The 128,687-nt window shown below is 36.0% G+C and overlaps 1 protein-coding gene, 1 long non-coding RNA gene and 1 pseudogene across 2 annotated transcripts; 2 read left to right on the top strand and 1 right to left on the bottom strand.

The window, feature by feature from the left end:
- The first annotated feature begins 43,949 nt into the window (after positions 1-43,949).
- Positions 43,950-122,435, top strand: LOC149769491 (uncharacterized). Its single transcript, XM_089949882.1, has 7 exons — positions 43,950-44,165; positions 49,337-50,005; positions 65,124-65,675; positions 92,940-93,263; positions 115,317-115,661; positions 117,276-117,647; positions 122,187-122,435. The coding sequence occupies exons 2-7, from the start codon at positions 49,402-49,404 to the stop codon at positions 122,300-122,302; spliced, it is 2,313 nt and encodes a 770-aa protein (XP_089806008.1). The 5' UTR covers positions 43,950-44,165; positions 49,337-49,401; the 3' UTR covers positions 122,303-122,435.
- LOC149769493 (uncharacterized) lies at positions 44,810-46,713 on the top strand (annotated as a pseudogene).
- Positions 70,035-73,104, bottom strand: LOC149769492 (uncharacterized). The gene is made up of 3 exons (XR_016419144.1): positions 72,866-73,104; positions 72,092-72,236; positions 70,035-70,401 (listed from the first exon to the last, which is right to left on the bottom strand). It is a non-coding gene; the product is annotated as an uncharacterized LOC149769492 (long non-coding RNA).
- Positions 122,436-128,687: the final 6,252 nt, after the last annotated feature.

The following is a 128,687-nucleotide window of genomic DNA, read 5'->3' as shown; positions in this document are numbered from 1 at the left end:
TCTTATTGAAGTCATATCATTCTATTCTAATGAAGTTTTTAGTTTCAAATTATCACATAGAAAATGAGAATATCTTTTGAGAAAGCTTAATAAAAGTTTGAACAATCTTTGCATTGGCCCAGAACACCAATGGAATGCCAATATTGGGATCATGAACTCATTATATTACTGAAACAAGCTGTATAGAAATAGTTTCTTAGTGCCTTGTTTGCATTACCAGTTGACAAGACATATGCACTTGTGTTTTCTTATAGGTCAAATGGTCATAAACCAGAAGACCTCAATGGATGGATTGTTGTCTGTCATCCATCTATCCTTTAGCACAAGATTGTTTTTGCTACTTTTTCTAAGCTACTTGAAGGATTGACCTGAAGCTTCAAAAACACATTTATTCCATGGTCTAATTGGTGCTAAAAAAGATGGAACCACTTGAACAGCCAATATGGCCACCATAGCAGCCATCTTGAAAATATTTCATCACTTCTTATCCTGAATGGATATTCATATCGACATGTGGTTGTCACTAAAAGATTTCTGATCATGTCTGTTCCTTAATGAAAATAGTACTGAGCTGATGTCCAATATAGCAACCCTGGTGGACAGCTTGATAATCTTGTTATCACTACTCGTCCTGGCTGAATAGGTTTATCAACACAAGGTTTTCACTAAAATGCATCTTATGATATCTAGATGGTTGTAAATAAAAACGGTGCTAATCTGTGCTCCAATATGGCCACCATGAAGCCATCTTAAAAATCTTGCTATCAAAATTACATTTGAACTTGAACAGAAAGTTGTATTGATACAGGGTTATCACCAAAAGACTTCTTATGATGTCCAGTTGATCTTAAATGGAAATGGTACCAATCTTACTTCAAATATGGCCACCACAGCAGCCATCTTGAAAATCTACTCCTCTCCAAATGGATTTGCAGTAACAACTTGGGGTTTTCACCAACAGACTTCTTATGATACCAAACTGGTTCTAAATGAAAATGGTGCCAGTCATACATCCAATATGACCAATATGACTACTATGACAACTGTCTTAAAAAAAAAAGGTTCACTAGTCCTTCTGCATGGATGATCATTATGACGTGGTGTTTTCACCAAAAGACATTATGATGTCTACATTGTCCTAGATGCAAAAGGTGACAAGCTTATATCCATTATGTTTAAAGCAGCTTATTTGTTAACACTGAATAATATCACAGATGGTTGAAAACTTGACAGCTCAAAGAAGGTCTTGTCGTAAATTTTGGGTAAATCTTTTCGCCCTGTCGAGTGCCAGTCCCTTAGAGGGACTCTTTTTTTTCCTACATTGTAATTGATGAAAACATCATTCCTTGTTTTTTAATTACATGGAATATTAAAATATATTTATTCATACAATGCAAGATATAAAATAAAAATATAAAAAATGGCCATTACAAAACATAAAAGCATCTGCATAATAGTTAAATTTTTATCTAGAGTTTCAGACACAAGTAAAAATGCATGTTATAGTTTCAAAGCCACATTTCCTTCCAAAATAAATGACAAATATAACAATAATATTCTCTGGAGTTCTTCAGTTTTTGGAATGATTCTCCATGTAAAAATCTGTGTTGATTGTCCAGAATGGTATATTTAATTTTTAAGTACCCTTGGTATTAGGGACTAAAAGTAGGTAAACATTCACTGTGTCTGGATGATTGTTCTGGCTTTTCATTGTGTTTAGCCATACTGTAGCTATAGTATATTCTGGGGTAGAACAAGTTTGAGGTTGCACATGGTAACAGCATGTGCTGCACATATTGATTTTCCGACTTTTCTATAAATGAGCTGCATTGTGATGTATTGCACATAGAACAAAAACTATCTTTCAATTGACCATTAATGGAACATTATTCCATTCAATCCATTGCACTTGCTTGTTAAATGGGTGTGATCATAGACATGTAAAGCGGTAAAATGGTCTGGCATTCCAGGTATAACAGTATGTTAAATTTTGAGTAGACATACAAAGTTGAATGCTTGAGCTAATCGTTGGTACCAAATTTACTACAGAACACAAAGTTTAGCTTGAAATATGTGGATTGATTCTTAGAATGCATGAAATTGGGGAGAAGTGTCCTACATTGTAGGTTTTTTATAGTACATGTGTGACTGATAGGTAAATTGTAAGCAACAATACAAGACAATGTGGCATCGAATCTTACTCTCTGCTTTTTTATTTTTAGCATTTGCTTTCTTATCTTGAATTAAAAAAGAATTGTGTTACTCAGATTTACAAATTGAATGGTCGCAAAACACTCCAGAACATAAACGGTAAATAGCTGATTTTACCTAAGAAATCTGCAATTATAGTTCAACTAGCCAGCTAGTTCAAAATAAAATAAATACAACATGTGCTTGTTCAGAGTCAATAACATAAAAGTCCATTGATTGGATGATACAACTGTTGTTTTTGACCCAGGTGATTCACTCAATATTTATAAGAAATATTTTATTTTTACCAGAAGTGAACAAGAATAACATTGTGCAAATTTTAACAACAGTTACTTGCAAGTAACCACAGAATGGGCTTATCCTAGATAAAATAACTAAATCTTCTAGTTTTGCCCCAGTGTATGCTGTTTAGTCACATTTTATGAAAGTCTTTATGGGGCCCCGAGTGGCCGAGTGGTCTTAAGCGATCTCTGTTACGGATCACTGCCATCTCACCTCTGTCTGCGTGGGTTCGAATCTCGGATTCAGCCAATGTTAGCATGTGAGAAAGCTTGCCAGTAGTTTCTCATGGGTCGGTGGTTCTTTCCGGGGTTTTCCTGGGTTTTTCCTCCACCATTAATACTGGCCGCCATGTATAGCCTATCGCATGCTGAAAAATGGCATTAAACCCAACAACAGCAACAACAGAAGTCTTTTGTACTGTCAAATGAAATACATTTGGAGGTAAAACCAGACTCGCAATGGACTTCACAGAGTTAGTCACATACAAATCTAAAAATCTTGACAATAACTTCAAATATGAAAATAAATTCACATATTCTGTATACTCAGCAAAATATATGGAATGAAAACTGCACAAACAAGCATTGGAAATATCAACCCAATATGGGAGTGACACCTCTCTTATAGAACAAATCACAGAAATTGAATAATTTTTTTCCATTCATATATAGGACACATATTTTAGACTCATGCATGCCTCCTAAAGTGCAAACCTCAACCAGCAGAATACCTTGCTAATGTATAACTCCCACCCATTAAAATTTTTTTATATAAAAAAAATAAGAATTAACCCACGAAGCTATCTGATGGTCCAACACCAGAATAAAGCTAAGAGTTTTTAAAATAATGCAGTTCATGTAATAAATGTTGACCCAAATTTTAGGGATTTTATACATATCCTTTACCTTTATCTTTTACATTTGAAATCAGTAACATAGTCAAGAAAATTAATCTTTGAATCTTCATTTGAATGAGTTTTATCTTTAAATAATTTAATGGTCCACGGACATAATGCACAAAAACCAGTTCAAAAGGACTAGAACCCAATGATTCTTGTACTGATTCCCTAACAAAAAGCTCAGAGAGAGACTGGCGCCATATCAAAGTAAAGTCTGAAGATATCTTTCCAAAGCTCCTTGACCTATCGAGTGATAGGCAAAAGATTTAAACTGTTGGATGCCTAATCCATGCCCAACTTGTTGTGCTAAAACTCTAGACATACAATTTGATCTTGATCAGACTGGACATATTTTGGAAGGTGAACAAGTGTACAAAAAGGCTTTACCAAAGCTTTTACAATGCTTTTAGGTTTGATATTTATCAAAAGAGTTACCTCTGGAAATTTTGTAGATGTATAAACTATGTTCAACAAGTATTGGTTGCCTGATTGGTCTAAAGTAAGGGACTGACACAGTCTACCATTATTCTGCTAAATGGTTCATCAAATGCAGGAATAGGTTGCAGATGAGCCCTTGATATCTTCTAATTGGGTTTTTCTACCATTTGACAAACATATCTTGTAAGTTTCAGCCAATAAAAAGTATTCAAGATCTTCTGTACCGTATATAGTCTTTACATGCTATTGCAACTTTGTATAATTGGTATTGTGAACCCTATATTAAAATCGCATATAACGTGTACACAAAACCGTTACAAGTCCCAGATTGTTGTGGATTACTTGGTGCAAGTGAAAGAGAGAGACAGAGAGATCAAGGAGAAAGTAGAGAGGATTTTTATGAAATTCTGCACCATCTAAAATACATTTAGAAGATGGGGATAATTAATATTTTTATCATTATTTTATTACATTGCCAATGATTACTCAGTGGAAATTGATCACAGATTTAGAGAATATATATAGAAGAGATAGCCTACTGCTGAAACATAGCCTAATGTTAAAATAATAGTTATATGTGTGTATTAACGCCCCGTGGGCAGATCAGTTTGACATACCAACAGTATCAGAATATAAAATTGCTTTATACCAACATTTTTAAAGCCATGTTACTTTTATTACTTTGTATATACATGTATATATATATATATATATAGAGAGAGAGAGAGAGAGAGACCATAAGGAGGGGAGACAATTCAAAAACGGGATAGTTTTGTACCTTTGGATAGGGTTAATGAATTAAATAAAGACGTGATTTTCAAATATAATCCAATTACATGAATATCCAGCAATCGTACATCTTATAATACACCATACGCTATGCGATATTGAAATAGTAATGATGGCTACATTCATTATTTACATAGTGGATACTGGTTTATTAGTGGCCTAGTGGTTAGAGCGTCCGCCGCGGAAGCGGGAGGTCGTGGGTTCGAACCCCGGCCAAGTTATACTAAAGACTTACAAAAATGATACTAACAGCATTCAGCATTAAGAGGTTAGTGTTAGGACTGGTCGGCCTGGTGTCAGGATAATGGGACTGGGTGGGACATCATGCTACATGTCTGCGGCATGATGCCCCAGTGCTAGACATCACTATAAACTGCCACACTGCAGTCATCGAAACGATATGACTGAAAAATTGTTAAAAGCTACGTTTAAAATCCTAATCACACACACACACACTGATTTATTGAGCACGCAATATGCACATGCATTTTCTGAAGTAGTTAATATAGAGACCTACCAGGCTCCATTTCAGTTCTTCTTTACATTTTTGCACTTTCCATTTATAATGAATTTTAAAGAAAACAAATTTTCTAGGTTTTCTCACTGGTTGTCCTGGTTATTAAAAATAAACCTTACATGTGTTAGGTATTATTAAATTAGTTTTCAATTCTATTTATTTCATGCATGATTGATGTAATTTATGACAGAGTATACAGTTTGTGTTTAATTCAGATATGCACCTTTCAAAAGACTGATAGCCCCGTTTGGTAATTCTGATTTCCTTGATCTAAATGGTAAAATCGAAAGAAACATGAGCCGATAACTTCTTTATGCATTTTAAAACTGAAAGTATACAGCCCAAGTTTTCAAAGCATTCAGCCGAGTCGGCAACATATTGGCTTTGTAGATCGTTAGCTCTATTTGTTGCCATAGTGCAGCCGGTTACACCTTTTGTTTTTCAAATTAATCTCTTTATGGTATCAGTGAATTATGTCTTTGGTGTTTGTCTCTCAATAGATTTATTTTGTTTCAGTATGGACTGATTCAGTTTTTTCTTTGTTTTGTTAAAAAGGTACACATTTATTCTGTATTTACCCTGATCAAAACCACTTCAGTATATTTCATACACACGATTGGTGTTTTCAAAATTAACTTTGCAATTTTTTTGCTACATTTGAAGTAACTGTGACATGTATGGACATATGAAGCTAAGCAATGTCAAGTGAACTAAATGTTGTTTAGTTAATTTTGCATTTCTTATGTTAATGCATGCACATCTGGTCTTCAAATATAAATGTGAATGCATTTACGATACATGTGTACCGCTGTTGCTGTATAAAATTAATATGAGATGATGAAACTAATGCATTATTTTAACATTGAAAATATCCACCTGATGTTCAGACTGTGTGATAATAGAAACACACTAGAAGAGATCTTGCTATATTGAACAATGAGACCAGTATTTGAAAACTCATCAAGCTAGTTTTGCTTTTTAACCAAAGATTTTGAACAACACTAGGTCAGAGTAAATGAATAATCATCAACTTTAAACATTCAAGCTCGCTTAGAGTTTTACATGCAGTTAAATTAAGATAATTTTCTTAATATGAGTAATGTAAATATTTGTGTGTTTTGTCATATCCATGGATAGGATTTTTTTTCTCCATTAGGTCATTGGAAGCACCTAGTCTCATTATATAATTTGCGATACAGTTAGTATAAGCTGGGAGATTTTTAGTCATTTCCTGTTATTAATGTAGACAAGTTAATGCCATTAACCTTATTTCAGCTCACATGGCCTTAAGGCATTCGCCGATCGACAATTGACATTTGAATCCGAATCCATATTTCTGATTTGATTTTGATAAGACTTGGAATTTATGCTTCTATTATTAAGGTTTAGAACGAGTTCGATAGAGCTACACTTACTAGTGAGGTTATCAAGCATCTGACTGGCTACGCTTTTTGCCACTCTGGAGGCTACATTTATGATCACATTTTTGTCACGTTGGAACATATGCTTTTATCAATAAGATCTCGGAAGAGTTTGATAATGGTTGATATCAACACATACTAATTTGATGATCTTGCATTTGATTGACTGATTACCCACCATCCCCAACGATTTTGATGATGATCAAGATCCACGCATACTAAAGAGATGCTCATGAATCTGTTTGGCTGTAATGTTATCACTCCGTAGTTTCTGAATGTTGTGATTTCATTCAGAGTAGCATCATAAAACATAAACTCATTTGGATGTTTGTTCTTTTTCAGAAAGTCATTTCAAACACAAATTGTTTAAGTACTTTTCTGTAGAGTGAGCACATCTGCAGATGTATCAGAAAAGATTGCATTGTTGAGTAATACTAACAAGGTCTTTTTCAGAGTAATAATCTTCATTCTTGCAATATCGGTTCAATTTTGGCAAATGTAGGAACAAATAAGATTTTTAAAAATTGTATTCCGATTAATCAGTTTAATTTATTTAGCAAGAAAACTGAAACACTAGTAGGGAAAACAGGGGCTAGTTAATACCAATTTCACTTATATAAAAAATAATGTGAAACAAAGAATATTACCAGATAAACTGACAACTGCATTTTTCAGTCATGTATATGGGCATTATAATCTATAATAATATTTTCTCCAGTAAACAAATAAAGAAGAAATTTGGTGAAAAGTAACCCCCTCCGGTTCGTATCAACATGCCCCATGCTGGGGTAAGTTGATACAGTACATGGGGCAAGTTGAGACAGTACATGGGGTAAGTTGATACAGTACATGGGGCAAGTTGAGACAGTACATGGGGTAAGTTGATACAGTACATGGGGCAAGTTGAGACATCATTAGTCGTATTAACTACTGCAATTGAGCACCCTGTTACATAACTGAGATAGCTGAAAATCAAACACATTCATGATTGATAGTCACCATGCCTTACAAGAAATGTTCAGCACTGGGCCTTACCAGTGCAAGAAGCTGGAAAGTTATGAAAATCAGAAAAATGTGAATGAAATTTAAAAAACATGTTTGTCACTGTCAGATCAGTTAGGCCTGCACAGTCACATGTCATCACTAGAGTCACAGTTCTGGCAGACAAAGCTCAAACTTCCATCAGTGCATGCTTCATGTGCCCACATCTCACAAACAATGCACTGAACCCAACGCTCTCGTGACTTGCTGTTGCCATATGGCTCAGTGCAAATGAGGCAGAAATTTTCTGATTCAGAATCAGAACTAGCACTCTCACTCTGAAACAAAGGTCTACGACATCTCTTGCGAGACTGCTGTTTCATAACAGTCTGAGTTTTTCCTGTTTCTACTGCTGTTTTTTTACGTCTGTTTGCTGTCTTTTTGTCCTGGTTGTTATCTCGCTTCTGTTTGCCATCATCTTTCTTTGCTTGACTGTCGTTATTTCTCAGACCTGTGCTTTGCTTGGGTCACTCTTTAGTCAAACTTCTCGCTGTAGTGTCCTGCTCGATCAGTTGTTTTTCTGGAGTGTCAGTAAGAATTCGTGTTCTACCTCTTTTCCTAATTGTCCGTTTCTCACTCCGTGGCCCGGCTTTAGGCAGTGGACGAATCATATGCAAAGAACCTGGACTTGTAGACGCTGATGGTTCTGGATCATTAAGCCTACTAGTAGTCTCAGTAGGGGTTGCTGCAGCTGGTTCAACAAATGATTCCATGTGGTCATTTGATACATGCAGCGTTGATGGTATTGATGTTCCCTCAACCGAACAGACCATTTCTGATGTTGATGAATGTGGTTCTTCTTCAGATTGTGAAGGTTGACCTAGGCCTACCACTTCTTGGCCTTCATCAGTGGAAGATTCAACAGCTGACCATCGAGCGGTAGAAATTGGTGCCGACGCAGGTGATGATGATTCTTCAATCGGCAACATCAATCCTTCTGATACTTTGCTAGGATCTGGTCTATCCATAACTGACGATGGCAAAAAAGCATCGTCTGAAATTCTGTTTCGATTAAAGGGATAAATTCCTGTAACTTCAAATCCTGCCTGAATATTTGTTGGTGTCATGGCTGACTTGAATGCAGGAGCACATACAGCTGGAATGTCCAGTGCTTGCATGGGCCGTCCTGGATGGGCATTGCACCAGGTGTCACACTGTGCATTATAATAGCGTTTCAGTGGAAAATAAACTGTGCAGTCAAGAGGCTGAAGCCGGTGAGAACAATGAGGTGGGAAAGATAATAAGTGCACTCCATTGTCCTTTGCAAACTGGATGTTCTCAACGGAGATGTGAGATTCATGATTGTCTAATAATAGAAGAACTGGCTGGGTAATGGATGGTTTGGTATGTTTAACGAAATGCTGAAAAGAAAGTTTTTTTTGTCATCCAACCAGATTTGTGACAGCTTCCAATGCACCCTGGTGGACCGCCATCAACAAGTCTCTCTTGGTACCTCACCCTTGGGAATATGAACATCGGAGGAATGGCATGACCCAATGCATTTATTGCACAACACAAAGTTACAAGAGTCCCCCTTTCAGCACTTGTTACAGCTCCCACCTGTTTAACACCTTTTGGTGCTAAAATTTTGCCAGGATTTTGTACTGTTGTGAGGCCTGTCTCATCAGCATTCCATATGGCCTGTGGTTGAAAATGGAAACGCTGTATAAGTTCTCCAGATTGTCCCAAAACAAATTTACATTTGTATGGTTAAAACTGGTGATACGACCGATGGAGGTGGCTTCCAGTTTACGCACTGACAGAACACTGCTGTGGCGGTTCATAAACCCTGAAAACCAATCATCACCTGCTGACAGATTAGCTTTCCAGTTGTTTGGAATCTCTTTGCTGAGGTGTACTGCTAATTCATAAGCCAGTTTTTCTGTGGTGACAAGCCAAAAAACATCTTAGATGCATCAAGCATCGGAAAACAGTTGTCTTGGCCGAGCATAGTCGGACTTTATTTCACCCTCTCCAGAAGCTGCCAGTTCTTTTTTCTTCTTGCAGAATCGATAAAGCGTCATCTTATCTATTCCAAATGCATCAGCGACTGGCCGCAGAGGTTGTTCTGGTTGAAAACTTCATCGGAAGCATGTTCCAAAACATCTAGCCCAGCTCCTCGAGCGGTTTTCCGCTTATACGTTCATACCATCTAAAACAGTAAAGTGTAAATACATGTAACTGTCAAGTACCATGCATATTCATATTCATGTTCACATTAGGCATACATTTATGCAACACTCAAGATAAAATAAATTAACACAAATAAATGGATATGAATATGAAAGATTATGAATACGAATATGAACACGGTAGATTTCGAATATGAATCTGAATCTGAATATGAAAATTAAATCACATCAAATTCATCAAAAAACGTTGAAGCACATCAAACATAGGCTTATTTCTATAAATTAATAAAATGCTTTAATGTACACATGTAGGCCCTGCAATAATGTACACATTTAAGCCTATGGGGCTAGTTGATACAGAATCAACTAGCCCCGGCACATGTGTATCAAAGATCATGTGTAATGTGTTCAAAGAAGTGTAGTCTAAAACGAAACATTTGCCTAACTTAGCATGATTTTGTACCGAATGTCAAAGCCAATTATTCTTGAAATACTTTTAGAAATATGAAAATATATATTGACAATTGGCTTTTTAACTTGAACGATACTCAGATGATTGATTTCAGCCCATGTAAATTGAAAATCATTACATGTTTCTACTTGTTTGTGTATCCATTTGCTTATGCATCTATTCATTGATGGATCTATTTGTTTATAAAAAAATAACAAAGATGGTTGAAATTTCAATGTTTTACTTGAAGAAAAAAAGGGTGAAAGTCACGCATTTGGTCTCGTGCAGTTGACATGCACAACAGAGTGTAATGTTATATTATATCCTTGCGCACAAAATGAGACATGCCTTCATAACTTGTGGGATGAACAATGTTCGTTGGTGCCGGCTTATGTGGCTAGAGAATCAAAATGGCGGATATGGAAGTACACACATTTTATGACGTCACGTGATAACAACGGATACAACAATAGTACACAGTTTTATCATGACTATGCATGACTTTGTTAAGCTGTGTATGCCTTTCTTATGAAACATCGAAAGGTTTGTTGAGTTTGTCAACCTATGTTTCAATAATCAGTCAAATGGCCAGTTTATAAAATAACAAACATTTCAAAATATTGTTTTCTTCAGATTTTATCAGTACTTTATCGTTATTGATAATTATGTTGAAAACTAGTCCTTCCCTTAGGTTAATTTATTTGTCAAATTAATTTATAATATATATTTTTCTAATATGACTTCGCACGACTCTGTCAGGCTTTGTGTGTCTTTGTCGAGCTTTGTATGACTTTGTCAGGTGTTGTATGATTGAGACATATTGAAATGTTGCATTTTCTTTCTATAATCATTCAAATTAACAATTTATCAAACAAAAAACATTTGGATACGATTTTCTTTTTATTCGAATTCGAACTTTGCCGCCAAATTTTATTGGCATAATTATGTTGAAAACTAATCCTTCAGTTTGGTTAATTTATTTGTTAGTATAATTTACAATATAAATATACTTGTCTAATATAACTTTTATGACTGTCAGACTTCGTGAAGCTTTGTGAGGCTTTTTATGCTTTGTATGACTTTGTCTGGCTTTGTGTGATTATGATATATTGCGAAAAATATGCATCTTCTTTCGATAATACATGTAAGTTAAATGTTCAATTTATAAAGTAGTAAACAGTTTACATATGATTTTGTTAGACTTTGTTATTACTTTGTCATTATTAGATTTTGAATTTGTACTATGTAGCCTAATTTTCGGTCATTTAGTTATGTTAATTCCTATCTAGATCATATTTTGTATTTTTTATGCTTTTTTTTAAATGTGATACACATGGCTGAAAATGTGACTGCTGTGACTAGATAACTCTTACCCCTGTCTAGTTCCAGCAGAGTTATCTCTCATAAATGCAATCGAGTACCTGCTTTTGTCCTTGTCAAATTGACAATCTAACATAGTTCTCTATGACAGTGTGTGACATGGATGCTGAAGTAGGATAGAAAGTATATTTATTTCACAAAATATTGGCATTGAGGTCTATGGAAAAACAATTGATACCGTGATATCTGATGACTCGTGTTGATAAAGGTTTGTTAGGGACCCAAAATGGCGATGCAAGATATGCGCTCGTTGCATCATGGGTAGGTCAAATAGGTTTCTGTAGCTCACATCTGTGATAGAATCCAAAATATCTCTGCTCAGAACCACTTAATGACTCACGGTACTAATTCAACTCCAATGGTGAACATATGGAAACACTATGATATTCAAAATTCAATAACTTAAAATTTCTGGGTGCTGATGATGAGACCTATAATTCACCATGCACAACTAACCTAGCTGCAAGCTTATGTGTGGAGAACACCATATGAGCCGTGGCATTTTGTTTAGCTACATGTGCGTGAAACACATGTTATTGATTCTGCACCAAATGAATCAGGTGCTACTTTCATTATTGAGTACTCCTAAGTCAAGCCTGTAAAAATACTAAAATTGCAACAATAGAATTTTGTCTATTTTTTTAAAATTACATATAGGATAATCTCTCAAAAGATATTTTTACTAAAATTTTAGTTTTCATTATTAACCAATTATGGACCACCAAACCCGTAAATACTCTATTATTTGTCTAGACTGGTTCACAGTTCTTTCGTATAATTAGTACCGTGTGTCCTTAACATTTGCGCTGGGAACCAATAGCCATACCTAAAATGCGCCTCAAAGCAATATTGAGTCCGGTACTTATGACATTTTTCCTGATTATACTTACTTTATTATTATTATTATTATTATTATTCATTACCACATTAAAGTTAAATATATTATCATTGCCCTATTATTGATATAGCATAACTATTGTGAGCTTGTTATTGATGTAGCCCTTTAATTATACTTAAAGAAGTCATATTTAACATTTAAGAAAATGCCCTTTACTTTTTTACTCATTTTCCTTAATGAAATTGAAAATTTTCTGATAAACTTACATCGGCTCAACTGCAATTAGTTCAAAATCTGGGTAAAACTGACAGAAAGTCTTCTACTAATTACCTGAATGAGAAGTGAATATATAATTTAATTCATACTGACGACAACCTTGTAGATTTATAATGTTTTCATTTCGCATTACTTTAAAACTTACAATGTATTTCATCTTCTCGCTTTTCACAATATAGCAGAATATCATCATCATGATCATCATCAACAACAACAACAATAGCAACAACAAAACCTAATATGTCAGTAATTTATTTCTTCATGCTGTGTCTTCATGTATATTTTATTTTATTTGTTAATCTCCATATAACTCCTTCATAAGACTGGTGGCTAGGCTGGCATTTATATGACATAATTCATGTTTCATTTGATACAATATTGTAATGCTTTCGTTTCCTAATTCTGATCTCTATATGCGTACTGCAGTTTTTTTTTTGTTGTTTTTTTTAAAAATAGTTATAAGTAAAGTGCTTATACTTATATCTCTGAGAAAAGTGATATTTGCTAAAATCTACAGATTACTTGAAGGTTTTAATTGGATTCATTTTTTTTGGATAAGAAAGCTGAACGTCTTAAAAGTTGAAGAAAAAAGGTTGTAGATTGGAAGAAAACTAAAGCAAATAATATCATCAGTATAAACAGCAGTATTAGTAATGTTTGTATTTCTCATGAACTGACTCGGAAGTAGTAAATGGGGGCACCCTAGCCTCAATGGGAATTAGCATTACAGACAGGGTCCCGGCACTCTAGCCTCAATGGAATTGAACATGGGAATAGAGTTTGGGCCTGTCTAGGGACAAGGGGAATTGAACAAGGGAATAGAGTTTGGGCCTGTCTAGAGACAAGGGAAATTTAACATGGGGAATAGATCGTGGGACAATGGGAAATTTAACATTACGGTAACCCCTGGGGATATAGCCTCAAGGGAATTTAACATGGGAAAAAGTCTTGGGCAACTCTAGCCTCAAGAGGAATTTAACATATGGAAATTGAACATGGTGGGTCTGTATAGCGTCAAGGGAAATTGAACATGGTGGGACTGTCAAGGGACAATGATGGTCGAGGGTCAAACACAACAGAGACAGAGACATACATACACTAGTACAAGCAGGAGATTTATATATAAAGCATTACCAAGACCTGAAATCTTGCTGGGGTGTTCAAAAATTTGCATAATTGTAATGATGCTATAAATAGCTATAATCACGGAAATGCTCAACGACAAAATGGATGTGACTAAAAGTAACGCTAAAATGACGAAATTGTCCCAGAATTTAAAGGAAAATAAACATATCCCCGAAAATTAAGTTACAATGGTTTAGACTAAAATGGATAAAATTAGTAACTACTTACAATAGCAACTTGTGTGACGATCGTGGATAATTACCTATGTATCTATAATTAGCTGAAATTCATATGAAATCCCACTATCTATTTATAGCTCCAACTTGTGGGTTATTCCTTTGGAAAATCCCACTATCTTTTTATAGCCTCAGCTTGAGTGACCTCCCTGTTTATGAACTCTAGTACATATGTATAGCTACAACCTGTGGAAATCCCCAAGTCCATATTTATTTCCAGCGTCAGTGACGTCACTGTACTGAACACTAGGGATAAATGTCAACAGTGTTGCAAGTGGTTGACCTGAATACACGCTACTGTAGGTAGGTAGGTAGAATGTATTTGATAGGGATAAAGGGAGTTTTATAGGGACAAACAGAGACCAATGCACACACACACACACACACACCACAGAGGGAAGAAGAAAAAACAAACCCAAAATATACTATTCACACAGGGAAGAGGAAAAAACCAACAAATATACTATCCAGACGTTCTTACACTAACACACACACACAGATCGAAGAATAAAACCAAAATTAAAATATACTATCCATACAAACGTACGCTAACGCATACAAATCCCAAATATACTATCCATACAAACGTACGCGAACGCATACAAACCCCAAATATACTATCCATACCAACGTAAGCTAACGCATACAAACCCCAAATATACTATCCATACAAACGTACGCTAACGCATACAAACCCCAAATATACTATCCACACAACGTCGCTAACGCGTACAAACCCCAAATATACTATCCACACAAACGTACGCGAACGCATAAAAACCCCAAATATACTATCCACACAACGTCGCTAACGCGTACAAACCCCAAATATACTATCCACACAAACGTAAGCGAACGTATAAAAACCCCAAATATACTATCCACACAACGTCGCTTACGCATAAAAACCCCAAATATACTATCCACACAACGTCGCTAACTCATACAAACCCCAAATATACTATCCACACAACGTCGCTAACGCATACAAAACCCCAAATATACTATCCACACTCGGGAGGAAGAAGAAAAAAAAAACAAATATACGATCTACACAACGTATGCAAACACACACACACACATACACACACACACACACACACACACCACAGAGGGAAGAAGAAGAAAACCATTATACACTATCCACACGGAGTGAAGAAATAACGCTTTATATATGCTATCAACAGAGAGTGAAGAAAATAACCCATTATATTCCATCAACACAGAGTAAAGAAGAAAAAGTTTTTTGAAAGCACCTAAGCCCTCACCTGCAATGACCAACTCTGCCAAACACCTACACCCCACCCCCAACACTACAAAACCCATTTAACCCGTTATTTTATGGCATCAGTGTGTGATTTAGGAAACATCAAGACACAAAATGATGGATGAATAGACTGACTATTGTTTACCGACTATGCCTAAAGAGCGTGCGTGAAGGAAAACATCCTTCCATTTCAATTCTAACTAAAACATGATCCAGAGGGATAGAGAGAGGTGAAAGAGCACAATTTCATAAAGTGTGAGTAAAAACAAAACACGCCATCCTTATTATACAATGTCAAGACCAAGAGATACTTACGTTTTCTTTCTGGTCTATTCTCTTTTAGAAGGTAGTAGAAAATTTCACATCAGGGCCAACGCATCGGCTCACATTGTCAATTTTTCCATTTCCATGTCTTCACTGGCACAAGTTCTTCCTCATCTTCAATTTCTTCTTCTTCTGAATCCCTCTTCTCTTTTTCGTCTTGTTTCTGTTTCTTCTCTTTTCTCTTAGGGCACTCTGAATCCCAGTGTCCTTTCTCCTGACAACGATATTAGGTATCTTGACTTTTGTCTCTCTTTCTTAGACGAAGCAGGTATTCTGGAGACAAATACCCATTTACCTTTGCAGATATAGCATGCTTCATCAGCACTTACACACTTTCGTATGACTCTCATCAAATCAACGACCAAAAGAGTAACTTTGTTTGCCACTTTCGCCTGTGAATTATGCTTTCGTATGACTTTTAGCATATATTTGACCAGCAGTCGATCTGTGCTGACTCTTCCATCTTCTTGATCGTTTGAGAGTGGAATGAATACTCTGACGCAAAGACACTCTCCTTATATACAGGGACCTGCTGCGTATGAAACCAAGTCAAATGTAATTTTGCAATAAGATGAAACGATTTCATTGAGAAAGTAAAAGGCAATGACGTGCCGTGTCGCCTCACACAAGACCTGAAGTGTTAGCTCAGATCCGTGTCAGCGATTTCGAAGACGACATAACTGAGCTTTAATCAATGCTCTCCATTTTGCCACAAAACCACGAGTCCTGATTCACGCCAAAAGAAATTTCGTTCGGTCCATAAAAAATAGTATCACATCTGAGAAACGCAAAAACGAACTTCCAGAAAACTGAGAACGACGGTTTACACCTACAACGTGAAATGTATGAGTTCAAGTAGTGCGTAAAACTTAGTCAAATTAAATTTTTATAGTTAAGACGAAACGATCTCTTTTCGAAGAAGAAAGCAGACACCAAGCGACAATGGCGATCAGTGTCACACAACACTTTTCAAAATGTGTATTATTAGAGGTTTGTTCTAGCGATCTGCACGGTTAAATTAAATGTTGATGTATTTTGCAATAAGACGGACACAATTTCCATGGGATCGCCCCATGGTACCGTTGTTCGTACATTAGTTTAATTTTTTTTAAATATTTTTTTTATATAAATCGCCTATAGGAGAGACCCAGTAAAGCATGGCCATTCTCGTCACTGTGTGAATAGCTACTCAAGTCAATTCGAAGTGAACGCGGTAAGAAAATAAGTATAGCCAATGAAATGGCTTACAACGGGTGATGCATTATTTTGTTCTAAGACTGTGACATAATAATCGCTACGCTCTTGCCTTGCTACCATTACAGTGCAGACAGACTGGAATGTGAACTTACAAGCCCTCTTTCTGTATTGTACCATTTCTTCTTACCACATCAAAATACTGAGCGTCACAGTATTGGTTCGCGTTTTCAAGCTGACCATTTTTTTATATATATCTTACTTAAACATTTTAACATAAACACTCACACTCACATCGGTAGAGTCAGAACAGACGTGTTACAGTATTGAGGGCATGATATCTTTTTTTTTCTTCAAACTAATAAATTTGGGGTTTGTATGAAGTAAAGAACCGAAAGTACAGTGAACCTCAAGGATGATGACCCAATCTGTCTGTCTATTGATGCGTGTATTTACTTAAGAAGAAATATGACCTCTAAAACACAAAGAGATACGGCAAGCATAATTAGAATGAACACAACGATGTTTTCCTTCACGCCCGTGTAATTTAGAGTTTCAATCCTCTTTCTAGACAAACTTGGTCTCCTTTTGTAGGGTTTGAAATAAAAAAAAATTGAAAAATCTTAAGCACTTTGCTATAGATAATTTCATCAACAGACTAAACAACATAAATACCGTTACAACACCAGAAAGCCTTAAATCTTATATCAAAAAGAAATGCATCAAAAAATTAAAGATTAACGATAACTAACCAATGAAACCGAATTTAACAAAGGCAATGACATGTGAAGAAATGCCTCTCACTTTGGAAAGGTAGGCGAATGTACTCTGTCATGCACCATCAACTTGAAAAAAATTATGAACAGAGAGAAAGCTGAATTCAAAATTCATTTTCTTTTTAAATTGTTTCGTTTCTTTTTTCTTTTTTGGAACAAATCTAATCACTAATATAGAGTGGAAAAGGGAAAATGCACATAAAAGCTTTGATAGTTCTGAAAAAATGAGGGGATATTCCTAACGTTCATAATCACCTATATATGCTTGGACTTGTCTGTGACTTATCCACAAAACAAGATGTACATATTTCTGGTCAAGCTGCAAGTGTGTGCGTGTTTTGAAAAATGGTAAAAATTGGATATACAATTTTCTCGTGACACTTATAAAGTGAAGAGTCTGTGCAAGTGTCAAAAGCCAAAGTCATGTAAGTTTTGTATTTTGTACGGCTTGTAAAGATTTCCACTTTAGAAAATGTGAAGTATCACAAGTTATTATCACAAACAGAAGTGGGACATAGGGGCTTGCAAGAAAGAAAATAACCCAGACAGTTGGTGTCATCAAGAATGCTAGAGACGGTACCCGAACTTGCTTGCTTGCTTACTTGAATTAAAGTGATTTTCGCTCCAATGGAGCATGTATCACTGGTTTAATCACGCACCGCGTGATTTTTAATTACTCCTGGGGGAAGGAAAGAGAGCCTCATCCCCCCAGGCTTTTATGTACTCACAGACTACTTTTAAATTTAGCCACTCAAGGTGTAGGAATAACTAGTCCTTAACAACCTGACGGAAAGGCTTTAAACATGAGTATCAGCAGAGGGGGCGAATCGGACATTTTGTCCAATCGTCATTTGGTTTAATTAATACTTTCTGCACTCAGCGGATCCAGCGTCGTCAGCGCCTGGTAAAAAAAAAACGACGTCTTCGTCGGGGGGGGGCAAATCGAACGTCATTTAGTTTAATATACTTTCTGCGCGCCGATCCCAGCGTTGTCAGCGTCCGGTAAAAAAGCGCGACGACCGCGTTGATGTCATCGCCCCCTCTGCTGCTAAGTGGTTACAATGAAAATTATTTACAACTAACCGAATATTTGGTCAAGTCCGATACGATATCGTGTCCGAGGATCATGTAAATTTATCGTTACAAATCCATGTGGGGTCGACTGAGCATGACTAAAAAAGTTTCGAAAAACATTAAAGTCCATGTCACCGCCGCACCATGTCTGCCAAATATTTCGTAGCGTGTGTGTATCAACGCCGTTGAACACAGCAAGAATATTACAGTTATCTCTGATTACTTTTGGAATCTGAGTGTATCGTTGAGTGACATATATCACGTCAGTGTTTTTATGCCTGCCTCTGGAAAATATCCTAGCTGGGTTTTTTTGATTGTCTAACATAACATCATCGTACACGACTAGATTGTTAACGTCGCCATCAATATCATCAATACCTGGTGCATCATTGATATCTGTAATAAACTCAATAACATTTTTTTCAGTGATCGCTGATGCATTCTCGTTAAAATCTTTCAACACCTCGTAGCATCGTTGATCATCTACGCTAGGGGCGATTAAATACAACTTATCCCACTTCATCCATCTCATTAATAAATTAAGTAACAATTGCGTCTTGCCGGATCCAGATGGTCCGATGATAATCATCCGGATCGAGTTTGGTAACGCTGCAACATGCTTAACTGGTTCTCTTGTTTTAGTCGCCGAAAAATCAATTATATTCATATCTCTATACATAAATTATGGATCTATATTGTGTGAAGTGTAGAGTGCGTACTGGCACAAATGATATGACAACCGTTACAAAAAGAAATAACAGATCGGCACTTACTGGTAAGTGTGTACAATGCGGTATAAAGAAATTTAGATTTATTTCTATTAGACCCGGGGATGTTTTAAAAAAAGCGAGGAGGTGATATTGCAGCCAAGTTATCAAAACTCCCCGGAACACCGTGGGCAAAGTATCCAGGAGAAAAGCACCTCCCAGGATATAGCTACTGTGGCCCCGGAACACGATTAGATATCAGACTCGATGATCAAAATCAACCCCGGCCCGGTGAGTATCCAATAAACGCTATCGATAAGGCGTGTCATGCTCATGATGTTGCTTACTACAAAAGTAGCGATCTGCAACAGCGTCATATCGCGGATGTAAAATTAATTCACGCGTTAAATGCTATTCCTCATAAATCCTTCAAAGAAAAATTGGCCTCATGGTTGGTAAAATCGGCTATGAAAGGTAAATTAATGATGGGCGCTGGTAAGTAATAACAACAAGGAATCCATCTATTATTCTCCGAGAGGATACTGGAAGGGGAAGGCCGCAATTGGTAAGCTTGCAAGCGCTGCAAAAGTAACGAGGGCCACTGCGGCTAATTGGTTATCCAAACAGGCTATATGGCAAATCTATCTACCACCGCCTAAACAAATCAACTTCTCGCGCTTTGATGTCAGCGTACCTAATGAAGTTCATCAAGCTGATATACTATTTCTGCCGCATGACAACGGTTACAAATACGCGCTAACCGTAGTTGATGTTGCGAGTCGATACAAACAAGCGGAACCGTTAAAAACAAAGTCAGCAACTGAAGTAGCCGATGCGTTTGAGCGGATTTATCGAAGAGGTCCTCTGCGTTGGCCAAATCTATTACAAGTTGATCCTGGTAGTGAATTTCGCGGCGCTGTTTTATCAACGCTGAAACATCATAGCGTCGCGGTACGACGAGGTCATACTGCGCTACATCGTGATCAGGCAATTGTTGAACGATTCAATCGGACTCTTGCTGAACGGTTATTTGGATATCAGTACGCAAAAGAATTCATCCAAGAAAAACGATCTCGTGAATGGGTCAAAAGGTTACCAGGCGTAATTGCAGCGTTAAATAACGAGATTACCCGAGCAATCAACATGAAGCCCAGCGACGCGATTAAACAAAAGTATATACCCAAAAGATCAAAAATAAATAACGTTTCCAAGCCGATTCTCGGCGATGTCACTGTTAGATATCTATATGAACCAGGAGAGCTTGAAGGCGGTAAAAAAAGAGCTACTGATCCTATCTGGAGTGTTACCACACATAACATATCAACGATAACACGATCAACTGATAGACCACCGATCTATAGACTGGATTCAACTGCCCCACAGCGGGGGTTTACACGCGAGCAACTACAAGTGATACCTGACGATACTCAATTGCCCCCGCGTGGTCTTAACTAGCGCCGTTGCGTCTATTACACTCAAGACAGGTCAACCTCACATTGTTTTTGACATGACCGAGACTGTTATCGATCCTGTCCACGGTAAATTGGCGAGCGTCTTTATCCGAATAACGCCAACTCATTATGCAATTACAACTCGCGCAGTGATTATTCTGTTGTTGTCGTAGCGAGATTATTAATTCGGCATCAATATCAAAACGCCGCTGTTTTTTTTTATCCTGTTGGCGGTAACCCGAGAGTTTTCTATCAATGACGCTTGCATCGATGATGTCGTTGGTGACTTTGTCGGTGACTTTGTCACCGGCTTCGTCAATAACAATTCTTCGAAGCTGATTTATCCTCCGTACTCTGGACACTGCAAGATAGACTAGATTTGACCATTCGATGCGATTATCAACTATCCAAACAATTGTATCCGTGATAGTCAATCCCTGCGAGGAATGTATTGTTGTTGCATATCCTAGCGTCCACGGGGACTTATTAGCACGTAGCGCGTCCTCGACGACGCTGATATCAACGAGCACGATATCATTCAGCACAAGAATTTGTTTTTTTGTCCCTGACGCTGTCGGGCCTGGAATTTCAACTTCAGTGTTCTGCCGCCGTGTATCCGCGGGCCTATAACACAACGGCACTGGGCGCGTTGGAAACTTTTCCTTATGCAACGTAAACAACTTTTGCTGAAGTGTGTCTCTGACTATCTTTCTACTCGCTACAATCAAATCGTTTGGTCTCCATGTTTCCCAGAATTCATTTAACGGCGTTTCCGGAATCACCTCGCGGACTATTTCACATTGAACTCTATCCGGCTGTAATCTGATTAATTTCTTAACCTCGCGCAGTTGTTCATCAAGTGCTCGGTAATCAGTATCGGTTTCTTCATAATAGTCCACAAAACCCTTTAACCAATCATGTGGACCCTCGCCGACAAATGGTGGTGGTTGGCCATGATCTCCGCACATTATCACCGCTGTATTCGCGCGCAGCAACCACTCAAGAAACATTTGTAAAACATCTAACGAAACAGTACATATCTCATCCCAGATGATAACCTCAGAAATAAATTTTTCACCCATTCGATCAGGAGTCCACTCACCGCCGCTGTATCGAAAAAAGCTGTGATAAGTAACGGCGTCAACATTTCGTTGTTTTATCTCTCGCGCTAGTCTATGGGTTGGTGTAAGCACGATCATACTTGCCCGCGTTCGAAATAATTCAATTGCCCGAGTCGTCTTTCCCGACCCGCCACAGCCGCTTAAATAAACTGTTTTGTATCTACAAATTGGATCAGAACACGGTGGTGCATTAGACCATTCTGATAGATTATCACCGCGTAAGTAGTTGTTCTCAACGGTGACATCTGCTGACGGGGAATAATCGCGTCGTATTTCATTTTTAATTCTCCATGTACCCCAACTCTCGTCCGGACTAGTAAACTCGGCTATGTTTCCCTTATACTTTACGTCAATATAAAATGAATCAATCGCAACTCTAACTGCGGTGTCGGGAAATCTATTTAACATTGAAAATAAATTTATGCAAGCATAACCCAGCATAGACGCCCTCAAATGCGGGTATGCTGGGCTGTCTCCATCGCTGTAAGTAACAACTGTATCCAACCTTGTTCCATTGGACAAGAAAGCTGTTTTGCAGTTCACGTATCTATTTTTCGCCACTGCGTCCTTGATTACGAAATCATATTCTGCGTCATCTATAATCAGCCGTGAGCAATATCGTTTATAGTCGCAGTTTTTTTCCACCTTGTGTGAACTTACCAATTATTCTTCTACCGAGATTTTTTGCCTCGCGGTTTCGTTGGTTGAATATCTTTTTGGACCATTCGACGATATATTCCTCGTCGGCATCAATGTGTTTTCTGGACTCGTCAATTATGCTATCTAGACGCTCCGGTTCTGGTAACCAGACTTCAGTCTGCGCCCGGTATGATATAATCGCGTCACTGACAATCAACGAAACTAGCATTTTACAATCAATCATATACCGTAGCAGCGCTATTGGCAGCCACTTCTTTTCAGTCATGTGTCTACCGATCCAAATATAGCAACAGCGATGAAGTCCTGCCGCGAATTCAAATGATACTATACGAGCGAATCCGGTTAAATCAAAATCAGGCAGTGGTCCATTAATAGCAACACGAGTCATTTCATGTCTGGGGTGTCCAAATCGTTTAAAGTACTCAGCGGCGGATCCATACCCGAGAAAACTCGCTGGATAACAGGCAACCATATCAACGGAAATCATAGCGTCGCGGTTGTATCTAGTGTTCCATAGTCCACCGTGATAGTATTCCAAACAATTGGATTGTACATCCGGTAGAAATTCCTTGCGTGTTGGTCTCCACGCATTTTTCCTTGCTGCAACATGAGCCGCAACCGATGGAATTGTAAAACAATTTGTTAGCAGTTGTTCATCATGCTCTTCAAATTCCATGGCGGTTTTTTTCATCTTGTTGTGAAACGCTTCAGTGCGATATAATTCGCCATTTGGTCTTACAAACTGATCAAAGGTATCCGCATCGTTTTCAGCGCTGCGAAGTAACCACACTGATACAGGGTCGTTTTTACACAAGTAGGCAATAGCATCAAATAGTTTCCTCTCCGCGAGAAAACCATCCTGTATAAATTCCCCCGGGATATACTTTACTGTTCTATCCCGTGGAAATATTGTGATCGCGGACGTCCATGCGTGTTCGTTATGATCAATAATTTTGATTGGGGCTCCCTTTGATTTGTACTTTGATTCGTATAATACTTCACCGGTTATCGTTGTAACGGTTATTGGAAATCTCAACGACGTTTCTAATCTCGCTGTGTCGCTGATGGTTGCTCCTCGCTCCTTTACGGTTAGTTCCCATTGGTTGATTTTGCTACGTCGTAAATCAGTCAATTTGTTTCCTCGACATGCATTTGTAAAATGCTCTATTATTCGTTCTGCTACACAATTTATCCCCGTTGACTGTTTCATCGGCGCTAGTTTTCCGATATCAGGTTTCTTATTTAACGGGTATATTCCATAAACAACTGCTGTTTCAGGATATGCTCGTTCATAGTATGGTTTGTCAATTCCGGTTAACAGCCCCGGCTTGGAGTCGCGGCTAACAATGACTGTTTTCTTGTCGCTGAGAACTGGTTCAAATTTATCACGTATGATCCAATTACCTGATTCCACCCGGACAATGAATTTTACTCTGAAAAAATACTTTTTACCGTCAAGGTGTGATATTATCGTTGCTGCGCGTTTGTCGTTCATGGTAGCATCAACAACGCCATCAATTCGAAATGTTGACCAACTATGAGATGCACAATCACGCTTAAATTCATTGATACAATCACGGATTTTATTTAACAGGGTTCTATCGTTTATTAACGCTTTTGGTGCGTCCTTGAGGGCTCTATCGAGATTGAACTTAATATTTTTCCAGGGCGTAATTGCTGCTAATTTCTTGAACTCCTCCTCCATATAATTAAAACAAGTATTTAAATGAAAGAATATAGTATAATGAATCACTGCAAATGGTTGATGATTGGGTCGACAACCCCGTGCAATAAATCATGTAGAGGTGAATTCTGCGGGTATCATTTACAAAGCGTTCGTAATGGTTCTCTTGGCCCCCTCCCGTGCTTGGTTTGCCACGTTGGTGTAAGAGGAAAATCACAGTTGTGTATCAATTGTGGAGGAAAGCGATACAGAAAACTGATGGAATAAATTGTCTTTACAAACAACTGTAATATTCTGTTTTATGTTTCATCGAAGTATTTAGTGTTGTTTAAACGCTATTGATAGCGTTTTTTAAGTAATTTAACAAAATATAATAACACACCTTGTGACTGACGCGGTTGTATTAGTCACCTTATATATAAGCCGACTCGTTATAAGCCTGGGGCTTTCCAAAGCCAATTCAACCAATCAAAACTAACCCACGCTCTTGACTCGTGCGTGTGGTTGTCTTTTGTTCACAATCATGCAACCGGGTTAATTTAATTGGGTTGCTTTTGATTGGTTGAATTGACCGTAGAGTTCCGCCCCGCCGTTTTATGTCTGTGCCGTCTTGTGCCGTCCCATCATTAATTAAGTACATGTAGTGATGTCCCCCCAAGCATATCTTCTGGGCGGTCTACGATGACGTTTGTCACCCTAGGCCTCCCTCCCGGAGAAGTATGTTTCGGGGTCCCCTTGGGCTCAGATGGATGCGAAGGCACCCAAGGGGTTCCAAGATGTGTTGTTGATGGCTTGTCCTTAATTAAGTTAATTAAGTAACCTCTGGGTCTCTCTGACGTCATAGGGCGCCAGCGAGATTGCCAAATGGGTTATAATTCTCTAGGCAGTAAAGATGTTAACAGCACCTTTATGTGCCTAGAGATCATTTTGTAAAATAATTTTTTTTATATTAGAAATAAGATGTTTATAAGAATATGGATATCGAAGACATCAATAATATATTAACCGAGATTTCAAAATTAAAAAATCAAGGAATTGAATTATCTGATAGTCTCAACAGCGAAAGAATATTATCCGATTATGAAATTATTAACGAACAATCGAGACGGGGGCGTTTTACCCTGGCCCGCGAGTACGCTTTTATAAAACGATTACAACATACGATTAATGAAAACCTGTACCTCAATGACGTAAATGCATTCATTGGGCTATTCACTGCCGTTGAAACAATACGAAAAAAACTTGGACGTGCCTATGAACGACGCCGGGAGATTTCTAGTAAGATTAAAAACATTAGAAAGATTATAGACGAAAACTCCGTGGAGCCCCCAATTTAATGGCATACCTGTTCACGTAGCGTACGGAAGTGGCGCATCGTTGTATATATTTCCCCCCCCCCCCCGATAGGTCGTGGTAACGTTTTAATTACAATAGTCCTGTAATACTAAAATAGTAAGACGATTGCGTCTGACGCGACAGGTGTTCGGGTATATTCCTGCCACAGGATTGAAAATTGATGACTCGGCGGGAAATTAGAAATTGCGGAGCAATTTGCAATAATGGTAGGTGAATCACTTACTACTCGGCTAGCCAGAGAGCGGCTAGCAGCGATTAAAAAGTTCATACCGTTACGAGACAGGGTCCGAAAACAACTTCAAACGCGGCAACAACTACAAACTGATTTTGCTGTTGGAAGCGAGCAACTCTTTGCCCCGGTAAAAAGCGCAACTGTGCCCGTCCTCGGTGCGCTTGAAAAGATAGCAGCTCAGACCGAACAAACAAAAAAGTCTCTGGAAACACTTCCTGCGAAAATAGCAGTCGCTACAACACACCAGCGGCGAAGACCACCACCACTCGCTATAACGGACCCACAAGAACCTTGTGTTACAATGGCTGATGAAGAAGAACTAGGCGCTACTGCAAGAGCACCAGAAGAAGAAATACCGGAAGAAATACGGGAAGAAATACCGGAAGAAATACCGGAAGAAATACAAGAACAGGAGGGGATAAAGGAGAATACACCCCGTAATGTACTTACAAAGTCCGCAATAGATCGAATTAGAGCCTTCGACAGCGAGGAAGAATTGATTAATTTTATTGTTGTAAACTTTGATAAGGATTTTCGAGAGGGGTATATCAAAAAAGGTTACGAAAAGTATATAAAGTCGACGGATAGTTGGGCAAGAATTGTGTATTTAGCAAGTAAATATAAAAATACATTACACGGTGATACCGATTACAAAGCATTCCTCGATAAGGTTAAAAGTAGGAAACCAAAAAAAGGAAAAGGATACAGCGGTGTGGTTGAAACCGCTAGTGTTACTTGTCCTGGTAATGTTCTCAGTGATATATCACGGCTGGAAGTACTAATCGGAGGAAAACGAGCCGGAAATAACTCTACGGAAATAATCAATGAGGCCGCTGATATTTGCAGGCGTTTATTTGCAGGCGGTATCATGGACATTAATGTATATCGAGAACTCATTGACGAACTCGTGGATGATTGACCAATCAATCACTGGTGATCAATCACTAATTGGAAAACTGGTGTTTTTATAATAAAGATGATCATACACTACAACCATGATAAACCAGTCAGCGTCTACGTGGTAAACTCACGATTGCCTGTATACGGCGCGTGGTACGGAGATGGTCTCGGTAGCACCATTGCGGGGTTATTTACAAGAATGGCTCCAAAAGTGGCGCCGTTAGCTAAACAATTATCTATGAAAGCCATTGATGTTATTCGTGATAAGGGAATCAGCGCTATTGGAGATGTTGCCGGAAAGGCGTTTTCTGCAGCAAAGGACAAACTAATGTCGTTGGTGAGAAGAAAAAAACAAACGCCGCTGCGTTCTACAACAGTGATGCCTGCAAATGTCAGCAGGGTAATAAATAACGCGGTGAGAAAAAAAACTAGCGTCGATGGCTTCGCCATTGGCGACTTCGATGACTCCGCCGATGGCTTCGCCGATGATGGCAACGACGGAGTCGTCGTCCACTGATGCAACAACCAACGCGCTCATGAACGCGATAGCGGGAAGTGGTCTTAAACCGAAACGAAGACGACGCTGAAAATCGTAGATTAGTTTGCAATTGAAAACATCAAGATGATAAATAATAAAATGTTTGCGCGAACCGCTGATCCCGCGTTTGATATGGACGCCCCAGTGCGCAGGGATGATTCTGTCCGTGATTATCAATTTTATTCCTATCAACCACCACAAGCCGACCTACGATCGCGAATTGAACTTCAAGTCCATGATACCAGTAAATACTTTTTGCCGTGTGAAGCGTTTATCGAAATCGAGGGAGAACTCGTGACAAATGTTGCCGCTAATACACCATACGCAGATGACCCTCGTGTCCGAGTTGGCTTCGTCAACAACGGTATCATGGTGTTATTTGAGAGTGCCAGATATCTTATTGACGGGTGAGAAATTGAATCAATAGAACGCGAGGTTGATGTTGCAACGACGATAATTGGGCTATCAAGATACTCAGATGGTTATACAAAATCGGCGGGCCCATCTATGATGTTCGCAAAGGACGTTACTGATAACGCTGACCATCTTCAGTACATTAACGTGCTGACGGAAAGAAATAACGCAGTTGACCCACAGGCTGAAGCAGCTAACCCAGACCGCAGGGCAAGACCAGGCGCTGATTTCACTATTATAAAAAGTATTAACGGTAATTACAATCTAGGATTTGCAACACGAGTAGGGATGTTGCAAGGACCACGCCGACATTTTTCATGCGCGATTCCACTCCATCACATATTTGGATTTTGCAGAAATGTCAGAAAAGTTATCTATGGGGCTAAACATACAGTAGCACTCGTGCGAAGGGGCGATGATAACAATGCAATATGGCATGCTGCTGGCGTCGATAACGGTAAAGTCGTTTTAACTAAAATAGCATTGTGGATGCCGGTGTTGACTCCATCAGCTACCACGGAAGCACGATTGTTATCATTTATGGAACAGGGGGGAAAATCATTATTGAGTTGGCTAGCGGTAACAACTAATGCTAAAGAGGATAATGTCGCTGATACATTTACATGGCACCTGGCATCAAAACAAGGCGTTTCAGCTCCACGTCACATATTTATAGCGCTACAGAATATGATATTTGATCGATTAGGAGTCAGGGAGGTTTCGCTGAGAATAAACGGACAACAGGAACCATCCGAGGATATACAGCTTGATTACGACAACAACCATATCGCACGTGTGTATCATCGATTGCTGTCATATATGGGTCGTGATCAAAACGTCGACACTGGTTTGCAAATATCACAACTTGATTTTAAAAACCTGTATCCGATTTATTACTTTTCGTTGGAACATCTTGATTTAACGAGACAATCCGTCGTTGATATACACTTCCGAGCTCGTATAGCCCCGGGTGGTGTTAATTATAGAGCGGTTGCTGTCATTCTCAGCGATAAATCAATGCTGTTGGAAGGTGTTGGTGGACGAATGAGAATCGTTGATGCACCAGTGGAAAATATGTAATTAAAAACATAAATGTTTTACAATAAAAATGTCGTATAGTGTTGTCAGTGTAGAGTTGACCGATGGTCAAGTCAAGAAATTACAATCAAAGTCCGCTAAACAATGTGGAACCACAATAACGTTAAAGCCGTCACAGATGACTGGTGGCAAGCATAAGATATCGTTGACGGCGCGTCAAATAAAACATTTCAATGATGCAATGAAGAATAAAAAGGGTATTCAAATAACTTTCTCAGCCGCAGCAATCAAAAACATGGAAAAGACCGGTGGGATATTTCCGTTGTTAGCTGCGATTCCGGCGTTGATTGCCGCGGCCGCACCAGCAGTGGCGAAGGCGGCGGCGTTGGGTGCCGTTGGTACCGCGGCGGGAATGGCATTGAAGAAGGCAACCGGGAGAGGCTATAAAAAAAAGAAACGAGGACGATCCGTAGCCGGAAAGGGTCTAAGACTACCGGGAACCCCGTATTCATGGTACTCGGGGAAGGGTCTAAGACTACCGGAAACCGTTTATTAACGCAAGAGTCTATGGTTCCGTTATCCAATTTTGATTTAATAGATGCCGCAGACGCGTTAGCGATAAAAAAACTTTAGAGGTGTTTTTATGAGGGATCAATTACCGACAAAACCAAGGAATATTGAAACCGGTATAATTAACCTCGATAAATCCTCCGGAGCGGGAACTCATTGGGTTGCATACGCAATTGATCCGCGTGTGATCGTCTATTTTGATTCATACGGGTTAGCCCCGCCAAACGAGTTCATGCGGTATATCCGGGCGTGTTCAGCCCCGGTTTTTTATTCCACGCTGCCAACACAACAATTAAGTGACCCACCGATATGTGGCCGTGAGGTATTGAACGTACTCGCGGCGATTTCATCATCGCGGAAACCACCTCATGTGGTTGTAATCGAATACACTAGTGGGAAATTTAGAGACAATTACATTAGATAACAATGATTGATATCTGGGGACGACCGGTTTCGGCGCTCAAAAAAATCCACGGAAACGCCCGCCACCGATGACATAAAAAAACTAATCGAGGATGAAATCGCTGATACGTTAAATCTAACCAGTGTTGACCCGGGCGAAATAGTTGTATTTCAAGACCGCCAGGGTAAATTGAAATCCAGTAATGTGTCACTTGACGACGTTTTAACACGACAGCGTAATGCCGCCGAGAACACTATCGCGCTGTATACCAGCGACGGACGACTCAAACCGGGTGAACATCTATCGACGATAACGGATAGGGTAACATTAATCCAAGACGGTTTTATGATGTTAGATAGATCGGTGACCAAACTTGACGCGCAGGTGAATAAATTCGCCGAGGTGGAAAAATCTGTCACAGGTATACAACTCACTACCGCTAGTTTTTTTGGAGCCCCCCCGGTGACCGAACCGAATATTGCAACAATAAAAAATACTATTTCGGAGTTTACAACGCTGTCGGGCCAATTTTACACGTTACGAAAAAATGTTAACAGGATCGATGACTACTTTGATAAATTCTTTGGTAAAAAAAATACCAAGCTGGATGAAATTACAACAACTATAAATGATATCACTGCGTATGGACAGGAAATAAAAACAATCAAAACTGATGTTGCAGCGAACAAGAATAATGTAGACGTGCATACACAGGAAATAAAAACAATCAAAACTGATGTTGCAGCGAACAAAGGGAATATAGACGCGCATACAGGGGAAATAAGAACGATCAAAACTGATGTTGCAGCGAACAAAGGGAATATAGACGCGCATACAGGGGAAATAAGAACGATCAAAACTGATGTTGCAGCGAACAAAGGGAATATAGACGCGCATACAGGGGAAATAAGAACGATCAAAACTGATGTTGCAGCGAACAAAAAAAATGTAGATGCGCATACACAGGAAATAGGAACGATCAAAACTAATGTTGCAGCGAACAAAAAAAATGTAGACGCGTATTGGGGGGAAATAGGGACAGTCAAACTTGATGTTGCAACGAACAGAAGGAATGTAAACGCGTCTACACAGGAAATAAATATACTCATTACTAAGGTTACAGCGAACAAGAGTAATATAGACGCGCATACACAGGAAATAGGAACGATCAAAACTGATGTTGCAGCGATTAAAGACAAACTACCGAAAATGAGAGAGCAATTTGAAAAAATAAAAATCCCTCTTGAGAACGCCATCAACACAGTATACACAATTCGGCATGGATCATTCACTTGGACAGCTTCTACGCATAGTATAGTAAATATTACCGCAACTGTTAAGGGCATTTATCGATTGACACTGGTTTCAATGATGCAGTTTAATATATCATCGTCGAGTTCATCCGGGTTTAACAGTACAATATCAACAATCATTGACGAGGATGCAACTGAACGGTTTACAATTTATGCCGTTGATAGAAATTTAACCAGGGCAAACATTACATGGTATGTGGAATTTGTAGTGGATCTAAGTAAGTAATTGAAAACACTAGTTCTTTTAAAATAAAAATGACCACCAAGGTAATTGAATCAGAGGTATCACCGACGTCACATCAATATCGATTCGATACTGTAAAAGAATTCTCCGCGAACTTGAAAACGCTTTCCGAACAATACCGTGTAAAAATAAAAAAATACCGCCGAAAAATAACCACCATCGACGTGGCTGTGTACTCGGTGTCAGGTATAGTAGCTGGTACCGGTGTCATTTTATCCACGGTGACCATGATGGCCCCGATCGCTGTTCCAATCGCTATCTCCGCGGCGACAACAATTGCTGGAGTTGCCAACGCAATCACTAAAAAGATATCATCGTGTTCTCAGAAAAAACTCAACGAGTATACAGTAAAACATCAAATAGTATCCGACGCGTACTCGAAATTATCCGGGTTGATCTCGTTGTCGATTGATAATTCGTTCATATCCGATGTTGAATTCTCCACGATGGTCCAGTTGTATGACTCCGCGATGTCAAAAATCGAGGATTTTCAACTGGAAGCTGGAAACCACGTCGCTGAAACCACTTCAATGGGCTTAAAACATTCTCCTGAAAACAAGCAAGTTGTTAATATTCGGTGTTGAAATTGAACACTAAAAACAGCGAATAATAATAATGTCGCTGAACCCCGAAGGGTTTCAATTACTTCAACAGATCGCGGAGAACACCACTCCGGTACAAACAAGTATGATATCAATAACGTCAACGAAGCCCGAATTCAGTGTGAACTTCCCATCATCGGTTCCAGTGAAGGAAATAGCGCTGGCAAAATTGCGAGTATATCACAGTTGGCCTAATATCCGAGCGGATGCATTTAACGGACAACAACCTAATAACTCGCTGGTTTTTGCATGGACAAATAAACCCGATGGGACCCCAGACTGGAAAATTGTTTCAATACCAACTGGGTCATACCAAATAGAACAAATCAATAAAGAATTTCAACGCAGGATAAAATCGATTACCACAAAGGAATTAAAAATAGCTATTACGGTTCATGAACCGACGTTATCGTCGACGATTGAAATAAGCACACCGGGGTATATGGTTGATATTTATAACAGTTCAATAAGAACCATACTAGGATGGCCTGAGAATCCACCTCATGGAATCCCCGCGGACTTGCACACGAATGCGCAATCGTATCATGAGACTAATCCCAGTTATCGAGATGATTTGTCTATTATAAAAAACACGTTATTACCCAGCAGGTTTATATTTCAAGACAGGAATACCATGCAATGGTATTTTCCGTATAAGGAAACTCCTGAATCGTCCGCCGTGGTCACAGTTAATTTAAATGATATCATTGGTGCTTTTACCGAGATTAATCGTAATTACCAATCACAACTAGAACAGCTACGGAAAACAAAAACACGAAAACACGTTGAGGTGTTAAATCAACTCATATCAGACATGGAATATATCAATGAACGAATCGTTAAAACAATATCTGCTAACAGCGATGATAATAAACAAAAATTCCTAACCGAGTATAATATCACAGAAGCCGATTTACCCGATTTAAAGCTTCCAGGATACAACGCGCCAGAACTAAGAAAATCTCTTAATGATTTTCTCGGTCCATCAACTATCCTCAGACACGATAACGGAGAGGATAGTAGGCATATTGCTCCATACAACGTAAATATCACATCGGTAATAGCAATCAATCTAGTGTGTGATGCTATCGAAGGAAGTTACCAGGTGGATACCAAGCAATCAAATCAGGCTCAACAGGGGTATATCCTTTATTCATTTTCACCAATAGCCCCTCCGGGATTTTTAATTATTGAGAGTCCGATTAATCCGGTCTATATGCGATGCCATAATCGGTTTTTAACAAGAATTAATTTCAGACTTACCGATCAGTCAAATAACCTGATTGATCTACAAGAGGAGGAGTTAGTGATCACTCTGTTTGTAAGATCATAAAGATTTTCATTGTAACCACTTAGCAGCAGAGGGGGCGATGACATCAACGCGGTCGTCGCGCTTTTTTACCGGACGCCGACAACGCTGGGATCGGCGCGCAGAAAGTATATTAAACTAAATGACGTTCGATTTGCCCCCCCCCCCCCGACGACGACGTCGTTTTTTTTTACCAGGCGCTGACGACGCTGGATCCGCTGAGTGCAGAAAGTATTAATTAAACCAAATGACGATTGGACAAAATGTCCGATTCGCCCCCTCTGCTGCTTGAGTGGGAATAGTCTCACCACACACTCATTTTTCTTAGTTGGTTTGAAATGCCTCAGGTGTCAACCCAAGCAGTATGTAAAGCCTGCTACGATTGGTCGGTAGCGATGACGTCACATTAGGACACATGGGCGTGTGGCAGGTGGAAATCGTTCCACATTCTGCCACGTGTACGATGTCCGAGCGTGGTAAAGGAGGAAAAAAGGTGCTCAGCAAGACAGCCATGGATGTTAAGTACTCCCGAAGAAGAAAGAAAAAGATAACATGCCCTCAATACTGTAACACGTCTGTTCTGACTCTACCGATGTGAGTGTGAGTGTTTATGTTAAAATGTTTAAGTAAGATATATAAAAAAAATGGTCAGCTTGAAAACGCGAACCAATACTGTGACGCTCAGTATTTTGATGTGGTAAGAAGAAATGGTACAATACAGAAAGAGGGCTTGTAAGTTCACATTCCAGTCTGTCTGCACTGTAATGGTAACAACGCAAGAGCGTAGGGATTATTATGCCACACAGTCCTAGAACAAAACGATGCATCACCCGTTGTAAGCCATTTCATTGACTATACTTATTTTCTTACCGCGTTCACTTCGAATTGACTTGAGTAGCTATTCACACAGTGACGAGAATGGCCATGCTTTACTGGGTCTCTCCTATAGGCGATTTATATAAAAAAATATTTAAAAAAAATTAAACTAATGCACGAACAATGGTACCATGGGGCGATCCCATGGAAATTGTGTCCGTCTTATTGCAAAATACATCAACATTTAATTTAACCGTGCAGATCGCTAGAACAAACCTCTAATAATACACATTTTGAAAAGTGTTGTGTGACACTGATCGCCATTGTCGCTTGGTGTCTGCTTTCTTCTTCGAAAAGAGATCGTTTCGTCTTGACTATAAAAATTTAATTTGACTAAGTTTTACGCACTACTTGAACTCATACATTTCACGTTGTAGGTGTAAACCGTCGTTCTCAGTTTTCTGGAAGTTTGTTTTTGCGTTTCTCAGATGTGATGCTATTTTTTATGGACCGAACGAAATTTCTTTTGGCGTGAATCAGGACTCGTGGTTTTGTGGCATAAATGGAGAGCATTGATTAAAGCTCAGTTATGTCGTCTTCGAAATCGCTGACACGGATCTGAGCTAACACTTCAGGTCTTGTGTGAGGCGACACGGCACGTCATTGCCTTTTACTTTCTCAATGAAATCGTTTCATCTTATTGCAAAATTACATTTGACTAGGTTTCATACGCAGCAGGTCCCTGTATATAAGGAGAGTGTCTTTGCGTCAGAGTATTCATTCCACTCTCAAACGATCAAGAAGATGGAAGAGTCAGCACAGATCGACTGCTGGTCAAATATATGCTAAAAGTCATACGAAAGCATAATTCACAGGCGAAAGTGGCAAACAAAGTTACTCTTTTGGTCGTTGATTTGATGAGAGTCATACGAAAGTGTGTAAGTGCTGATGAAGTATGCTATATCTGCAAAGGTAAATGGCTATTTGTCTCCAGAATACCTGCTTCGTCTAAGAAAGAGAGATAAAAGTCAAGATATCTAATATCGTTGTCAGGAGAAAGGACACTGGGATTCAGAGTGCCCTAAGAGAAAAGAGAAGAAACAGAAACAAGACGAAAAAGAGAAGAGGGATTCAGAAGAAGAAGAAATTGAAGATGAGGAAGAACTTGTGCCAGTGAAGACATGGAAATGGAAAAATTGACAATGTGAGCCGATGCGTTGGCCCTGATGTGAAATTTTCTACTACCTTCTAAAAGAGAATAGACCAGAAAGAAAACGTAAGTATCTCTTGGTCTTGACATTGTATAATAAGGATGGCGTGTTTTGTTTTTACTCACACTTTATGAAATTGTGCTCTTTCACCTCTCTCTATCCCTCTGGATCATGTTTTAGTTAGAATTGAAATGGAAGGATGTTTTCCTTCACGCACGCTCTTTAGGCATGCAAGTCTGTAAACAATAGTCAGCCTATTCATCCATCATTTTGTGTCTTGATGTTTCCTAAATCACACACTGATGCCATAAAATAACGGGTTAAATGGGTTTTGTAGTGTTGGGGGTGGGGTGTAGGTGTTTGGCAGAGCTGGTCATTGCAGGTGAGGGCTTAGGTGCTTTCAAAAAACTTTTTCTTCTTCACTCTGTGTTGATGGAATATAATGGGTTATTTTCTTCACTCTCTGTTGATAGTATATATAAAGCGTTATTTCTTCACTCCGTGTGGATAGTGTATAATGGTTTTCTTCTTCTTCCCTCTGTGGTGTGCGTGTGTGTGTGTGTGTGTGTGTGTGTGTGTGTGTGTGTGTGTGTGTGTGTGTGTGTGTTCGCGTACGTTGTGTAGATCGTATGTTTGGTTGGTTTTTTTTCTTCTTCCTCCCGAGTGTGGATAGTATATTTGGGTTTTGTATGCTTTAGCGTACGTTGGTATGGATAGTATATTTGGGGTTTGTATGCGTTCGCGTACGTTTGTATGGATAGTATATTTGGGGTTTTTATGCGTTAGCGTACGTTTGTATGGATAGTATATTTTAATTTTGGTTTTATTCTTCGATCTGTGTGTGTGTGTTAGTGTAAGAACGTCTGGATAGTATATTTGTTGGTTTTTTCCTCTTCCCTGTGTGAATAGTATATTTTGGGTTTGTTTTTTCTTCTTCCCTCTGTGGTGCGTGTGTGTGTGTGCGCATTGGTCTCTGTTTGTCCCTATAAAACTCCCTTTATCCCTATCAAATACATTCTACCTACCTACCTACAGTAGCGTGTATTCAGGTCAGCCACTTGCAACACTGTTGACATTTATCCCTAGTGTTCAGTACAGTGACGTCACTGACGCTGAAAATTTTAAGACTATAAATATGGACTTGGGGATTTCCACAGGTTGTAGCTATACATATGTACTAGAGTTCATAAACAGGAAGGTCACTCAAGCTGAGGCTATAAAAAGATAGTGGGATTTTCCAAAGGAATAACCCACAAGTTGGAGCTATAAATAGATAGTGGGATTTCATATGAATTTCAGCTGATTATAGATACATAGGTATTTATCCACGATCGTCACACAAGTTGCTATTGTAAGTAGTTACTAATTTTATCCGTTTTAGTCTAAACCATTGTAACTTAATTTTCGGGGATATGTTTATTTTCCTTTAAACTCTGGGACAATTTCGTCATTTTAGCATTACTTTTAGTCACATCCATTTTGTCGTTGAGCATTTCCGTGATTATAGCTATTTATAGCATCATTACAATTATGCAAATTTTTGAACACCCCAGCAAGATTTCAGGTCTTGGTAATGCTTTATATATAAATCTCCTGCTTGTACTAGTGTATGTATGTCTCTGTCTCTGTTGTGTTTGACCCTCTACCATCATTGTCCCTAGACAGTCCCACCATGTTCAATTTCCCTTGACGCTATACAGACCCACCATGTTCAATTTCCATATGTTAAATTCCCCTTGAGGCTAGAGTTGCCCAAGACTTTTTCCCATGTTAAATTCCCTTGAGGCTATATCCCCCAGGGGTTTCCGTAATGTTAAATTTCCCATTGTCCCTAGACAGTCCCACGATCTATTCCCCATGTTAAATTTCCCTTGTCCCTAGACAGGCCCAAACTCTATTCCCTTGTTCAATTCCCCTTGTCCCTAGACAAGCCCAAACTCTATTCCCATGTGCAATTCCCCTTGAGGCTAGAGTGCCGGGCTTGTATTCCCCATGTTCAATTTCCATTGAGGCTAGAGTGCCGGGACCCTGTCTGTAATGCTAATTCCCACTGAGGCTAGGGTGCCGGGCTTGTATTCCCCATGTTAAATTTCCATTGAGGCTAGAGTGCCGGGACCGTGTCTGTAATGCTAATTCCCATTGAGGCTAGGGTGCCCCCATTTACTACTCTCGGAATTCTCTCTGTGGGATTCAGTTTCGCGAAATGTTCTTTTCTTATGATTTTCATAGTTTAGTTTTACATTCCAAATTTTGCTAGTTCCAGCTGAAACTGACCCTCTCCCCCACCTTCCTCTTGTTGAACCCACTACTTGTATTTTTATTAGTATTTAGTGCTTCGGTTTAACTTTTCAATCAAAAAGTTCGCAAGTCAAACAAAAAGGTTTCTTCTCAGTGGCGTACTAAGGGTTGGTGCGCGGGTGGGGGTGGGGGGTCCGCTCCGGGTGACAACCAGAAAGTGGAGGGGGCTATTGGGAGAGTTGAAATCCCAGTACAAGTTTTCAAACCAAATGAAAACTTCGCCAAAGTAAACGTTATTTCCAATTTGCTTATGACATCACTGTTTTGTTTAAAAATCTACTTGCAAACATAATATATTTTTTGTGTGTTTACATTTAAAACTGGGGGAGGGGCAAAGGATTATCTGCCCCGTGGGCCAAATACTTTAGGCACGCCCATGTTACTTTTACATCATATAGCGAGTAAATTTAAGATCTTATTATTTTGTCTTGAAGATAATTTATAAAATATTATATAATACAAGAAATTGTAAAATAAAATAATGCTGGAAACAGTGCCTATAATTTTTGTTTTCTAATGAAAGTATTAACAATAAATACTTTTAGCACTGTCCTTTCTAACGGATTAGTCGATGCATGTGTCCGATTTGAACTATCATTTGCAAAACTTTACATTCAAGAACATACAAAGCTATGGGTAACTGTATGTGATACATAAAGTCAGTGTCATCCATGTTATCAGGGTAATTCATGATTATGTGAAAAAATAAGAAGTTGTACATTACATAACGGTGATAAAGCCAAACGTAGAGATGATATTTTATAACTCAGTTATAAAAGTACTGTTTCCTCCTAATTACTTTTATTTCAATTTTACTATTAATACTTCATTTGGAGTCTCAAATATTACCTTCCTATTATTGTTTCGTTCATCATCTTAGTACCATAATCTCCTTCCAATGACGCTTTGCCTTTTTCTTAATAATGAATAGCGAAAGCAAACTTGAACAAGTCTTCACCTAATCATCTCTTAACATTTAGAATCACAAAGTGTTCGATTGAAGTAGTACCCTGAGATATTGCTACTACGTTATTCAAATAATATAATCTTATCCTATATCATAATATTCCTGCAAGAAATTATTTTGAATTAAACGCTTAACGATTCAAGTGTGTAATGCATTTAAACGCTTCAAGCAAAACTTTCAATGAGTTCTCAAGGCATTATAAGTTTAAGCTTCTAACAAATCTTTCTCTTTCTTCCAGTTGTTTCAATATTGCATTTAACATCAGCTTTATATCACGAGTTGATGCCAAAATAAAAATAAGTATATTATGTTTTTTTTTTACACTGACCATCTGACACTAACCACCAGTAAATTTAAGTAAGTACCATTCCTTATTTTAGACGAAACGGTTATCACGAGTGTATACAGTGTATACAGTGTGACTTGCGACCAAAGCCGATTCATTACTCCAAGTTTCCATATAGCATCCGTGACTGTAACCAACATTACTTGTTGAAAGAAAACTAGAAATAATACAGCTATCAGAACAGATGACAAAGGAAAAACTACATCTTTATTATTACATTGAAATTCATGTCCTACTCCCAATGACGTGCCGCAACATGTAGAATACGGACATTCACGTCATGAATGATAACATCCCCGATGGGAACCAAAAACAATTTCATAGATGTTTTATCATACTATAGTTAACATCTTAACTGGGATATTTGAAATTCAGTGTGATGTATAAATCAACATATTTCATGCTATTCGTTCTTTCCGTGTTTAACTTCCACGACAGATTCCTAGACCTCTGTTATAGTGTCGTATCAAATTTAGCATCCGTGCTCAGAACCAGCTTAAACATTGTTCTTTATAAATGCCTCGGGAATATATATATATATATATATATATATATATATATATATATATATATGCCTCGGGAATATATATTGGGTTTTCTTCAGATTTGTAGACGTCAGATTCTCTCCATGTTTATCATTTGATATCTCTTGATCCTTATCAATTGCAATTTAGCAGCTTTATTCTTACGTCATTGCTCACAAGAGCTGGCTCCTAGGTAAGGTACATATACTCGTTCCCTTGAAGCAATGCATCTTCGCTCAGACCCACGACCTTCTTACCACTGCCTTTTAAAGCACATTGACCAATCTGCTTAGTCCATATTCAATGTATTTGTATTCAATGAAGTAGAAAAAGAGTAGCATGTATAATGCCTCCTTAGAGATATTTATTTCTTTTATAATACCACGTTGACCATTTTTGTCCACAAAAATACGTCCAAAGGAACGTCAATCAAACTGTAACATCATTCAGTTAATAATTTCACAGCGGTGGCAACAAAACGTGATTGAAACAGTGTGGATAATATATACAAAATGATCAATTAACAATTTACCTTTCTTCGAATACAGCTAAAGCAAATGTTACGCATGTGTCTGTGTTTTATGCAGTATTCTACTGAAAATAACTATACTGTGATAACCGCAAAATAATAAAGTAGTTTATTTTAAAATAGTTGTGTAATTGAATATTGTTATTTAATTATATTTCGTAGTTAAAACTTGGAAAAAGGGTAAGGTCATAAAGGTGGGAAAATGACAGGGTGAGAATCATTTACACACTTAAGTCATAAGATGGGCTAGTTTAAATTAGGTTCATAAAGTACCGGAGTTTACTTGATCATAGCAAATGGAAACTTGCAGTAGCAGAAGAGTCCTAAAGCACCACATGTATAGTAAAGTATATTTCCAATATTTCTTATTATAAATCCCAACATTGTTGTGTTTCATTTTTAAAATATTTTCGTTTTATCCTCATAGTCTGACATATATTCAAGAGAACAAAAATGTAAAACTTACCGTTTGGTGCAGCTACTCTTGACTTCCAATGAACTTTAAGATGGCTTCTAACTTTAACTAATCTGGCCGGCTTGAACTTGTAGGCTGGGCACAGCGGACAATGGTAGGATTTGCAGTCACCTTTGCAACATTAATTACACCTTCTCAGTAAATGTTCCAAATGATTAAGTGACGAAAAGCAATAAGTCACATATGCTTCCATTTTGATTAGTTTCACAATGAACGTTTGAGAAGTAGAAACTTGGCATAATGAAAGTCGGAAATTAAGTTAAAAAATTAAAGGCCAGTAGCAGCAACATAGTAGAACTGAACTCATATAATGACATAACTGCTGTTAATGAATGAGACAAGGCCACGTGCGATTGGAGTTTGAGACACAGCTAAATTTCGATAGACTTAAAAAGTCAATGCAACCATGGTATTACGGAGTTAAAAATATTAACATCCAACAAAAATGTTTTGGTATGAACTTGTGCTGTGGCACGTAGTGGTAAGAAGGTCGTGGTTCTGAGCGCAGATGTATCGCTTCAAAGAATCGAGTTTAGGTACCTTAAATAGGAAACAGGTCTTGTGAGCAAGGATTTAGGAAATAAAGCTGCTAAATTGCAATACCTAAAGTTGAAGAAATGTGAAATGATATATATGGAGATATTGTGACGTGTACAGATGTGTAACAAACGAAATATATATGACTCAGGCTTTTACAAAGAGAAATATATAAATTGGTTCTGAGCACGAATGTAAAAATTGATAGGTACTTTATAGGTCAGATGCATGAATCTTTTGATGTAAGTGAAAGAACATGAAAAGCAGGAACAGTGTGAAGATTGTTGATTTATACCGGACACAGATTTTCAAATTTGCTATTAAAGATTTTACCTAGAGCATGGTATTTCATACATGAAGTCTTTTGGTTCACAGCGGGGATGTTATCATCGATGAAGTAAATATCCGTATTCTACATGTTATCGGCACATGATTGGGAAAAGGACGTGGATATATATGCATCAGTAAAGATCTTATTCATTTTGTCATTTGTTCTAAAAGATGTACGAGTATCAGAACTCTACTTTTCATAATTTTCATTCACCAGGAAATCTTGGTTCTAGGCACGGATGTTATAAGCGAACTTGCAGTAATGAACAGACTTTGGTCGACTGTTACCCTATATACCCTCGTGATACGATTTTTGTCTAAAATAAGGAATAGTCCTTTCATTTACTGGTGGTTAGTATCATATGGTTATTGTAAGAAATAGTTTAACTCATGTTTATTTTGGCACCGACTTGTGCTGTGACAGGCAGCAGTAAGAAGGTTGTGGTTCTGTGGTCAATGATTTAAGAATAAAGCTGCTAAATTATAATACTTAAAGATGAAGAGATGTTAGATGATATACATGGAGATAATGTGACTTGTACAGATGTGTAAGAAACGAAGTATATATGACTCAGATTTTTGCAAAGAGAAATATGTAAATTGGTTCTGAGCACGGATGCAAAAATTAATACGTCACTTCTTAGCTCAGGTGCATGAATCTTTGATGTAAGTGAAACAACATGAAACGCACGAACAGTTTGAAATTTGTTGATTTATACAGCACACACGATTTCAGATATCCTAACTATAGTTTGATAAAACATACGTGAAGCTGTTTAGGTTCCCAGCGGGGATTTTATCATTCATGACGTGAATGTCCGTATTCTACATGGAGATAAATTGACGTCTACAAAGGAGAAGGAAACCCAATATATATTAGTCATTTTCATAGAGAAATATACAAGTTGGTTCTGAGCAAGTATACTAAAACTCGAACGGTTGGTTGATGTGAAGGAAGCCCAACACATTTTACTTAGGCACATACAAACACAGATGTATAAGTTAGTTGTTTATACGGTTTCCAGAATTCATACGGTACTTCATAGCACATGTCCATACATCTTCCAAGGAACACGAAACAATAGAATTCCATGATATTCGTTGATTTCTGTACATTTGCAGACTAGACTATATTTATTATTGTATTGTAGAGAAATACGAATCTAGAGGCTGGTTTACAGTACGGATGCAAATATTCGAGTGGTATTATATTCACCACTTTAGTAGATACTACATGATAGAGTGAAAGCCCTTCGTGAAGTTACTAGGGTGATCATGGACACAGAATTTGAAAAAACTTAGGAATGATTTTGGCTATTGCTAGAAAATCTTTAATTGTTTTGGTTCCTGGTGAGAATGTTATGATCGCTGATGTAAATGCTTTGTATTCCACATATTCTGGGTACAAGATTAAAAAAAAGAAAGAAAAAAAACAGTCGTGAATTTTTATAGTGCTATAGGGATCTGATACTTTGACATTTCTTCTGAAACATTTTGAAACCAGTGGGGTTAGCTCGAGATGATGATGGTGTAAGGAAGCCTGCAAAACGATACATAATTACGTCTATTGTACTATGGGTTGTTTGTTCATTGTCAGTGTTTACCCATATTAATCGAGGATTCCAAAAGGTCCCTTAATTTCACCTAAAGTTTGTGCAGGCACAATACGTTCCGTAAGGTGCGGTAGCTCGTGCGCTTATTTAATTCCTATCGCGGGTGTATCTAAATGAGAGAGAGAGAGAGAGAGAGAGAGAGAGAGAGAGAGAGAGTTACTGTTGATGTCATATTTAGTAGAAATAATTTTTTGCTTACTAATGGAACATTTAACATGAACAATGATAGCTCCAAATTGAGGTTTAATATTTTGCAAACAAATTTTCTCTGTAAACGTAAGAAACATATGTGATGATTTTGTCATGTTGCATTGAAATATTAAATATGAGAGAGAGAGAGAGAGACAGAGAGAGAGAGAGAGAGAGATGTTTTCATATGCCTTCGCTTTAGCCGTGAGAAAAAAGAAGAAAAATCGCTTTGTATTACAGTACACCGTGCACGAAGAAATATTGTTATTTCACTTTACTTGAAGAGACAGAGGTAACATATTTATTATTTCTTTTGTTGTTCTAGTTCTTCTTCTTCGTACAATTGTTAATAAAGGGAAATTACTCTTGAATTGGTTTCCAGCATGGATGTTTGGCAGTGGTTTGAAATTACATCACAATTAATACTTCCAGTTCAGTACCCCACGAATGTAGTTCTAGTCTATTTTTAGAACATTTTTCCTCTCTCATTTTGGTGGTGATAGAAGAGTTTTATTTATGCATTTTTGGTAGGGATTTAAAGGTAACTGTTTATTCTTGATAATATGAGCTCAGGATGTTGTTGTCTGTATGTATTTTGGCGACAGTGCACAGTGAGTAATAAGGCCTTGGTGATGATCCGGAAGTGAAATCTGTGTTCTGTTTACATGCTGTTATGTTGACAGTCAATCATCTAAAAAAAGAGCAGGTCAACCTTTGACAAGAACTTCACCGTGAAGTCATCTTTGAAGGTATTTTAGATTAACATATGATTTGTATTGATTGTCACACAGTGGAAAGGTCAGTACTGACAAACAAATGTAGAGAACATATAGTAAAATTAATTGTGTACTATGTCTGTTTAGCTGTGGACTTCCGGTTCTTCTTGCGGATGTGCACTGCAAGACACAGTTGGGTTGGTTGATGTTTTTAAAGTCGGATCATCCACTTGCGGTTTCATGGAATAAATGCACCATAATGTTTTATGATGCACTTACGTCTCCATAATAGCGAATTTGTTTTATGTATAGGATAATTATAAGTAGACATTAACTTAAAGCCTTGTGCAAGAAGACTGTTTTTCGTGTTATAGCAAACGTGTGGAAATCGAAAGTGAGAAAGTAAGTATTCATTTTGTATAGTTTGCACAGATTAATATCGATATATTTATACAAGTTATTATTCCTGTTGATATAACATTTGGGTGTTGCCGTTTAGTTTGAAGGTACCTTGTCGTAATGTGTTTCTATTTTTTTAAATTTTTTTTTAAAAGTTAACCTCAAGTTGGGGTGATGTAGCTGAATGTATCATGTGCATATAAACTCGTACGATATAACTGAAGTGAACTTAAATCCTCTCAAGCTAAGATTGATCCTCACAGAAATGAAAAACTGAAATTAAAAAACAAGCAGCTTCAGACGTCTGTAAAGACATTAGGTAGAAAGTGCAACTCTCAAAATTGGTGTCAAGATAATATTGAATTAAAAGCAGCTTGAAAAGGAGAAAGTGATTGGACAAAGTAACAGTTCTGAAACTGATTACTTGCTTGAGGAAAACAATAGATTAAGACTAGATTTATCATACACAGAGGCACTGCTGAAAGATAGTGACAGTGATGAAATTATTACCTTTGACACAGAAAACAATATTTTTTCAGCTGACTTAGTTATGTGTGATGAACCTTCTGACTGAGGGTTTTGGTGTTCATCATGTGAATAATGTTTTAACATATGTTGCTAGACTGTTTGGTTAAAGTTTCACAAGGATGTCTAATTCAGTTTCGACTATAAACAGAATTGGAGATGAAAGGGCTAGTATTTCTTATATACACATAAATGAAAACCTGAGTGAGGATGATAATACCTGTCTAATGTCGGATGAGATGAAAAAACATGGAGACTGCTATGAAGTTTTCGCATTAAGAGATTCCAAAGAGAAAGAGTGGATACTAGGTCTTAAAAATATGCACAACAAAGCCTCAGAAACATGTTTACAAACTTTGAAAAATATATTCAGTGACATCAGTGAGACCACAAATACAAACAGTGGGAAAGAAATTTTGGTGAAAATCAAAAACACTATATCAGACAGAGCGGCCATTGAGAAGAAATTTCATGCACTTCTCGAGGATTACCACCAAGAACTTCTCCCGTTGATGTATTCCAACTGGGACTCATTGTCATCACCAGATAAAGAACAACTGTCAAGAATGAATAATTTTTACTGTGGACTACATATTCTCGTAAATTTTGCTGAGGTAGCAGATCATGTAGTTAGAGATTTTTGAAAAATTTGTGAAAGATAGTCCCATGGGTGCAGAAGCACATTCCGAGACAGCGAGATATGCTAGGAGTAATGAAAGTGGAACTGTGCGTTTAATATGAACATCAGCCAAATGTCTGACTAGAGGAGATGACGCAAAAAGTGGGTGTTACGTGGATTTTAAGACATTTTTGAACCAGAAGGATGAGGACGAAGACTCCCATCAACTTTTGGTCCCATTTCGGGAAAACCGGTTCAACATACTTTTCTATGATGCAGAAGTAGTGTTTTACTTATCCAGTTTAATTCAGGAATTTTTTGACTAAGTTTGTTTTCCTGCAAATCTATTTCATAAAGCTGTTTCATATGATGTACATGAACCTTTGTTTCTGTTGATGTGTAAAGCTTTAGGATTCTGCTCAAAACTCATCACTGCTCCATTTTGGAGAGCTCTAGAAAGCAACTGTTCTCTTCAGGAAGCTAGTAGCCTGTATCGATGTTTATTCTTTTTTCTAGAAAGAGTTAAAGAGGACTCCACTGATTTCATGTGTGGAAATGATGTTCCTTTCCCAGAACAGTTGCATAGAGATGAAATGTTCGATAGATTGATGCAAGCTGATTCATTTGATCAGCAAACATCTCTTGCAGATATGTTGATTATGGTTTTCACTCTTGCAGAAAGCATATAGTGATCATTTGCTGGGAGGAAAACACAGGACAGTGCATGAAACTATGCAGACTGAAATGAAGTCAGTGCCAAGGCACAACAAATTCCCAGAGAGAATTTTTGCTTTTTTGGATGCTCTCGGTTTCGTCCAGCTGAATCAACTTTATGTAATGACTCTCATATTATGTTTGCCCTCAATAAAACAGGTGAATGGCTCAGCTCTTTGTCAGAGACAGAAAGACTTAGAGTATCTGAATACTGCCAGAAGTAAAGGGCGACAGTTGAGAGAGAAGTACAAGGCAAGAATAAAGGAAGTAGAGCAGACTCGTAGAGAAATCCTGAGACAGAAGAGACAAGTATTAGAGAAAAAAGCACATAAAGAGTATTTACGTCGAGAAGAAATCACTAACAACATACTTTATTATGGACTGGAATCTATTACATCAGATTCGAAGAAGAGGAAAGCCTTGAAAGCCCAACTCCAGTTCAGACAGGTTGATCTTGGGCAGCAGCATCCAGACAAGAAAGTTTTCCAGTTGAGTGAAAAGGGAGAGCCATATAGTATTAAAAAGCTAACTGAAAATGTGACAACATTTATTAAGAGTGTTTTAAAATTTGTGAACTCTTCACAGGATAACATTTTTATTTTTAAACGTGTTATCCACTACCAACTAGAGAATGACATTCATAGACCATTCTATGGCAGAGTTATTTCCACTGCGCCAGGTTACCCAGCATGATTTAATGTGACATATGACAATGATATTGCTGTGTATGTTTACAGACTTGCAGAGGACTATGCAGCTGGTGATCTAGAGATAGTTGTTTAAAGCCCTAATGCTGCCGTTTTTCATAAAATTTCACCAAACTTCCAATTTAACTCAGGCTTGGAAGGAAGGAAATGATTTGTTACCAAAGCTTTCTGACATAAAGCATTATTTGATGAAGCTGTTAGGTTTAAACAATGTTCAGATATTCATTTCAGTCAAAAAAAGTTGATTGTAACCCTCATTTTTGTCAGCAGTGCTCCAAAGGTAAAGCTGTGATACAGTTGACAAAGTATGTAGTGAATAATATAATAATAACAGTCGCACTTGGCACACATATTTATGCAAGATAGAATTGAGAGGCAAGCCCGGTGTTTATTTAAAGTGTATTTGAGAAGAAAAAGCATACACTAGACAAAAATAAAACTCCAGTGAATACTTCTGATCATCTGGTGCTTTGGAATACTTTGAAGGTTGAACTTGACTGCAGACAAACTGACATGTCGTGATCTTTGCTTATAATGTTTGCAATGGTGACATATCAATTCTTTTGTTTCAGCATTTGAATGAAATCAGTTGACCCATGGATGTGGTTAATCAACATTGGATTAATTCGTACACATGGAAATGCTCGGGGTTTTCTGAATAATTCATACACGTGGTATCTGAAACATTGATATTATCTGGTTGTAATGGAAACCAATGATGTTTAGGACCAATATATGTCAAGATTCATTATTGTTCAGATGGTTTGGAATATACTACTTTTCACAAGCAATGACAGCATTGGAGCTTTAAGGTGGAATATTGCCAAACTATTGCACTGCAGTATACACACAATAATGTTTTCCAGTTCAGTGACAAAGGAAAATAATATAGTATTCAAACGTTGATTAAATTTCTGAACAATTTGAACAGGAGTAGATTACAATCTGTAAACTATTTCCTGGATAATATTTTCATTGGTAAATCCTGTGTGCAAGGTTACATAGAATAGTTCATGTAACAGATGACAATGATATTGTTATGTACATACTTGCAGAGGACTATGCTGCTTTCGATCGAAAAATAGCAGTTGAAGGTAGAAAAGTGCAAATTTAATGCCAGCTTGTGCGTGATCCAGCATGAGGGAAGTGCAAAAAAAATAAAATATTTTTGCATATATGTCACGATTTACTATGTGTTACTAAGCGTCTCTCGGTGCTTTGTCCAAAAACAGTATGGCGGCAGCCAGGTACAATGATGTTATGGTCTATTTTTAGCACAAGGTAGATTTAAGTGCAAGCGCCGTAGGGGAGAGCTGTGCATGACCCTCTGTTAAATGAACAGTAGACCCACTAGAGGTTAGCAAAGACTGATTTAGGGTACTAGTGGTATGCAAAATATTCTGATTGTTTCCATAATAACTTGTTTCAGAATAAATTTCTGCAGCTAGGAGATGAAAATTAGTTTCTGTCCATTCTTTATAGTTAGGCCTCTGAATAAGTAAAGTATTTGTGGAACAATACAGTCACTAACTTTGTAGGACTGCAGAGTTTTTGGTGAATTCAGAATTTTGAAGATCAAGCCATTATACTTGTTATCAGTTCCTTGACCATATCTTGAGGTCAGCTTGTTCTGCCATTTTGATAAAAGGTTTATATCACAAACAGTTATAGAGTCTGTGTTGTACTTTAGACTGTAATTATCACCATCAATATTTGACATTTGTTTTGTGGGACTAGTGTAAATGTCACTTTTAGAGAATCCTAAGAAGCTGCTGCCTTCTAGTGAGGTATCTTGAATCAAATACAATAGATTGATAGTCTTCCATGGTAAAAGTTTAAAAACAAAGTGTTATTTCTTTAGGATCTGTTATTATATTTCAAACAGAGTTGGGCTGAATGTAATTGACCACAAGAACAGAAATCTTCCATTTATTCTAATACATCGATTTCCAAGAGATTTCTGGTTAACCTAATGCCTACCGGTAGTTGTGTTAGAAACATCGTTTTTCATTGGCAGTTTCGCTTGTGCATGAGCAGAAGGGTAAAAGTTAAAGTTGTTTTTTTTTTGCTTAACGGACCCATCATTTTTGTATCCAGACCACTCTTTATTCCAAATGCCCATCTTATCCTACTTTTTGCAAAGGTTCGCCAGTCTGTGTGCAGTTCGGACTGGTTTGCCTTAGAGCTGAGGCCAAAAAGTCTAAAATCCAGACACAAAATTGGATTCTGACCATGGTCAAATTTTGGGTGGAAAAAAAATCAGATAAAAAAGTACGTTTTTCACTCTATATTTTGTATCATTGTAGAGCTACATCTGTCTGCCTTTCTATAAATACCACCACTTTAGTGTCTCTTAAATGACCTTGATGCTACAGAGCTTGGAAGTAGGCTACTACCTCCTGACATGTAAACGAGGCACCAGGGGTTAATGAGTTAAATTGCTTTAAAAAAATATATGACTTGTGTCCATATGGGAAGATGCCTGTGGCAACTTGACAAGACATCCATTTTCCTGTTTTTCTTGGAAGTTTATAATGATTTTCAATTATATTTGTAATATATAATTTTGTGTGATGAACTAATTTTTGCCATTCTATTCTTGTTTCAAGCAGAGTTTGTGGTTGTGAAGCAGTAGATCTCATCCATTTATAACCAGCAATAAGGAATACAGAGTATGATGCTTATCATGGCTACATCAAGCATACCACCAGAAGCGACTAATTTTGCTCGCCTGTGTTATGCAGTTAATAAAGTATGTGCTGAATGCTTCAGAGATATTTTGAAGTGTTCTTTTCCACGTGGACACAGTGACATAAATAGTGCAATTATGGCCAACAAAGGTCTACTTAAGAAAATTCTTAGACAAAATCAAGTCTTAGTGCTATTTGCCCCAAATCAACTGAATCCAAGTGTTTCTCTCTCAGATGCTGATGTGTCAATACTTTATGTTCTCATTCGGAATATTAGTTCTGTGTTGCCTCCAAAGACAGGATGGGGTTGTATAGTCCCCTCTTATCCTCGAGATACCTCCATTGGTGCCAACGTAGAGAGACTTCATATCATGCGAAACAACCTGTCTCACATGGTACCTGAAATACCAGATGTGGATTTCAAGAATTATTGGAGTGACATGAGGATGTGCCTTGTGGACATCGACACTGTTTTTAAAAGCACAAAATACCAGCAAGATTTGGATTTATTGCAAACAGCTGATATGGATCCAGACTTTGCCAACAGAGAAATAACCAAATTCTTCAGTGCTGTACAAGATATTAAAGGTAAGAGACCTTTGTATGTAATGAATGGAATGATAGATGAGCAATACATATCTTTTTATTGACATTACAAAATGTACATCTAAAAATGATGTGCTTAATCCATGCATTGAGAAAAACTTTAAAAGTAGCCAGCAATCATACATTAGCTGTATCTATTTCAAATACATATGTCTGAAGCTTCAACAGAGAGAAAGAGAGAAAGACTGAGAATGGGATGGTATGGCATCTACAGTTCTATATTCTATCAGTCATGTAATGGAAAAATATAGACATACTTGTCAATATATATATATATATATATGTGCATATTTCCCTTCATTGTTCCATCAAGATACTTTCTTACTGTCAGATGGACAAATTGACCAATACATACATATATACATATATGCATGCATACACACATACACCCACACATACATACATACATACATACATACATACATACAGGGGTACAACCAAAGCAACTTAATTTTGTCTGAGTTTCCCATTAGTATTACATGACTGTTGTTCTCTGATAAATATGCTCATATTTTCATGTTGCAAGAAAAGATGCATAGTGCTACCATCTACGTAAATTTCACTAATTGTGAAAACAAAATAAACATAATTCCCTAGGTGTTATAAATAAATCAATATATATATATATATATATATATATATATATATATATATATATATATATATATATATATATATATATATATATATATATATATATTGTTATGTATATGTAATTTAAATTTGTTATTATTAAATGTTTTTTTATATTATTCCATTACATGTTATTGTAATGTAATATTGTTTACTGGATATGATATTGTCCAGAAAAGAGTCCAGTTCTGTTTGACCCGACTGATTTTTAAAATTTTTTTTTCATTTTCGATGTAAACAACTAATAATAGAAACATTGTAACTAGTTGCTGACCTTGTTTCAAAATCAGTGACAGTTTTAAAAAACAAGTTTTATTTTATTTTTGTATTATCCTTCTCAAAGTAAGAATCATTAAGTTGAGTCAAGGTCATACCTGGACTATGTGACATCAAACATGTGTTAATTAATAAACAAACCTCTATTTTTTCCAGAAGGATGAACTCTTGACCCCCATCTGGGAATCTGTTTTGTGTTTTAGTTATTCTTATAACTGATGTTATTATAAGAATTCTGACCACTCCGGTGGCCTAGTGGTTAGAGTGTCCACCTCGGATGCGAGAGGTTGTGGGTTCGATCCCCAACTAAGTCATACCAAAGACTTACAAAAATGGTACTAACAGATGCCTCGCTTGGCGCTCATCATTAAGAGTTTAGTGTTAGGATTGGTCGGCCTGGTGTCAGGATAATGTGACTGGGTGGGACACCATGCTACATGTCTACGGCATGATGCCCCAGTGCTAGACATCACTATAAACTGCCACACTGCAGACATCGTAGTGATAGGACTGAAAATTTTTAAAGCTATGTTAAAAATCCAAATCACAAACACAAACAAACAAACATTAAAAGAATTTGGGGCTGAATTTTTAATTTTCTTCAAATTACTGAATTCAATTGATTCTTTTCCCAAGAAATACAAAATTGCTCTGATAATTCTTGGACAAAAAATTTACTGGAATTTATACGGAATTCAAAAACTGGTATAATATTTTCTGTTATTCAACAATAGACTGTTGACACATCAGTACAATGCTGACTGTTACAGGTGTCATTGCCTTCCAGTTTGGATTTTCATCGGGATTTGAACTGTGATTCACTTAGGACTTTTCATTGATAGGACTTCTGTGTTTTAATTCTTGGATTACAATTTGGATTTAATTCGCAATACCGTAAGATTTTTTCTTATTTTTTTACTTTGTAGTCTAGGGAAAAAATATTTGTTAAATATTACAAAGCTTGTTGCCTTCACTCTTTTCTGTTACCATTTTTTTTATGAGCATAGACTCGTAACATAAAATTGGGCTGCTCGTCCTTGGGATATATGAAGTTTTTGAAGTTTTAAAATCCAAAGTATTATTTCACATTTTAGAAATCTTTAGTGAAATCAACAGGCTTTTTACAATGTCACCAAAAGTGGAGATTTTTCTTTCAAATCCTACCCAGGAACAGTTAGATTTCTTGAATAAAGGTGAATTGCTTCAACTTGCCAGAAAATGTATAAGCTTCTTTAATGAAGCAAGAAGAAAAAAATATTTTGGTCCAATATTTGGTGGAAAAGAATGTTTTGGATAAAAGTGCTTTGGTTTTGATCAGTAAAGTCTGTATCAGACTCTAACATGAAAGTAAAGGAATTAAAATTAAAATACAAGATGGAATTAGAGTTAAGAAAGCTTGAACTTCAGAAAGAAGAAAAACAAATGCAGTTGCAATTTAAGAAAGAGGAGAGAGAGACAGAAGGAAGAGAAACAAATACAGTTGCAATTGGAGAAAGAGGGGAAGGAGAGAGAGACAGAAGTGAATGCAAAGAGAGAAGGAAGAAAGGGAATATCAGTTTAGATTAAGAGAATTAGAGCTGGAAAATGAAAAGCACATTCCCACTTTGGATACAAATTCAAGTTTTGATGTTACTCAGAATATTAGGTTTAAATGTCCTACATTAGAGAAAAAGAAGTTGATAAATATTTTCCTTATTTTGAAAAAAATTGCTGAAAAATTGAAGTGGTCAAAGAAGCATTGGACTCAATTATTACAGTGTGCACTTTTTGGAAAGCCCGAGATATCTATTCATCCCAGTCAGCAAAGTGCCGACTATGATCTGCTTAAGGAATGCATCTTAAAGGGTTATGAGTTAGTCTCTGAGGCTTATCGACAATCAGGAACTATAAAAAAAAACGCTGGACAAACTCTTGTCGAATTTGCAAGAGAAAAAGAGCAGTTATTTGATAGACGGTGCTTAGCCAAGAAAGTTGACCAAGAATATGAAAATCTAACACAACTCGTAGTGCTTGAATAGTTCAAGAATTGTGTCCATAGTGACATTAAGATTTGTCTTGATGAGCATAAGGTCGAAACCTAGGAAAATGCTGCTTGTACTGCTGACAATTATTCCTTAGCTCACAAAGTTTCTTTTGTAAATAAGTCTTCCACTTGGGTTTCGTCTGGTAAAAAGGTATTTCAGCTTAATATGAGCCCTTCCAAATTTCAATCTGGCACAACTTTTAGAAATCAAGTTTCTGATAAGAATGATCAGAAATCCTTATCTCTTCCCATGTGTACCTATTGAAAGAAGAAAGGATATAATATTTCTGATTGCTACATATTGAAAAATAGGATTGGAATCAAGACAGACCTATATGCTCTTATTTCTAAGAGATTAAGGTCATGGTCATGTATTGAAAGCAATACATTTGTTGGGTCTAATAAACCCCAGTCTGATTTTATTATGGAGAATTCTGAACCATTGCTGTCGAAGGGTTCTATATCACTCATGGGTGATACATAGCTGCCAACCCTCACGAATTTGGTGTGAATTTCACGACTTTTTCAGCGATTCACGAATTCACGCCGTAAGACAAAAATTCACGAAATTTTCGATCCTCAGTTATTTTAAATCTGTAATAAAATAACCGATTTCCCATTAAGCGCTAGTCATGATATTCGCAGTTGCCGAAACGGTCCGGTTCCGCTGGTCACGATATTAGTAGATGTACAGCCGATTAGTACAGTTGGCCCCGTCGCAAGCATTTTAGCCTATTTTAATCTATATGTATAAGAGTAGTTTTACAAATGATTTTGAGAGAAACTGGGGCCTAACCGGAAATTTGCTCCGTGCATGCCTCAAAACACTGATTCGAGTTACCGTTCAGCATCGCATGTAAGATTTTGAAAATGTCTTCACCGCCAAGGAAAAAGAAATGTGTTACTCAAAAAGTGAAGTTTAATTTGGAATATATCAAAAATTGGCCGTGCATTCCGCCATTAAACATTGATATTCATTCATGCTTTTGCACTCAGTGTGCCATAGCAGAGACGATGTGAGGAAGAATGTCGGTTGCAAAAAACACGTAGAAGTTGGGAAAATTAAGAATTCGCAGATTTCAGCTCTGGAATATTTTAAACCATTGGTGGAAGACCCGCAGGCTACCAACGCTTAAGCATTATTTGTGAGTTTTCTTGTGTCGAACACAATCTACCTTTATCAGCTAGAGACCATGCTAAACATTTGTTCTGACATATGTTCCCGGACTCGAAAATCGCTTCCAAATTTTCCTGTGGAAGAACCAAAAATGCTGCAGCTCCTGTGCATTCCTCACAGCAACAGTGACAGCGAAAGAGTATTTTCTTTAGTGAGGAAAAATAAGACTTTAAGGCCTCCTTAGCTGCAGAAAATTTGTCAGCAATTTTAGTCCCCAAGATCAACCAGCAGGCAAGAAGTCGGAACTGTTTAGAAAACAAATTTACGATCAAGCAGTTGAGGAAGTTCAAGTCTGCCACAGTATGATGTCTTGATAAATAAATATTTCTGCATATATATAGTTTTATTTTTATTTTGCGAACTTGATATAGTGTAGTATTGACGGTCGGAGTAGTCAGAGTGGATGGAGTTATTGTCATAGTATTATTCACGAATTCGTGTCCAAATTCACGACTTTTTATCCCTATTTTCACTAATTGTGAGCCTGGAAGGTTGGCAGCTATGGTGATATAGCCAATCCCATCCCTATTAAAATTTTAAGGGACACAGGAGCTTCTTAGAGTCTTTTATTATCGGGTACATTGCCTTTGTCTGAGAAGTCTTCTTCTAATGATAGTGTTTTTATTCAGGGAGTAGAGTGTGGCTTTGTTAATGTTCCTCTCCATTGTGTAAATTTGTCATCAGACTTAGTCTCAGGACCCGTGACAGTCAGCACAGTGTCTGTTTCACCCGTTAAGGGCATTCATTTATTACTAGGCAATGACCTAGCTGGAGACAAGGTTGTGGTTAATCCACTTGTAACTGACAAGCCTTGTTTGGATCAGAAAGCCAATCCTATAGATAAAAAAATTCATTGATTTATATCCAGCTTGTGCAGTTACTAGAACTATGGCAAAGAAAGCTCTTGAGAATGGTGTTGATCAGGAAAGTATTCTTTTGGCTGACACATGTATTGGTCAGGCTTTTGAGGAGGTCACTTTCACTCCTCGTTTGGATCAATCAAAAGGCATTGAGCTTCTTTTAACTACTCATTCTCTTTATTCTAATCAGGGTGACAAATGACAATCACTTGTCATTGAACAGGAAAAAGATCCTGAGATCTCCTGTTTGTTTCAAAGGGCCATTAGTGAAAATGAAGCCACATAAGTACCTGTTTGTTGTTTCATTAAAAATGGAATTGTTATGAGAAAATGGAGACCTCCCGAGGTACCTGCTGGTGACGAGTGGTCAGTGAACTATCAAATTGTAGTTCCAAAATCGTACAGACAAGAAGTTCTTAGTCTAGCCCATGAAACTCCTTTGGCTGGTCATTTAGGGATTAATAAGACTTATCTCAAGATCTTGAATCAATTCTATTGGCTACAAATTTAAAGTGATGTTGGTAAATACTGCAGATCTTGTCATACTTGTCAAATGGTTGGAAAACACAATCAGAAGATACCTAAGGCTCATCTGCAACCTATTCCTGCATCTGACGAACCATTTAACAGAATTATGTAGACTGTGTCGATCCCTTACCTAAGACCAAGTCAGGTAACCAATACTTGTTGACCATAATGTGTGCATCAACAAGATTCCTAGAGGCAACTCCTTTGAGGAATATTAAAACTAAAACAATAGTAAAATGTTTGATAAAGGTTTTTACTCAGTTTGGCCTTCCCAAATCTGTCCAGTTTGGTCAAGGGTCAAATTTTATGTCTGGAATTTACCAGCCAATGATGATTGAATTTGGCATTCTGCAATTCAAGTCAAAAGTGAAATTATGGTTGGACAGAACTATAATAGAGAGAACATTTGTGTCAGGTAATAGAGTTCTGTCTCTCTTGCTCATTCTTCAAAATTTTCTTCAGCCCTTACAAAGTTAAGAAGAAAATGAATGAGTTAAATTATAATATTAGTTCTTCTGGGATCTAAATTATAGGAGTACTAGTATATTGAAAGAGATAGCCAGATTAAACATGCAGTTAATTTAGTTGTACCTGTCCCACTCATTGAAGATATAAGTGAAGGAATATCATTGGATTCTACTTATATTGGAGTGACAAATCTTCAAAATTCAGAAATTATGAAAGATCTGGACCAGAAACTTTCACATTTGCAAGAGCAAGAAAGAAATGAACTTAAACAGTTATTATTTGAATATGAGCACTTATTAACAGATGTTCCTACAAGAATTTTTTTTTTTCTCTCATGATGTTGAAATTATAAATTCCACACCTGTGAAACAACACCCATACAGGATGAACTCCCTCAAACAGGAATACTTGAAAAAAGAAATTCAGTATTTGCTGGAGAATGATGTCATAGAGCCCAGTAAAAGAGACTGGAGTTCACCACGCATACTGATTATAGGAAGGTGAATAGTGTGACAAAAACAGATTCATTCATATAACCAAGAATAGATGACTGTATTGATAAGATCGGGAATGCCAAGTATGTCACCAAATTTGACCTTCTGAAAGGAGTTTAGCAAATTCCACTAATGGAAATAGCAAAGGAAATTTTGGCATTCGTGACTCCAGATGGACTTTACCAATATAAAGTAATGCCATTTGGGATGAAAGGGTCGCTAAGTACATTTTAATGTTTCATGAATATGATTACCTCTGGTCTAGACAATTGTGATGCTTACATCGATGATGTCATCATCTATAACAATGCCTGGAAAGAACATTTAGTGATAATTCTGAAATTTTTTGACAGACTCACAGATGCATGTTTGACAATTAATTTTTCTAAACGCGAGTTCTGCCGTGCTAGTATAACTTTTCTAGGACATATGTTGGGACATGGACAAGTTAAACCAATAGATGCTAATGTCAAGGCTATCTCTGAATTTCCCATGCCTGTTAATTAAAAGCAACTGATGCGATTTTTAGGTATGGCTGAATACTAAAAAAAAATTTCTCCAATTTTTTCATAATTGCTGAAATCCTGACAAATTTATTGAGTAAGAAAAACAAATTCCTTTTGACTGAAAAATGTCAGGAGGATTTGACAAGTTAAAAGCCATACTAAAAAGTGTGCCAGTTCTTACAGCTCCAACTTTCATCCAATCATTTAAACTGTCTGTTGATGCAAGTGATCTTGGGGTTGGAGCAGTGTTGATTCAAGAAGATGAAAATGGTATTGGTCATCCAGTGTGTTATTTTTCTAAAAAATTAAATAAGTATCAAAGAAATTACTCAACAATTGAGAAGGAATGTTTGGCTTTGATATTGGCATTACAATATTTTGAAGTTTATCTTAGTTTAGCTCCTTCTTTGATTATTGTGTTTAGTGACCACAACCCCCTTACTTTCATCAGCAAGATGAAAAATAAAAATCAGAAACTTGTAAGGTGGAGTTTGTTGTTACAGGAATATAATCTTGACATCAGGCACATCAAAGGAAAAGATAATTTAATAGCAGACACAGTTTCCCATGTATAACAGTGTATTATTTCATGTTATATGAGTGCTTTTTAACCTCATGTATAATAGTCTGTTGCAAAAAGAAAGCTTTAGCATATACATCTTTTTCTTTATGGGGGGAATGTTATGTATATTTAATTTATATCTGATTTAATTGTTGCAAGCTTTAAAATCATTTTCTTTTTTAATTTAATTATATTTCAAAATAATTTAGTCTGTTTACTAGAACTCATGCTTTTTCCAGAAAATAGTTTGACCTTGACTGTTCATTTTTGTGAACATAAGGCTGACCTGGTTCCTGACCTTCATTCAGAATTAGTAACAGCTACATGAACAAGTTATTTTTAATTTATTTTTATTGTGGGAATAATAAGGTTGAGATCGAGGCTGTGTTGGATATGTGACCCTCGACTTGTAAATAGTTTTGAGTGAAGTAAACAACTTTTATACTCGGAGTAAAATTAATGGTTCTTATCGACGACATACTGTGGCTACTTTTTTTTATATGTAAACATGATCACGTGATCCTCTTTCGCAATTAGGCATTTCTGAAATTGCACGTTACTTTGTTTTAATAATGATGCTTAGAGGCAGATCTCACAGTCTGGGCTTAAAAATGCTTGATGTTAAGACATTTCCTTCTGTTTTAGCCAGTTTTCAATTTACGTGTTAATTTTTCTTCAGATTATTTGGATTCTAAAAGATTAATTTGTCTGGAAATATTTTTGTGCTAATATAGAATTCTTGAACAAATACATTTCTTAAAATTTTTATTTGGATTTCAAACACCGGATTACTTCTTGTGTTTCTACAAGGAACTGTAGACCACAACACAACACATGATACAGCATACGTCATCGCCTTCCATCTTGGATTCTTCATCGGGACCTGAACTTGATTTCATTAGAACATTTCAATATTAGGATTTCTTAAATTATATTCGTGGATTATTTTTGGATTTGAATCTTGAAACTGTAAGTTCTTATTTTTTTATTTTTACAGGGAAATAAATTATTTGTTATACTTTTCAAGGCTTGTTGTTTTCACTCTTTCTTGTGTTACTGTTTATTCGAGCCTAAACATTTAACACCAGATAATACTTTCGCATGTGCACTGATTATAGAAAGGTGAACAGTGTGACTAAAACAGATTAATTTCCATTCCTAATAATCGATGACTGCATTGATAAGATTTGAAATGCAAAGTATGTCACCAAATTTGACCTTCTGAAAAGATTTTGGCAAATTTCACTGACGGAAATGGCAAAGGAAATTTCTGCATTCATGACTCCAGATGGACTTTATCGAAATAAAGTGATGCCTAATGGGATGAAGAGTTTGCCAAGTGCTTTTCAACATTTAATGAACATGAGTACTCTGGTCTAGATAATTGTCATGCTTACATCGATGATGTCATCATCTACAATGACATTTGGAAAGAACATTTAGTGACAATTTGGAACTTCTTTGACAGACTCATTGATGCAAGTTTGACAGTTAATTTATCCGAAAGTGAGTTGTGCCATGCTAATTTTTTTGCTTGTGTAATATTTCTTGGACATATCGTGGGACATGGACAAGTTAAACCTATAGATGCTAAGGTCAAGGCTCTCTCGGAATTCCCTGTGCCTATCAGTAAAAAGCAGCTGATGCAATTTTGGGGTATGACTGTTTACAATTGGAAATTTTGTTCCAATTTTTCCATAATTGCTGAACCCCTCACAAATTTATTGAGCAGCAAAACCAAGTTTCATTAGACTAAAAAATGTAAGGAGGCTTTTGATAGTTAAAAGCCATACTAAAAAGTGCACCAGTTCTTACAGCTCCAAATTTCAGCCAATCATTTAAACTGTCTGTTGATGCAAGTGATGTTGGGGTTGGAGCAGCATTGATTCAAGAATATGAAAATGATATTGATCATCCAGTGTGCAGTTTTTCTAAGAAATTAAATAAGCACCAGAGAAATTATTCTACAGTCGAAAAAGAATGGTTGGATTTGATATTGGCATTACAACACTTTGAAGTTTACATTAGCTTAGCTCCTTCTCTGATTAATGTGTTTAGTGATCACAACCCCCTTACTTTCATTGGCAAGATGAAAAACAAAAATTAGAGATTACTAAGGTGGAGTTTGTTATTGCAGGATTATAATATTTACATCAGGCACATCAAGGGAAAAGATAATTTAATAGCAGATGCACTTTCCCATGTATAGAAATGTAAGATTTCTTCTAATGTTTTTTTTTTTATAAAGCTATGACCTAATTGAACTATGATAAAAAGAAAGCTGTATTATATAAATCTTTCTTTTTTTATGGGGGGGAGTATTATGCATATGTAATGTAATAGTTTGTTAGTTTTAAATTTTTCTATTATTATTCCATTACATGCCATTGTAGTGTAATATTGTTTACTGGATTTGATATTGTCTAGAATAGAGTTCAGTTCCGTTTGACCTGACTGATTTTTTTTATTTTAGATGTAAACAACTAATAATAGAAACATTGTACCTAGCTGCTGACCTTGTTTCAAAATCAGTGACAGTTTTAGTAAACAACTTGTACATTTTTTTTATTATTCTTCTTAGAGTAAGACTTATTAACCCTTTACCTCAAAGAGCATAGTTACAAAGTGCAGCACGCTATAAATAGAACACTTTTTACCTTGTTACCTATTCGACTCCATACGCCTAGGCCTGCCTGTGAACTGTTAAGCAATGTAGTGTATGTTATGTTTAACAGCAATTTTAACCATTTTACATTTTTGGTACACATCTATTATATGTGGAAAAATTTAAGAGTAAAGTCCGATTGTTATAGCTGTGTAATTATTTTTCATGGAAGAATTTTTTATGTGCTTTAAATACTTGAGAGAACTCGTTCACTGTCATGTCAGTGAGGCCGCGTGACCAACCGTAGCTGCCATTTCTCATACTCGAAATTTACAAGTTTTTCATCTGTGTCTACATTATTAAGTCATCTGAATTTTATAATTTATAAAAACTAACTGCTGCCTACATCAGTATCAGATCCTTTACCTAAGTTATTGAATCTTTCATAGTTGTGATTCTAATCATGAAAACTTTGTAAGTACTGAATGAAATCTGCAGCCAGTCATTTTGGAGAGTGGAGATTATGACCCAGTTACTTTAAATAGCAGATATCGACCAGTGCTTAAACAGTGACCATGTGATCTGACGTAATTGTCATTCGCAGAAATGAATGTAATATCTAATGGGTGGGGTTTCCCTGAAGGTGGCACTACAAAAACCAGCTCAAAATGGCTGATGTTTACAGCAGGCGTCAAACGGTGCTTCCATGCGAATGGAGTAGAGGCGTCAAAAGGCTTTTCCATGTGAATGGAGTAGAGGAGCCCAAAGATGCTTGCATGAGGTAAAGGGTTAAGTTGAGTCAAGTGCATATCTGGACTACCTGACATCAATCAAAATTTTCTGCTGATTTGATAGTCATTATTGCCACCACGGTATTTATCTTTAAAATATTATCCATACTCCTTTTAGATTGAAAGTCTATTAACATTGGTTTTTCACAAGAAAATGTTTTATGATGCTCGTTGGTCCTAAATTAATATGATACTGATTTGACATCCATTGTGGTCACCATAGCAGCTTTGGAGAAACTCTTGTTATTGCTGCTCCTCATACTGTAAGAGGAAATGCTCGAGGTGGAGCTTTGACCAGATTAAGATATCTAGTTGCTTCTGAATAAAAATATTGCCAATCTGACCTCAGATATGGCTGCCACGCTGAACATGTTGAAAATCTTTTATCTATTTTGCCCAAATGAATGATCATATTAATTTCAGGTTTCACCAGTAATCTTCTAATGGCATCTAGTTTGTCCTAAATGAAGATGGTGCCAATCTTAAATCCAATATGGCTGCCTTAATGGCTAATTTGAAAATCATGTCACTAAAGAACATCAGAGATGAGTTCAAAGCTGTGCAGATAATAAAAGAAAAATTGTCTCATTTTGAAATGCTGTAAACTTGTTTTGGACAGTAGAGCAAACGTGCCTTCAAGTGACTCTTGTTATTAGAGTTTAGAGTCCCATAATTGGACTCTGCTGTAGAAACTTTTGTCTCATAGTTGTTGGCATGTGGCTGGTTTTCTCTGTCTCCTAAGATGGTTTCAAATAGCATGCACATCAGGGCACACATCGTGTAGCTCACTGTAATACATGTACCCTTCCATGCTCAGTGCAAACACAAATTTGAGCCCTTTTCTAGTCCTTAGTAGGCAAACTATGCTGTAACTGTCAATGCAGTTTTTTTTGCAGGTCTCAATACTTCATACTTTATTCAGGTGGGTTTTTCCTGTGCCATATCTAGTTGCATTTATCTGAGCAGCTCTGGTATCTCTAGTGGATGAAAATTAAAATACCAAAAACCAGTACATGCAGGGATGGCAGAGGGTGTTTAGGTCACCTCCTGGGTGCTACTATTTTTTGTGTTGTTTCAAACAAGTGCAAGTCTTGGGCTCAGCCCATGTGGGTGTCTGAAAAAGTTTGTCACTTGGGTTGGGGGTTCTTACTGTGTTTTCCTGGGTTCGTCCTCAACCATTTTTACACTGGTTGCCTTGTATAGCCTATCTTGTGCTGAGAAATGGCATTAAACCTGAAAACAACTTAACTTGGGAAATGGGATTTGGAGTTGAAGCATGTCACAAATTTGGATCAGTTTTACACTCTTTTTGCTACTTAATTATGAACAATATCCATGCAGAAAAGTGACATGCTCTTGTGTCTTACTAGCTGAGCTTTTGAACAATCTGAAAATTGCTAAATGACTTTTTTTGATCAGCTCTTGATCAGATTTGCATACTTGCTTATATCATCAATATCTCAGGTCTTATGTTGCTTGTTTAGGCTCAAATAAACAGTAACACAAGAAAGAGTGAAAACAACAAGCTTTGAAAAAAATACAATAATTTATTTCCCTGGAAAAATTCTGTAAAAATTAAAAGATATGAACTTATGGTTTTATAGAATCAAATCCAAAAATAATCAGAGAATTATCCAAGAATAAAATGTTTTGAAGTCCTAATAACAAAGTGTTCTACTGATTTCACATTTGAATACCAACGAAGAATCCAAGATGGAAGACGATGACGTATGCTGCAATCTGTAGTGTTGAAGTTTACAGTTCCTTGTAGAAATGAGAATTAGCACTCCGGTTTCTGATAGCTGAATAAATTTTTATAAAAAACTGTTCTTGTTCCACAATATTACATGAGCACACGTATTTTTCAGAAAAATAATAGAATTAATCCTTTTGAATCCAAGTAATTTGAAATAACTCCAAACCAAGTAATTTGAAATAACTCCAAACAGTACAACATAAAACTAACAGTTTAACAGTCCAGCTTCTACTGAGATTAATTTGCCAAAGCTTGGGTTATACGGTCTTTCTAAAACGTAAACAAGGAGGCACGTGATCATCTTCTGGAAGGTTAGAGAAGCAAGTACTTGTTACAGATCACGTTTACCCAGTGTGACCCTGATGAAAACCAATCATTTTACTCTAAGAAAAAAAATTTCAAAAAATTGTTTACATCTCAAAGACAAAGTCCCATCATGACCTAAAAAACAACCACTCATTTTAAAATAAATGGAACTTGTTTACGATGGTTGCTACAAATTTTGAAAAAAGGTCAGGATTTAGATCAACACCTGGTGTTTATAAACTAACAGTCAAGGTCAAACTGTTTTCTGAAAAAGTATCATCTCTAGTGAATAAATTTACGTTACAATATCATGTAATGAAAAATAAAAAAGAATGTTAAAACTGACAAACAATTAAACTGAAATAAATATATATTAAATCAAATATAATTAAATCAAATATACATTACACTGGCAAATTTGATTGTGAGCAAAAATACATGCATATCTTGCATCTGATGAACTGAGTTTGTGAACATTCTAGATAGCATATTTCTGATCAGAATTTGATAAGATTTGGTACGTAAGCTTGCATCATCATGACCTTGGTCAAGTCTGATTATGAATGCCATCCATGCATGCTAATGAAATGATCTTGCACCTGATTAGTTGAGTATGTGAACACGTTAGAGATCATATTTCTGATCAGATCTTAATCAGATTTGCATATGTCATTGAGATCATGGATGAACACATTATGAGTGACATCTATGTGGTCTTGTATCTTATTGGCTGTACTTGTCAGTACCCTTGAGGCCATATTTTTGAACAGATTTTGACTTGCTATGGAAGCTTGTGTCATACAGTTTTAATGATAAATTCTGTTATGCACATGATACATAATCATGAGGATTCAGGTTGATCAGATGTTGGGAATTAAACTTGTAGCCTTCTGGTTATGGTTCAGTGTCTTAACCTTTGAGTCACCACACTCACTTGCATGGGGTCTCAATAGTTTCCAAGTTATTACTTAAGGGATGGGCCACCAAAGGAGAAAGGACAGACTCAGGAATCCATGCTGTCTGCACAGATTAACTCACTAACTTAAAGTGCATGTACTTTATGTTATGAATCATTGCCTACTCCCCAGGAGGAAGATAGTCGGTTACATAAATGAGATTTGTCCTTTTTATGCAAAGAAAGTAATCTATACAATAACATAATTACATTTAAGTACAGTTTGGCTTACATAAGGAACTTTTTAGATACTTCTTCATCGCCATGGAGAGAAAGAAAAGTTAAATTGCTTTTCAGGCATCATTAAATTTTTATTCTTAATCAGCTTTGATCAACTACTATATTCTTTGCTGTTTTCCATCTTTGTTTTTTTCTGTTTTAAATTGAGTTTTATTGCTCTAATAACTTCAGAATTGTATTGAAAGGGGTTAATGAAACCTTTTGTCAGCATTGGTGTGCAAAGAGTAGTAAGAGAAGAAACAAGAGAACAAATTGATCAGTTAAACTACTGGGAATCTGAAGCACATTTACAAAAATTAGCGCAACATTTATTCTTTGTCAAATATTTTCAGACTACCAGCATAATTCCATAATTATTCAGTCCAGTGTGCAAACTTGCTTGTAAGAGATGGGGAGGATAGTGTTGGTTAAAAAATTTGTATTGATATTTGTGAAATATATTTTAATATGAATAAATATTTTGAAACTAGTGTCAGTCCAGGTATGATATTGCCACCCTTAATATAATTTTGGTTACTAACACATTTCTACAGTTAATTATAAAATTATATGAGAGGTGGAAATATTCACTGTAGTTACCGTGCAGTCTTTTATATTGCCTATTTTATCCAGAAATGTTTGATTACATTGTAAAATAGTCAAATTTCACAATGTTTATGGGACAGCTATTGTATTTATGTGCATATAACTCAAATATAATTAATTAGCTAATGAACACATGTGTAAGAAAGAAAATTGTTATGAGTGTGTACATTCTTTTATTTTAAAAATGGCAAGAGTTAACATTACCCTAGTGCTAAATACTTGTACATAGACATTGTATATAGTAAAGAAGAGGTTAAAGGTACAAGTGACCTAAGAATATGTTAGTCTTATTTTTTGTAAAAGAATGCTCTACCATTTCATTCTCTGCATTGCAGATGGTCTTTTAAAAATTCAAGAAATTCACAGTGGAATGATTACAGCACAAAATAAACAGTGTGGGGATGTTCACGATTTGAAAACAGGACAACTCAGCCAGGGCCAGATGCTTTGTGAATTGAAGGCAAATGTTGACAAACATCATGGCTTGTTGGAAAATATAGGCAGAGGTGTGTCAGAAGTAAAGAATGCACATTGTCATGAACCAAAAGGATGGAAACAAATGGAGGAAAACCAAGGCTTGGTTTTGCAACACATGCAGAAATTACAGGAAAAGGTGGAACAGCAACATGATATCTTGCAGAATATGGATGGGGCAATGAAGATGGCACGTAGTAATCAATACATGTTAACATGCAAGGTAATCAATTCACCTGAGGATGATACTCAAGGTTTAGGCCGAGTAAGAACAGAACAGATGGATCAAAGGAATCTTTTGCACAGTTTAGAAAATGGACAGGATGAAGATCAAGAAAACAAAGAAAACCAAGACTTAGTTTTGCAACAGGTTGATGCTGTCAAGAACACTAGAGAACATGTGCCCAGCAATGGTAGGATATGACATTTTTATTTTAGATTAATGTGAGATTTTAGTAGATACAAGGAAATGTTTTCAATTGACAAGTGAAATATTTCCTTATATCTACTTTTATAAATGTTGATTTTGTTTTTATTATATGTTTTAGGAAAAGTCTGTCGACTTACATGGATTTTGCTAAAGTAAATAAAAAAAAGAATTAAAAAAATGCAAGTGATGGCTGCATAATGAGATCAGTTAAAAAGTTCAAACATTTTTCAGTAATCCTTGGAAGCTGACTGTCTTTACACATACAGATAGAAATAAATAAATTCTTTTCTTCATTAATACATTTCATCACAGATTGATAAATTGAAGATTGTTGGGGTGGGTTACTGTAAAAAAAATTGCAGAACAATCGTGTCAGACAGACTGTAGAGCATAATATCTTTAAGCTAAAGATTTTAATCATCATTCTTCATTTTGTTTGGTTTTGCATTCAAACATGAATTGTGTGGCCTTGACAAGCTTGCAGACTTGTTCAGTAACAGATGTTGCACCCTGTATTTGAATGTCACTTAATTTCGTTTTGCAATGAGCACTCCTCCATCTCCAATTTCTGCTTTATTTTCAAATATGATTAAGATTGGGATGACAATAAAAATTGCTACTGAAACAACTTTACTTATACTTCATTTAACCAGAGATTTTTCACTAAAATCTGGTGCCTTTTTTTGTCATAATGTCAACACGTTACGGGTATTGTATGTGTGATACCAAACATCAAAATAGAATCACATTATATAAGTTCAATCCTATTAATTTGCATGATTGATCTGAAAAACATTTTTAAAATGTTGATACCTAAATCCTGCTTTTTTGTTGTTTGGAGTTCAGTTTCAGGCACTTTTTATGGAATGTGTATGTCCTTATTTATCACATAAATGTATGTTACAGTCTTTACATATTTTTAGTATGTTCATCGCCTGTGTATATGTATGTGTGTGAGAGAGAAAGATATTTAAATGGAAATGCAAGTTTGAATAGCATACATATGGGTATGGGCAGATATATTTCACAAATGGAAAAGAAAATAGTTCCAATAGTAATTTTATGACGTGGCAATAAAAAATTTCTTTCAATGATACATTTAGACATATCACCATGAAATGTATAATAATTTTAATTTATCAGTTGGTATTTGAATTGAATGATTTTAACACATATTAGTTTTGAGAGGGTCTACAAGCATTAGCTGCTTAAAATAGTTGAATCCTGATTTCAACCACTATCATAAAAGAATGTGGGCATTTTTTGTGGGGGGGGGGTATTTTTAATTAAAACTTAATGTGATTTAATATCACACAAGTGTAATGAAGGAACTAATTGAAAATTGAAGGTAATATAATCTGTCAAATTAACTTCAACATGACGTGATCAGAATTTAGAATTTTTGCCATTGTGGCTGTTTGATAATGATATTATTGGGTCATTCACATTAAATCTTGTAGCCCACAATCTAGTGAAATAAACAGATGTGAATCTGATTTTTTTGCAAACAAAACTAAATGATGGCTTCATTCAGTTTAAGAATGTGTTGGAAATTCATCATTTACCTCAACTTAATACAAGCATAAGGAAATTGGCCTTTACTTCCAAATTCAGCAGAAGAACAAATGGAAATTGTATGTTAAGTGTCAGTTTATTTTAATGTCTAATAGAGAGATGGAGAAGAAAGTTTATTTTTCTGAATTAAGAAAATATGTGAATATTAGCTGTGTTAAATAATGTACATGTATATGAAAAATCTAATTTGAGTATAAGATTATACGTTAGAAAATTCATGTATCAGTCAAATCCTGTTAGAAAATACAACTAACACATCTATATATGTGTGTGTGTGTGTGTGTGTGTGTGTGTATATATATATATATGGCAGTCCTTGTTTAATCTATATCCCATTGTCAACAAACATGTTTGGAAACAATTCACTCAGATATTTATTATCATAGTAGCACGTGGCTGTATAGTTGTTCATATGCTACATGTACATGTACTTAAATTAGCCAAGATTTTGGTCAGTAAGAGACATCTACCATGATGCCGAGGCTACCAAGGGAATGAAGCTATTCATAGGGAAATGAAAACATGAACAAATTAAAAAGTTTAACAGACATTCTTGTGAGATGTCGCACCTTCACAAGTTGAAAGCCACATATATAATGTTTCAAAATATTGGAATTTTAATTTGGGTTTTTACACCGCTATTGGTAGCAATTGTAAGCATGACATTTTTTTTGTTGCAAACAGTGAACTTTCATGGCACAATAAATATGCTCCAATCACTATGAAAAATGAAACATTGCTTTTATTTAAGCTTGTTGCTGATTTCCTTTGAGTAAAAGTGTTCGGCTAGCTTTGATGAAGGTGCATGTGTTATTGAAGGTGCCACTAAAGGCCCTTTTTGGAGGACCAAACAAATGCCCGTTATTGCTGTAGCAATATCAAATAATTGTAGAACATTGACTGAGAAAGAATTTTCTTTTCATTTGCTTAGTATATATACAGAACAATGGGTGCTTCAAAGGTAATTAGTTGTATTTGAAGTTTCAGCAAAACTATTTTCTTTGGGTACATTTTTCAAAAAGAAAAAATGTTGCCATCATCTGATAGATTGTAGTCATTCCTGCTTTCACATGTGGATTGTAGCCTGTCAGGTAGCACGACTATTTTGGTTATATTATGGCATACAGTTCTAAGGCCAGACATTAGTATAAACGGTTTATGATATAACAATGCCATGTTTGTCAATATGAACAAAGAGTTTATGTAACATTAGATACCAGTGCAATTTTATATCCAAGTTTGCAGCTTCCTGTCATGGTGCTTTTGAATTTATCCACTTTGAAGCCAAGATGGTATATACAGTTTTTAACAGCCAAACATGTTGTTGCAAAAAAATTCGCCAGATGGTTTATTTTATCGCCAATAAGACAAAAATATCGCGATTTGCTACATTGATGAAGCCCAGCATGATCCCTGTTGTTGGATATCATTATGGTCGTGTAAACCATAATGGTTGCAACCATGCCTGGTATATTAAACCCTTGTCATTGTAGAAAAAATCCCTGAGTAAATTTGTATTTGGTTCTAAGTCAATGATTTGGTATTTTCAGACGCTAATACAGTGATCCCAAGCTGGCTTCAAGTTGGTACTGGCACATCAGGATGGTTTCAGTGGTTGATTTCTTTTTGGCCTTTAAAAAGATTATATTTGAGTGTATACAAGGATTTGGTAACTCAAATTATAGCTTTGTAGTAGATATTCATCAGCAAAATTCCTATCAATGTTAGCATCATTGGTTAGCTGATCCGGCATCTTGTCAGCAAATTCTGCAACCTCATCACAATGGTCAGAATCCATTTCTTATATGTCATGATAAATCTTATCTTAAACACAAGTACCAAAGACGGTTAAGAATGTTTCATCCCAAACATTGTTCAGTTCTTTCATCCATATTCAGATCTTAAACAAGCCTGCAACCAAAATGTTTTTAATGATTTATCATTAGAATCTCAGCTAAATAAAGAATTCAATATTTTAGCATCAGCATTAGGATTTTCCTATGATTGTTCCGCTAAATTAATACTAAGAGATCCCCATGTTTTAGCGGATGTGTACATGATTAAAAGAAATTACTATCTGGATCTTTCAGTATCATGTTTAAAGTGACCACTGCAATGAAACCCATCAATAATTACATGTGATATACCAAAACATCCAAAGGTTACAGCTCCTCACCTTTGTATTGTTATGTATATTGTTACAACTTTAAGATCTCAAACTTTGCAACAAGAAAGAAAAAAAAATCAAAGTTTTTTTTTATAGTTTAAAATATAAATTTATTTTGCTAAAAATGCTATGTCAAGGAATTAAAAATAACTTTTATGGTGAATGAATTCTTTAAATCCTAAAAGTTATATCAGTGCCAGTAGTTCTAACCCATACCACAACTGCCTACCCTTCTGCACATGAGATTCTCACGTGAGATCTAACTCAGGTTAGTCTCATGTGCAATTTAACATGCAAATTAGGTTAGAACTCACGTGAGCAAATAGATTCTAATAAGAAAATCACATGTGCAGGAATTGTTAACAAGAGCAATATCTTGCTCACGTGAGCCACACCTTGCTCACATGAGCCACACCTCGCTCATGTGAGCAAGATATGCTCACGTGAGCAACATCTTGCTCATGTGAGCCACACCTTGCTCATGTGAGCAACATCTTGCTCACGTGAGCAAGATTACGCTCACATGAGCAAAAACAACAAAAAAACAACTATAGTATTTAGTTTTTATTGAATACAAGAATTAAACAGAGTAAGATCAATATTCAAATCCCGTAATCATAAGCATATAATTTGAGTTCGATTAGTGATCTTTTAATAAGGTAAGACAACTAGAGTATGTATGTATGTATGTACCTGTTATATTAATACATCACATTTATTCTAAAAACTTTAAGGTCATAATGAAAGATACTGCTGGAAATTTGCTTCACATGAAGACAATTCTTCACTGTTCCAGAAAATTCAAAGCAAACAAAACATGTAATTGACATTCCTGCTTCTGAATTTCATTATTTGCGTCTGCAACAATATTTTCACTTGGAGATTGTTCTCTTTGAATCAATGCACTTCCTGTTGACCACTGAATTTAAGTTAGCAGGCTCAGTTTTGAACTGTTGAAAAAAGAAACCTGAAATGGAAATGAAAAAGTTGGTAGAAGTTTGTTTTTTTCTGATCACAGCATTTGAGACATTCTGTAAGGTGGATTTTTGAAGATTTGTTTTACAAGGTAAAGGCAAAATACATAATTGTAGTTTGGATTAGATGGCACTTTATCACACTGTGAAAATAGGAGCCAACTGTTTTCCCAAGGACACACTTACGCAGCCAACCCAGTCTGAAAATTCATCCTTTGGACTATGAGTCAAATTGCTCTACCAATAGAATTACCATAGTTCAGTAGCAAACATATAAACTGCACTGTTGATGAGATACCTGCAAGTCACACTGCATATTCCAAATTTGACTACTACTGGATAAAGATGCCAATGTGTACCCGGGTATTCTCCCATTGATAATAACCTGGGTAATAAAACGAACAATTGGGTACCCGTTTAAAAAAAAGTGTTCACAGGGGCTCATATGGTTGCTTACAATTTACTTGTCAATACAATCCTTTCTCAAGTGACCTATTTAAGAATCAACCCTGATATTTCAAGCCTGACCATCCTAAAATTCATGCCTGTCCATGGTTCATGTGCCAATTTTCTCATGACTTAAAACACTTGTTTTCAGAACCTGGTGACATTATCTGGGTCAAATAAAATTAAGCACAATATGAATGTCTGGTTTAACTTGGCTACTGTAACATGCACTTCTTATACCATGTTAGGACAAAAAATGAATGAAATGGACAACTATACAGACTGAAATATAAAGATCAAAAAAAGTTTGCTACTTAATAACAGTTTTGAAAAAACAGGTTCTTGAACGTGAAACCATTTGCCCTAGATTCATTCTATTATGATACTACACACATAGCAGTCCAGCTTAAATAGAAAATAAATGGCACCAGATATCATTTTTTTTAAAAGAAGAAAAAACAACAAAAATAACCCGGGATGTATCAATGCAACTGCTGGATGTTATGTAACTGAAAAATGTTGGAGAAAAGATAGTTTGTTAAACTTAAAAACATGTTGCACTGGAACGTTGTATAGGGATGAACCATGGCAGGTTGAGGATAATACAACAATCAACATTTATGGACTTTATGACAATTCGCGAAAGTTACTGTAGACATGTACACTAGTCAAAATGACTGTTATGCACAAATAATTTATCAATTTCTTTTGTGTCTATTCTCATCTATACTAGTAATCCACACGAGTTCAGCTGATTTGTGACAAAAATTATAACTCCATATACATTTTTCATACAGTTTTCTGTAATAATGGCGTGTAATTTATACTCTTGTTGTGCTCAGATTATGATTTTTGCCACTTATTTGTAATAATTATGCTTACAGCTCATTTTGGGGTTGGAACATGTGAACCTACAACAAAGCAGTTCAGCTTCACATTTAATACAATTTCCTTTTGATTGTATACTCTGGTAACCAACTGTTAGGAATGATGGGTACACATTAGAAATTTGCAAAAAAATTGACATCTCTACCTCTGGAACAGTCCTCTGAAAGATTTCTCCAAAACTTTTGGGATACATTTTTCCAAAATATGTACATTTGCAATATACAAAGAAATTCAAAATCTGGTTTCCAACTTTTATATTTAAAAAAACAAATGTATTGGGGGTCAAATTTTAGAGTCTGAAATGCATATGTGTATTACATCAAAAGATTTGAAGCGTGTTATACATACCCTTTACTGGAGTCGGAATTTCCTCTAGCATGGCAATGGGGTTTTGTCTGACTTCTTCCTGTTGCTGTCAATGTTTTGCACTTCTTTCAAATGATTGCTACCTTTGTTGTGTTGATTAAATTTTGTGACCTTCATGAAGTTTAATCTGTAAAAAGAAAAAAATTAGTATAATTGATCATTTTATTTATCTATGCATAACAGAAAGAATGCACTGAAATGAGAAAACGATTTGGTTGGCAAGAGTCCTAGTGTATATAAGCGTTAAGAAAAGCTGTAATCCTTATCCAATTAAATCTCTATTTTAAATTTACCAATCAAAATATTTGACAGACAGGGCAAATGTCTTTTAGGAATAAAATCATGAATTAAGCTACTGCATTTGGTTCTCAATCGTGTATGCTTATCTTGATCCGCCCAATCAGCAATAAAATAATACGAAGAACATTTATGTTTGTACAAATAATTGTTTCAATCGGTAACGCAAGTGCTCCTCACTGAGCGCCCGCATTATTATTGGGGGTGGGGGTAAGAGCCAGACATGGTTGCACAGTTTAATTGCGGAAGGCTTAAATATTCGATGACAGTGTGGTGTAGATATCATTTTTAGAAACAGGAGGTTGAATTATTATCTTTAAAATCTGAAACAAACCCTTGGCTCAATTTTAAACGACCATGCGAATTTATGCTTATGCTTATAATGTCGATGATTCAGGCTATCCACTTTGATCATTCTATATGCGAAATTGTAAAAAGAAATCAGTAAAAGTAACTTACCTCTTTCTCGGCAATGAACAAGTCTTTCATAATCCTTGAATCTTGCCTAACAGCACGTCGACGTCTTCTGTTTCGTACTGGACATTAACAACCGTACCGACGTGGATATCTTAAAATGTTGGTGTTGGTTTCTATATTTTAATAGTGTCCACACTCTTGCTGTCAGAATGTTTTAAGAGCAGACATGTTGCAGGAGAATATTAAATAACTTTCTCCATAAACAGCGTGGCCCTTGCTAAGAGAACATGGTCCGCGCGTAAATTTCTGTCTGTTCGGTTTAAAAGTGCTATTCTACATGTACACTGTAGGTCAACATCCAGCATCTGTTGAGTTCATCTGAGGCGCCATAAAGGGTAAATTATTAGCAAACATGTTGTTGTACGCATAGATGCTTGTATCATTGATTACAATATAAAAATCAGTCATACATGTAGTATAAAAATAATACTTTTATTATTTTATACTACTGTATGACTGACATTGAAATTGTAAGCAATGATGCGAACCCTTCTGGTTTTACACTCATGTGTACACATGTACTCGGGTATTTTTTAATGTTATTTTTATATATTAAATAAATGCTATTTTATTATCTGATGTTTCATAAAAACTGAGCTATAAGTGAATTCATATCATTAATAAGTTAATTAATATAGACCTAGTTAATTTTGATGTTTTTACACTAGCTTGTGCCGAGCCATGCCCCACAGGACACTCTAATGGTTCTAACAAGCCGATTCTTCCACCGTGTACTCTGATAACTTGGGTCACAGAAAAGTTAACGGAAACGTCAGTGATTTGTTTTGTGATTATTTCAATAGGAAACTTCTTTTATAAACTTTGAAATGACATGATTACAACATTTAAAAGGCTGCAAATAAGCAAAAGTTTCTATTACCAAGAATATACACGTGTAAAACTGTGCGAAACAGCTACACAACCAAACACGACTGGATTAGGCAGTTAGTTTCTTACGGATTTATTAAATTTTATGTACAGTACATGTTGTTGTTTTTATTTTTTTAATGATAATGTACACATGCATATGAAACGGGGTTGGGGTGAAACCTCGATAATAATTTGTCTAATACGTAACCCGTTCGACTGTTCAGTCGGCATTTGAATTTTAGCGGACACTAGACAAAATGTTTAATGTTACCCCGCGTATTTATTTGATGCCAGACATTCAATGTCGGTGGACAATGTTTTATTAAACACGTTAATATTATTAATCCTTTATGGTTTCTGCGTGGATTAAACATAGGCCGTTTTATAGAATATGGGGAAGGGGGGCGTCAAGCGTACGTACGCGGAAAGGGGAGGGGGGCGCGTAAAAAAAAGTATGCATGCGTAAGTACGCGGTAAGGGGGGGTGGTGTAAAAAAAAGTATGCATTCGTACGGGGTGGGGTGGGGTGGATCAAGCTTTGCCAGACTTTTGCGTACGTACTAAATGGATGACCCCTAAGCCGAATTACACAATTCAGTAAGTATAAGATTGTATTGACTTTTGTGCGAACGTTAGTAATGGAAGAAAACGACGTAGTTTATGTAATTCTCCAATTTTTATGGAAAATAACTTTGAGAGTTTATTAGGCCAAAAAGACTGTGCATCAGTGTTTATTTTTTTCCAGATATGAGGTTATGTACTTATTTTACAATTTGATTGTGGGGTGTTAGAAGTTCGTGAATAAAGGAGTTGCATCATATGTTTATGGTACATAGGATTCATTTTAGGGCAAAAGTTTTATTTCCTTTTTATATTTGTAAACTGTGAGTTTTGGGGAGAGAAACATTTCACCTTTTTACAGCTGTTAAAGTTTAATGGGTAGTCTGGTTATACAAGACCTTAATTCTGAATTGTTTCGTTTTATAAACAGTGAAATGAACCTTAATATGTTCAAATACAAGGAGCCTGTTGGGTCAAAATAAGATTAAAACTCACTGTGAGAAAATAAGTTGAAAATGTTTTAAAATTTAAAAATTACAACAAAGTAACAGCAAGTGCAAAATAGAAATAATGTCTATTTGACAATAATGGAGATGCTTGACATTCAACATACACAAAATATTTAAGTCCAAATTGCTCATGTGATAACTCACATGAGAAAATCCAACTTTGAATAAATTTGAAAAAAGTGTTTAACCAGAATCAAAGTCCAAGTTTCTCACGTGATAACTCACGTGAGAAATTAGAACTCTGTCTTATTTTCAAACATGGTTGTATGTAATGGAAAAGAATGTTTTCTAAGTTCTACTTTCTCATGTGAAAATTTAGATTCTCACGTGAGCAAAATCTGCTCACGTGAGAATCAGGTTAGTTTTTCCTTGGCTCACAAGATCTAACAAACTGCACATATGAGCCTGCAAAATCTACCCAATTTGCATACATTTCTAACAAGGTTCTCATGTGCAGCTTATGAGCAGCTCATGTGAACTGGTGAGATTTTTCTGTACGGGAAATAATCTGAATACATGTACGTTGAAGAGTTATTCTAAACGATAACTCCAATTTACCGATGTACCAGCAATGCAGAATGTACTTTAAATGAATTCATGATAAATCTAATAGAGTTATAAATCCAAAAGTCTTTGAATGTTCCACAGCCATTTCATACAACTACTAAGTTAATTAATGTAATGTTAGAACACTACAATTCCAAAGAATGATTACATTGAATGAATCAATCCCCTCAATAGCTCTTAGAAGACCAGTAGTACTTTGAAGAATAAATGATTTTGCGTAGCAATCTTTTTATATAGACAGTTAACATGCAATATCAGGAATGGAATACAAAGCTTTTGAATGAATCATTCTGGTATTTTGTAATTCTACATTCAGTAAACGAGTCAATTGTCCCTGTTATAGTCAGTCAGAAAATAGGCCAGTTGAACTATTACCAGTATAAATGTATTAATATCTTTGTTGGATAATATGATGTTTACTCGAACTATTACAGCACATCAACCTTGGCACTTTATGAATAAAACTGACGTATGCACTATACATGACTCATCTTTATAGCACAAACCCGTTCATAGGATATTAGCAGTAAAAATGTCATGACTCTTATAAAAGCTATTATTTTAAAAACAATATACATATGTAATATTGGTACACTTAAGAGTTTTAATGTGTATTGTGTGATTCACCTTTGTCCATAATTGATGGTAGATATTTGGTCCTACCTGACTAATACCATTTATTTTTGGTAAATGTTTACATGAATTTGAGTTCATGATATTGGTTTTCCCAATATAGAAACATGGTCAACCTGATGTTTGCCAAGTAGCTTACTAAAATTTAAGTTCGACCTTGTTTACAACTTAAAATGTTCTGGAAGTTATCTGTCTTATGTTTTTGTACTAAGGTTGTTTTCATCAAAATTGTTCATTCCTATCTTAACATCGGTAGTGGAATCTTTCTGTTGTGTTCAGTTATATTATGAGAGGATTTTCTTTATTTAAAGTTTTCATTGGCATTACAAATTACTCATTGATACTTTGGCACTAAATCACTATTTTTGGATTACTTTGAATTCATTTAAGATATTCTGGATAAAATTGTGTTACATCTAGACTGTTAGCACAATGGCACATTTTAGGCTATTGGTAATAAGAACATTCAAGATTGGAATTCATTTGGAACACCATACCTGTTGTGTTTCTTGTCATGAGCTATCTCAAGTGAAATATATATATATACTTTATTTCCTAGAGTGACTCCTACAAACAGTCAACAAAGTGGGTCCAAAACAGTGCATGTGTATATACGTCGGAGAAAGATATATACATGATGCAGATTGTATAGTCTATTTCAATAACACATTTCCCTTGTTTTGACGAAATAAAATAAACAGTTTCTATATTTTGAATGTACATATAGAACACACGCAATGAAATCTAAATAATTTCTGCAGAATTAGTTATTTTCATTGATTATAGATTGGACATGAAACAGTATATCACATGAGGACAATGTACATGCAAGTTATGTCCAAAACATATTTAATGCATTAATAATGTTGTTTATATGCATTTTGGATAACCATTAACATTTTTTTCTATACCCTAAATGATAATTCTGCTTATTATGCACTGGTCAGTTGTTGTCAGTCTCCGCCGTTCCACACAGACGCCACTCCTAGGAATGTAAACATTTACAATCCAGTTTCAGTTCAGTTCGAAATAAACTCCAGTCGTTGTTCACGAGTGATGCTTGTGTATCAGCAGCTACAGTTGCACCTGCTGCTTGCTGTTTTTACACTACCTTGTACTTCAAGTATGGCTTTATGCGGTAGCAGAAACACATCCTCATCTCGTGTATTAAAAGTTCATATGCCTGTTTTGTTAGGCTCGAATTTTCATCAAGATACTCAACATATTCAAATTCTTCTGTTGAGTTGTCTGTTGTTATTTCCTTGGTCATGTCAAGGTAATTTTTTAGACATTTTTTATTAGTAATTGTTACATAAAATTGTGAACCGCTTTACAGTGTGAGGTTGGAAAGCAACCCACTAGAACTCCACAATATCTGGTCAAATGCTAGCACTTCGAGGTCATGTTTTAGTTACTAATTTTCTAATAATTTCTTTGTTTGGCAGAGATAGCAGTGTTTTTGTCGTTTTTATTGATGCCGCAGTAGTTTCGTATGTTGATGATATTTCAGAAATTACTTGTTTTATATCCCTGTCACTTGCGATGGGTGCGATACTGTTTGCAGTCTACCATTAATTTTATAAGCAATCTTCTGTCCAGCAGTATCACCCGCTGCAGAGAAGGCTTCTGTGACAAGAGCTTTAGATGTGTCTAATGTGATAGCTGCTATTTTATTTGCAATTCCAGGTATATTTTCAATTATTTTAGAGAATATATTTCCAAAGAATCCTTCTACAATATTTATGTGATAACTTTTTTGTTGTTTGATTTTGTTATACAAAACTGCCTGATAAAATTTATTGCAGTCAGCATAGCTGTGGTGAGCTAGTAGTACTTGCAGTTGGTAGGTGCATATAAATATCTTCTATGGTTTGATTAGATTGGTTCACTGACCTCAAGTGCAGATAATATGCTACAATTTCATTATTGAGATTTATTTGCCAGCTGGTGGTCTGTCAGGGGAAAAAGAATTAATTGCTTGTCCCTGACTACCACGTGCTGTGTACGACCCACTGCCAATCGAGCTGTTCACTAGAAACAAATTTATTTCTGTTATATCTACTGGTGACTCACACTTGTATGAAACTGAACCACTTTGTGATTCACAACCATGCTGTTTTCGAGCAAAACCTAACAATGGCCCAATGTTGCTGGCAGTACTAAAATCAACAAGAAATTTGTTTTCCAAGTCCTTCTGGCACACAGTGTGTTATAGTTTGGAATGAGTTCAAAATTGTCTGATGCAGATTCAACTTTAGTTGTAATCAACAACTTTATTGCTTTATTTAGATCTGTAATGTTATAAGCGCTTTGGGATATCTTAATAGAAATCTAAGTCGAGTCTGGCTGGATTGATTGAAATGTAAAATCATCATTCACGTTTATGTTCTGATATTTGCCATAGTGTTCCAAGCAGTAGCTGATACTAGTCCTATTTCATATTGCGTCCTCAAGTCCAGTTCGATTGGTGGATTTTAAATAACAGAAGTTTGCATTGTCCGATGTAGTCCGTAATGAGTCGATCAATAGTGTAGTTGATAACATTCCTGTTTTATCTGATAAAACTGACTGCTGGCAGTTTGAGCTTTGCTGTTAGCAAAATAATTTGCCGCAAATCTAATCACTATGTAATATGTAATATTTGTCGGATGTTAAATAACCGTTTGATCTCAGATTATCTAAAATGCCAACAATTTCATTGTCGATTTCTGTGCTCACACTTCCAGCTTCCTTTGATGCTATTAATAGCATCAACCAGTCAACTATTTCAGTCTGGGAGTTAAAAATATTAAGACCATCACCTGTTAATCCTGATCTTTCCTCTGGAAGACATGTATCACGCCTTTTATCAGTGTCCTTAAAAAGCTGATGTCCATTTGTATGGAATTTTTTTTATTTGTATACCTGTCAGCAGTATGAAACATAACACCAGCAATGAATCTAATACACATTTTATTATACGAATTTAAACATTCTTCGTTGGTTTCTGCTTTATCTATATTTTGTTCAGCTTGCATTCCTGCATTATCAATTTTTTCAGACTTTCAATAAAATTATTGTATTTATCTTCAGGCCATCTGCGAATTTGATAAATGTCATGTTGTTCTCTAGAAATATAATCTCTCAGAAATTTTTTATAATCTTCTGTTGATATTTCTTCTCTTGCATTTTTTTTTATAAAACTTAATTTGATCATCATATGACATCTTTGTGACCAGGATATCAGTAATAGCGTTTTGTTTCCCTGATAAACTTCCTGATGTTGTATTGATTCAAAGATTAAATTTTTTACCTCTTCTTTTAGCGCACGAGGTCTCCAATTTTTTTAAATAATTTGCTCAGCAGTTTTTTCTGTCCTTCAACTAGACCAAATAATACTTTCTCTGATAACTTTTTAAGATTTTCTGGTGATGCTGTAGAAATATCTGGTTGTTTGCCAAGTACAGCTTCAGTCACTGGTCTAAAAAGTATAGCATTTTCTTCTGCTGTGTGCTGTTGACCACGATGTTCCTGCTCAAACTTGTTCTTGAACATGGCCCTTGTTGCAACAAATTTCTTCAGAACTTCTATTCGTTTCGCATCCATTTTTGTAAGTATATGTTAGATTAATTTTCACAGTCCAAGACTTGTCTATTCCACATCTTAACATATGATTTCGATCTCTTGGTATTTTATCAAACAAGAAAAAGTTGTGTCTACTAGTTGCATTTTGATCAAGCTTAGCAAATTTATCTTTTAATACACCCCTGCACTGTTCTTGGGCTATGTTTTGTACATCAATGTTGTCCAGTCCAGTGAATAGTATGAAACAAGCTATATTTTACCTAATAAATCAATCTATGTTTATAAACTCCTTGTGCCAATTAGACTGCATTGCAATTTCTGATGCATGATAGTGAAAAATAAGATTATATGTTGTCCATCTCTGCATTGCTTTGTTGTATGTCATCAAACACAATTTTATGCTTGTCAGAATCTAGTTCAGCAACAGGAATTAAATCTTCAGGTTGTTTTATGATAAATAGATCATCGCCGATGCCAAGTTCATTTTTTAATTTTTTGTTTGTATTCGCTAAGTAGCATGTATTTATCCTGCTGTGGATTGATCATGTAGATATAAACTCGATCATAGTTGAAGAGGTCATTAAGTAACAGATTCATCAGAAGATTAGTTTTGCCTGATCTAGTTCATCCTACTATCAGATAATGGCAGTCTGGTAGGTTCTGGTTATGTTGATGTTTTATTAATCGCTCTGTGTCAAAATTGATTATGCTCATTCTATACCAGTTATTCACAAAATTTTATCTCGCAGTCAAGGTTAAATTTTATCAGTCGGTCAAAGGTAAATTTTATTAGGCAGTCAAAGTTAAATTTTATCTTGTAGTAAGAATAAGAATGAGCTGTTACACAAAATTTGGTATGTTAATTGACAGCTCAGCAGAAGAAACAGCAACTACAACCACCATGGCTGGTGCAGATTTAACAAACTATCTCAAAAAGTCTGGAAATACATTGACAGGTAATTGAAGTATGTCAGGTCAGCGAGTGCTAGACCTTGAAACAGCATCCACCAATCAATGTAGATAACTCACAAGCTGTAGGTTTGACCAACTTAGTGCAGTCAGTAATGGTAAATTATCGTTGTCAGGTGGAAAGATGACAGGAAATGTCAACATGAGTATAAAAAGATAGTAAATCTAGAAACTGAATACCCTCCTGCTAATGTAAATATGTCACAAGCAGTAAGCTTTGCACAGCTTAGTGCAGTTGATAATAACAAGTTGCCACTAGCCGGTGGGATGATGGCTGGAAAGATAGATATGGTTGGGAAATTAATATTTAATTTTCAGCTTGATAATACAGCCTTGACCAGTAACGATTATGTAACAAATTTCAAGTTTGTCAAGGACAACTTTGTGATAAAATCCAGTGACACTGTGGTGGGAAATCTGGACATGGGATTGAACAAGATAACAACTATGGCAATTCCCTCATCAACATCAGATTTAACAAATAAAAATTACATTGAGGATGATAGCAGGGAATACTGCACCACAAGTAGCAAAAACCGGTGATATAATGACTGGTACGTTAAATATGAACTCGAATAAACTAACAAGGACTTATAATCCAGTCGCCCCATTTGCTCTTGCAAATAAACTGTACGTGGACGCTGAGATAAGTGCAGCATCAGCGATCACAATTACTGCTACAGATGCCAATTATCTTAAAAAATCCGGAGGCACAGTTACAGGTGCGATCAATATGGCTGCTAATTAGATAACTTCCATGTGTGGGTCTGTTTCTGCATTTGATTTTATCAATAAACAGTATGTAGGCTCAGGCACTCAGTTGCTTGCGATTGTTGGTACAGGTAGTACTAAACGAGCTAAAAATAGCATCACATTCCACATCTCACTGATGCTGTTAATAAGCGTTGGGGTTTTGTTGCATCTGCATCAAGTTATTATACAGATAATAATCCAAGTTATTGAAATAATTACTGAAAGAGTTTCATAATGTTAAGAAAAGAAATAATTGACTTCAGCCACATATAATCAGGTCTCTCAGACGATGATAGGGATGAGCTTATGAAATACTATAAATGTTACCATAAAAAAATTTACTGTGTCAGACAAGCTAGGAAATGTTACAGCAGAATAATAAGCATGCTGAATTACATTCAGATGATACTAACATCAGGGATCACATCAGCCGACAGAACCGCAAATCAGTTGCTCCTATAGTGTCTGGGGCAGGTATTGTGTTATCAGCAATAAACAAAAATATCAAGCCAAACTATGAGAATAAAAATATGTGTTGTAAAATAGCAATAGTGACTTATAATAAAATTCTTAATCAGCTTCAAGCTTATCTGCAACATGAGAAGTTTACAATGTTAGATCTGATACAGGAGCTACATGTCAAAGACGATTTGCTTGTTGATATGATACCAACAAAACTGTGAAATACAAAAAATGATACTCAGTGAATGTTGTGTGAAATCTGAAATATGGAAGATATTACAGTGGAAGATACCATGTTAAAGATGAAAAGAATTCTTTTCCGAGGTAAGTATATGGGGTTTTGTTGCATCTGCATCAAGTTATTATACAGATAATAATCCAAGTTATTGAAATAATTACTGAAAGAGTTTCATAATGTTAAGAAAAGAAATAATTGACTTCAGCCACATATAATCAGGTCTCTCAGACGATGATAGGGATGAGCTTATGAAATACTATAAATGTTACCATAAAAAAATTTACTGTGTCAGACAAGCTAGGAAATGTTACAGCAGAATAATAAGCATGCTGAATTACATTCAGATGATACTAACATCAGGGATCACATCAGCCGACAGAACCGCAAATCAGTTGCTCCTATAGTGTCTGGGGCAGGTATTGTGTTATCAGCAATAAACAAAAATATCAAGCCAAACTATGAGAATAAAAATATGTGTTGTAAAATAGCAATAGTGACTTATAATAAAATTCTTAATCAGCTTCAAGCTTATCTGCAACATGAGAAGTTTACAATGTTAGATCTGATACAGGAGCTACATGTCAAAGACGATTTGCTTGTTGATATGATACCAACAAAACTGTGAAATACAAAAAATGATACTCAGTGAATGTTGTGTGAAATCTGAAATATGGAAGATATTACAGTGGAAGATACCATGTTAAAGATGAAAAGAATTCTTTTCCGAGGTAAGTATATGACAATTATGCTCGACAATGAAAAGTACAGCATGTATTTCAAAATTGTCTGTGGTTCGCAGAGAAAATTCAGATTATTTTAGTAAGCTTGCTTGGGTTACAGACTCACTTTCTGATGTTGTTGATAATCTTTACAATCCAGTATGTCAGAATAAATACACAGTAATCACAGTTGATGATGAGCTAAAGAATGGTTATGTCGATAAGATTAATCTGTAATTGTTCTGCCATGATGATGAGAGTTATATAATAGAAAAAGTTGAGATTTTAAAAATATCTCGACAAGTGGCTGCAAAAACATTTAATATAAAAAAAATAGCAAAAGGAATTACCTGCAACCAGGTTAAATAACATTGGATATCTCTTAAATCTTAGGTAATTGTTATATTTTTCTTTTACCATTTTTCTGTTTCCATTGCAATTGTTGGATCACTGAATGCAAAAGAGTTTGTAATCAAGCACACACCCCTAAGTGAGCCCCAGGTGCTCTAAAATAAATGCCTTTTTTGAGGTTCAGTGGGGCTAGGTGAGTTGCACTTGGATTAGTGTTTTTTTTTTTTTTACAAGTTTACATTTACCCATTTAAGTATATCTCATCTTTTTCGATGCATTGCAAGTTACCAGTCACTATAATATCATCTGTTGCGGAACACAGACAATATGACAATCACGTTTTTTGAGACACGAACACATGAAGTTGTTTTCACTTATCGAGCAAACATTTTTCTGCCTGTACGCCTTACCACTTTGGTCACTGTCTTAGTTAAGAATATATGTTAAAATAATTTTTATAAGCATGCTCTTACTGAACAGACTGATCGCTTTAGAGCATGTATTATGAAATATACAATTATCGATTAAAAACAAAAATCCCGGTGAGTTATTAATAGCACATAGTCAGGCACATAACCTGATATGGCAAATCCAGCATGTTAGGTATAGTAACATTTTGTGTTAATGACAGGTATAGTAAAATTTTGTGTGAAAGATAAATATAAATCGCCAGCGATTTCAAGTTAAAACCGCAGTAGTTGTGTATAACGGGATGGTTTCACATCCAAAACCCTATTTTGTCTGATGACGATGGATGATTCAATGATAGGTCCTAACATTGTAAATCAATAATGAAATCGATGCTGTTGCCTCAACAAAGTTGTTTTTGTATTTATTTAGATTAACTTGGGGGGGGGTCTGGAATAGCGGTAAGAATTATGCTGTCGTCCTAATACAAAACTCCCTTATACATAACTACTTGCGTATGTTATATGCATCCATTTTCATGTTTAGGACGAGTGCTATCTAGGCCATATTCAAATTAGTTGTTTTCCTGTCCATCCCTATTTCCTAACCATTTTGGAAAATAAAGGTTTAAATAATATCTAATATAAAATAAATAAGGTGTCTAAGTGTGTGTCTAGTTGTTAGTGCTTGTATGCCATGGTATACAGTGAGGGCTCAGATTAGTTTGTGTTATAGTATCTTAGTTTGGGTTGAAATTGAAATGGGACTGAAATTGGTTTTCACGTGGACATGAAGGAAAAGGTGTAGGTACTTTAGGTTGATTGTTAGGTAATTTTTCATTCATCCTTTGACTGTTCAAAATGCATCTCCTGTTGTGTGGTCACAGCATTATTGCCAGGTTGGGTCATTAGTATTACTTTCATGCTGATACTTTTCCGGCTTCTGGATGAACTTTGTGTTTTGATGGAAGGGCTGAATCCTTCGTTTTTAGCTTTTTGAGATCACAATTTGACGTGTTGAGTACAGAGCAGTTTTATATTTAGAAAATTAGGGAAAAAGATGTAGGGCAATGTGCCCCTGAAGTTGTTGACAATTCAGTTTTGGAGTTGTGTGTGTGTCATGAGATGTCTCATCTGGGTTTTGCTGCTGTTTGTGACGGTCGATGTTACCCTGCTCTCCTCCTCGCTGCTTGAGGTGAAGTCAGTATAATCATGCTGTTTGTAAAATCAATTTTGATGTTGTCAAGGCACTGAGTGCCTTGCTATTTGTCAGTTTCTGCCCACATTGGGGATACAGAAGTATTTATTTTGTATCTGATGGAGTACACCTCAGTCCACAAGGGAACAGATGGCTGCTTACCCGAATCCTCCCATTTGTAAATGTTTGAAAGGGAGGAGAAGGGACAGCTGAAATGTATTTTTGGTTTTCCTTGTACTTGGTGTGAAATAAAATGTTTTGAAATTTACTTTTTGCAAAAGGGTTACTATTCAGGTTGCCAAATTTTACATTCAGTGTGCGAGTCAAAACATCTTAATTAAAAAACTTGGACTAAAAATGAAAGCAAATATAACAATGTTAATATTGCATAAACTTTTCAATGGATTCATTCTATCTGAGTTTGTAGCATTGATAGTGTTGGTGGTGTTGTGAGGTTGTACCTTTTTACAAGGTGTCTGCTTTATTTGGCTATTGTTTTCTAGAGGGTGATCGCCCTCGGTATTGTTGCCCGGATAGAGTAAATATTAATATAAAGTGTGAAACTTATTGGTGGAATAAATAGATCTGAGCAGATATATAGAACAGAATGACATGAGCCCATGCCGTTCATGGAAAAACAAAAAAATTAATCAGTTACATAAACAGCTGTGATAATACATTACATCAGGAAGATACACTTCTTTTTGGAATAAATCTTTTACTGAATTTCAAACACAAATATATTTATATAAATAGCCAATCTGTTTTAAATGATAGAATTAGTTCATCATGTAATCGAGTGAATGATCAAAGTCATTGCCTTGTACAACTTCATAACCTGCTTATTCCGGTCCACTCCAACTTCACTAAGGTGGTTCCTCTAGATCCTTTTGCTCTTTTTCCCTTTTCCAACCTTCCTATTGTCTCGCCTATTTTTGGCCCTCAAACTTTGTGTAGGTAGGTGGATATGTAAATATGTAGGTACTTTAGATACTTGGATAAGTAGGTATGTTGATATGCCAGTTGATACTTCAGTGGATACGTCTGTGGATACATCCATGGAGCTATTTCCCCTTTCTAAATAAACAGAGAAGCAACCTAAATCTTCTGTCAGTTGTCCTACTGGGAACAGATCATTACTCCCCTCTCGTTATGTCAGATATCGTTCTATCGGAATTCAAACAGACCAAAGGCTATCTGATCAAGCTAAACATGGCGGACCATAAACAAACCTAGTTTCACAAGATTAATGTATTTCCTAATGGTTATTTCATCACTGATTCCCATTAACATTACACAAGACAACAGTTCTGTTCTCTTCTCAATTACACAAATGAATGAATGAAATTCATTATATGATTTAACTACATTATTTTCAGCGAATACACACATTCAAGTCTTTAGCATACATGAAATCATCTAAGATCAGTGAATTCAAACGGATTCTCCTAACTCATATCAACAAAAGTAATGCATGAAATTCTTAGATTCCTATAACAATCACAATGACAAATTCAAACAATTCATCAAACTTATATAAGGAGGATCATTGTACAAATTGAAATAGGTGAACTCAGTTATACTCATATTGAGAATATTTGTCTACGGATTTAACCCCTTAGCTACTACAGCTGTTGTGCAGTTTCACTACTGCTGGGTGCTATCATATCAGTTACTGAGGCTGGTTGTTAGGCTGAATACTAGAGCATCATCATGGCTGACTACAGAAACTGACAATAAAAATATGGTTACATTTATATTCATTATTTCATTAGTTTTTGCTGGATTTCAGTGAAATAAAAAAACAGCATACCTTGTATAGTGTCTGTTTTGAATCATGCAAAATAAATCCAATATTTACATATGTACATATAAAAACATGAATGAAATCCACATTCTAATTAAATAGTTGAGAGTGGTACCTCTCAAAACAGTCATTATCCACACATAAATGTACTTGGCATTGTTTGCATCCTTCATGTCTCCTCCCTTCCCTAACACACATCTTGCATCTCCCACATTTTGGGAACCGTCCTGGCCAGTGCCTTAAATCTTCAGTATCAACATTGGACAGAGCTTTTCTTTTCCTACTTCCCTGAAAGCCAGCAACCATATATTTGGCCAAGTTCATTCTGAATTCAAGCTGTGTTCCTTTTTTTTTTCTTTTCCAAACTTGGTTTTGATCTGGTGGTTTGGTGAATCTTTCATGCATATCAGGGCATTACATATCGCTGTATCAATGAGAAACCAAAAAAGATATTTTCACCATTTCTTAGCTTTACGGCAAGAACTGTATTGCATTCTGTTTTGGTCTGCAATATCCCCCCACCCCTTTGTTTTTCGAATACTCATCTGCAACGTTTGGGCAAGTTACTTCTTTTCGTCAGTTTTTTCTCTTCAAGTTACACTGGATAGCTGTGTGGGATCCATGTTGTTAAATAACATGTTGTCTTTCCAGGCAACACAGACCAGAGTCTGTTTTTGCATAATTTTCTTATCCCCCTTGCTTTTTAAACTACTGTTTTTTTTAAAGGCTATTTCCTCGGATGGTACCACAAAAGAAGAGTCCATCTCGACGTAAATCTTCAAATAATTGGGGATTTGAAAAGAAATTGTCCATATAGATGTGGTGGTTTTTGTTTACTATTTTCTGGTAAGGTCTTTCACCACTCTAGATCCTAATCCTTCTTCTGTCACTCTCCCTCTCTTTCCATCGGGCTTTCCAACATACACTTGAAATTCATGGATGTAGCCAGTTTGAGGATGGGCTTTTTCCCAGACTTTAATGCCAAATTTTGTAGATTTGGCTGGCAGATATTGCTTAAATGACAGTCTTCCTTTATAAGCAATCATGCCTTCATCACTTGACTGGTTTTTGGGAGGTCATAATCTTCCAGGCATTAATGCTAAACTGTGTCTCTGAATGGTCTTATATGGAAAATCTTGTCATGTCCTGGTTGGCTTCTGGGTGGGTTGATGCTTGTGCCGTTGGCATAGAAATATTTCCCTATTTTTTCAAACCATTCTCTTGTCATGATTTCAGGTATTCCTGGGATCCCAAAATGTACAGATGTCATCCAGGCAGTGGAATATTTGGGTATCTGCATAATACTCATGACGATGTATATTCCAAGATATGCCTACATCTCTGTGATGCTGGTTTCATACCATTTCTGGTCTTGTTTTTGGTCCAACATTTTCTTGGCATAATCGTTTGTTTCTTTCACAAGCTTTTCCACCAGACATTCAGGAAAAAACCTGAGGAAAAAATCTTTCTCGTTGCTTAGTGGTCCAAGCTCGATTGTTGAACCAACACAAGAATCGAAATCATTGATCTCGAACATGGCGAGGTCATCACTCCATTGTGCAAGTGGGACTATGCCTTCCTCATCATCTGATTCAAAATCACTTACATCGGGTGTTGAAACTGGACTAATATCAATATCTGATCTATTTTCTACGAATGATCCATCAAATTCTTCAATATCGCTTGCAGTGAACCCTTCAAAGTAGCTCATATGTGAATCAGAATCCATACCTGTTTATCTCAGCTACACGTGTTTCGTAAAGTGCAGAAAACCTCTTCCAATGTGTCTAAATTTAACCTCTCAGACTTGTATCAAAATGTTGAGTAAACAGTCCTCTCATTGGTTATGATAATCAAAAATATGTAAACTTGTGTACTTTCAACCAATCAATGTTTAGTTAACATAGCGGTCACGTCTGTATAGATGCGACACTGGGGTAGTAAACTAGGCTTATACACACTGCATACTTGCATCAGTGGGGTTCAAGAGCTATTTACAGGAGACACTTAGATGCGACAGTCATCGCTAAAGGGTTAAACAAATAAATTCATGCAAATATAAACAATAAAATTCAAGCAAATCATTATATTGGTATCAATGAATTACATGAAATTGATGCAAATACTTTGTGCTTTCAAGCTTTGTTCGCTTCTACCACCTAAATTGTGTCCGTTGACTTTCCAGACATCCAATGTTTTATGAGAAAATTTCTTCCAAGTTCAGTCTTGGAGTCCCTTAAATTTTCACTCTTGCAGGAAAGATGCAGACTGACAAATTTTTTTTTCGATGAGGGCAATTTAACCCCAAGAATTTTTGTGTGGGAAACCTGCCCCTTATTTAGCGTAACCAATCAGGATTAAATATATTTACTGCCTTTTATAACTAGATGCCAAAATTGCGGTCAGCCTGACTTATAGAATTCCAAACAACAGATCTGGAAAACCTCAGCTTTTGACAGTTCCGATATAAAATCGAAGTTAACCTTCCCTTTCTAGTCATCTAACGATTAAGTAAATGAAGGCTTAATTAAGAATCACTTCCTCTCCCAACACAGACATTAGAAATCATTGCAGGTATAGTGATTTAACAAGCACCTGTCTCCATAAATCTAATTATTTGTTCTCTTGCCCAGATTAATGTGTTCTTCATAGATTGACAGAAATTTGCATCCTTACAGAGTTCTTTCGATTCACCCAAGAGGATGTTTTTGGATGTAGAAGTAAATTCATACAGAAACATAATGCCAGATTGTATCTATATAAAAAATCAAGAATGATACTATCTGCATCAGCAACAACTCATTGATCGCTGTGAACTACAGATACTCAGATCAATATGGGTACATGAAAAAAATCAGTACTGTAGATGAAAATAACGTTACATGTAAGTCCCATTTTAATTCAAGGCAGTGGATGTTTCATTTGGACTTGTGATGGATTGTTTAAACTGTGTCAACACATTAACAACAGATCTAACACTAGCACTGTGTAATTGAAGGCATTCCTACATTGGTCCATAACCTCCACTCCAAACAATGCTGTCCAAACAAGACCACACCTTCATGTGCACAGGTTGACATGAAATATACAGTGCTTTAATATATAGCCCCTCCCTCTCTCCAGGCTCAGGTAGATACCAGACAGTCTTCATCAAAGTTTAGTAAACCAGGAGACTAATTAAGACGATGATATTCTTAGTAGTGCAGTCAAACAAGAAGGCAGTTCATTACACCTTAACTTGCACAAGTAGACACAAGCCACACAGTACCTATATTTCACTTATCCCTTTCCTCAAGCCCAGATTGACCCCAATACACTTCTTAAAAGTGCTGAAGGAAATGACATTATATGTACTTAAATATATAACACTCCCTCTAGACCAAAATCACTTATCAAAATGTAGAAGAGAGTGACACTGATCAAGATTATGAGACTTCTTTCACACATTATGCAAGTCACAGTGCTATGAGGACTTGTAAGTGACTTGATAGGAATGTGGAATTCATCATCTAAGAATACATGTTAAAGATTTATTAGAAAAAAGTAATTCTGGACAAAAGGCCACTTACCCAAGATCAAAAACCACAGGAGTAAGTACTTCAACACAGCCTGATCATTTATGCCAAATAAATAGGGGTTGGGGTTGGCGAGGGAACCCCTTAGAAATTAGTGGCATGTCAGATACCCAAATCATCATCAAAAGTGTTATAAACCCCTGTTCACTGTAAAAATATACTAAGAAACAATGGTGTACAGAATCATGAAACTAAAAAAAATTGGTCATTTGTAAATGTATGACAAGTCCAAGCATTATATATATATATATATATATATATATATATATATATATATATATATATATATATAGTGTGTGTGTTTTATTTTTTCTTCATAATTATACATTGTGTCATTTACTAAACACATTAAATAGCTAATTTGGTTCATGATTGTGGATTTGTACTTAAATGTCATTTTGTTTGTAAACACACATTTATTTGGAAATTCATTGTTCTATCATAATTTTGATTGGTTGGCTGCCAAAAAATTCAGTGAAGAACTGGACCTTGTATACAAACTGTGGTGTTCTGAAAATGAACTTATGACCCTCGTCCTTGCTCAGTTTTTGTGTCTTAGTTTTTTATATAAGGGTTGTTTATCTTATAATTACTCAGTCCAATCTTAACATATGAGGAAAAAATCAATCGTTATAGTTGTGTTCTTACTTATAATATTATTTTAGATGATTTATTTATTTCAAGTATTTATTGGAATAAACAATTTTACATGGGAAAGGAAGAGTTTACTTTCTTTGTATTAATTAAGCATATTTTCTTTAGAAATTGTCTGTTGAGTTTGACATTCTGATTTCTGACATATAAGGAAGGGAGTTCTGAAGACTACACTTAGATTTCTAAGTAAGTGGTTTAAGAATGTTTGATTTCTTTCCATGTCTGAGTTTAAAGAATAGTTTGTAGAATTTGGATGCAGTAATCCGCTGATACACTGTACAGATATGCACACTCATTTATTGTTTTTGATAGTCAGTTTCTGCATTTATGTTTTTCTACCTTTATTGTTTACAAAAAGAGCTGATGATGATCTGTAAAATGTACCAATGAGCATTTCATTAATGATACAAATTCTTCATTGCATGAACAATCATTTGCCAGCAGAAGTCATTCATCTAAATGCCTTGATCATTGACCAACATGTCCTGACATTTTTTTGACAATGTGCCTATATTTATTTTCCCTTAAAATATGATTATCTTCCATTTCTTGATTTACTCAAATTTAGAAAGTAATTAGATTCTATAGATGTACACCACTACCTCGATAACTCATGCCCTGATAACTTGCAAACCCACTTATAACACAGGGTCAGGCGTGGATCCCATTTTTTCTTATACCAGAAAATACCCAAATATTAATTTGTTTGTTGAACTGGAAGAAAATCGCGATCAAAATTGGTAACTGAAACGCTGATTTATCGCTCATTTTATTTTTGAAAATGGTAGATAGGACCTGAAAATTTTAATCAACATTATGGTGTTATCAACTTTTAATAAGAAGTCATATAATTTGTTGCATTTTCTTTCCAAATGACATTCTTAGTACACCATAATTCAAGATATTCAAGGAAATTTTGATCCATAAAAATTTCACTTGCGGCTTGTGGATGCAGTATATTAATATTTAAATGCCAATAAAATTATTTTTATAAAGTGAAATTTTTGTTTTAGTTCTGTCTTTTAGTTCTTCTTAAGTGTAATCATCATAAATGCAATGTGTATTTAAACGTAAAATGTGTCAATCTACTGTAACATCTGTGTCCTCGAGCGTTTCTCTGAGAACCTACTTAAGTGCCGACCGTGTTTTGATAACTGACTTGCAGAAGTATTTGTTGTATTGTTGCACTGATTTAAAAAGTGGTCTCCTTTGTATTATCACATTAATTATGTCTTTTGAATCAAATAAGGGACGTGGAATAAAAGAAAAGTTTAAAGGCATGTAAATCCTACATACTTAAAATCTAGTGGCCCTGGTCGTATGTCAGGTGAACTCACTTCAGTTGATCAGTCGAACACTGTTATAAATATTATTGTAATATAATTAAACTACCGTAAAATACCCAACTCATTCATAACTGATCAAAGATAACAAGGCAACCAAGCAAAATGAATACTTTGTAAAATAAAGAGCTTGGTTTCACAGATACATTTCTTTGTTGGCAAATGAGTTTCAGAGAATTCCTGAAATGGCACTTAGAGATAGACTCAGTGATGATAAGAAGTTTCACCATTACTTCCAATGAAATCATGATTGATTTGGATCTTTGAAGTTGGAACTTGTTTGGTGGTGTATCAACAGTTAGTCTAGTTCCCTGTTATATCGACCTTCTACTTGGCACTATGCTATTAAATACCACTCCGGGAACCAGGCTGATCAACAAAACAAGAAGTAGTGACATAATACACAGATGTTTTCACGTACACGTGATGGTTGTTGAAACCAGTTGGATCAATGTTAACAATCTTTCACTTGTGTATTTTGAAAATAAATGTATTTATAAAGAATCACAAACAACTTCATTAGAAAGAAAGCATCATTAACAGTTATTATTGATGTGATTGTAAAACAAGGATTCAGTCATTAAACAGCCAAATCCCTACGCAAACCATCTGGTGGTTTTCTCAATGTCTAGTGGATATTTTTAGGTCCCTCGGTAACTTGCACCCTCACTAGTGCGGTCTATGTTTGTGGACCCGATTGTGTGTGAGTTATAGAGGGAGAGGTGTACAGTATTTTCATGAGAAATACAAGGTAATTTTCATCAGTGTTAAAGGTTCAAGATAAAGAATTTAACTCCCTATGTAAGATGAAAGTTAGCACAAATTTTTTAAAACTAATAGATTTAATTTAATATTAGCACATTTTACTGTTTTGCAGAGAATTGCTGGACATCTGACAGTATAGATAGGGCTTGGCCTTCTATCGAAGAGTATCTCTTAGAGAATCTTTCTCCAAGGAGTTTGATGACTTTCTTTGAGAAGGCGATGATTTTGTCTGGAGATGAATGCAACTCTATCCGAAAGGTTAGAGACCGAAGACCAATGACCAAGAATCTTCTCGAAAGACTAAGGGAAAAACTTCCTGATGCATTTTATGTGCTACTCAATGCTCTTAGAAGCAAAGAAGAAGAAGGCATGGCTGAAAAGTTAGAAACCATCCTGAAAGAGAGAGCACAGCAAGCAGTTGTTGTGGAAAAAGACGGTATTTTACATTTGTATTATGTAATGAATTGATATACATGTACCTGGTCAAATTTTCATCATATATACATACATATATATATATATATATATATATATATATATATATATATATATATATATATATATATATATATAAAGAATAACTTGGCTTTTAAACTCTTAAGATAAAAAAGTTTAATGTACCACAATACTATTGGTATATCAAATTGTGATCCACCCATGGAGCAAAAATTTGCATATATAACATTGCTGCAGCTGTGTGCTATTGATTCTATGAATTTCCACTCATTATTCATTAGTAGCATATGAAAATAGTTACAAAAAGTATTAATAATCCCTGTTATCTAAATGAATTTAACATGGTACACAATTTCATTGCAATCCCGGCCTTCTGCTTTTTCTGCCTTTCTCTATCCCCTCTCCAGTATAAGGGACAAAATATGCAGAAATTTCAAGTGAGAGAAAAAAAAAAGAATTTTGGAATGGATGAAAACCTTGAAACTGAACTTACACCAAGTAACCTACAAGAATATGGTTCATTGTAATGGTATGTTTACATTCCTTGGGTTTTATGTACAGTGTTCATATAATCAATGATACAAAGTTACATTAGCCTGTTGACACTGTAGTGTAAATTTCTTAGTTGCAAGGCCTACATGCTGTGAGGTATTTAATGTTTTATTTTGTTGTTGTTGTTGTTCCTCAAACCTATAATAATGTCCTAAAATTGATTATTATTAATATAAGCATTGAGATTAACAATAACAAAAATGCCCTATTCTCCCTTAACCCCCAAATCACCACACCTCCATCTCTCTCTCTCAACCATCATAGCAAAATATGGGTGAAAGTCTTTGAAAAGACGAGCATAGAGGATTTTCACTTACATCATGTGACGATGTCTCTGGACCAGTGAATGATGGTAAAAGTTGAGTCAAACCAACCAGAGAAAATGGGAAGAGAGAGACAGGATAAAACAATTTTAATATTGGCAGTAACTTATCCTGTCTATATTGCTTGGCTGTCTGTTTTCATACCAAAAATATACTGTCCATGTGATGTGAATACATCCTCCCAGAGTGGAGCAGTCAGTATGACCCTTTGACCTTTTGCACACCACTGTGCCGCAGGCCATGCGCAGAAGGTAGATGTACCTATATGTAATTTTTTCATGGATGCCATGCTGTATAGACATCTAAAGCCATTGTGACTGAGAAATTAATGCCTGTGGACAACTAATAATACTGCAGTTAGCAGTCTCTCCTTCTCTACAATGTTTAATAATTCTTGGTGTTGCTACTGTCCATTCATGTCTAAAAACTGTATTGTAGCTTCTTTTTTTCAGCTTAGATCTTCAATCTTTGCAGTAATTCGGACGATACCTTGTGTTCTACCCATGGTGGTAGACACCTTTACTTTAAATGAGTAACTGAATAGTACAGGTAAGTTCCTATATTCTTGGAACAATAACAGGCCCCGCTCAAATGTTGAGGATATTGTTTCCTCCATTTTTTATTTTCAACTTGATAAAATAACTTATAACTTCATACAACGCTGGCATTGATATTCATGTATTTGCATGTTTTTCTCAATAAACAAATAATCAGAACTGGAATATCTTGTTTCTTTCAATAAATAAGGAAATCTTTCAATGATAATTTCCATCTTTTGTTTATTCGTGGTAAGTCGAGTTTCGTGACATTAGGGTAACACCACCAAAAAATACCACCAAAAACCAGCAAAACAGTCTGTGGGGCAGTGTGGCCATAAGAAGGCGTAATGGGATACACACAGAGACTGTATCAAGTAGATTCCAGGCATACTTATCAAAGATGGAACTACATTCCCTCTTCTTCATGTAAATTTTCTGGTTTTTCTTCCAGATCTCACAATTTAGGACAAACATCTTCAGTAGTTGTTCAAGCCCCTCCAGAAGGAAAGTCTCAACATTTGAGAAGCCGTTCAACTTCTACCGGTAGGGACGTGACATAAAGTTTTCACATCCCTAACAGCATTCAGGTTGCTACTTCCTGTTGGGGATGTAGAGCACTGCGACTGTATGTTGTGCCGTCCCATCATGGAGGTAGAGCACTGTGATAGCTGGTTGCGCCCTCCCTTTAGAGAGGCTGAGCATTAGTGGGTTGCTCCCTCCCATCAATGAGGTTGATCACCACAATACATATTTCTGGTAGCATGTTGGCCCCTTCCGTAAGGTAGACAACACATCACACCTATGATGCACAGAGTGAAGATGAAGTCTTCTCCATCTATCACTCATCGACCTCATGGTAAGCGGAAAAGGCCAGTACCGAGCTACCCCCTTTCCACCTTCCACCATCCCACACTGTGCAGGATTTACAATCCATACACAGGATTGAGGCTGTGGATGGGGACTGTTTTGGTGTCTCCCTCTTACCAATTATATCCATGAAACCACAGGGACCTTGGTCCATTTTGCCCCCATGGACTACTGGACCTTGCCATACCAAATGAAGTGATGGTGCAGCTCGTGTCCCACCATCACCTCACCAAGTGGTTTTCTTTTGGAAGGCTACAGCTTTTACATTATCGAGGGTAGATAGACGTTCTTGTCTCCCCTCCCCACCTCCTCATCAACCAGGGACTGCAACACATAGTATTCATATGCCACCTCCATCAAGGGACATGATGCCCAGCCACTCTCCAACTCAGAATGTCCTTGACTGTGAGGATGACAATGCTTTCTCCATCCTCATTGACTCAGCGAGTTTGAGATGGAAGCTGTGGTAATGACACCTTCTCACAAGCCCACTCCCTCATCTCAGGTGGATGAGGAAGAAAAGGAGGTCTGGTCCTTTGATAAGGCAGTAAACGGGGTTTTACCTTTGTTATCCCTCAACTTGTTCCCCAAACCATCCAGCACACTGTCTACAAAGATCCTTTCCAGTTTGGAAAAGATCTCCAGGGTACCACCTCATCTAGACCTCTTACTTCTCCCACATTCATCTCCAATTGAGGAAATATCAGGGAGGTTTTCACAAGTCCAAAATATTGCTCAACAATGTAGAGGGTGATCAGTTCCTTTCTCTACATTGAGACCCCTTCTCTCTTCTTCAAGCTATCGGGTACATTCCCCGAAGTGGCCTATTAAACCTCCTTTTTTGGACACTAATGCAGCCAAAGTGGGTATTTCTTTGTGATCCTGGGCACGCCATGCCATCAAAACAATTGATGCCATGGAACAGTAAACCCGGTTACTTGTAACTATAGCCTTGCTTGGTGACCTTTTCTCAACTACTTCCTTTAGTATGCTGAGAGAGGCCTCCCTGAATCCAGTCGCATTACAGTGTATGCTGGAGGCTGTGGCTAAAACATCCTGGCATGTAGTATCTGTTGCCATGGCATTACTAGCAGAATTTCTGCACATCCACCGTGATGCTGCATTGGACTCATCGAAGGTCTTGCTTGACCAAAGTAAAGACCTTCTAAGGGCTGCTCCTCTAGAAGCCGAGACTCTCTTTGTGGGCCTCATTCCTACTGTGGCTTCTCAAGACTTAATCAATCACCAACATCGATCTTTAACCTCCACTCCTGATCCATCGCAATAGATCAGGAAATGAGGTCAGGCAAATCGTTCTCAGGGACCGTCTGCCAAATTTTTCAAACAGGCACAACACCAGTTCAATCCACAAATTCTTGCTAGACCACCTCCGCTCTCATCAGGTCCATGGCGCCCAGGTTGCAGCAGATCCAAGAGGAAGTTTTCTAACCCACCTTCCTTTCCTACCAGGGCAAGATGAACATATTAGCGGACAGCCTGTCCAGAACAGTCCGAGCCATCCTCACAGAATTTTCTCCTCACCACTCAGTAACAGAGTCCCTGTTTTCCATTTGGGGAAGACCTCTAGTGGATTTGTTTTTGACCAAGTTCAACAACAAACTTCCCTTTTAAATGTCTCCTGTTACGGATCAGAATGCATGGGCAGTCGATGCATTCAGCTTCCAGTGGGATCACGTATTTGCATATGCCTTCCCACCTTTCCTACTGCTACCACAAGTTCTGCAAACAGTCCAAACTTCCACTACTGGGATCATTCTCATTGCCCAATTGTAGCCCCAACAACCATGGTTCAACAGTTTCCTAGACCTCTTGATAGATCGACCCAGGTCTCTACCACACAGGAGGGATCTCCTGTCACAGTTCTGTGAATCCCTTCTCCACAACAGCCCAGATATTCTCCACCTTCACACCTGGCTCATCTCAAACAATCTCGCTGCCGAAACAAGTTTTCAGACACAGAGTCACAGTTGCATCATTCAAGCCAGAAGAGCTTCTACATCTAAAGTTTATGATGCCAGGTGGAGAATCTTCTGTGATTGGTTCAGTAGGAAACATGTTGATCCTATGCACCCTTCTGTAACTGCCATTGCTGATTTCCTTTTGTTACTCTTTGAGACCAAAAGATGTTCAGTATCCACTATCAAAGGCTATCGAGCTGCCACCTCCAACACACTTAAATTCTCGCAGGGCACAGACGTTGGTTCAGATCCACATCTTGCCAATCTTTCATAGTTTTTTGAGCTTCATAGACCTGTCTCTCACTCCCTTGTGCCTAGATGGAATCTTTCCTGTGTTCTTTGGTCATTAACCAAAACGCCTTATGAACCACTGAGTGAAGCTTCCTTTTTGGATCTCACACTCAAAACTGTGTTCCTTCTCACCCATGCCTCAGCAAGACAAAGAAGTGAAATTCATACCTTGTCCATTAGCTCTGGCTGTCTTAGGTTTAATGGGAACTATGACTCCATTTCCCTTCTCTGCCAACCTGGTTTTCTTGCAAAAAATTGGTTACCTTCAGTAGCCCCATTACCAATAGAGATTCCCTGTTACAGTAAAATATACACATGGGATGATCAAGATAAACTTTTATGCCCTGTGTGTGCTCTTTACTTCTATCTTAATGTCTCCAAAGCAAAAAGAAAGAGAAGGAAACATCTTTTTCTCCCTATTAAGGGCTCCATAGACATTTCAGCTGCCACTGTCTCCCAGTGGATTGTCAAGACAATTAAATGAGCATACGAGTCTCTCACCGATTGAGACCTCACCTTTATGAAACTTAAGGTCCATGAGGTTCAAGCCATTGGTACCTAATGGGCCTACTTTAATCATTTCTCTCTGGAGGATATTATGAAAGCAGCTTTTTGGTGCTCCCATAATACCTTTTCCTCCTTTTACTGCTGCTCAGTAGCACAAGAGAACACAGCCTTTTTTCTCTGGGTCCTATTGTTATGGCATAGTGTGTTACTCAGAGAGAGACACGAATATTCTGTAGAAGTGGACCTCTCCCTCTATGGTGAGTACATTTAATTTCTGTTTTTGATCAGTTTGACATCAGCCTACCCACTTGTCAAATTCAGCTAAGCAGTAGTGACAGGATAAGTAATTAAAATGTAGTTTTTTTTTGGGGGGGGAGGGGAAACTAATTTTAATAATAATAATAATAATAATAATAATGACCTTATTTAAAGAGGGTAACACAATTAGCTAAAAACTAATCTACCTTGAGGCCCTCATACAAAGGAATTTATTTATTTAAGCTGCATCTCTGAAGCCACTGGATGGGTTTGAAAGAAGGAAATAGAGTGGGCATTTCTAATCTCGACTGGAATACTATTCAGAGCAGAGTTCCAGAGTATTGGAAACTTTTTTAAAACAACTCCTTATTTGATTTGGGAATTTTATACTGTTTGGTAGACATGGATCGCAGGTGGGGAGTATTACCAGGTATCCTATACTGGAATAGTGACTGCAAATATTCAGGAGCACTATTATGAGATATCCTGTACATTAATTTGGCTTTTCTCAAACAGATTCGGTCTTTAATAGGTAACATTTTTAACCTACCAGCTAAACTTTCCTTGCTTTCTTTCTGGATTGATATTAGCCCAAATGCTCTTTTTTGAAGATGTGCCAGCTTTGCTATGTTTTTATCATTTGAATTACCCCATACTGTACTACAGTAGTCCAAATAGGGTTGTATGTAACTGTTATAAAATAGTTTTCTGTGCCTTTCAGGGAGAAAATGTCTTATCCTACTGAGAAGCCATAAACTTGAATTGACTTTTTTACTGATATGTTTGATATGTTCAGTCCATGATAGGTTATTATCTACCAGAACACCAAGTAGTCTATCATGACAGACCATTTGCAGATTTGTATCCTTCCATGTCAGACATAGTTCATCACTATCAAGAGTTGTCCTTCTTTGCTGTGTTGAGATAAGTAATATTTTAGTTTTACCAGTATTTACCACCATGCCATTACATGTGCACCAGTTTTCCAGTTTGTTTAGTGCATTCTGTAAAGAAATTTCGAGCTCATGCTTTGTGTTTTGGATGTCTGACAATGTTGTGTCATCTGCATAGAGATCTGTAGATGATATTGAGTCTCTTAGTAAAAGTGGTAGGTCATTAATAAATAAAATGAATAGTAATGGACCTAGAATTGAGCCTTGTGGTACTCCATATCTAATTGTTTCAGGTTCAGATAGAACATTATTTATGTAAACATGTTGTGTTCTCTCATTTAAGTACGAAGTAAACCATCTAATTGTTCTTTCATCACACTGGTAGATTTTCAGTTTCTTTAAAAGGATTTCATGATCCACCATGTCAAAAGCTTTCCTGAAATCAACAAATACAGTTCCTATTATTCTACCTTGGTCAAGTGCTTGAAGCCATTTATCAGTTAGGGAGATCAAGGAAGTCTCACAGGAATGGTTCTGTCTAAAGCCTGATTGATTAGGGTGTAACAGCAAGTGTTTGGTTAAATATGACATGAATGAGTCATGGACATGTTTTTCAATCAGTTTTGACTAGTTTGGTAGTATTGAGATTGGTCGGTAGTTATTAGCATCATCCTTAGAACCAGATTTGTGAACAGAAGTTACTTTTGCAGTTTTCCATATTTTGGGGACAGATGAGGTTGCAATACTTAAATTAATTATGAATGTTATGCTATCTACAATAGCAGAGGCAGAAGATTTAATAAGTCTTGGACCAATCTGATCAAGTCCTATAGCTTCCTTGGTATCAAGTTCACTGAGACATTTTTTAACAAAGTTTTTGACCCTGGTGGGATAGAGAAACATACCTCCTTAGAGATTCTGCTGCTGCAGAACTTTTTCAGTTCATTAAAGTTGTTTTCTATCACTGGTTCTTTTAACTTTGTGGTAATGCTGATGTAAAAATCATTGAAAACATTTGCAATGTCAGTTTCATCAGTGACTGGTGTCATTTACCAGAAGTGGGTGAATTTTATTTGTCTGTTTTTTGTGCGTTCCTCCAGTGAGTTCATTGAAGACTTTCCATATGGAGTTTGTGTTGCTCTTTTGTTTTCAAGCAATGATTGATAATAAGTTTTTTTAGCTTTTTAATCATACTTGTTATTTTATTTCTCCATACTTTATATTGTGCATGGTTTTCCATAGCCTTGAATTTGTCTCGTGTTTTCATAGCATCTAGGATTTCAGTAGTAAGCCAATTAGGTTGAATTTCAGTCTTTACTCGATGTACTTTCAGTGGTGCATGCTTAGATACTATATCCATGAATAAGTCAGTCCACACCCGCATGGCTTCATCTATGTCATCCAAATTTTGGAACATATTCCATGGAACTTTAGGTCATTGAGAAATTGTTCTTCATTAAAATTTTTGAATGATCTGTAAGTGATTGTTTTATGTGTATTTTTCTTGCATTTAACCTTTCTTGTCAAAAAAGTAGGATAGTGGTCACTAAGACCAACATTTGGTACATTAACACAAGCCACATTGTCTGGTAGGTTGGTATAAATGTGATCAATAAGAGTGCTCGATATTTCTGTTACCCTTGTAGGCTCATTTATCAGCTGGTCTAGGCCTAATGATTCAATAAATTCCATCCAGTTGTTCCTTATTTGAGTATTGAGAAGGTCCTTATTTATATCTCCGAGTATATATGTTTCTTTCTCCTGTGCTAGAACATTTTCCATTTGTTTCAAAAAGTTAACATTCCAAAATGCTTTGGAGGAAGGTGGCCTATAAATGAAACCAGCTAGGAAAGATTTTGCATTATTTTGAAAAATTTCCACCCAGATACTCTCAATTTCATGTGACTCCAAGTCAAGTCGCCTTTTTACATTTACATCTTCCCTAATGTATACAACAAGACCTCCCCCGCTGTCTCTCTGTCCCTACGTAATGGTTTATTGTAGCCTTGACTATTATTTTCCTTGGACATTTAAGTGACCTATGTTAAAACCTTTTGTATTTAGTTTCGTATCAATTATATGTATGTCATCATGCAATGGGGTACTCACTGAGATTGTCTCCATACTACTTTTATCATTCTTACATCCTATTTCTATATTCAAATGTTCATATATATTAGCATCTTCAAAGTCACATACAAGCCCTGAAAATCCATTTACATTTGCATCTACAATAGTGTCCATTGAATAGTTAGAGTCAAGAGTCCCACTGGGTACATTTAGATTTTTTGTAAATGAGGCGTTGGCATTCTCCTCTTTGCCAGCTTCCTAATATGTACACCGCTCCCTCGATAACTCGCGCCCGGATAACTCGCGATCCCGCTTATAACGCGGTGTCCGTCTTGGCTCCCGATTTTTTCCAGACAAAATGTATTTAAAATATCTTTAAAATATGCTGAACATGAAAAAAATTACAATAAGAATTGATAAATTAAACTTTGATACATTGCTCGTTTTATCATCGAAAATGGTGATTAATGCCCATAAAAATATAATCCATATTTTGCAATTTGCAAGCTCTAGAGAAGAATTAATTTCAGAGATCTCGAAAACGCTTAATTACGCGTATTTGGAAGCCAATTTTTGATCTGGGACGCAGAAAATCACTGAGGCTGGAGTCCTCCGTACGCATGTAATAGGTGCGCGGGAAAATTCAAAGATTTGCCAGTCCTGTTTCAGCCACCTGCTTTGTGGGAAAATGTGTTGATCAGTTCAGTGTGCTGATATTTACAATGACAGAATTCAGTGACTGAAAGACTCTTTGATGTACTGTTGCTATTTCATAAGAGTAAATTAAAAAAAAAAAAGAACATGATGCAACAGCTAGGCGGCTAGTTCAAAGGCTTTGACTTGGCGGCCGAGTGAGAAAATATACTGATATTTAGGGATTGAATTCAGAGGCAGAAAGACCCAGTTTTAAAATCCTAGCGAGACCTCTGTTTAAAGATATCATATATTATGTAAGTTTTTAGGATAAATAGTTGTCATTATACTGTAAATAAACAGTCTGGTGAAATAGCGATCAATGAAAACTTCTGGTAAATGTTAACAGATGGCAACAGAGAATGAAATAAACACCAATTAAACCACTTCCTGTGTGAAAGTCACGTTCTAATCCTTTAATTCCGTTTCAGTGTAAACATTATAATCACAACATAGTTTGTTCATTGAAAACATGAAAAGAGTCAATCGACCGTCACATCGAAACCCGTGAGTACTTCTGTGAGAACCTAATTACATGTACATGCCGGCTTTGTTTTGATCAACAACTTGGGGAAGTGTTTGTTGCATTAAAAAAAAAATCGATTACAAGAGACCTCGGGTGCTGGATTAAGGGTCTTGGAGCTGCCTTTGATGTAAAGCAAAACAGTAACAGAGACAACGACGACGATAGTGACTTCGAATGTTTCAGTAAAACTGATGTCATTAATGCCGAGGCTGTTTGGGAGAAATTAGTACAGACTCATGGTCCTGAGATGTGCGTTTCTCTTGATGGAGGAGTGGATTTGTGCTGACAATGATTGCCCTACAGCCGAATACATGTCAGATGAAACTATAATTATTTCTATAGCGAACAAATTTGCAGCAGAAGACTATTCTAACTGGAGTAACACAAGTGTTGAAAGTGATGCAGACACAGATGTTGCACCCCCACCCCTCTGCACAGGAAGCAAATATTTTGATATTGCCGTAAGGTGGCTGGCGACCCAAAATGTTGACTACCTAAAGCTCATACAGTTGAGAAATCTGAGGGATTTTGCTCGGCGGCAGAGAAACCAAGGAGTAACACACACAAAAAAAATTAACTGATTTTTTCAAAAAGTGAATTGATATTTGTCAAGCATGGCAGAAACGGCAAGTATTGTTCTAATTTACGTTGTTTTAAATTTGTAGACCAATTAAATATGTCAGTACTGATTAACTCTTGTTTTTTTTTTTTTGTTTTCCATTTTACTTCTATCGCATTCAAATCTATCTATCTATCGTTCGATCGACACTGTTTCTCGAAAAGAGTCGATCTTTTGTGTATAAAAACTTCTAATTTGGCTCAAACAACAAAACTAGACTGTATACAATTCAACATAAAACTTAGTGACGTAGTACACAATGTGTGAAGTGGTACACATGTTCAGCGAACGGAAACCACGTGGAATGTTTTCGATGATCGCCTCAATATACTGTAATTTATCCTGAAATTTTTAATGTTGTCCTATGAGAAAATAATAAAGTACACCGTTATGAAGAGATATTTATTAACAGTTAATCTCAGAACGATTATAAAGTGAGTATTCAACAGTATAATCTGCCTACCCCCCTTATTTTTCCGTTATGTCGTCAATCACTTTATTGGTTTTGGGCTTATTTTATAGGTCCCTCGATAACTCGCCCCTCGCTTATAGTGCGGTCGATGTTTCTGGACCCCGATGTGCGCGAGTTATCGAGGGAGTGGTGTATACATTGATGGACAAAGTCTTTGTTTGTGTCTATATTTATGGCACCTGAAACACTCGATCTGTTTGCCATGATGGCATACCTGTGCCATGTGCCCAGTTTCTCCACAGTAGAGACAGCACTCTTCATTAAAGTGCTTGAAAATGGGGGCATACATGTTAATATTTCTCAGTAGGTGAGAGGTTCCTTTTCTGCTTAGATGAATTTTGTCTCTGTGGTAGAGACTAAGGTTGACATTCTGATTCTGAAGAAAGAAAGATGTGTATTGTGGAATGCACTGTAGGTTGAAGTCTTCACATAGGTCAATTATCAGATCATTGATTTCTTTGGCCTTGGTGTCCACACGAGGAGGTAGTCCTGATACAATTAATTTACATGTATTTGGGCTGCAATACCTAGCAGTATACAATAAACTTTCAAAATCTGTTCTGAGTTGATTTAGTGACCTTCCCTCACAGGCATCATTTCCACCTACTAAAATAATAATTTGTTTGTATTTGGTTAGGTCATTGTTCATTATTCTGTCTGTAATGTTGTTGATTTTAGCACCTCTTAGAGTCTGTACATCTGTTTTAAAAAGTCTCCTTGGTATTATACTTTTCAAAATTGAGGAGCCAATTATTAGAGTCCTATCTTTTCTGGCTTGTGATGTCGTGTGTTGGACTCTGGATTGTATTTCAGACACATATCTTGGAGGAAGGGGTGCTGAAATTGGTGTTTCAGTTGTGTGAACTACTCGTGTTGATTTTGACACATTTGTCTGAGTACTGGGAAATGCAGTTGTTGATGAAGGTAACAGACTTGTCTGAACTGCGGGCCATGGATGTACACTTATTGCTGTTGCAGGTGTGACACATGACTGAGAGGGGGGTACTGTTGTTTGCAATGCAGGATTACTTTGGGCATTAGTTTTTATTTGCATGGTTATTTTACATTTTCTTTTGGCTGGTACTGGGATTGTCTGTGTCTGAGCATCTGATACTGTTGATATTTGGGAGTCTGTCTGACTTGCTGTTTCACATGAGGTTACTTGCTCATTAACCTTTCCCTGTGCTGATTTAATAGCATGTAACTGTAGTTTTAATTCTTCGATTTGGGCCTCCAATTTCCTAATTGTTTTTTGATGTACACACATGAAGAAATCATTAAGGTTTAAGCCATCACTGATGTGGTCATGATTTATGGAGCGTGTAATTGCCTGACACTCTGGAGGGGTGTTAATTTTATTGCCTGAGTCATTTAGGTCAAAGACTTTAGGAGCTGTTTCATGTTTGGTACTACATCTAGTTACTGGTGTAGATGTCAACATATAACTGCCTTTAGCATGGGTATTCTCATCCTGTCTACATTTACAGATAATATGATCTAACCATGTGAGACTGTTCAGCCCCTGTATATGTAAGACACATGTTGTTTTATACAATGTAGCTGTCACAGTGTTTTTCTCTTGTGTTCTGTAGATAATACCATTTTGTACACTTGAACTGCATGAAGTCATGCAAGGTTCTGAATCCAATATCTGTTTTACAAACTCAAACTTTTGTGGATCTATATTCACAGTGATACTGTATTTATTATATTTGACCCTCAAGAATTCTGGGTAAATGTCAGCCATATTGGATAACTCCAAATCATCATCTGCGCCATTGTTTTCATTTTTATTCCGAACATGACTTTCCTGCATGGGATTATCTGTGTGGCTCTGATCTTCAGGTATATCAGACATACTAAAGCCAGAGAATGATGCAGAAAAGGTTGAGCTGAGTGTGTTAAGTAAGGAACATACAAGGCTGGTATTTAAATGTTTCCATGATTCTGATATTTTCAGCTTGTTCATAACAGTGATAGCAAAAGTATATCAAATCCTTATGTATGACTATCACATATCCATAAACTTTTGAATGAAACTTGCATAATGTGTTTGAGTTGGTATCAACTGAAGTTCAGATATGGTAGGTGTAGTCCAATTTCAAGCATTATCCACTTCGGTAGCCATCGTGGATAACCAAAAATCTTTTGTTTTGAACAGGTTTCCAAATTCACTTGAATACATGAACATGTGCACATAAAATTTCACTTACACTAACTTAATATTGTCATAAATCCACAGTATAAATTATGGCAACTGGTATTAGCATATTTAACACCAGTTTTTACACCAAGTTCATTGAATTGAGTGGAGCTGTGTTAAGACCATATATACATGGCAGCCATCTTGTCCCTGGACCAGATCATTGATCATTCAATGCAGTACTTACCTGTCGCTGTTGCCGAATACCCTCCTCCCACGCTGCTCTGACATCTTGTGTAATTGTTGTCTGTGAAAAGATGACATATAGGTACATCTACCTTCTGCGCATGGTCTGCGGCAGAATGGTTTGCAAAAGGTCAAAGGTTCAACCTTTTCTCCACTCTGGGAGAATGTATTCACATCATACGGACAATATATTTTTGGCATGAAAATAGAGAGCTAAGCAATAGAGACAGGTAAGTATTGCATGATTAAAATTAGTTTTACCCTCCCAAAAAACTAGATTTTATGGTCAGTAGTAATGTTAATTAAAGCAGAATAATGACTTAGATCATAAACATGTTAACATATTCTAATTACCTTGTTGGTTTGCCATTTTGCTTAGTTTTGTTTCCGCACTAATTTCCATGCATCAGTACATGAATGGCTGAATGTTCAGTGTTCATTAAGCTAAAACAAGGGACAAAAAAATTAAGTAACTTTGACTCAGCATCATTTATTTCTCAAACTATTCACTGTTTCAACCAATATGTAGCTTAAAGCTAGAATTCTTCTTCATTACAGGTTATAGGTTTTGGGTCTTTTGCCAACTCATTGGCCTGGTTTCCATTGTAGGTTCATTTTGAGAGAATCTAAAACAAACAAATGGTCATTTTAATCTTCAACTTCCAATATTTATATAATTCCAAGTTTCAGATTTGTGATAAAAATAAAGATAATAATAAAACAACAGCAACAACAACAACAACAACAATAATAATAATATAAATTAATTAATATAAATTAATGACCTTATGGTCCACACAATACATGATAATTGGCAAATTAATATCATACAAATTAAAACCATGAAACTTTTAAAGTATGATTTTTTTCTCTCTCTCTGTATAATGTAAATATTACAATATTTTAAAAAAAAGAATAGTTACTTTTTTGTTAAAACATCATTCTTGTAATTGTAAAGTATGTTAATTTCATTATAAAGGCAAATCAACTTTCACATTCCAGTTTATCAATGTACTGATGTTGAGAAAGAAACGTTCGTTTACATATCATGCATTCTGAATAAATTAGAGTCAATTGTACAATGAATTGATGATGAATATAAATGTAAAAAAAGAATAAATTCTGCTCATCAATAACTATGTCTTTACATACATGTAAGTAAGATTATATGGACAAAAAAGGCTGCAGTTTTATGTTTTCGTATTAAAGCAACAAATACCCAACAGAAACGGCCTTAGTTTACCACAACAGTGGCTCATGATGATGGTGTAAGGATAGATATCAAATAGGAAGAAAATGAACATCTCAACCTCATGAATAAATTGAAAATAAAATGCATTTACCAAAATTATTCTGTCAGTTTCCTCTTTTGCTTAGATCCCATCTTTGCGAATGAATTATGAACTCCCTCTGTGGTAGGCATTTTCTAATACAGCACAATGGTGGTATAATTATATGGAGGGTGATTACTGCCATAATTCTATGCATGAATTTTCTAATCTTCCTTGATGATCTATTGTAAATGGCTGCTTGCAAGTGCTACTTTCATAATTCTATCAATGTATATTGCATTCTTCATTGATGCAGATTGTATGTGGCAGTTTGCAAGTGCTACTTTCCTTCTGCATTATTGTCAATGGCTGCTTGCAAGTTCTACATTCATAATTCAATTCATGAATTTTCTATTCTTCATTGATGCAAGCTGTAAATGGCTGCTTGAAAGTGCCTAGATCAACTTTCCTTCTGCGTCCTTGTATCTCGCAATTTGCCAATGACTGAATTGATTCTGTAGTTTGTCGTATGGCAAATGCTATGTCAGTTATTACAAGTTTTAACATTCCATTTATAAACTTGCTATATCACAAGTTTCACAAATTACACCTTCCAAAATCATGACTATAATGTAGCATCAAGCACCAAGCATGTTGCAAGTTAGAATCAAGGAAGTTAGCATAAAATAATGCCTCATTATGACAACAGATGGCGCTGTGATACGTTAATTTCTTACAATATGACTACTCCCCTGACCCTAGCAACAAGAGGTTATACCACTTTACGGCATGTTTGGGCATCTTATTTAAAATATAATTTGAATTCAATTATAGCAGCTGATATCTCAGAGTATTAACATTCGGATGACAGGTGGCCTGCAAGTAGCACAAAATAAATTAAATGTATCAAATTGTATACATTTAGATGTATTTACACAACATTATATTTCCGCTAAGCCTTCCCACCCCATTTTATTTGAACATTTTCTGATTTTGTCTGTTTAATTTACCAATGCTGCATGGTGGCAGAGCCACTTACAAGCAGGATTTAAGGCTCTGATTTGTTTATATATTCTCATTCACAATTTTATCAGTTTAGAGCATATTTATTATTTTAGAGTGCAGTGCAAATTCTGCTTTTTGTAGCAGTAAAGACCTCATAAGGTTTGAGCAAAGTGCAGATAATTGCACCTCGAGGCCATACTTTCATTTCTTTATTCACAAGAGAGAGAGAGTACATTACAGAGATGAGGATTCTGTTTATTCATTCAACCATATGTAACTAAATTGTACTGTTAATATGCAGTTTACAGTGGCAGTTTAATTTTATATATATATAATGTATGGCATGGATGATTATGTATTAGACAGCAAGTATTGTCACTAGTTGTCTGTGACAAGTATGTCATATCTCCAATTTCATTTTAAATCTCCAATTCCAATACAACAGCAAGAGGCAAATGACTTGAAACAAGGACATCACATACAAAGCATATATATATATATATATATATATATATATATATATATATATATATATATATATATAAAGAAAAGAAATTCTAAGTGTGTGAAATATATTTTCTATATGTAAACATAAAGAACACTTCCATACAATTATGAGACACTTTATTTCCACATATATCAAACTGGAAACTACATTTTGTTATTATTTAAAACCATATTCATCCATATACGAAGCGATATTTATAGTACAGGTAAGATGACTGATTGTATGGTACCTCACTGATAAAACATCAGACTCCTTTGGTAGCAATTATAAAAATATAATATATTGAATATAAATAACATTGCTATCGCTACCAGTAACCAGCTCACTTTGTATTATTACTGCTACAGTACAGTACTAAAAGTGCTTGATACATTTGGATATGAAATTAATGTAGTAGTTAAAAAGATTATTACAAATTTGTACATGTATCTTCTACAGATGTGATTGTTTTCTGTTAGAAGAATAAGACACACACACCCCACATAATTTGCTAAAAAAACTTGTAAATTTTTTAAGGCGAGTCACAGCTCAGTCTGTTGTAGCATCCATCACCCCCACCACCCCACATAAACATCTTCATTTGTCTGTGATTTTATCATTATTTTATCCTGTTTAAAATATAAGCTAGTATTGTCAATTGACACAAAAAAATATCAGCACAATGCAAATATACAATAAAGCAAAATAAATAAATAAAAACAATATACAGTCTTATGTTTAACTTTTCGTAGGGAATATAAGAGAAAAAAAAGTTTAATTTAAACCGGCATTCATAAAATCAATATTGTTAGATGAATTAGTCTGAAACAAAAATTATCATACAGGTAGGCAATTAAGGTAACAAATACCTGGATTGTCGTGTTACATTGTTCTTATAGATTTATTTGCCATTCCCTTTTGTTTTTCACTTTCACATGAATAAAACATGAATGAAGACAAGCTTTTCACACAATCTGGCTTTTGGATTGGACATACACCCATCATTGCAAATTCTGAGGAATTAAAACTGCACATTTTGGATTGGCCAAGACACATTGCCTTTTGTGTACCACATACATTTGTAAATTATGACTCAAGAACAGTCAGGTTATATTCCCTAGTGTCTGTTTCAAGAATTAATCCCCAAAAACATTCAATTACTGGATCTGTATTCAATATATCTACTGTACAAAAATGCTCACTTTTTGATGAATTTATTTTGTGGGCAATAAAAATAAGTTGTTTGCACTTGCTATGAGCAGAAAACATGAAAAGGACTATATTTTATTTGCTAATTTATTATTTCTAATACTTTGATCTTCACAAAACTATTATATTTATGAACCTAAGATGAAATTGTAAATTTGGCCTCTTATCCTTAATGTAGTACATGTAGTTAAAATAAAAGTAGGAAACCCCATTGCCTTGGAACAATGGATAAGGTAAATTCCATAATTTAAATGTCTTAATCACTCAGCAGAGAGAGAGAGAGAGAGAGGGAGAGAGAGAGATTCATAAGTAAGTCAGTTTCTTCACAGAATGAATGAAACCAGTAGCCAATTTCTGACTGCAGTTGTAAGATATCTGAGCAGAAAGTAACAGCTACTTTATAAGCATGCAAAAGTAATTTTAATGTGAGTTATAGGTCACCAAGTACTATTATTCCTCAGAGAAGACACAAGACTGGGTTTTAGAAATTAAAGCCACACAAGTACCAGTTTGTTACGGTGTGAAAAATGGGGTCTTTATGAGAAAATGGAGACACCTGATGTACCTGCTGGTGATGAGTGGTCAGTGAGCAATCAAATTCTTGTTCCTAAGTCATATAGACAGAAATTGCATAGTCTAGCCCATAAAACTCCGTAAGCTGGTCATTTTGGTATCAATAAGATTTATCACAAGATCCAAAATAATTTTTATTTGCTGAAAATTAAAAGTTATGTTTATAAGTACCATAGATCTTGTCACACTTGTCAAATGGTAGGAAACCCCAATCAGAAGATATCTAAGGCACATCTTCAACCTATTCCTGCATTTGACCATTTGACAAGCCATTTAGCAGAAAAATGGTAGACTGTCGGTTCCTTACCTAATACCAAGTCAAGCAACCAATACTTGTTGACCATAATGTGTCCGTCCTCAAGATTTCCATAGTCTATTCCTTTGAAGAATATTAAAGCAAAAACTGTTCTGAAAGTTTAGGCAATGTTTTTAACACTTGTTTGCCTCCCCAAATCTGTCCAGCAAATTTTATGTTTGATTATTTTCAACAACTTACATATGAATTAAACATCCAACAGTTTAATTTTTCTGTCACCCTGAAAGGAATGGGGCTAGCTCAAGACTGTCCGAAAACAATCCCACCTACCCAGGATACATGTATGCCATTATATTGAATCAAACCTTAAAAAGGACAGTGATCAGTAAAATCCTGCATTGTATAATTATCGAGTAAGATGAGGAGAGTTTTTTTTCCCCATATTGGTATTTATCACCAAATGAAAGACCCCATGGCTACCCTAAAACAACAAAAGACTGTCCCAAAACACCCTCAACTACCCAGGATACATGTAGGCAATTAAATAGATTAAAACCAAATAAAAAGACAGTGATCTGTAAAATTCTACCCTGTATAATTATCGTGTAAGATCAGTAGAGTTTATTCTTTTGTTGATACTTGCTGAAGACTGTCCCAAAACACACTCATCAACCCAGCATACATGTATACAATTACAATGACTTAAAAAATATGCAGTTTTGGTGCATTCTCTCTTTCTTTCTTTCTCTTTCTTTGATCATAGATATTTCACTAAACTACTTTCATATTGCAAAGAGCAGCACAAATAACAAGTCAGAATCATGCGTCACTACATTCATATTTCAAAAATTCTTTAAAGCTTTTTTTTAAAATCTTTAATGTGAGAAAGAGCAGCTGAATAATTAGAACTCAAGGGTGCTATATTTATATTTTTAAAATTCTTGAACCAAATTATTAATTTTAATTGGTTTGATAATAGTAAGAGTTACAATAGATAAAAGTAAAATCTCCTGTAACATCTTTTGTCTCTGATTATTTCTACTTTTAGAGACAAAAGTTTTAAAGGATGCAAACCAGTTTTAAAGCTGGTTTTTTGGTTATTTGTTTAAAAATACATTCAAAGGTTGAGGTTCTGTACATTAACAATGCAAATTAAGTATTGGAAAACAATTGTACACTAAATCTAATCTTTTTAAGGCAAGTAATCATTTTTATCATGATACGATCATGATTTTCCACAGTTTGATTATTTCGTTTTTTGCGGCAAAATATGTTCCAAAATGAAGATCGTGATAAGAATAAGAACACCTTTAAGGAAAGCTTAATTTTTTTAATGTCATTTTACCTATAAATTTTTTTTTAATGTGCTATTGATGTTGCTCTGAAATATTTTATTTTCACGGGAGCTTATGTACAAGAGTATCACAGGAAAAGATAGACATCTGCGAGGTGCGTCAAAATGGGTGACGTACAATACAATCCTTACAACCAGGGTTCGTCTGATGAAAACTCGTTAAGAAGAGTAAGAGGGAATATATCATTGTCATTTCTGATCCTTACTAAAATAACTAATGTTTCCAAAGTAATGAGAGATATCACTAAGAAGTAGATTTCTTAAACGGTGAAGGTAAATAATTAAGTGCGTCAAAACTGGGATTGAAAAAGAAGGACCACCTTGCTGTACTGTATGCGTTTTTGTTTTCGTAAGGTGATATAAATCACTTAGATCTTCGAGTAAGCATATGGTTTTAGAGACGATTAAAAAGGGACTGAAAGAGTTATCGACACAAAATTAATGTCGCAAAGCTCCGTGGGGAGCATTCATTGTTTCTGGTAAAGAAAAAACTGTAGAAATTTAGAGCGCCGTCTGTTGTCATAATGCCATGCTAATCTCTAGTATGCCATTATGACAACAGATGGCGACACGAGTTTGACAACAAAGACGATACTGATAAAACTTAGTATTTACATTGTTGCAAGGCAAAATCCGTATGAAAACAGTTGGAATGTTGTAATTGTAAAGCTTATAAACAGAATATAAAAAAATTTAATAACTGACATAGCGTTTGTCATACGACAAACTACAGAATCAATTCTTTAGTTGGCAAATCGCAAGATACTATGACGCAGAAAAAAAGTAGATCGAAAAACTTGCAAGCAACCATTTACAGCTTGGATCAATGAAAAATAAAAAATTAATGACTAGAATTTTGAATATAGCACTTGCAGGCAGTCATTGACAATAATGCAGAAGGAAAGTAGCACTTGCAAACTCCACGTCCAATTTGCATCAATGAAAATACAATATACATTGATAGAATTATGAAAGTAGCACTTGCAAGCAGCCATTTACAATAATGCATCAAGGAAGATTGGGAAATACACGCATATAATTATGGCGAATCCCCCTCCATATAATTAAGCGTGATTGCGCCTGCATCAATAATGAGCATTAACGATAAAGACCAAAGTTAACCAATGGCAGGGTCTGGCAAAACCGGCCAGTAGCATGGTGCCAGAACAGAATTAAATTTCCAAATTGAAAGATCAGGGCACTTTTAAATTTGATAGTGGTGTTCAGAGGCATACATTTGACAGGGGTGCTAAAAATGTTGGGCAGGGCATAGCTCCCCTCTATTCATGCTTAGCTAGAACACACACACACACACATATATATACAATGATTTCTAACCTGCCTGGCATTACGTTTTCTATTCTTTCTCCCTTAAATTTTACATCATATTATCATATATCCATCTGTAGGATCCAGGGATAGTCCTCCCATTCCACTGTATATTTGTAACTTAAATAATAGCTTATATATACCTTGAGTCCTCTGAGAGAAATCTGGAATGACTTTATTTAGATGAGAATTAATTATTGGGTTGACAAGCAGATGTGTCTGTATCCATCATTATCTCAGCATATGTACTTTGTTAAGAATTGGGATTGATTGGAGGTGTAACTCATTCTCAGTAGGGTTGAATTATAATTCTCTAACCTGTATGATAATATTCTATTTTGGGACCAAAATGTGTCAGAGATCCTAAAATAGCTGCCTGGTCTGTATTTGGTGTACATGACTGACAAATGAGTTCAAAGGATTGTTTGCTAACTTTCCATGTCAGATGTTGGGCATAAAGTGTACATAATTATTCAGTGCAATTGTAAAATCATTTTTTCCAGTTAATTAGATACTGTACAGGCACAAAACACAAGACAGAAGAGGCATGAAAGCTCAACTCTTGGAGTTATCAAAACGTATAATTGAGCAATTGCTGAGGAATCTGTAACATAAGCATTACATCAGTACCTCATGCCACTTGTTTTGTAAATATATAGTAATTGTTCATTATTTTTCCTGTCAACAGTCATTGGGACCAGTTATGTAATTTGAGGTGTGGTTTGGGTACTGTGATTTTTGTTGTTGTTGTGTGATTTAATGCCATTTTTCAGCACACGATAGGCGGCCAGTATTAATGATGGAGGAAGAACCCAGGAAAACCCCGGAAAGAACCATGAACCCACAAGAAGCTACTGGCAAACTTTCTAACATACCAACATTGGCCTAATCCAAGACTCAAACCCACACAGACAGAGGTGAGATGGCAGTGATCCGTAATGGAGAGCGCTTTAGACCACTCTGCCACTGGGGGCCCCTAATGTGATTTTCTTTTGAACCAGGATATATTGTTTTTCTTTTCCCTCAAGATGAATTTTTTCCAGCTTGTTATATCACTTGTTATACCTTCTTTTAATACATACATACATATATATATATATATATATATATATATATATATATATATATATATATATATATAAGAAAAATATAACTTAACTGTTTGCAAACCGTAAAATATATATTGATAAAAATGAAACAGATTCAGTTAGAATTGGGATGTGATGATTATTTTTGTGTTTTTTTTTATATAGTATAGTTGATGGTATTTTAACATTTTCCCAATTTCTCTCCACTATTAAGACATTTTGCCATTGAAGCTGGCAAAATTGAAGTTTGGAAACTTATCTTGTAGATAAAATTTATTGAAGCAGTGGTTGTTGATAGGAATGGGGGAATTTAAATCTAAAGGAAAATCATTGTGGAATTCATTTTTCTGAAATGGATTGGCAAAAGATCTTTTTGCACATCTTGTTATAAACAAATGTCAGTTTTTGAAGGTATCAAAGATGCAGATTTTGTTGTGTAGGAGATACAAAAAATAAACTTGACTGAATCATCTATTCTTTCAGTTGAGGTGTACATGGTTGAAATGAAAGTTAAGAAAGATGGGGTGACAATTCAAGAAGTGGAAATGAAAGTCAAGAATTACGTAAATAGTTCAGGAGGACTACCATTCCTGCTGCTGCCAGCATGTTTCGATGCTATGAAGGTGACATCTGGAAGCATTATTATCCATCTTCGGTCTGACAGGAAATATACCTATGAGACGCTTCAGTTTTTCTGCCATCATGGTGGAATGAAAAACTTTATACTGAGCCTACTTGATCAGAAAGACATATTTGATTCACTTCCTGTGGGTGAAATATGTGTGGAGATCAAAGCAATCTGTTCCAAAGAAAATGTCACATTTGATGGTAAGAGTATATGACAACTTGCAGCTTCTTAAATTGCAAGTGAATACATGTATAATGTATAAACATAAATATTATATCAGTAAAGAAATTTACTGTTTCCCATGTGTGTTTTCATTCCTTATGTGTATTGTGTTATATTTTCTATCCAACCATCAGTCTGTTACTTGTTTTTGCGCAGTAAGTTAGGTTATTATTGTACAGTTACTAAACCTTGTGGATAGCTTGCACTTGGGTAAGGATGAATGCTAATTTTAGAGTTGAAAGGCCATAGTGACTGAAAGAAGAAAAATGGTTTCTGTGTGATAACTGAATTTTCCACCATCTATAGTTACCAAACAGTGTGGATGGATTGCGCTTGGGGTAAGAAAGAAACCTGTCAGTTTTAGGGTCAGAAGATCAAATGACAAGTCCACGGTGACAGAAACAAGAGAAATGGTTTCCACACATTAAATTCATTCTCACATACCTGGACCAAATTTTGTAGATGGTTTGCACTTGGAGATAAGGAAGAAAGCTATTGATTTCAGGAGGGGGGTAAAACAGCCAAAGGTCAAGGTGACTTATTGAAAGAAGCAAAATCTTTTCTGCACAAAAACATTGCTTCCACATGACACACCTAAACCAAACTTTGGGGATAGTGTGCACTTTGGAAAAGGAAGAATCTGATTAATTTTGTGGCCAATAGGCCAATGGTCAAGGTCACTGACTGAAAGAAAAAAAGTGGTTTCAGCATGAAAAATTCAGTTATTGACTGTGTATGTTCACATTACTTCTACATGACGCCTGAACCAAATGTGTGGACTGTGTACACTTGGGCTAAGGAAGAAATCTGTTGACTTGGGGATCAAAAGGTCAAGGGTCAAGGTAACTTTGTATATGATAACTTTAGTACCCTGACAAACGTTTTCAGAGAGCTTGCACTAAAGGTGGAAAAGAGGCATACTGATTTTAGGGTCAGTTGGTAATGGTCAGGGTTATTGTGGCTTACCTAGAAATCAATAAATTTTGCTCCAGGTTAAGTTCCCTTATCAAATTTTGTGGATAGCTTGCACATAAGGTAATAAAGATCCAGTGTATCCCCTAGGGATGCAAGACTGAGAGTAAAAAAATCTCCTTGGTGTCAAAACGGGGGGTCAGAATGAGTAAAACACAAACTTTGGTATCATAACTGGGGGTCAAATAAATCTTTAGGGGGTCACTGAAGCAGAAATGAGGGTAAAGGGAAACAATGAAAGATTCCTATAGATTTTTAGTCTAAAGGTTAGATATCATGATCATGGTAAGTCTGAAAAAAATAATAATGGTTTCTGCTTAGTAGGATTAGTTCAAGACAATATACCTTGGCCAAGTCAACCATACTGTAATACTGCCTACATAAGGACTAATAAAGACTTGGTGGGCATAGAAGATGCCAGTCACAGTACTCTTGCTTGTAATGCCTTGCATTCAACTTGACTTTTAAGAATACACATATTCTATTAGACCTAGTACTATGATGTAACTTTTGTGGCTTACAGATTTCCATTACCTGAGAGAAAGACTTAGCTTATAAATTGCAACAGAAACAATATTTTGTAAATGATATTGTAACCATTTCATCTTTATTTCTTTAAGAGCCTTGTACAGTCTTCAGACCTATGACTGAAGATAGGCATCTTCCTTCTAGTCAACAATCTTCTATGCCAGGAAAGTCAGAAATTATAAAGAATAACCTGCTTCTGCATTATGATTATATCATGGATGAAATTGAACCCCTTGAATTTCGGGACATGTTTGTGGATAGAGGAATCTTGGAAAAAAGTTTTTTCATGGATATAAAAAAATTTGAACGAAGACGTAGATCAGAATTGTTCCTCAGTGAAGTCTTCGATAAAGGCAGTGGTGCTCTTTTAGCTTTTGTGGATTCTTTAAAGGATATAGATTGTGAAGAACTTGCTGACAAACTTTGTTCTGATAAGTGTATGTTGATGCAACTTAATGAAAACGGTAAGGTGAATTTCATATTTTTAAAATGCTATTTTATATCTTTAAATTGTTTTTCAAAATTACAGTTTGCTATTCATCATGGTACACAGTCTGCTCCACTTAAATGCATATTGCTTAATTGCATAGTGAAAGTATGGTACCGTTTTTCATTGTAAATATACATTAATTTGCTTAAATGCATACTCCGTTTATATGCATAGCTTGGGTCTGGTCCCGAGGCTATGCATATAAGTGGAGTTGACTGTATTTTATAAAATACCCTGAAGGTATATAAATATTTATGTAACAGAATATTGTTGGAGGGCAAAAAAATCAGAACTACTATGGTTTCCAAAGCCTCACTATTTTGATTGAACTTTTTGTGTTCATCAACAAAAGAATACACTTTCTTGTCACTGTAAAGAACCCAGTTAACAACATAATTGCTGCATATCAAAGTGTGTATCAGGTTTGTACCATAATTAATGTTCACAACTATTGCCATTTAACATTTGATACACATGTCCACTTCTTTTGAATTTGGCATGATTGGGAGATTTTTTATAACATGAAAATAACTACATTTAATCTACTTCTTTAATTGTGTAATAGCTGCTTATATAATTTTGTTAAAGGTATAGTGGAGGTCAGCAAATATGAAGTAGAAGAGGTGGATTCTGAAAAACATGGTCAGGAAGGCTTGATGTGGTCTTGCAGTGTAAAATTAAATGTTAGAAAGGCAGCAGAAGGTTAGTATGAACTTAGTGATTATTTAAATGAAAGAATGGGAGTCTCCTGAAGAAAATGAAATAAGGAAATGGGTATTGGCTGATGCTTCAACTATGTATAAGAGAAACCATACAATTTTACACAGATGATTACAAATGGTACATTTCTTTGGCATCAACTATAGTTGTAAAGAAAAGTAAAATGTTGATGACAATGAATTTCAAGTATATCGGTCTGTTGGAGCAGCAGAGGAGGTGAACAGACCTTTTGTTGAAACATCATTTTTGAAAAAATAAAGCTTCTTATGAAAAAAATAGAAAAAATATGGTCAATAACACCAAACTGAAGCCTCTAACTTACAGAGAGTTTCTCTAATTGGGTTAGTTGTTTTGTTACTTTATCTTTGTCGTTTGTGTTTTTTCTAAGTTTGTATGTGCGTTCATTTACCCACCGGATGCTTCATTGAGGTCGTACGTCCTCTGCTGCTATAAATGTGTGAGTAATTAAATCATTATTATATCAGTAATGGAATCTTATACTAGTAGATTAGCTAGAGAAAGATTAGAAGCAATCAGAAGATATCTTCCTGTTCATGATGTTCTCAAACAAAAACTACAAGAACATAAAGATTCACAAGTTGAATATGCAGAAGGTACAGAACAGTTTTTTGAACCTGTTACAAAAGTTACTGAAAGAGTTGCAGAAGTTACCAAAGGTCTTCTTCTAACATTAGAACAAACTGCTATGGATCCTAGAAAAATAGCAGAAAGAACTAAGAAAACAAAAAAGATTTTATGAGATCTTCCAACTGAAATAGCTGCTGCCCAACCTCCCCCCTTAGATGAAGAAATACTTAAAGGTATTAATGAAATAAAATAAGATCTTGCACCCAAACCTAAAGTAGAAAAAGAAAATGTTGAATTGATTAAAAAATTTAGAGAAGATTTTATTGAACAACTTACAAATATTAAAGAAAAAGATTTGCCTAGGGAGACATTTGAAGCTATTTTTGAAAAGACTAAATTTTTAAAATCTAATTATACTACTGTAAATGATGATAATTTCATTAACCCTTTACCTCATGCAAGTGTGTCTGGACGCCTCTACACCATTTGCATGGAAGCGCCTTTTGACGCCTCTACTCAAGTCGCATGGAAGCGCCTTTTGACGTTGGCTGTAAACATCAGCCATTTTAAGCCGGTTTTCGTAGCGCCACTTTCGGGGAAAACCCCCTGTTAGATACTACATTCATTTCTGCGAATGACAATTACGTCAGATCACATGGTCACTGTTTATGCACTGGTCCATATCTGCTATTTAAAGTAACTGGGTCATAATCTCCACTCTCCAAAATGGTGGTAGCGGATTTCATTCAGTACTTATGAAGTTTTCACAATTAGAGTCACAACTATGAAAGATTCAATAACCTAGGTAAAGGCTTTGATATTGATGTAGGCAGCAGTTAGTTTTTATAAATTATCAAATTCAGATGACTTAGTGATATAGAAGCAGACAAAATACTTGTAAATTTTGAGTATGAGAAATGGCAGTTCTCTCAAGATTTTAAAGCACATAAAAAATACTTCCGTGATAAACAATTACACAGCTATAACAATTGGACTTTACTCTTAAACTTTTCCACATATAGTAGATGCGTACCAAAAATGTAAAATGGTTAAAATTGCTGTTAAACGTAACATACACTACATTGCTTAACAGTTCACAGGATGGTCTATGCATATGGGGTCGACTAGGTAACAGGTGTTATATTTATAGCACGCTGCACTTTGTAACTATGCTCTATGAGGTAAAAGGATAAGTGGGTATATCGTATATATTACGACAAAAGACAAGCCAGAGATAATGATCTAAAATATAGAAGTTTTGTTAATGAAATAAAAAGACTTTATGATAAGGCACTTGAACAAATTTCTCAACTAAAACCTTCCCCACCGCAACCTCCTAAGCAAGAACCTTCATATCAACTTCCTCCACTGCAGCAACAAATAGAACGACAAAAACAAAAATCACAAAAACCACAATCCCCTTCACAAATTCCTTGACCACAGCAGCAAAAATCACAATCTCCTAAAGAACCTCCAGAACTAATTAATATTAAAAATAGATTTACAACTAAAGGTATTGAACCTATAAAAATTTTCATAATGATGCAGTAAATATTGCTGCACAGGGATATAATGAAACAGCAAAATATGCAAAACCTAATTTTGTTGACTCTTGGCAAAATGAAGATGATTGGATTAAAGATATGCATTCTATTTAGAAATAGACCTTTCAAGGATAACCGTGATTATCTTTCAAGGATTTGCATGATGTAAAAAGACAAAAAGTAGAAGATACATTTGAATCATTATTAACTAAAAAACCTCTTAAAGAAAAAGATTTTCCTGGTTCATTATTAAGCCCATATATTTCCGAAGAAGAATTTTATGATATAAAATCTGACATGTCTCCCAGTGCTATTGGAAGTGGTTTTTCTACTCAAGTGGTCTTATTACTTGTCCTGACAGTGTTCTTGCCGATGTTGACTGACTTAAAATTCTGATCGGAGGAAAACTTGCAGGAAATAATTCTCCAGAAATTATTAATGAAATATCTGATATTTGCCGAAGATTATTTACAGGCGGTGTTATGGATCGTAATTTTTATCATTCTCTCATTAATGAAATTGTTGATGATTATCACAGCGACTGAAAACAATTAATTAATCAAGGTGTAAGTTAAAAATGATTATACATAATGCTCAACAAGGGCCTGTAAATGTTAGGGTAGTAAACTCATTATTGCCAACATATAAGCGATTTACGGAGATGAACTTGGTGATGTTGTTCAAGGTTTATTTATGAGAATAGTTCCAAAAGCAATACCGATTGCAAAACAATTAGGAATGAATGCTAGTGAAGCTATTCGTGATAAAGGTATCAGTGCTGTTGGTAATGTTGCTGGTAAAGCATTTTCAGCAATCAAGGAACGATTAGCTCGATTGATATGAAGAAAACCACAGCCAGTAATATTACCCAGCACTAAAGTTAGCCTGCAAATATGAGTAAAATAAAAAATCAAGCTGCAAATCAAAAACTAGCAGAGTTGGCTGTTAATGAAGTCGTTCCTGCAGAATTGACTAATAAAATTACGCCAACAAATAAAAGTTTTATTTCAGGAAGTGGTCTTCGTGTTAGATGATAACAATTATAATAAAAATGTTCAAGCGTATATCCGATCCAGCATTTGATATGGATGTACCAATTCTCAAAGATGAACGTATACCTGATTATCAATATTATTCTTATGATGCATGTGTACCTAACGCACGAGGAAGAATCAAATTACATGTTTAAGATACAAGCAGATATATTTTTACCTGCTGAAGCTTTTATTGAAGTAGAGGGAGAGCTTGTAACAGACGTCTCTAATACACCATATGGAGCTAATGATATGGTTGGTTCTGTTAACAGTGGTATTATGGCGTTGTTTGATAGCACTACATACATGATTGATGGAAGAAGTATTGAAACAATTCAAAAAGACATTGGTGTTGCTACAACGATAATAAATTTATCATATCATCATGTTAGCGTTACTCTGACTCCTGGTCAGATTAAAAAGCTTCAATCGTATTCAGCAAAGAATAAAAATATCACTAAAAAAAAGATCAGATCACACATGGTCAAAATAAACTATCATTGTCAGAACGTCAACCCAGATATTTCAATAGTGCCAAACAATCAAAAAGAGATGTTAAACTCAATCTTTCTGCTGGTGCTGTTAAAGATTCAATTATAACAGGTTATATATTTCAAATTCTTGCAGCTATACCAGCATTAATAACTGCTGGAGCCCCAGCTGTTACAAAAGCAGCTGCACTTGGTGCTGTTGGAACTGCTGCTGGAATGGCATTAGAGAAAGCAACAGGACAAGGATTTTAAAAAAGGGAAGAGGGTCTAAGATTACCAGGAACCCCTTATCGATATGGAAAAGGTCTGAGACTTCCAGGAACACTTCGTTAATGTTTCCAATGTCAACATTTGATTTACTTGATGCTGCTAAAAAAATTAAATAAAAAAAAGTTTTTTTTTGCATGATCAAGTACCAAAACAACCAAACAATAGTAACCCACTGGTTACTCCGTCAAGTCGTTCCCCCGTAATTCTCGCGGAGGTGGAATTGCTGTCATCACAAAGAACTCCATGATAAAACATCTTAACCACACCACAACATTCAATTTCGACCACACATCGTTTGAACTAGTCCAAACCACACTCAACGCTGGAGCAAAGGTCAGTCCATTTTTTCTGCCTATACCACCCTCCTCCTAGTAGAAAAAACAAGCTGGCTGACTCTCTCTTTTTGGAGCAGTTTCTGAATCTCCTGGACTATGGAAATTCGATAGGTGGCAACCTGATTATTCTTGGAGATTTCAACTTTCACTTTGACTGTCCCGGAAACCCAAATACATCAAAACTCATAGATTCCATTAATGTTTTCAACCTCAAACAATCAGTTAACCAACCCACTCATAAACATGGTCACATTTTAGACTGGATTCTTCATAGACCTGATGATAACATTCTACAGTCCTCCCTGGTATCCCATGACATTGCATCAGATCACCTCTGCATTATATGCCATCTTGACACATCAGTCCCTAACCCTCCACCTTTATCTGCTACTAAGAGAAATCTCCATATGATAAATAGAACCAAACTAATGCACAACATCCAAGCTAACCTAACAACTTGCTTACCTTCTACCGCAGAACAACTTGATAACTGCCTGCATTCATTTCTTGACAAACATGCCCCAGCTACCAAGTCCAGAGAATCAATTCAAAAGTGTTCTCCATGGTATAGCAGTGTTAGGGACCAGCATCGCACTGCTGAAAGAGACCGCCGTAAAGCTGAGAGGCTTTGGCTTTCCACCAGACTCACTATTCATAAGCAAATCTATGAAGCCGCTAAGAAGAATGTCACAAATATAGTCCATGCAGCAAAATCAGCCCACTACTTTACTAAGAACATGGAAAGTTCCAGCTGCAAAGAGCTCTTCGAGATTACTAACAAGCTAATGTCAAGGAACAAATCTACACCACTTCCAACTACCTTATCTCCAGTCGACCTTCCGGACACGTTTGCAAATTTCTTCCGTGACAAAGTACAAACCATTCGAGATAAGCTTGACACCACAATTTCAATTGGCCCGTTGTCACCATACAGTTGGGATACAGAATTTGAGCGGCAACCATTAGCAGCATTTGAACCTGTCTCTATGGATTTCGTATGTACAATCCTGATGAAGAGTGCACCAAAGTCATGTGAACTTGATCCAATTCCAACATCACTGCTGCTTGATTGATTTGATCCAGTATTGCCTTCTTCACTAACTGATGTTATTAATACCTCTCTCTCATCTGGGGAATTCCCATCATTTTTCAAAACTGCATTGTAAAGCCTCTGCTGAAGAAACCAATACTAGACCATAATGATTTAAAGAAATACCGCCCCGTTTCTAATCTCCCATTCATATAAAAATTCTTAGAAAAGGTTGTTGTATCCCAGCTTGTATCTCATCTAAATTCAAAGAGTCTTTTTAGCAATGTACAATCTGCATATTGCCCTTGCCACAGTACTGAAACTACTCTTCTAAAAAAGTAGTTAATGACATTCTCTCTGCGTTGGATAGTGGAAAGATTACAGTCCTCACCTTCCTTGATTTGTCTGCAGCATTTGACCATGATATATTTCTTCACCGTCTCCAGCATGTATTTGGCATTCATGATACAGTCTTACTGTGGTTCAAGTCCTACTTGGTCAACAGGACACAAATTATATCTGCAAATGGAATACACTCCAGCCCAGTTGATCTATGTTGTGGTGTTCCACAGGGGTCTGTGCTTGGACCTGTTCTCTTCATTCTGTACACTCAGTTGCTGTCAAGTGTCATAGATCATCATCCAGTGTCTCACCAGTTGTATGCTGATGACACCCAAATATACAAATCTAACCACACAACTGAAGTTGATGCTACCATCCAAGGTGTAGAGAGGTGCATTTCTGATGTGAAATCATGGATGACATGTAACAAGTTGCAGATGAATGATGATAAAACTGAGGCCATTCTAATCACAACACAAAGACTTTCTCATTCACATCCTTTACCTCAAACAGTAAATATCAGCAACACCAACATTAAATTCACACAATCAGTACGAAACCTAGGTGTTACTCTGGACAGTACTCTCACATTGCACCAACATGTCATGAACATATGCAAGGCTGCATATCTTGAGCTGAGACGTATCAGCTTAATTCGCAAATATCTTTTAGTTGATGCCACTAAAACACTTGTGTGTTCATTAGTACTTTCAAGACTGGACTATTGTAACTCAATTCTGTCTGGTTCATCTCAATATCTACTCCAGAAACTTCAAAAAGTTCAAAACACAGCTGCTCGGATCATACTTAGAGTACCACGATCAGAGTACACCTCCCCGCTGCTCTGTACCCTACACTGGCTATCCATTCGATCCAGAATCAAGCACAAAATTTGTTCTCTGTGCTACGTTTCACTGTCAGACTCTAGGCCAACATACCTATCCGACCTCACCCATGTGTACACACCAGCAAGGTACATATGCTCTTTTTCTGACAGTCGTATGCTCATTATTTCCACTATGAAAACAAAGTCATATGGACAGCGTTCTTTTGCATATCAGGGCCCAGCAACATGGAATGAATTGCCCACTGAACTCAGACACAAAGACACAGTGATCACATTCAAGAGGGCTCTCAGAACTCACTTATTTCGACTGCAAGAACAAATTTAAAGACCTAATAATGTTTCCTACCTTAAATATTCTCAGCATGTTTTTTTTAATTTTTTCTAATTTCATGGTGTTTGTTTTTGTAATCATATCATTATATGATTTTTTATCTTATAGGTGTTGTCTAATGTTGTAAAGCGCTTCGAGCTTCTAAAGATGTACAAAGTCCTCATTATTATTATTATTATTATTATTGAAATGGGTATCATTAATCTTGATAAAAGTTCCGGTACTGGTACTCATTTCGTGGCATATACAATTGATCCACATGGAATTATTTATTTTGATTTGTATAAGTTGGCTGCACGAAAACAATTTCTAAGTTACATCAACACATTAAAATCTCCAGTCTGGTATTCAACGTTACCAACACAAACAATAACTGATCCACCAATATGTGGCCATGAAGTAATTTCTGTACTCAACGCTATATTTTCATCAACCGCTTTATAAAGTCATGCATGAGTATATAAGTAGCTGCTAATCGTTTTAAACAGATCTTAAAGTATAATTGTTGATGTTTATAAAAGATCTTCTTCTGTCAAAGACAAGAAAGAAAGATGATATTGATTTGTCAGTGATCGTGACTAAAGATTTACTTGCCAGTATTATGAACCTCTCTGGAGTTGACCGAGATGAAGTTGTTATTTTTCAGGATAAACATGGTGTTGTAATCTACCGGTGATACAATGACTGGTGAACTCAGCATGAATGGAAATACATGTAGTTGTTTTAAGAGATCCAACATCTGATGAAGATGTTGTAACATAAAAATATGTAGACAATAAATTAACCACGCTGCAAGCTGAGTATGATGTTCTGTTAAATATGTTTGTAAATCTTCGTAGAAACTTTCAAAAACTCGATAAAATGGCAGATGATTTCTTTGGAAGTCTATTGATTGTTGATGTAAAACTCGGTGATATTAAAATAGCTATGTCAGATATTGAAACAATTAATAAACAATTAGGTGTTATCAGAGATCCTAAATCATTTTTCATAGCTAATCTTGATAGTGCAGAATAATATCGATGATAGTAAAAAAAAACTAAAAGATGTTATAAAAGGAATTCCTGATATCTTTAAAAATTAATCTGATAAAATTCCCCACAAGCAGATTATCAATGTGGTATACACAGTGTCATCAGGATCATCAACATGGTCACAGCAAAATAACACTATCAAACATACCACAGAGGGGACTGGTGTGTATAAGCTGTCCATGTTCAGCGGTGCAAAGTCTAGTATATTTACCATGTATCCCTGATGTCATTCCACCAATAGTTTTTCTGGAACCATGTCTATTGTGTTAAATGAGACGAAGAAACTTTTATGCTGGAATCATCTGATAAAAAATTAACCACAGTGTCTTACTGGTGGTGTCTGGAATTTGTCGCTGAAACACCTCAATTGATTACTAAATAATTAAAATATAATGAGCTCCCCAATCAACGTTCAACATTGCAGATACAATCAAGCACATGAATGGCAAACAAAACTAAAAAATATCGATGAATATACAGTAAAAGTAAGAAGATATCACAGAAGCATCTGCTATTATTGGTGGAAGAGGCGTATTATTACCAACAATAACACCACCGCTAGTGATGGCACCAGCAGTTGTAACAGTTTGTGTATCAGCTGCAACAACAATTGCTGGCCTTCTTAATATCATCGCCAAAAAAGTAAGTACATGCACAAATGCAAAATTGCATGATTATATAATAAAATTACGCACAGCGACATTAGCATACTCCAAATTATCCTCGTTATTATCAACAAGCCTTAGTGATGGAAAAATATCAGATTTTGAGTTCACGGAGATGATTAAAATCTACAAAGATGCAATGACTGTGATAGATCCCATGCCAGATTAAAATAATAATACTAATAATGTCAACACGAAATGAATTACTAGAACAGATTGTCATTAACACAAGTCTGTCAAAAACAATGATGATATCGTAAAGCTCAACTAATCCTGAATTTAGTGTTAAGTTTCCAACTGCAATTCCAGTGAAAGAATTAGCGCTAGCACACTGAGTATATTACAGCTGGGGAATATCAGATCAAAATCATTCGATGGATTATAGGTGAATAATTCGCTTGTATTTCCAAAATAAAAATAAAGATGATGGAATTCCTGATCGGCAAGTTATCTCTATTCCAACAGATAGTTATCAGATTGAACAAATCAACAATGAATTCCCACGCAGAATCAAATCTATAACAGGAAAAGAATAAAAAATAGCTATCACCATTCATGAACTTTATCAGCTGTGATAGAAATATATTCTCAAGATTATGCTGTAGATATTTATCAATCTTTGATCCAATCAGTGTTAGGTTGGCCTGAAATAACACCAGAATATCATGGACTGCCAGAACCAAAATTAAATGAATTTGGAACAGATAAAAAAATATTTATAAAAACTCCAGAATACTGAAAAAGATATCCATGGCATAATATAGGAAAACCAATTCCAGATCCTTCTCTACCTTCTGATGTACATCATTATACTGTATCTGATTCAAAGCCTGCTGAATTATTAACGTCAATATCTATAAGAGATGATAGAACAAAAATATCTACAAGAGACATTGGAAGTCATATTCCATGAACAAGTTATCAAAGCATTTCTTGTTGATATTAAACCTGAATACACACATGTATTTGATAATCTTCAAAATTTGGTTTCCAGAACTCACAATTCTATATTAACAATGTAAAACAACAGATCATTGAAACAATGCATTTAAAATCGGGTTATAACCGATCTTGAGTTTACCAACTGGGTTATAATTGAAAAAGTACTATCAAACTATCAGCACACAAAATCAGAAATGTAGTAACTGAATAGAGACTTAAAAAAATTATTTCTCAATCATTATAAAATGACTGAAGCAGAATTATAAACATTTGTAATACCAAGATTTGAAACTTGTGAATTAAAAAAATTCAGTCTATATTATAACTTTATCTATAAAAATTTTCCTAAAATTGCTGAATAATGGAGAAAAATAGCCTCGCCAGCATCTTTTCTCAATGATCCATACGGTGGTGGCAGACATATTTCACCAGGAATTGTAAATATCACATCAACAATCACAGTCAATCTTGAAAAATCTAGTCAGGTTCAGCAAGGATATATTTTATATACATTTACACCTCAAGTACCTCCTGGATATTTGATCGTATAAGAGCCTATTAATCCTGTTTACCTGCGCTGTCATAATCTGCTATTATCAAGAATACATTTCAAACATACTGACCAGTCTTGACACTTAATTGATTTAAAAAATGAAAATTTGAATATAAATCTCTGTGTAAGATCTGAACGATTTTGGGGGAATATTCAAATTATCAAACAATTTCAATAAGATGGGATAAATCAAAATCTCATTGAAAAAAATTGTATATCAATAATTTCATAAACAAATATATATTTGTAACAGAATTTATTTTTTTAACTGATTTTTCGTTAATTTGA

The sequence above is a fragment of the Sinohyriopsis cumingii genome, unplaced genomic scaffold (assembly GCF_028554795.1).
Source record: "Sinohyriopsis cumingii isolate HCF-2022 unplaced genomic scaffold, ASM2855479v2 utg003676l, whole genome shotgun sequence".
NCBI lineage: Eukaryota > Metazoa > Mollusca > Bivalvia > Unionida > Unionidae > Sinohyriopsis > Sinohyriopsis cumingii.
The sequence above is the reverse complement of the archived record's forward strand: the minus strand, read 5'-3'. Positions and strand labels throughout refer to the sequence as shown.

What these genes read in the sequence shown, in the direction of transcription:
- LOC149769491 (XM_089949882.1), top strand. Translation starts at nt 49,402, where the DNA reads ATGATGCTTATCATGGCTACATCAAGCATACCACCAGAAGCGACTAAT. An exon ending in TGCTGTACAAGATATTAAAG is followed by an intron (nt 50,006 to 65,123) that starts GTAAGAGACCTT and finishes TCTGCATTGCAG; the next exon opens with ATGGTCTTTTAAAAATTCAA. An exon ending in AGTTGTTGTGGAAAAAGACG is followed by an intron (nt 93,264 to 115,316) that starts GTATTTTACATT and finishes CTATTCTTTCAG; the next exon opens with TTGAGGTGTACATGGTTGAA.